We start from the raw sequence: 144,179 nt of genomic DNA on the forward strand, positions 1-144,179 counted from the left end.
CTTAGCCAGCTTGAAAAATTAAAATGCCATTTATCTACCTTCTGTGCTCCTCAAGGATCACAGCACATTAAGGAGGCCTTGCTTTCATTTGTTGACCTGGAGATGTAACCTGATTTTAGGAAGCTTGTCTTAAAGTTGCTTTATAGCAATCTCGACTGAACTATTTCTGATCATTTTTTTTTCTACATCTCAATCCAAATATGATTTATTTCACTGGAAAGAAAGAAGACGTAGATTTTTTTTTTTAAAATAGAGATTTCAGAAACTACTGCTAGCTTTTGATAAAGACTTAAATATAAAGTGTTTTTGGACATTTATTTTTGTTATTTTGTGCATGCGTGTGTGTATGTCGTGTATGTATGTGTTTGTGTGTGAGGGTGCATTCCTTCTGCAGCACCCATGTGGGGCTCAGAGGACAACTGATATCCTACTTCGCAGCAAGTTTGACTCCAAGATGGCTAGCCTGCAACCTTATGTTAGATTCTACTGTCTCTGCCTCCCATCTCATTATCCCATCACAGAAGTGCTGGGGTAACAGACATACATCACTTGTCCAGTTCTTATATGAGCAACTGGGATCCAAATTCAGGTCGTCAAGCCCACAACAAGAGCTTGGCCTGATGAGCTGTCTCTCAGCCCCATGAAATATTCTTTAAACATAGCACTTTTTGTGAAGAGTAGTTATTCATGTCGCTCAAGTCATTAGCGAGCTTGGAAAAGGACAGCTGTGTGGCTGCAGTGTTGTTTCTGCAGTTTCTCTCTCTTCAAGTGCAGCAGTCATGTGGTCACTATTTCATCTTAGCATCTTGAACAGGACTCCTTTTGAGCATCTTCTCCCACTGAGCCGTATTTTCTTTTGTGGCTCCATCTCAGATCTTATAAACCTGGAGCCTGTTCAACATCTCTTTCTTAATGATTATTCGGACGCACTTGGCACTGAAGACACCATTATTTTTATTTCACCAAAAGGGTCTTCTTTGTTTTTATGAGTCAGATTCAGAGTTGGAACATTTTCTAGCTAGCACGTCTATTCTTTGGGAGTTAAAATTGTCAGTGAATTAAGCCAAAAGTCAAGAATTCTTTTAGCCGGATAAAAACTTTAGCAACTGTCTGAATGTTTGAAGTCCTACCATAACCTCTTAGTTTTATCTTATCCCACCAATTTCTGTCCATTGCTTTGTGTGAAACCTTTGCTATGTTCTCAGGTTTCTTTCCTTTTGAACCCCTGCTCTGTGTTGGTATGTAAATCACCTGTAATTGGGACACCATGAACATTTTAATCCATGTCTCAGTTGTTATTTATGTTGAAAAGATTTGGTGCCAAACTCACTCTGTCATGTTGCTTCTACACATAGGCAACTGTCTGCATGAAAATCAGAAAATTTGTTGTACTGTCTGGTTTAATGTCAACTTGGCACAAGCTAGAGTCACCAGAGAGGAGGGAGCCTCAGTTGAAAAAAAATGGCTTCTTAAGGCTGGGCTGTAGGCAAGCCCATAGACACTTTCTTAATTAGTTGTTCATGTGGGAGGGTACACTCTAATGTGGGTGGGGCAACCTCTAGCCTGGTAGTCCTGAGTTCTATAAGAAAGCAGACTGAGCAGGCTGTGATGAGCAAGCCAGTAAGCAGCACTCCTCCATGGTCTCTGCATCAGCTCCTGCCTCCAGGTTCCTGCCCTGATTGATTTCTTGTCCTGTGTTCCTTCAGTGGTAGACTACAATGCAGAAGTATAAGCCAAATAAACTCTCTTTCCTTCCCAACTTGCTTTTGGTCACCCTGATTCATCACAGCAACAGGATCTCATACTAGGACAAACCTACTCAAGCTGCTCTAAACTAAAAGTGTCATTTAGTGAAAAAAAAAAATTCAGAGGAATGTCATAGAACATATACAACCAAGAAGAGTTGCTGGGCTCCATGAGGAACTTAGCTGATGACTGGGTGGGTGGGACTGGTAGCAGGTATTCAATGTGCCCAGGCTTCTTGGGGTATGTCTACACTGTTCCTCAAACTCCAAAGTCCAGCATTTTCTATTTTATAAAAACAAAAACAAAAACCACCACCACCACCACCACCACCACCACCACCAACAACAACAACCACCTTAGCTACACAATACATGACCTTCCTTCCAGACCCAAGGCCTAAGCCCTCAACTTAAGTTAGGGAGCATTACTTTAAATTTACTCCCAGATCTGATCTCTTTAGCCTGGCCTCTGGTTTATTCCCTTTGGTATCACGGCCCGCACTTGGTCCATTCATCTGGGTTAATAGAGGAAAAGCTCACTTGAGAATGACAGACAGTGGACAATAGCTTTTTCAGGAAAGTGTGAGAGCAGAGCTGGGATGGCTTGGGGCCCCATCTTAGAAGTTAACTGTTAACATAACTTTAGACTCTAGTTTCTTTTCTCTGCAGTCATTTCCAAGCTTATGCTTTTCTGTAAGATACACACCCAACTTAGATACAGGTTTTTATTGCAATATATTTTTTGGGGGGTTTTTGTTTTTGTTTTTGTTTTTCAAGTCAGGGTTCTCTGTATAGCTTTGGCTGCCTTGGACTCACGTTGTAGACCAGGCTGGCCTATAGCTTACAGCAATCTACCTGCCTCTGCCTCCTGGAGTTCTGGGATTATTACAATATTTTGTTTAAATTTTATTTTATTTTTTTTACTTTCTTTTTTTAAAAATTATTTTATTAATTTATTCTTGTTACATCTCAATGTTTATCCCATCCCTTGTATCCTCCCATTCTTCCCTCCCTCCAATTTTCCCCTTATTCCCCTCCCCTATGACTGTTCCTGAGGGGGATTACCTCCCCCTGTATATTCTCATAGGGTATCAAGTCTCTTCTTGGCTACCTGCTGTCCTTCCTCTGAGTGCCACCAGGTCTCCCCCTCCAGGGAACATGGTCAAATGTGAGGCACCAGAGTACGTAAGAAAGTCATATCCCACTCTCCATTCATCTGTGGAGAATGTTCTGACCATTGGCTAGATCTGGGTAGGGGTTTAAAGTTTACCGCCTGTATTGTCCTTGGCTGGTGCCTTAGTTTGAGTGGGACCCCTGGGCCCAAATCTGCCTATCATAATGTTCTACTTGTAGGTTTCTAGGATCCTCTGGATCCTTCTACTTTGCTATTCTCCCATGCTTCTCTCATTTAGAGTCCCAATAGGATGTCCTCCCCTCTGTCCCAGTTTCCTGGTAAGTGAAGGCTTTCATGGGACTTGCCCCTTGGGCTAATATGCAGATATAAGTGAGTATATACCATTTGAGTCTTTCTGCTTCTGGGTTAACTCACTCATTATGATCATTTCTAGCTCAATCCATTTATCCACAAATTTCGGGAATTCCTTGTTTTTAATAGCTGAATAGTATTCCATAGTGTATATGTACCACAGTTTCTTTCTTTCTTTCTTTCTTTCTTTCTTTTTTTCTTATTAATTTATTCTTGTTACATCTCAATGGTTATCCCATCCCTTGTATCCTCCCATTCCTCCCCCCCCCATTTTCCCCATTATTCCCCTCCCCTATGACTGTTCCTGAGGGGGATTACCTCCCCCTGTATATTCTCATAGGGTATCAAGTCTCTTCTTGGCAACCTGCTGTCCTTCCTCTGAGTGCCACCAGGTCTCCCCCTCCAGGGGACATGGTCAAATGTGAGGCACCAGAGTACGTGAGAAAGTCATATCACATTCTCCACTCAACTGTGGAGAATATTCTGACCATTGGCTAGATCTGGGAAGGGGTTTAAAGTTTACCTCCTGTATTGTCCTTGGCTGGTGCCTTAGTTTGAGCGGGACCCCTGGGCCCAAATCTGCCTGTCATATTGTTCTACTTGTAGGTTTCTAGGACCCTCTGTATCCTTTTATTTTGCTATTCTCCCATGCGTCTCTCATTTAGAGTCCCAATAGGATGCCCTCCCCTCTGTCCCAGTTTCCTGGTAAGTGAAGGCTTTCGTGGGACTTGCCCCTTGGGCTAGTATGCAGATATAAGTGAGTATATACCATTTGAGTCTTTCTGCTTCTGGGTTAATTCACTCATTATGATCATTTCTAGCTCAATCCATTTATCCACAAATTTCGGGAATTCCTTGTTTTTAATAGCTGAGTAGTATTCCATAGTGTATATGTACCACAGTTTCTTTATCCATTCTTCTACTGAGGGACACTTAGGGTGTTTCCATGTTCTGGCTATTATGAATAAGGCTGCTATGAACATGGTTGAGCAAATTTTCTTGTTGTGTGCTGGAGCATCTTCTGGGTATATTCCAAGGAGTGGAATAGCTGGGTCTTGAGGAAGCCCTATTCCCATTTTTCTGAGATAGCACCAGATAGATTTCCAAAGTGGCTGCACTAGTTTGCATTCCCACCAGCAATGAAGGAGTGTTTCTCTCTCCCCACATCCTTGCCAGCATGTGGTGTCACTTGAATTTTTGATCTTAGCCATTCTGATGGGTGTCAGATGGAATCTCAGAGTTGTTTTGATTTGCATTTCCCTGATGACTAAGGAGGTTGAGCATTTCTTTAAGTGTTTCTCAGCCATTTGATATTCCTCTGTTCAGAATTCTCTGTTTAATTCTAAGCCCCATTTCTCAATTGGGTTATTTGGTTTGGTGGTGTTTAATTTCTTGAGTTCTTTATATATTTTGGATATTAGACCTTTGTCAGATGTAGGTTTGGTGAAGATCTTTTGTTTAAATTTTAAATTAAGTTTTATTTTTATGTGTAGGATGTTTTGACTACATACATGTGTGCCTGGTGTCCTTGGAGGCTGGAAAATGGCATAGATCCTCTAAAACTGGAGCTGCAGACAGTTGTGTGCTGTTATGTGGGAACTGTGAAATGAATCCAGGTCCCTGCAAGAGGAGGGAATGTTACTAATTCCTGGATTATTTTCCTAGTTCCTTATTTTAATTTTTACTTTCTCTCTCTCTCTCTCTCTCCCTCTCCCTCTCCCTCTCTCTCTCTCTCTCTCTCTCTCTCTCTCTCTCTCTCTCTCTCTCTCTCTCCCCATGTGTGTGTGTGTGTGTGTGTGTGTGTGTGTGTGTGTGTGTAGACATTTATTAACTTTTGGGAGCTGGTTCTCTCCTTCCACTGTGGGTTCCAGGAATTGATTTCAGGTTACTAAGTTTACTCTCTAGGTACTTTTATCTTATGAGTCATTGCACGGCCACTCATTCTAATATTTAGGCCATGGTTTCGGACTTAATTTTAATTCATTATTATGTGCGATAGTCTCCCCTTTCTTCCAAAAATAAATTAATGAAAACTTTCTTGGTACTCTGAAGTATTTCAGCCATCTTCTAATAATGTCATTCCTTGAAGCTTCCTCCCATATCTTCTGTAGGATGTGCTTGGGAAAGAGCATGACTTGCTACTTGAGTTCCATTGTGGCTGCCTTTAAACTCCACTACATCAGTTACCAACACAAAGAAACACAGACATGTTTCCTCCTCCCAGTATTGGGACCAATAGGGTTGCTACTTTCTTTCTTTCTTTTCTCTTTAGGGAAGTTAAATATTTCCATCCCTTCATTAGAAGCCATATCATTGGCCCTGAGGGTGGGAGAGTGAGAGAACCTCAGCACTCCATACACAGGAATCTGGACCTTGCCTGGTCAGCACAGTAGAGCTGGCCTTGATAGCATGGGACAGCAGGCTCCAAGACCATGAGAGTGGGAGAGCTGGCCTTGACCCTTGCCTGGGTAAAGCAGGAGAGCTGGCCCTGCCCTTGCTTGGGTAAAGCAGGAGAGCTGGCCTTGCCCCTTGCCTGGGCAAAGCAGGAGAGTTGGCCCTCATGGTCCTGGGTTCAGGGGAGCTGGTGGGCTGACCAGCTCGGCTTCTACTCAGGCTAAGTTGGTTATTCTAACATCTATTCCATCCATGAACTGCTGGAGCTTGTGAAGAGGCCAGTATTGCAGATCCAAAGCTACAGGGTCTCCATGACACAGGGCAACAACAGGATATCAGAGAGGAATCCCAGTGAGGATTCAGTATTGGTGGTGTAGTAGAAACCAGAGACCATGAGCCAGACCAATGACTCATTGCTATGACCATGTGCAAGTAAAGCTCTTTGGGCAAAAGGGCATACTGGTGACATACTGTGACACATGCCAGCTTCCATGGTGAGATGTTTTTGTTGTTAATGTTGTTGTTGTTGCTGCTGCTGTTTTTTTTTTTTTTTTTTTTTTTTTTTTTTTTTTTTTTTTTTTTGTTCTTGGGGGTGGAGGGCAGAAGGTGGATATGAAGGAACAAGGAGATATGTGGGACTGGGGTGAATGATGTGAAATTCACAAAGAATCAATAAAAAAGAAGAAGAAGAGGAGGAGGAGGAGGAGGAGGAGGAGGAGGAGGAGGAGGAAGCCATACCATTCAGGTGTGTATCTGCAGTGGGCTAGCACCTTCCTTTTCTTCTCCTATACTCTTGTTTCTATGCAATCTGCCTTTATTCCATCTTTCTATTTTTATTTATTTGTTTTTGTGAGTATAGGATGTATCGTTTCTAGACTATCTGAGTTATTTATTGGTTGGGAGATGTGTGTACTTGTAGCTTAATAGGATTCCTTAATTTTAGCATTCCTTTTACATCTTGCTCATCCTTCTCTTCGTCAAGTTTTGACCCTGTCCACCTGTGAGTCATCACCTTGGACTTTACAATTTTCCACTAACAATCCCATTCCATGGAGATTATTTATACTTAGATATTTTTTGAGAGTTCAAAACATTGTTTCTCCAGGCCTTTTCATATTCCCAAGTAGGTAGACAGCATCCAAAACACGCGGCTCTTGTACTTGTTTTGACAAGAAAACAAGTAACTTTTTTATGGCTTGTCATTGGGTCCTACAAGTTTTGGATCATATTGAGATGTCAAGATAATTATGACCCTGTACTTATTTACTTCCTTTATTGTTCTCTGGAATCTCAGCAAAGAGCACAGTTTCAGAGGCCAAACAGAGCTCTCTTACCCTAGGCAACTTTCTGAAGTTCTGTGACCTCTATTGACTTGTCAGTAAAATGGGGCTAGTGAAACTTATTGCTGAGAGTTGCTATACAGATTAAATAAGAACTTCAACTCCAGTGGTGCACATCTGTAATCCCAGTACTCAATGAGTCAGAGGCAGGTGTATCTCTGTGAGTTTGAGGCCAGTCGAGGGTACACAGGGAATCAAAACACAAAACAACAACAAGAGGTTAAGTAAGAAATTGGATAGTGAATGTAAATTTCATGCTACGCAGCCAGCAAGTTCTGGATGTAGTTGCTGTGTGGTGACGTTTCCTCAACTAAGCTTTTGAACTTGGCACCCACATCTCACAGTTGAAGTCTTGCAGTTTTGTTATTATCCTTTTGCATAACATGAATTTCATGGTGACAATTCCAGAAAAAGAAACATGGACACCAAGATTATGACACCTGATGTTCACTTCTTTGTTTACATTTCTTTCTTTTCTTTTAAAAAAAGATTTACTTATGTATTTTATGTATATGAGTGCTCTTTCCTTTTTTTTTTTTTTTTTTTTTTTTTGCTCTTTTTAAAAATTTAATTGATTTATTCAGATTACAACTCAATTGTTATCCCACCACTTGCATCCTCCCGTTCCTCCCTCCCTCCCACTTTTACCCTATTCCCCTGTTTACATTTGCTTCTTTGGAGTCATTGGTTTGTACTTACCTTGCTTTCATTCTGTTTATTCACTTAGTTTTTTTCCCATTCGTAAAATCATTATGAAACTTCTTTGTGTCACCTTTTATTATGGGGAGGTCAAATTCAAATTACACCAGTATTTTACATCCTACACTGTATTGCAATGGAAGTGAGTAGAACTCAGGGCATGTGCTGTACAAAGCTCTACTACGAAGCTACATCCCCAGCAGTTTTTGTACCTTGTGTCAGGTAGGTTCTCACTAAGTTGCCCAGAAGAGCCTTGAACTCACTTTATATCCTAAGCCGGCCTTGAACTTATGATCAAGCTTTCTGCCTCAGGCTCCTGAATAGCTGGGATTATAGACTTGGCTTCTTCCACTGTGTCAGTTGTTAGCTATGTGCCAAGCTCTGTACTAAGGGCCTGAACATGGTTAGATATGATCTCTCTGTTACAAATTAAAATTACAAAATGGCACAGAGAATCCAAGTAAGCAGCTCAAGAATGTATTAATAGTAACTAGCACCTGCAAAGGTGCAAGACTATACTATAAACCAGTGGGGGGCCTCAAGAGGACTATGACCATACAGCCAGAGAGTATGAAAGGGGAGAGATGGAGGGAGGGAGGGCATATGGAGGGAGGGAGGAAGAGGGGGGGGGGCTTTTATTTTCTTCAAACAGGACAGTCAGGGAAGCTTTGTGAAAGAGATGAAATTTATTCCACAAGGTAGACTACCAAGGATGACCAAACTGGAAGAGACTATTCCCCCACCCCCACCCCATCATTATTTACATATCATGATTTGGGCTTCTAATTCCATCAGTACAGAGGAGGCAAATTTCTACTGACCTAAATATAAAATGGTAAGTGTGGATTTGATTGGATGCTATGTTGTGGGAGCACAGGCGCCTTTAACATATGGAGAATGGATCAAAGGTGAGGACCCAGGGCCCGTGCTTCCAAGGACAGTGCACATGACCTCCTTGCCCCGTGCTTACACACAGGACTCATACTTGGAAACCAATCTATAAAATGATCGGTAAATGTACCGATTCTTGGTACAGATGAACCCTCCACCTCTGAAGGCTTGGCTTGGGCTCCGGTTTAGGTCTCCAATGCAGACCCAGCGATTTTTGGAGTCCTTTGTGGAAACGCACCATTTGGAATGGTCGTGGGTCGAACTGAAGTAAAAGTGGTGAGGCACATGAATGACCTTGATGTTGTGCACGTGGTAAGGAAGGGAGCAGTTTGAATGAAGTTCTTCATGTGTCGTTCGCTGCCAGGTTTCTGCTAGCAAATGTGTCTTCAACCATGGAGCCATCCAAGCTGTAAAGATATCTAGGGTCAGGAGAAGAGAAATGGTGAATGAGGTCAAACCGATAATCCCCCAAAAGTCCTCAGGAAGTAGAAACTTCCATCTGCCCTTGCTCTATACCCTTGCCAATAGTAACATGGCACTACAACATTATAACACAGTGGATGGGAAACACTTTCTAAATCCTAAAGCAGTGTTAAAGCAGAGGTTATTATTGTCATATTGTAAAGATGTTAGAGTCTGAAAATGTCCTCTCTCCCACACAAAGAAAGCAACAAATGTTTTAGCCAGGAAAAGATTTCTGGAAATATTAAGGCTGGAGAGTTAGAGGCAATTTCAAGGATATTTGTAAACCATACTACTTAACTATGAGTGGATTTTCTTGAAGTCGGTGGGGGGGGGGATTTAAAAAAATGTGAGTTGATAATGAAGGGGAACTAATTTATGGTCATAAATGTCAGTTGAGAGATACTGTCTTGGATGAACACGGAAGGGAGGAGACATCAGATTTCCACAGCAACTGCGATAAAAAACACTGCTGTGCACTATGGTGGCAGTAGAGGGCTGGAGAGGATGCAGTAAAAGCAAAAGCTATTAAGGACCTGAAACTGGATGGGTTTGGTGGTTTGTGGAAGAATAGAAAAGAGGGAATCCGGAGTGTGTTGGAGACCGTGTAGACAAAGGAAAGAGTGGGTATGTGGGTGTGGGATGAGGGTGAGCCCAATCTGACACAGTGCCTTTGTTGTAGCTTTACCATCTCCATGTGGAGACAGCCCATTCACTGTTGAGTACAGCTGTCAGTGTAGAAATCTGGGGTGGAGATCCAGCCTTGGGAATCATCCAAGGGCACACAAAACACGACGTGCTGGAAGGAAGGGTGAAAATCCACATAGCTATGTCCTCTCCTAAGGAGGAAGGCTTGGTACAAGGGACTCCGATCAGAAGGAAAATAAACAGCAAAGGAGAGGGTTTCAGGAAAGGAGGTTTTCACCAGCATTAGGGCGTGCAGTGCCCTTTTTCTGTCCTCTTAGTTTCTGTATCTGTAGTCTCTGACACAGGCTTCAGGTATTTAGTAAATTCTCAGTACTGTATAAAAGGAGGAAGAAAGGAAAAAGCATGGTAGCCCACAAGGTTATATAAGACAAGCACTCTTGGCTGGGAGAGGCTGTTCGCCGACGGAAGCAAGAGTCACAGTGCAGAGGATCGAGCCACTGACAGCTCTGCGATTGTTCCCATAGACATTGGGGTGGGAAAAAAAAAGCCAGAGATGTGGGCAGTTCAGACTCGAGGGACGGTTTTTAAATAAGCGTGTAAGCTACAAGAAAGGAGCCTGTAAGAGTGGGAGGCTGTAAGAGCAGAGCAGATCTAGTAGAAAAAAATATCAAGGTATTTTTGAGTTCAGAATGGGTTACAGAGAGGGTGTATAGTAGTCGTTGGAATGTGTACAAACCCAGGTACAAAAGCATAAAGACAGTTAAGAGTGAGGGGTGTGGTACTGAGGTAATCGCTCCCTTGTGATCTTGTTCTCACGATAAGAGAGAAGTGTTGGCTGAGGGGCTTCAGAACAAGGAAGGCTCAGAGAAACTGTCTAAGCAGCTGTCTGGAATAGCTAGCTGCAGCTCCACGCCCGCAGAATTTGAAGCTGAGTTTCCAGGGGCGTCCAGTTTTATGCGTATGGGATACTTCTGTAGTCCAACCAATCGGCAACTGCGGCCAGTCACACGGACAAGGAAATGCATGAGTTGATGCCTGAAGCCTCTCTTCCGTTTCCTCCCTCTACGCTCCCCTCTTTATCACCTCTCTATTCCAAACACCAGAGTGTTTTCTGTCCGCAATCCATGGTTCCAACCGGCACACTCTTTAGCGATAGCCTTTTTCATACCGTGAGTGTAAGCGTCAGATTTCGCAAAATGGAAGAAGTTTAGTCCCTGCGCTGATTGAAGCGTGGCGAGGCTCCGCCGAGGGATCTTTGTGGAACTGGACTTGGCACACAGCTGGGGCATGTGGATGAGTTCCCAGTGAAAGGTGGTGGGGATGGAGCAGCTGTAGATGTTTGGTTGGGAGACCAAGAGCTGAGAATCTAAATCAAGAGACAAGAAAAATTGAGAACTTAAGCATAAGTGAAAATGCTTGCTTATATTATGGATTTTTGTGTGACTTAAAATACAGAAACAAAAAAGACTCCCAAGTGTGAGCATCACCCCACCCCCCTCCTCAAACTCCCACCACCTTAAGTAATAGTGAGGAAATGCCTGTGCTTAAAATGATCAAAACCTATTGAACATTCCTACTTTCCATATATTCTTATGCTTTTATGTACATATAATGTATATGTTTGTGTGTATGTATGTATATACAATGTGTGTGCATATGTGTGTGACTGTGAGCATGCGCCTGCCACACGTGGAGGAGGGAGGACAACCTCAGGGGTCAGTCCTTGTCTTCTACCCTATTTTGATGGATGGTCTCTGCTGTTCGCCACTGCCCACGAGGCTGGTTGGCCCATGAACTTGTGTCTCCACCTCCCTTCTGACCGTGGGAGTGCTGGGGTTGCTGATGCATTGCTACTGTGTTTGGCTTTATGTGGATTCTGGCCATACCAACTCAGGCCCCGGCAAGAGTTTACCCAGCCCTCTCCCCAGGCTGAAGTTCCTGTTCTTTTGATGCAATCCTCACAATAATATTACTGGGTAAAGGCTGTTGTTTCCAACATCCTCAGTTTTGACATGAATTAGCTGTGACTCCGTGCCACACTACCATGATTATAAAAAGCGTGTGGTTACTGGAGTAAAACTCATTCTTAAATAAACCTGCCTTGGGGGTCTGTGTTCTCTTTCCTAAATGTACATATATAAAAGGAGAGAACTCTTTGTGCAAATCATACCGCTTGGAGAATGATAAACTCATTGCGCACCTCATCTCTATAGTGTTCAGCACTCTAGTTAAATGGGGATGTGATGGCCATTCTTGCCTGGCAACGTGAGTACATCTGGAATGAACTAAAACCCCAGTGGCTGTGCACACCTGCGAGGGATTTTTCTTAAGTCGTTTGAAGTGGGAACACTGGGCCACACCTCCTGGTGGCAGGCTATGTAAAGGACGTGAAAGAAGGAAGTTTTGCTCTTTGCCAGCTTCCCTACTTCAATCTCAATGTCAAGTTCAATCCTTCACTGAAATTAGAGCCAACTTTTTCAGGGTTCAGGCATATATGGAAGGCCAGCCAAGATATCCAGCGCCATAGTCTGAACAACTACTGTGTTTTTAGACTTTCTGCTAGTAGACAGCCATTGTTGGATTAGTTGTAAGCCACTGCACTGTCACTCTAATAAATCTCATGTGTGTGTATGTATATATTGTGTACACACACACACACACACACACACACACACACACACACACACACACACAGAGTTCTGTTCCTCTAGAGAACCCAGACTAATACAAAGGCTTAAGGTGGCAATTAGGTGAGAAACATTTTCTATACCTGGAGGTCAAACACACAATGTCTTCTCTTACTTCTACACCATAGTTTGCCAAATATAAGTATTAGGCTATTTGAGTGTGATATCTTAGAAGAAGTTTACATGGTTCTCAGGTGTGATTGTTGGTGGTATGGAGGCAACATTTGATATAAAGAAATTATTAAACAAACTAACATTGAACTTACAATTAAAAATAATGGTTTGTCTCTTACACACACACACACACACACACGGTTTCTAGTTCCTCATAAAAAGTACAGAGATTTCTAATCAATAGTCTTGTGTTTCTGTACATTGAAGATGGTACTGAGGCCTCTGAAGGCATCCAATGGAAAGTCAACACCCAAGTTTGTCACTGTCCCCAGTACTAAAGCAACATCTATCTGCCTCATCTATTTTTTGTTACTCACCTGGCCTCTGAATTAATTCCTACCTATTACGCCTGGTCAATCTCAGCAATGTCACTTACAGATTGAGAACAGAATAGACAGTCTGAGACTCCAGGCATCAAAGCATCTATGACTAGATTAAAGGGTCGCGTGACGCACTCATTTCTATGACTACTGTTTCCGTCTTCCACACGCTGCCTCTGTGACCTATGCCTGTGTTACCTATTGCTTCGAATTGGCTGTATTTGAAAGTGATGCACATGCCACTTTGTGCATTTCGTCTCCCTGAGGTTGGATAATTGTAGCCATCTTCTGGAATTGGAGGGAACCCAGGAATGGAGTGGATCAGCCAGAACCCCTGGACTCTGTTCCATACCAGTAGACCTACCAAAGAGAGACATTTGAGTTGGACAGTTAGAAAACAGAGCTCCTCTCAAGTACAGCTCAAAGTTGAGATACTGAATCCTACTTGCACTTTAGGCTAATGGCCCCTTAGGCTCTTGGTAACCGTTCTGCTCATTTTTCAAGGGTTTCAATGAACTACTCGGCACACAGCGTGGCAAGCCCTTACCAAAATGGGGAGCCAGAACAGAGACTTTGTGAAGAGGCAAGAGTAAGTCCATGTTAAGACTAGCTTGGCAAATTTGCTAAATTGGAATTTGATCTTGGTGCACATGGTAAGCTTCAGTAAAGCCCGTGCTGCCAAGCAGCCATGACCCTTTCAAAGGGGCTGCTAAAAAACAGTTAAAAGAGACAGCATCAGACAAAGAAGGATGCTGGCAGCACTCTGATTCAAGAGACAGCTGCTCATTTATTCCAGAAGGGTAACCCCATTGCTACAGATTTGATAAAAGAAAAAACAGAAAGAAAAAAAAGAAAAAAAAAAAAAAACAAACAAACAAACAAACAAACCAGGTGGACACTCAAAAGCATCCTTGTTGGGCATGGTTTTTTAAAACCTCTCTGGAGCTACTGAAATGAAAGCCACAAAACCAGAAAGTAGGTTTTCATCAGCTTGTGACATGGTAGAAAGACCTTTGTCCAGTATGTTTTCAGTGTTTATGAATGTATGGTGGGTTAACAAGACTTTCTAATTAGCGTATGAACATGCCAGCAATTCCATCCCAATGCCTGTTGACCACTGCATTGTCAGAGTACACCATGAGAAAGTACACTGTGGTGGAAACTGTTGGAGGTTCTGTTGCCTACCTGGTCTCATGACCTTAGTATCATAGCCTCCTGGGTATTAGGGAACCTGTGGACAAAATGAAGCCCCGACTTTCCTTTTGTTTCCCCAGACCCTTGCTGTAGTTAACAGGTTGGAATGGGAAGGATCAGAGGCCACTTGCAGTTGAGGGTGGAAAATATGGCAAGTTCTAAGTGCCACTGGGTTCCATGCTAGTAAGGCTATCATAAGGGCAGCGATGAGATAAAAAGCTTTCAATGCTCACAATGAGGGCTTTATGAATGGTTTACTGAAGGAGAGATCAGAGTGGTCTTGTGAGAGAACAGGTGATGTTAATCCACTAGAAGACCAACCACCTTGTGAGGGAGCTTGATTGTTGCCAGCTGAAAAGATCTCATGAACAGACTCCGGGAGGAGATTATATAACTGAGCCCAGAACTGGAGACTTGGGATAGTTTTGGTTGTTCATTACTCCACTTCAAGACACTCCTATAGAGAACCGCTCGAGGGAAGGCGTTGGGCCTCTGGGCTCCTGCTGAGGTCCCAGGTTCTGGTTACTCCAGGTTCCAGCAGAAGAAATCCTGCTGATTATGCCAGGAGAATCGTTACTCGGAACTGATATCCTTACGGTTTTGTTATTGTGTTCCTTAATCCTCTTTTCCTATTGTTTTGGTTAGTCGGGTTATAAGTGACATATGCTCAGTTAATAAGTTGTAATAAAATATAGTAGTTAAGAGAAGTGAGCCGGCAGTGCTGGAATTTTTGCCTTGCCTGGATATATATATATTCTTAATATCTTAATTTCAATAAGATATTCTTAATATCTTAATCAGATATTGAAAATTAGCTGCCCTAGGGCCAAATGCACCTGGATACTAATGTTAGGTTTGCTGTGTATTGCTAAATCTGCATTTATTCACTGCTGACCATTACATTTCAAAATATTTTCTAAAATACTAATTGCATCCATACAATTCAGGATAGTGCGTGTCCTTGTTAGATATTGTATATTTTCTCCAGTCACCTGTTTGTTCAGCCTGTGCCACCTGCTGCCCTTGTGTGGCTTCTTTGAAAGCATTTGGGGCTGGAACATTCGAAGAGTACTTGTTTCCATAGAATTATTTGTGATAATTAAGTTGAAAAGTTGGAAAAATAATAATTATAATACATTTATGATCTACTAAGTATCAGGTTTGCTGATTTTCCTGTTTAGCTGCATTTAAAAATTCTCTATAACACATATACTTATATATAGCTATATATAGCTATAACAAAGAATCATGATAAAGAATTACTGTATGAAGTAACAGTATGTAACAAAGTACATATTAAATTACTATAAAGAAAAATTTAAATCTCTTTCTGTGAGTGTGAGTGTGTGTGTGTGTGTGTGTGTGTGTGTGTGTGTGTGTGTGTATGTGTGTGTGTGTGTAGCTTATATTTGAGCAACCAGTATTTAGGTGCTTGCTTTAAAGCACGCTTTTTTTTAACTTTAAGAAATAAATTAGGGTTTCTGAAAAGGATATTGGCATGACAAGTCACATAATTATTTTGTAACATGTTACATAGAAATCATATATCAGTAAGTCAGACTAAGCCATAAAAACCAAAAACTATTTTTTAATGTGGAATATGAGGATATTAAAGAAGAAAGGCTTAAGAAAATGTTGATTCCCAATAGGAAAGTGAAAACATGGGCCATCGACATACCTTTGGTGTGTCCATACTTTCTGCTGTAGTTCATAGACTTAGGGACACCGTCATTGTATATTATGTAGGCTGTGCTGTTGCTCTGCAAGAACACACAAGGGTTATAATGACACAAGTCTTCCATTTTCAATTACTCTCACTATTCAGATCAGCTATCCAGTCTGGAGCACAGAGCTTTCATTAATACACATGAGAAACCACCCACAGGAACATGAACTCTGTGACACGCAAGATGGAAGGGGAGAATTCTGTTCCAACCATGAAGATTTTATGTGTATATGTGTGCATACATATTTGTGTGCATGTCTGTGGTCTGTGTGTGCATACATGCATGTATGCATGCGTGAGTACGTGCGTGTGTGCATGTCTCCTCTCTGTCTGTGTAATCTAAAGAACAACCTTGGCTATTTTTTCCTGGCCTAGAACTAGCCAAATGGACTAGGCTGACTTGCCAGCAAACTTCAGGCACCCACCTCACCCCCTTAGCTCTGTGATTACAGGCATGCGCCACCTCTCCTGCTTCCCCTGCCTGAATAGCAAGTGCTTTCCTGACCAAGCTGCCTCCTCAACTCCTGTGCATAGTTTAGCCACATGTGGCAGGAGAGCCTCGAGTGATCTGTGTGTGAGGATGACACTTCCATTTTTCTTGGTTGTTTTGGAAGCAGGTTTCTGATTAAGCAACCATTGTATGATCAAACAGTGCTCAATTATTTATTCAGGAAGCGAAGTTGGAACAGCCAGCTAACCTGGTTTTTTCCACTGATGTTATAGGCACAGTGCAGCGCTGCTGTCTGGATCTGATTTGCTCTGCCTGTGTTGTGCCTCACTGCCTTCTCATAGCTTTGGATTTAATCAGGAGTCCTTGTCACCTGCTCCCTTCCTCTCTTGTATGAGAGCTGTTTTTCAGTGCCACATCACCTTCCTACACTGATATTTTCCTGCTTAGAAAAAGTGGTGAAACTTAACATGTGATATTGGATTTCTTCTGGTAAGATTCTCCAAACACCTACCTCAATCTGTAAGTCAAAGGAAAGCTATTATTTTGATAGGGTCTCTTTGTCATATTATTGTACTCTTTATATTTGTTCTGGGTGGTTCCATTCCATCTGTGTATTCCATGACTTTTATTGAAACCAATGGTGCTGATACTGAAAAAAAATCTCAGTGACATAATAAAAGCAGTAAGGACAACTCATTTCCTTAAAAAAAAAAAAAAAAAAAAAAATCCCTACTATGCTTTCCTCAGATAGAAAAGCCAGTAATGGACATCTTGAACTAGTTATTTGAGGTAATCTAAAAACACCTAAAAATGTGTAGTTGTGGCTACTCAGTTTTGGTATTCCCAGGAGAATATGCTGTTTTCTTAGCCTCATATTTTGTTTTGTTTTGTTCTTGTTTTTGTTTTTTAATCACCCACAACTACAGAATGGTGATGCATCCTCTTCCTCCTCCTTAGGATTCTGACATTACTCTGAGCGAGCCTGTGGTAACAAAGCCATCTATATGCCTTCTAGGGGCCACGTGGAAGAAAGATCTGGTGAGGAGATTTATTCCTGCAATCGATGATAGTTATCATTACACCGGGAATAGAGCAGACAGCGGTGGCTAAATTGGTTGCAGCCTTGGTGGGAAAAGATGCTACTGATAAACGGGAAATATCACAGAGTAGGCAGGGTGGACCTGGTGCCATATAGCCGCAATTACAGCATTAAGTAGGCTACGGTGGGGGGCTCATGAGTTCAAGACCAGGCTACACGGGGAGGCCTTTTCTCACAGAACATGTGTGTCTCCACGAGTGCATGGGAAGGTCAGAAGGCTCATGGGAAGGTTTTGAGATAGGTTCTGCCACTGAACCCAGAGCTCACTGGTACAGCTAAGCTGGCTGCCCTCAAATCCCAGAGATCTGTTTGCCTCTACCCCACAGTGCTGATGTTGCAGGCACAGCCCCACATTTGGCTTTGGGGACCTCATGTTTGCCCAGCGAGCCATCCCCTGGGACCTGGCCCATATGTCAAGTATTGTCTTGATTATTGGATGTTGGACAAAGGGAATTTTTTTCTGTGACCCTCGTGTAGCAGAAGATACAGCTAGGTGAGCATAAGCCACTGCACTATGGGCTATGCAAGGCCCTTATTTGCAAAGGTAAAAGAATAAAAACAATTCAAGTATAACCAGGCCGCTGGATCAGTCACCTTGACGTTTGTGATGCAAAATTAGCTGGTCTGATATTACATCCCACTATCATTAGAAGATCAATACCAGGTCAAAGGGCAGAGAAGACAGTTCCCCATCACTGAACACGCAGTCACATGTACGTGCCATTTGCTGTGTCCCTTTTCTTCTTCTGAGCCAATCAGGTACGGGAAACAGCCCCTTTCCTGACATTTTCCTTCTTTGGCCAAGTGCGTAAAGCATCATGTGTGCACGGGTGTTACCTAAAGACCCAATGCTTTTACACTGTCTTTATGCTGCACCCCAACCTCCCTCTTATCCCTCACATATTCTTTAATTCCTTGCTTCCTTTAGTTTTAGGGTGAGGGTGGGCAAGATTTGACCTTTAGTTTTAGGGTGAGAGTGGGCAAGATTTGAGTCTATCTAACCAGATGGGCCTGGAAGTCACTTATGTCTCAGACAGGCCCTGAGCATAATTCATGGTGGTCCTCCTGCTCAGCCGTCCTCCTCAGTGTTAGGGCTATAGGTGTGTAGGTGTGGCTCACACTTGACCCTTGCACTTTTTTTTTTTTTTTTTTTTTTGCTGAGCAAGTGTAGTATCTTCTCTTTCCTCTGTCCTGGACTGCTTTTGCCTGCCCCAGGTTGCTGTTGGCATCTGCCACCCTAAGAGTCAAAGGATCATCTACCCCAGCTAAGGTGGTGACCGTGGCTCAACAGTGCTATCTCTTTCTCTTCCCTGCTCTAGGGGTCCCTGCGAAATCGAGGAGAGCAATGCAGGGGTTTATTTTCTCACCAGTGGGTTCTGATCCAGGTTCCCATCAATTACCTTGGAAACAGAAGCCACCAAGTTAGTTTTCATTTTACATAATAGCCCAGTTATTCAAAACAGGCTTGTTGTTGAGATTAAATGACTTTGAAAAAAACACTTAAAACAGGGCATGGCCCATCATGCGTATCCAAACAGCCTACGGAGTCTTTTTTTAACTGTGGGATTTTTGCTTCAAGTTTGCTTTTGATGGCAGGTGGCTAAGATGAACATCAGTGCACACAGTGCCAGCTCCCGAGTGAGTGCCCAGGTTTACTTGATCAGTAGCACTGGAAGCTAAAGCAGGCTTGTGCTGAGAGTTGCAATATTTAACAGGCAAAGAGCCCAGCAATGGAGCTAGTATTGTATAGGAACAGTCATTTTAAACACAGCCACAGGTTACATTAGGAAACGCTTTAGTGGAGTGGAGCTGTGTGTCACTTACTGCTTGGATTTACTTGTCAGCCCTGCTTGGAAAGCAGTCGCTGTAAAACAAGTGGATCCTGCAATGCTGCAGGGCTGGCCACCCTGAGGCAGCAGGCCTATGAACCTATGTCTTCAGTCAGTTCATTACCTAAGACCAGGTAAGCCAGGGCTGGGCCCCTGAAGCTAAAGCCTTAGCTGCCTGCCTACTCTGACGAAAATAATAGAAAGGGAGACCCAGAGGGACTTTTACTTGAATCCCCAGCACTCATCATTCAAACATCTACAAGCACAGCATAATGCTCACAGAGGCCTGTACTGCCTCGTGATGGGAGAGGGCTCCGACCCCACTGCCATTAGATGCACAAGAGGGTATAAGTGGTGAGTGACTTGGCAGAGGTCTGACAGCCCTATGACTTCGCTAACAACCAATTCACATCTTCAACAGTGATGCTGTAGCACTTGGTGCCAAACAGTGAAATATTTTTGTTTTGTTTTGTTTTAAGTAAAGGTGGTTTAGCCCATCAAGGACTTAATGTTTCCCGAACCTTCCTGGTTCCCTTTGCGGTGATTAACTAATTGCATCCAATTGTGAAGTTGAGTCCCCAACCAATGAGATGAGACACAGCCATTGTCTAGTCAGGGATAAAAGATGGAAGCCATCTTGGACAGGTATGTTGGCTAGGCACACCCTTTTTGTAGAAAGAATTGTCTTGCTGGGATGCTTTTGCTTGGTTCATGTGTTCTTTTGCATGCAACAGTGGGGATTATTCTATGTGGTTTTGTTTTGCTTTGTTTTTGTTTTTAGCAAAGTGAATCAACAAGTTGGCATTGGTGTGGATTATGAGGATATATTTCTTAAAGCCTTGGTCAGGTGTTGATTCAGTTGTCCCAGCTTAGTCAGGAACGATCTGGTCTTAAGTTTTGGGAGTTAGGGGTTAGGTAAGTGCGTATGTATATCTATGTGTATGTATATGTATATATATATATATATATATATATATATATATATATATATTCTAAAGATATATATATGTGTGTGTGTGTGTGTGTGTGTGTGTGTGTGAGAGAGAGAGAGAGAGAGAGAGAGAGAGAGAGAGAGAGAGAGAGAGAGAGAGAGAGAGAGAGAGAGAGAGAGAGAGAGAGATCTAGACTCTGTTTACATACTTTCCACGCTGTCATCTGTAACGTACCTTAGAGGTATACGCTTCATACAGCTGCTGTAAGGTCCTTCCCAAAACACTCCTGCTGCTGTTCATCAGGTGTTGGCTCTTCCTCCAGCTTTGCATAGTGGAGTCCAGGTACAGGTAATCCAGCCCAGTCTCTGTATGCTCATTGCTTTGCCTTCCGGGTAACTTATAAAAGGTAAACCTAACACGGCAAATGGTTAGGGATTACTGCCATTTAATTCTCTGATGTCACTGTGTGAAACACCACAGCACACCATTCACAGTGCTTCCTAGGAGGCCTCTAGGGAGAAGGTGTACTCAAGGCTTCTGCCTATTTCTCTATCTCTTCTTTTTGCTTTTCTCCAGGGAAGACAAGCTTGGTATGGGTGCTGTGTTCTATGACATTAGCCTGCCTGGTGACTGGGTCCCTGAAATGAAAGCTCATGTGTACTGAGAGTGATTCTCTCAATTGTCCCCATAGTCTCAGTGGTCACAGGAAAGAGAAGGTCAGTGACTGGGTCTACACTGGAGAAGTCTTGGATTTGCTACCCCCACAGTGCTTAGCGCCTGGTCTCCTTGGGGCTAGTCAATTGGGTGTGGGCTTTGCAGGAGGTGGGGCCTTTCTTGAGGCTTGGTCCTCAGCAATATTCTTCAGCTCAGTTTATCAGAATGCTCTGGATTGAGGGTTTGCTCATTAAGTGTTCCCATCAGGCTGTTTTTTCCTGTATCTGTTGTCTTCTGTTTGCTATCTCCTCTGAACATCTCACAGTGAGGACAAGTGGTTGGGCCTATGTAGATTTCAGCCAGCCTCGAGTCACTCAGCCCAGGCTTTTTCTTTGTGCTCATGTCCCATTGGGATCAAATTAATTTTTACTGATCTGACCTGTCTTGTAGGATATCTGGCCCTCCACTTTTTAGATGCCATAAGTGATCCAAAGTTGTGACAACCAAAACTTTCCCTAGACCTTGTCAAGAGTTTCCCAAGGACAAATTCTCCTTAATTAAAAATCTCCTGGTCTGCCCAAATACATTACAACAGCATGGAGCCCTGTGATTAGTCCCATGAGACTCAGTCAGCCAAACATAGTACAATAAATATGCCATCACAATGCAGCAGTCTGCCTAAGAGTATCACCCTCCATGCTTGGTTCTGTTCTTGTGGCCTGCCTTCTTGCTCACAATGCTAGGCCCTCACACCTGGCTGACTTTGTGACAGCTCAGCAACTTTTCTGCTAAGCAGCTATGCTTTTCTATATTGCCAAATAATATACCCATTCAGTTGTGACAAAAAAAAAAAATCTGTCAATCACAATTTGGCACCCCCTCCCCCCAGCAGAGCACCTGAAGGCTGTTACTGTGCCACCATCAGTAGGTGATAGTGCTACTTGTAGTCATTTTTCCTGGGTGACCACTTCTGTATGCAGTGTCTAGCCTACATCTCTAGGTTGAGTTACATAACTGGACTAAAGGCTGCCCAGAATCTTCCAGCTCCACATTTTTGAAACCATGTTCATAGTATTTTGCACAAAGCCAATCCATCTTATATACTCTCAAAGGTCACCTGCCACAGCTGCCCACTCACCTTCAATCTTTCCCGACTGTTCTTTTCCTGCTGTTTGCACTAACCACCTCTTAACTCAAGTCCACACATTGCTTTGTCTGTGGCACGGTGGAAGCCCTTTCCCTCTGTGGCTCTAGACTGCTTTCCTCTTGTCTCTCGTTTGCACTATTGGCATGCAGATTGGATTGCATCTCAACCTTGTTCCCAGTCCCTTTCAGCATCAGGTTCAAATCCTGCAGCACAGCCCAGGAAGTCCTTCATGACCTGGCCTACACCTCCTACTGTGGTTTTGTTTGCAGACACCTTGGCACATGACACCACTCCAAGTGCCAAACTCTCCATGCTGCCTCTTGACTCTGCACTAATTCTTTGATCCTCTATTTGCCCGAGCTGTCATGGCATGTTTTATCATCATCGTTGTTGTTGTTTGGTGGATTTCTGAGACACAGTTTCTCTGTGTAGCCCTGGCTGTCCTGGAACGTTCTCTGTAGACCAGACTGGCCTCCAACTCAGGGATCTGCCTCCTGAGTGCTGGGACTAAAGGTGTGAACCACTGTGCCCAGCCAGTCTCCCGATTATTTTAAAAACAACTTCATAGTTATTCTTAAAACTTAGCTTAAAGATACCTTTTCAAGGAAGCCTTCTGTGCTGTGTGCTTCCTAATGTCCTACATCCACCCCACAGATCTGAGTGTCTCGAGGGAAGGAACTGTGTTTTGTTTGTATCTCTGTCTTTAAAACTCAGGGCAGGACCTAGTCAGAGCTTCTAAATGCTAAAAGACTGAATTGATTGATGCTCTTTAGCTTGAGATTCACACAATGATGTCAACCTCCAATTCAGACATAAGCACCAGAGTTAAAGAATGGAAAAGTGGCCAAAGCTCCAAGGAGGCTCTCCCCACAGTGACATAGTGAGGTTCATCTCTTTGACATTGTGATGGATACTAATAGCCTTGGAGGCACTCCTGCCTGCTCCCTGGGCTGCCTTGTGAACAGAGGCTAACCAAATAATGCTGGGCTCCGTCAAGGACTTCTTGTCCCCATAAGAAGAAAGTATGCCTCAGTTTAGAAAAAAGCCATATGCTTTCACAGCTTTGTAGCTCAGAAAGGGTACGTGCAAAACGAAAGTAAACTTCCAAGTGACAGTTGTCAGCCCATTCCACTCTGCCTCACGGCCTTGCCCTCCCAAAAGCAATGACACCACAACAGCTCCACAAAGCTGCTTGGTGTTCTTTCCAGGTAACACATACACTCGGTAGGCAGATCTGCCTGGGGATTGAGCCCACTGGCTTTAAGTCCCTTTCCTTTTTACTTAATTAATTTACCTATTGATTTATTTAAGAAAGGCTCTCATATAAGCCAGGTTAGGCTAGAACTCACTTTGCTGCCACAGAAGGCCTTGAACTCCCAGCCCTCCTGCTGAGATTTCACATGTGTGCCATCCTGCCCAGTTCATGTGGTGCTGGGACTGAGCCTAGAACTTCATGCATGTTAGGCAAGCACCCTGCCGACCCACCCAGCCCCCAGGCCCAGTCTCTTTCCTTTTTGAGGGAGGAAGCCCAGTTTTCCTTAGAGTCATCACAGATAATCCTCCTGTTTTCTATTCACACGCCAACCATCCCGGTTCATTTACCTACCAGTCCACAGCTTCACCTTTGTTATTTTTGCATGAGATTGCTGGTGTCGCCAGGGCCCCAGAGAGGGCGAAGAAGAGCAAACAAAGAGCTGTTCTTAGAGCGTTTGCTGCCATTTTCTATCAGTAGCCTTCATTCCACGCCATGCACTGTGGAGTCAGGGTGTCGGGTCTCTCTCGGGCCGAGCTGGCTCAGATGTGGGTTCTATTCACTTTTGCTGTTCACTGTTTGGGCACAAATAGAGGAGGCTGAGTCCTATGTCATCTGACGGTTCTGTCACAACATTCCAGTGTGACTCTGCCTGCCTTTGTGCTCAATGTTGACTAGTTTGCAAAGTCATAGAAAAGTCTGGAGGGAAAAGGGTGTTTATCCAGCTACCTATATAGTTAACTCTTTGGAGCGGAGTAAGCAGTGTGAACTGCGCAGAAACAGGGATTCTTGACAAGTAGATGTTCAGTGAGGTATATTTTGTGTTTCCTTTCTCTTCTGATTGACTATCTGTCAGTGTAAATGCATGTGCTGCATACATTAGATAAAGATGACAAAACTTTATGCCTTATTAATAATTAGGATCAGTCATCTATAATAACCCCTGTCTTTAAAGGAGTAATTTCCAAGTACTACTCTGAAGGATGCCTCAAGCTCAACTCAATTGTGTTCTAGCAAAAATTTTGACGTAAATTTTCCCACCCCCCAGGTTCTGACCAGTCAGCAGGGCTCTTTGCCTCCAAAGGCCTTGGTGCCATCGCACTGTCCTTTACGCAATCAGGTCAATATTGACCACCTGCTCTTCGGAGCTAAATAAAAACATTTACCAACCTCCCTTTATCTCACACCATCCTTTCTCACTCTTGAAACTGAATCCGAAGTTGAGGGCTGAGGGAAAATGGCCCATTACCATGGTGACTACGGAAAGGTGAGCCGCCCTGCTCTTGAGAGGAGGGAAACGGTAGAGAGATACACATGCATCTGCAAAAATTCCTTTACATAGTCTTGAATCCACATTTAGCCACCATGCTGAGCAGCAGTTGACTTGATGCCCTGGGGATTGTGGTGGCTCCGCTCTGTCCTTCTCCTTGATTATGGCTTCAGGTCAGAGTCATCTTGGAGACCCAGACCAAACCAGAGCCTTGAAGCTCAGGTCACTCCTATGGGCTGGCCTAGCTGGTGCTCCCAGGATTCTCAAGTTGGTAGAAGAGATAGGACTTGGGATCTTTTTCTCCTAAGACAGAGGACTGAGGTGCACGACGGACCCACTGACAAAACTCACATTATCTGTGTTACCTGCAAAGGGCAGAATTCCAGGCTTCATCTTAAACCTGAAGAATCTGAGTCCCTCCACGTGGAGTCAGGAGTCCGTGGTGTGTGTGTGTGTGTGTGTGTGTGTGTGTGTGTGTGTGTGTGTGTGTGTGTGCAGTAGTGTGGATATGTATGTGGGAGAGGCCAGAAGCCCATGTTGGTCATTTCCTTTACTCACTCTGTATTAGTTGTTTGAGTTAAGGTTCTCACTGACCTGGTTGGGCTGGCTAGCCAGTAAGCCCTAGGAATCCTCTCCAGTGCTGGGATTGCAGGAGCTCACCACCACACCCAGACTTTTAAATGTGGGCTGTGGGGGATTGAACTCGGATCCTTATTCCTGGGCAGCAAGTGCTTTATGAACTGACACACTTCTCAAGGATCCCAGAACCTGTATCTTAAACAAGCTTATTGGCAGTGCAGGCCCATCCTACACTTTCAGCCTACTGCCTTGAGGCCTGGCTGGTGATGCTAGCTGCCAAGTCAACAGCTTCCGGTGAGAGAGCTGTCGGAACCAACTAAACCAAGAAACGTTTTCCTTTACAGTTATAACTGTGTTCAGAAAAACAACTTCAATAGCACTGAACAATAAAACGTTCAATGGCATGAAGTTCAATTTATTTTAAAATGGAAAAAAAGTATCATTTGCTTCTTCTGTCTTAAGAAGAAACGCACTGAGGAAAAAAAAAAAAAGAAATGCACTGAGTTGAGCACAGCTGAGTATAGGAATCGTTGACTCATTTAGAGAACACAAGCAGCTCATTTTCGTTTGTGTGACCTAAAGGCACACTCCTGCCTTCCCCTCCTTGTCCTACACACAGTGCTATGCTGATGACAGTTTAGTAAACGACCCTTAAGTGTCAGCCGAGCCTATTCTTACCTTCCTGTGAGGGGAGCCGCGGGACATCTGTCTTTGTGTGTCATTTGCTAAATCCAATTTCATTTCAAGGTCTGGAAAGATGCTTTTAATAAGCTTTCTTTTCTGGTGTGGCCGACTATCGGGGCTGCCTGTTATATCGGGGCTGCCTGTTATATCGGGGCTGCCTGTTACATCGGGGCTGCCTGTTATATCGGGGCTGCCTGTTATATCGGGGCTGCCTGTTAACAACCATCCTTAAGCAGCCGCTTTGCCGCCACACCTGTAACTAGCTGTTCAGAGCGTCTGGGGATTCCAGCCACCCCCGGCTCCAAGATTCCAATATGTCTTTTATTGTTTTTGTTTTTGTCTCAACATATCTTTTTCCTAAAACCAATGATGGGATATTATAGAAAGAAACCTGGGAGTTTGGTGGATAGGGAAATGCAAGCAGAACAGAATGCTCCTCATGATGTCTCTTGCTTTTGAAGCTCTATTGTATAATGGCGTGAAAATTCAGTGCTCTTTTACAGGCCAAGGATCTGTAAAAACAGTAGAATTGCTTTCTTTTTTACCTTGACCAAGTAGAGTAAACAGGGAAGAGCTCGTTGCTTGGAAGCAGGCTGACTTTGTGTTTACTCACCCAGAAATTCTAGTAAAGCTTAGTCCTGAGCTTTTGCAGAATGCCTCTTTCTCATCCTGTCTTTCTCACACCCTTTGTATCTTTTGCAGCTTTTATGTATTTCAGCTCCTGTGTGTCTGCATTGTCGGTTGATTCCTCTCAAATATATTGTATTTTTATTTTTAATCGTATGTATTTGTGTGTGCACATGGGTGCGGTGACAGAGCTTTGATCCCCTTGTAGCTGGGGGTGACAGGTGACAACCGGGCATGGGTGCTGGGAAATGAGCTGGGCTCATCTTCAAAGGCCTCAAAAGCTCTTAGCCATGGAGCCACTCTCCAGCCCCAGCACCGGATTCTTTATTTGGCTTTTCCCATTCTTTAGTTCTCTCTAGACAATTAGCCTGTTATGTCTTCTAGCTCTCCAAAATAGCCAGTTCTTTCCGGCGTTGTGTGCAACAGATTCTTATCTGATTATTAATCCATTGCTAGGATATTTCTTTTTTCATATTTCTGTGTGGAGTATGCGTGCATGTGTGCATGTCTGTGTGTGTGTGTGTGTGTGTGTGTGTGTGTGTGTGTGTGTGTGTGTGTGCAAGTGGAGGGGATCTGACTTTAATCATCATGCTTCTTTGTGAAGCACTCCTGAGCCACCTCCTCAGTCCCCTAATTTTATTTCTTCCACATTAATTTTTAATATTTGCTTCTTATTTTCTCCATATTCAATCATCTGTGTCTTTCAACATATTCAGTGTAGTATTTTGCACATTGCATCTGGTTCTACTACATCCTGTATTTACAGATTAGACTTCGATGGTTTCTTTCTGCCTCTCATCATCCATACTTTCCTGTTGATGTGTGCGTCTCGCTTATGGCTGTAGTTTATGTTCCTTGCAAATTTACCTGTGAGAATTTTTTTTAAAGACAGAGATGAAGTTCGAGTCCTCAGATTCTGGACACTGCTGCCTTCATGGCAGTACAGTCATCCTGTGAGTCAAGCTGCTGGCTTTATTTATGGTTTTGAAGTATGATTTACATCCCATAAGATGTACCTATTTAAGCAGAACTTTCTCTCTGAGCAGATTTTACAAGTCTGCTGATAGACGGAGAGGAGTCTAGACCATGACAGCCTGAAAGTAACGTTGGTGTCCCTGTTGCATGAGGAAACTGAGGGCCTCTGAATTGATACAACAGAGGCAGGACAAGCCAATGCAGAGCAGAGACATGCTCTCAAGAGGCGTGGCTAGAGAAAGCATCCTCGGGGCAAGAGGTGGTCACTGGTATCAGGCTGGGCACAATCATCCTCCACGCTATTTTGGAACCCCACTTCCTTCTGGAAACCTTCCTTAATTTTGCTTTGCTGTCCCTACAACATGTTCCCAGAGCTCACTCTATGGTCTCAGTAGAATGATTAATTCAGTAGAGTGATTAATGTTTAGAGTAATTAACACGATGCATGACTACTTATTTCTTTTTATGTGTTGTCTCCTAGAAAGTGGTGAGGAACTTCTGTGGACTAAGTCTGGCCCACTGGCTGTTTTTACAAATAAAGTTTTATTTGCATATAGATGTACCCATTGATGTATGCATTATATTTAGTTTCTCTTATGCAATAATGGCAGAAATGAGTCATTGAAACACAGCCTGAAAAGCCCAGAGTACCGACGACTATTTGAACCTTCACAGGAGAAGAATGTTCTACTATACAAAGCTCTACAAGGGCAGAACACTGTCTGCCTTGTCTACCCTTCCATATCCAAGCATGTCACACTGACTGTCACCTAATGAAGCTAAGTCAGTGTAGCTCTACAAATGTGTGGAGTAGATGAAATGGATTTACCAACTTGCATTTGGAGTTATGAGAAATTTAGAGTGACAGGCCTGGAAAGGTGGCTCAGCGGTTGAGAGCTCTTGTTGCTCTCACGGAGGACCCGGGTTCAGTTCCCAGCACCCATGCAGTAGCTCTGCAGCTCCAGTGGGGGGAGGGTGGTCTGATGCGCACTTCTGACCTCTGTGTCAGGCATGCATGTGATGAACAGAATACACACACAAATAAAACATTCATATGTACACAATAAAAGAAATAAATCTTTAAAAGCACAAGGAGAGAAATCGACAAAAGCGGGTTTATAATAGATGCAGTAGTAGGGAAAGGCCCACAGTAAGGACTTTTACTACCACGTCTCTAAGTCTGGAAGGCAGCTGTAACGAAGAGAGGCAGCAGCCTGCAACCCAATGCTTGGTTCTATGTGATTTTCACCTCAAGGAGAATCTGATTTCTTCCAGAGAGGTGGGACTCATTCCTCCCTTCACAGAGGTCTCTCAGAGACCAGTGTAACTGTGGCAGTGACGGCTGTGCCTTTCCTTTCCATTTCTCCTAGGAGGTGCATGCCCTCCTCTTACACATAGACTAAAGTCAGCCCCTTGTTGAGCGGGTGCTAAATGGCTGTCAGTAAGTTCACACCGCTCCTGATTTCAGTGGTTCTTACTAGGCAGAAGTCATTGTTCACCTCAGATGATGAGGTCAGACCCTCATCTGCTCCAGAGATTGCTGCCTTTCCGTTCTCCTCATGTTGACAATGTAAACACACCCATGTCAACAGAGACCCGTGTGCAGCCAGAATCCCCACTGTAAGGGGGTACTGTGGGAAGAGACATACCTTGAAGTTGTGAGTTTCTGCCTAAGATGGTCCAGTCTCCATCCCCAGTCTGTCCCACGTCTGACTTTGGACAGCTCCTTTCATATCTATGAGCCTATTTATTTTAAGCTACTGATTCTTTTTCTTATTTTGTTTTATTTTTGCCAAGTCACAGAGTTGTTGTGGGAAGTAAGAAAGATGACATCAGTCTCAGTGGGTGGGAAATTAGATGACAGAATGCTATGTAACTGTGAGTGTCTGGTAATGTGGCCAATTCCCTCCCTCTGACAGGGTCAGTGTGTTCTTCCTCTCACTTGTGAGCCTGACTTGAGAGGGAGTTGTCAAGCAGACTGAAGGGACTCTGACAAAGGGTTAAAGAACACTTGGTAGCACATGGCTCTCATTTTGCCTCTGTGTCCTGAGAAGGTTACTTGGCTTGCCCCTGTGTCTTTCTTATTCGATAATGGATTGCAATATGTACTTCCAGCCCATGCCAGATGCCTCTATCAATTCTGTGTTGTGAGGTTTCCCATCCTTATTCTGGAAGTTCCTGGGTACTTTCTTCCCAGTTTATTATCCTGAGGCTTTTGGTGAAGAGGCTGGCAGGGAAGTTGGCATTTCTCTTGGCATTTTTCACGATGAGTAAAAGAATGAAAATAACAGAACACCCGTAGCTGGAGTCTTACTGAGGTTAACAGGTTACCCTGTCTTTTCACCATGAATATACAATGAGATTTTTAGCCTCCTCTTGAAGTATTTGCTTGAACGTCCTTTAGGGGCAACTTTGAGCAGAGCGCACATCTCCTTTATGAGTGTTAAACCACTCTTCAAGATGATGCGACATCAGCATAGTCTTGGGTATTTAGTAGATCTCATGCAACAAGAGAAACAAAAAGCACATCCAGGCACATGCACCATCACCACCACCACCACCATCACCACCATCACCACCACCACCACCACCACCACCATCACCATCACCACCACCACCACCACCACCACCACCACCACCACCATCACCATCACCACCACCATCACCACCATCACCATCACCATCACCATCACCACCATCACCACCACCATCACCACCACCACCACCACCACCATCACCATCACCACCACCATCACCACCATCACCACCACCATCACCACCACCATCACCATCACCACCACCACCACCATCACCATCACCACCATCACCATCACCACACCAATCACCACACCATCACCACCACCACCACCATCACCACCACCATCACCACCACCACCATCACCACCACCACTAGCACCACCACATCACTGTCTGCTTCTAAGATTATCACTGGTTATTATTATTATCGTCAGTACGGATTGAGGCCTATGAAGGTGACACTGACATTGGTCATAGGAATGCTTGTTTTTCTATTCCTTCCCCTCCTTCCCCTCCTTGAAGATTTTATATTCGCAAATGCCCAAGAAAGCATTCAAGGATGGAGAAAACCTGGGTAGAGAATTTGAAGATTCTCTTTGATAGGTCTCAAGGAAAGAAAGAGAAGAAAGGAGGGGAGGGCCAGAGGAGGGAGGGATGGAGGAAGGGGAAGAGAGACAGATAGATAGAGATTGATTTTCTTATCCACAATTCTTACTTGCCACACTATAACTGAATTATGGTATATAGATGCAAAATAGCTAAAAAAATTTTAGTCTCTCTTGTCAAAAGTAGAGATGGCCCTGTTATGAATTTTGCCAGACTATTGTAACTTCAGATATCATCTAATATAAGAGGGCTCATGTTTGGTTCCACAAGGGCCTTTCTTCTTCTTTTGTCTGAAAATGAGTTGAACTCCTAAATTCCATAACTCAATCTCAGTTTTCTCCTGTAAGAATTTGTATGTTTAAAAGCTTTATTTTTCTTTCGTGTATATGAGTGTTTTGTTTGCATGTTTTTTTTTTGTTTGTTTTTTGTTTTGTTTTTTGTTTTGTTTTTTGTGATCCATGTGTGTGCCTGGTACTTCCGGAGGTCAGAAGAGGGTCAGAAGAGAGCCACCATGTGGGTGCTGGAAACTGAACCTGGGTCTTCTGAAAGAGCAGCCAAGTGCTCATAGCTGCTCAATCATGTCTCCTGCCCTGACTAATAGGAAATCACAGACGCATGTGGCGCGCACTTCCTTTGACCTTCCACCTCCTCTTGTAGCTTGAGAGCTTGAGAGCCTGAAGCTGAGTGATGGAGTTTTTCAATTTCCCCTATTGAACTAAAAATGGCCTAAACTTCCTGAAATGGTCTGCAAAATGAGGAATCTTGTGTGTTGGCCAAGCCACCCATGGCAGTGTACGAGCCGGGGCAGAGTGCTGCGCCGGGGGTGGAGATGACCTGCTCTGACTTTCAAGATGCCACACTGGGCAAAACTAGACACGTACAAAGGAGAGGAAGGAAAGGCGAGTATGAGGCCAGTGCTAGTGCTTGTTTACACACTGCTCTGTGAGTTCAAAGAGAAGAGCCATGCTTTAGGGAGAGGACTGGTGTGTACGAAGCAGTGCCTAATGAAGACGGCGTTCCAGGAAGAAGGGATGGATGCTGATTGGCAGCTAAAATCCCAGGAACTTGATGTTAATTCCCAGCTGTGTAGCTGCCTTGTTCCAAGTCTAGAACATAGAAAGGACTCAATGGGTATCTGGTCTATGTCAGTACAATATGTAGATATTAAAACTAAAATAAAGCACAAAGAAATGTGCAGAGAGGAGAGTACGCGGTGCTTGGGTGAAGCACTTCAGTGTATCTATTCAATTAGGATTCACTCAAGATTCAATTTGTGCCAATGAGGATTTGTTTTATCTATAGCTATGAACAGCTCAACCTGCTGTGTGCCTGTGTGACATGATCCTCACCTGTGTCTCTATCACAAAGGAAAACAGGTGTAAAGTAATGAAGTCGATACCAAAACATTGCAGCTTTTCCTTCTGCTCAAACTGCCTGGCAGATAATGGTGCCAGCTGACATCACTGATTACCACATGGCAGCCATAGTTCTGAGCAGTTACTTGCAACCTCACAATTATACATAATAGGTGCTGTCATCATCCCATTTTATAGATGGAAAAGGGAAGGAATGAAGGAAAAACAAAGCAATCACTTGCCTCTCGTACATCTGGTGCCAAAGGCATGTGTTCTTATCTCTATGCTACAGGCTCCCTGCTTCCAGGACGACAAATCATCTCTCATGCTATCTCAGGGCTGGTGATTAGACCCTAGAAAGTCAGACTGAGCAAAGCCATCTTAACTGTTTGGGCCCCTTTATACACAGAAATGGTCCTTAGCCTTTCATGAGTCTTCTACTCTTTGGTAATGGGGTAAAATCCATGTGTGTGCCCTAGAAAAACCCACACCCGCTCTCACAAGTACATAAAGATTTAGTGTCAGCTTCATAAAATACATAGTTCTGCCTAAAGTGCATCTACCAGGGCGTCAGGAGTTCAACAAAGTTGAGGCTAAGAGGTCCTAAAGCCGTTATGACAACCAAGTCTCCTTTAGTGCAGCCAGAAGTGCTAACGTTTACAGACTCATCATAGACGTGGACATTCAGAAGAGCCCTCCAAAGCCTCGGGGGTCTTGCCAACATTATCTATACAGTTCTCAAGTCGGCATCCCCATGCATTTAAGAAAGGAGATTTGCCTTGTGCAGAGCCTGCTCAGGATTTGCTCAGGGTATTACTGCAGGACACAGCCTCCCCATTGGACCACCCAAAGTACAGTTATTAGTGAAGATGAAAATTCAAATCAGGCGTTGTACCCAAGGGGGGACAGTTGGAGGTAGACCCTCTCTAAGCAAATATTCCTTGACTTTATCCACTTGCACTCTGGTTTGGAGTGTACCCTAACTATTTATCGCTGTCCATTCCATAAGGATCCTTTCTTGCAAAATTAGGCAAGTGATTGTTACTTATCATTGATACTTTTTGTTTTGTTTTGTTTTGTTTTCAAGACAAGGTTTCTCTGTGTAGCCCTGACTGTCCTGGACTCACTTTGTAGACCAGGCTGGCCTTGAACTCACAGTGCTCTGCCTGCCTTTGCCTCCCAAGTGCTGGGATTAAAAGCGTGTGCCACCACCTCCCAGGTATTGATACTTATAAGTAACATTTATTGAGCACCTTTGCCAGGCACTTTCCGGGGCACTTTATGCTTTTTCATTTGTACTTCTTGAATTCATTGTAAGAGGGGATATTATTATTGTTCTAGATATATAGATGGATAAATTTACATCCATTTGTGATTAATGGAAGCTGAACAATGACTCCACCAGGGCTGCCTCAATCAAAACCTATCCTCTCCACATGATGCCATTTGTACACAGTAGAGAGTGCCATGGCTGTAGAGATTTACCTGCATTGTACACAGTGGCTTCTGGCACTGGTTTCCTACCCTCTGGCTACAGAACTGGGTAAGGGTGGCCTCAGTTCTTGCCCAGGCTATTATCTACTGACTCACTGGGGTATTCCATGCTGGCCTTGGTGCTTCTGTTTCAGCCTCAAAGGCTGTTGTTGTTTGAATGAGATGTCCCCCAAAATGCCCCATAATGGGTATTTGACTATTTGGTTCCCAGTTGCTGGTGCTGACTGGGGAGTCTATGGGGGTGTGGCCTTGCTGGAGGAAGTATGTCAGCGGAGGCGGGCTTTAGAAGTTTGAAGACTCTTGCCACTTTAAATTCGCTCTCTGTTTTGTGCTTGCTGTTCAATATGTGAGCCCTCAGCCTCCTCCAGCCACCACGCCTTTGCTTGCTATCACAGACTCTAGCCTTTTGGAACATAAATCCAAATAAACTCTTTCTTCTAGAAGTTTTCTTGGTCATAGTGTTTTATCACAGCAATAGGAAAGTATATCCTTTGGAATCTAAGTCACTTCTCAGTAAATTTGCCAACTCAAGCTCGCACAGGTGTCCAGTTGTATGAGAGAGTCTTGCTGTGTAACCCCAGCTGGTCTTGAATTAATGATCATTTCTTTCTTGTGTGCATGCCCTCTGACACTGGCTTAGGATCTTACTAAAAAGCTCTGGCTGCCCCCTCTTTGTCCCCCTCCCATGTGCATTGAGTGACCACTTGCCCAGGGTAGCTATACTCTACTTGGATGCTAACTAATTATTAATGTAAACACTTTGTATCGCAGCCTCTTTCTTTACACTCCATTTTGTCTTTCTGGGTTTCTCTTCTCTCCCTGCCTCCTATCTGTCTGTCTGTCTATCTATCTATCTATCTATCTATCTATCTATCTATCTATCTACCGTGTGTGTGTGTGTGTGTGTGTGTGTGTGTGTGTGTGTGTGTGTATGAGAACATGCTTTTGTGTGTGAACATGCTACTAAGTGTGATAGTCAAAAGACATCTCCTTTCACCGTGTGAGTCCTGGAGGCCACCACAGTTGGTGGTAGGTACCTTTACTTGCTGAGTTGTCTCACCAGCTCTGGGCCTTTCCTCTCTGGCCAATTGTGCCTCTGATCTTAGAACGCCCACCTTCCTGTTTCTGTTTTTGTTTTGCTTTGTTTTTATTTTTTTCAGGAAGGGGGCTTTTTTGATGGCATCAGAACTGAACCCACTCTTCCTGTACTGGAATCTTTCATATGTTTTCATTAACTGTTCTGTGTCACCGGACAAGCAGAGGCGGTGGTTAGTAGCACTATTCGTTCATTCATGACACATTTATCAAGCTCCTATTTAAGATCCAGGCAATGTGCTGAGTGCTGGAGTTGCCATGGTGACCAACATAGAACTTTTCCTGCTTTTATAGTTTATTGCTTCAGAATGAATCACACATGAAGAGACACTTGCAATACAATTTGATAAAGATTCTAAGGCAATATCAAGTGTCTTGAGAATACATCAAAGGAGCCACCTACTCCATGTTTCCAGGGCTAAGACAGACTACCTGGAGAAGAAATAAGGCGGGTGAAGAGGCTGGTAGTCAGGGAGTGAGAAGAAAGGGGAAGTTAGAGAAAGATTTGAGGCCTATGGGAGAAAAAGTGTCTGACCCACATGAGCTCAGAATAGCAGCAGCAGAGTTTAAGTGAGAAAGACATGCGACTTGAGACTGGGTGTGGAGTACAGGCACAGTGTCACGTAATTACTGCATGTCTGCTGGATACCCTGTGTTCTCACAAGCTGAGCTACTATGGCTTGGGTATTTAATACAAGAAGATGGAGCCAAGGAGTACAGTGCTCCCATAAGATAGAGATGATTGATAAGCTCAGAGACTTTTGGTCTTGGACCACCACCATCCATGTTATCACAAGGACTCAAGCATCAAAGTCCCTTCCTCCCTTGGCAGAATTCCTGAGGATTAAGACCCTCTGGTGTTAATAGCATTCTCCTTCCCAAGTCAGTACCCTTAACCAACATCATCTCTGTTGTAGCTACATCCAACTGCTTGACATGGCCACTGTTGACACTAGAAACAAAGCTGAAGCTTCCAGCATCACCAGCCACCCCACAAGGTGCTGGTGGTTATTCCCATCAGTGCAAAGGTCACTTAAGATCACTGAAGTTCAGTGACATTCAACCACTTGTCACAAGCCACCAGGCTATAAGTGGCAAGGTGGAATTGTGGCCTGGACTGATCCCAAAGCTATGGCAACAACACAACATCTTCCTTTCTCTGCCACCATTATAGTCTTGAAGAACCATTAGCTCTGCTTTGTCATGTTTCTTACTGGCATCCTATCCTCTTCTCCACATGAATGTTTCTTTAACAGGGTCTTCTGTATCTCAGGCTGACCTTGGCCTGCCTAAGTACCTTAGAATGACCTTGAACTTCTGACTCCACTGCTTACACTTCCCAAGGGCTATGACTGCAGGATGCACCACCATGCTCAGTCCTGTGATGCTGAGAAAGAAACCTAGGGCAGTCTACCAACTGAGCTCCATTCCCAGGGTCTTGTGGATCTTAGTTTTGAAGATGCTTCCAAAGGTTCGATCAAAGACCGATCAAAGGCAGTTTTCAAGTTGTTTCCATTATCACAGAGAATTTTCTCAGAAATACCACTTCTTAACACACAGGAGAGGGTGAGGGCATGGACTTATTTACAGCTGACACGCTAATGGAATTTTCTAGAAGAAAGCTGGTTTCCATGGTGGCCGTTATATAGTTTGGAGCCAACAGGCCTGAGTATGTAGATAACTCTGCTTGTACTAACCACGTCACTTCATCTTTGTTCACCATTTGTCAGGTTCCCACAGCTGCCACAAGCACAGGTCGCATATTGCAGAGAGGATGTAGCTTTGACCCAGAAAGAAATTAATATCAAGTGGCATTGGGGAGAGGTTCAGTAGTTAAGAGCACATATGTTCTCGCAGAGGACCCGAGTTTCATTCCTCGCTCATAACTGCATGTAATTCCAGCTTCAGGGGATCTAACACCACTGGATTTGTGGGTGCACACAATTAAAACTAAGTAAATATTTAAAACTGACACCAAGAAAACCATCTGCCTGTCTGTCCTGAGAGTAATCTGATATATTTTTTGTTTGGTGGGAACCTCTTTTTTCCTGTGAAAGGTAGTCTTCAAAGGTCGGGCATGATGCTGCCATTGTAAGTGTTCTGGGTCTCCCCTGCCTTGGTTGCCTGATAAAATGGAAAACTAAAAAGTCTGCAGCTGGCATTTTTAACCTGAGTGAGCCATCTCCAATCAGATGCTTATATTCTCATTACAGAACGACGACGTGGAGTTTGTCAGAACTGGCTATGGGAAAGACATGGTCAAAGTTCTCCACATTCAGAGGGATGGGAAATACCACAGCATCAAGGAGGTGGCAACTTCTGTGCAGCTGACTCTGAGATCCAAAAAGGATTACCTACACGGTGATAATTCTGACATCATCCCTACCGACACCATCAAGAACACAGTGCATGTCCTGGCGAAACTCAAAGGGGTATAACCATTCGTAGCTGCTTGCTGCTTCTTGATGCAAATTCAGTGCAAGCTTGCGTGGGGGCGGAACTTGCTTATTTTAAGCTCTCATTTCCTTTTAACCTATTTTTACATATATGCCATTTTTAAATTTTTCCTTTCTACCCTTAAATTCTCAGGCTTACAGGAAAGCTTGCTTCATTTTATTTTATTTTTTGAAATCTATCTCCTAAGTTAGGAAGAGAAGCTCCTGGCAAATTAACTTGTTACCTCACATTGGAACTATGGGCAAGTCAAGGTCACAGGAGAAGTTCAGGCTAAATTTAGCACATTTCTCATTCGATCCCTTAAGTTCTATCACTTTCAGAATGTGCACTTGTAGGTGAAAGTGCCATTGTTGTATGACAGAATATTGATTATAAGTTACTGTACTTATTGGAAAAATCTACTGTCCAAAATTTTGCTCCCCCTGTTTTGGTTTTCTGATTGCTGCAACAAAATACCCCATACTCCAGGGTACATTAGGGCAGGAAGGGTCTATTTTGGTTCATGGTTTAAGGGTACAGCTCAGTAGTTCTCAGCCTTCCTAATGCAGTCCTCATGTTGTTGTGACCCCCAACCATAAAACCGTTTTGTTGTTACTTCATAAGTGTAACTTTGCTACTTTTATGACTCATTATGTAGTTATGTGCTATGCAGCGTATCTGATAAGCTACCCCAAAGGGCTTGAGAGTCACTGGTGTACTCAGTCCCTCATGGTAGGAAAACCTCCACAAGAGGAGTGTGAGGCAGTTAGTCACAGTTGTATCTGTAGTTAGTGTTAGCTCACAAGCCTGCCTCTAGGTTGCCTTAGCAACCTGAGGTCATCACCTGTGGCCACCACGTGTGCCAGGTGTGCTTCAGCTGAGCACCAGGTGTAAAAGGACCAGCCCCCCACCTTGTCTCTCTCTATTGCACTCTCTCTGCCTCGGTTTCTCTCCCCCTCCCTATGTCTGGAGTGTCCTTCCCCCCCCCCCCCGCCCCCCCCCCCCCCCCCCCCCCCCCCCCCCCCCCCCCCCCCGTCTCCCTCTTCCTGTCTTTCTGTCTCTCTCCTCTCTTCTGCCTGTCCCCCTGATTCTGTCTGTGTTCCACCACACTCAGAGCGTGTCTTCTCGCTCTCTCTCCCTTGCCCTTCTCACAGCAATAGACTTCCTTTGTACCACGCATGTCATTCGGCGTATAATTTATATATCATTACAGTTAGGAAGCAGGGGAATGAGCGATGGCGCTCGGCTTGCTTGCACTGTTTTACTCATTCCGGGGTCCCGGGAGATGGGATGAGCACACCCACATTCGGGGTGGGTCTTCCCGCTACAGAACTGCTCAGTCAGACACACCAGAAGATTGACTTTTCTTTGGGAACACTGGAGTCTGTTTGCCAGCCTCTTGAAAAGACACTGCATTACAAGCAAACCGAGAAAAGACTCCGCAATCAGTTACATTTCAATGATCTACTGGTACCCTTTTTTCAGGCAAAGCAGATTTCTTTTACACACAAGGATGGGGCTGGTGAGATGGCTCAGCAGTGGAGAGACTGGCTGCTCTTCCAGAGGTTCCTGTTTCGCTTCTAGCACCCACACAGTGCCTCACAACCACCTGCAACAGCAGCTCCAGGGGATTCAATACCCTCTTCCGAATTGTCATGGCACCAATCATGAACACAGTGCACAGACATGCATGTAGGCAAGACACCCATGCATATAAAACAACAACAACAACAACAACAACAACAAAAATCTTAAAATAAAATTGAAAATAATAACAGAGTCTCCTCCGTGATAGAAATCTAGGAACAGTAGAGAAAAACCAAAATGGGGCTATTGTGTCTCCTATTTATTTTTAATTTAAAAAAAATTCTGAATTCTGTGGTTCTCTCCTTAGAAGAAACAACTGATCAGGAAAGGGCACCCGAGTGTGCTTAGCAGTGGATGGTGTATTCCCAGCCCATGAGGGGGGTGGTGCAGGACTGCCTTGAGCTTGATGCTTGCCTGGACTAAACATCAAGGCTCATCTTACACAAACACAACAAAACAACACACTCTAAGCCAGATACAGAAGTGTATCATCCAAGAATTAGGTGTAGACAGAGGATCATGAGTTCAAGATCAGACTGGGCTGTGTAGTCAGCGAGCCCTACCTCAGAATAAACAAAACACGCGACTCAGCAGAGCCTTGTAACTGAGATGGTTTTGGTCACCAGTATTCCTTTCTTTGCAGATAAAAAGCATAGAGACCTTTGCTATGAACATCTGCGAGCACTTCCTTTCTTCTTTCAACCATGTCACCAGAGCCCACGTCTACGTGGAAGAGGTGCCCTGGAAGCGTTTTGAAAAGGTTTCACCATTTATGCTCCCAGTTTAGTAAAAGTAATTGCTATCTCAGTCTGTGCTGGAATGTGACTGGAAACAACTTTGCCCTCCCTTTCAGAATGGAGTCAAGCACATCCATGCCTTCATCCACACCCCGACGGGCACGCACTTCTGTGAAGTGGAGCAGATGAGGAACGGTAAGAAACCTTGTCCATGCTTTCATCCTGCAGGAGGTGCCAGGTGTCTTCTGTTGATGTCTTGGGTTTTTGTTTTGTGTTTGTGTTTGTGGGGGTTTTTTTCCCCCTAAGCAATTCTTTTTACTAATGTGGAGGAAAAGTAAAGAATTTGTAAGTTTTGTTGCTTTTTTTTTTTTTTAAATCTGAGATGGAACTGCACATTGTGACTTTGGATTTTATAGCACAAGGTTATTTACTTTTGTCTGAAAGACAGCAAATGGGGTGATTCTTTCTATTACAAAATCTGTAGCTTGAGCGGTCGAAATTTTGTATTACCCAGTTTTGAAGCGGAACAAGAAAACAAAAAGTAAATGCTAGAAATGACAAGAATACAAACTTCCAAATCTCCTAACTAATGTTTTTGGTACAGTATCATGAGATAATGACAGTAACCAATATATGAAATTACTAACATTTCCCTGATGTTTTATTTGCATAATATTAATACTATTATACTATTTATAAAACTAATACAATAGTATTATAATCTCTTTAAAGTGAGTCTCATTTTAAAAAGCAATGACTATTACATAATTCTATTGAGCAAGAAATTTAAACTATGAGCCATTATTATAATATACCTTGTTAACATTAATAATTAATCCGAGCAAATAGTGTTCCTCAAGCTCGTGTTCCATTGATTTGTTGAGGTCATGAGAAGTGGAATTAAATAATCCACTCAAATTTGGAGCAAAGAACTTGGAAGCATAGAGGCAAAGATGACAGAAGCACTTCTGTCTCAGCAACAGATGCTTTAGTGGCCATTATAGATTCAGTGTCGACTTCAGACTTTGCCTGTTTCTATTTCCTTCCTTCCTTCCTTCCTTCCTTCCTTCCTTCCTTATCCCTCAATGTTTCTAACTATTTGAATTAAGTCTAGATATAGCTAAGGTTGTTTCAGTGTTTGAAGAACAGCTATAAAATTATTATTATAGAAGAAACTAAAAATTTGTATTAAACTGAAAAGGCAATTTTGATCAGCAAATGCTTAGTCATGTGGCCAAACTCCCTCCCCCAGCCCCTCCCTCGGAAAGCACAGACTTACTCTCCACCTTCCCTTCCCTCCCTGACTTCTTTTTCCTTTCCTCAGTCTGCGCCTCTTTCCTCCTTCCCTTTTCTTTCCTTAGGTGTGATCTTAGAGACAAAAAGGGGAAGCATTTTCTAACTCACAGGCAGCACTTCCTTCCTAAGCTGCGCTGACTATTATCATAAAGTCAGACTGGCTAGGTGAACTCTGCTTACTTTGTATATAATTTTAAAGTATTCTTAATAGTCACTTTAGGAAACCAAAGAGAAATGAGGAAAAATATTTTTTAATAATAGATTTAGCTTAATCCAAAATGTTATAGAATAAATGCTAATTAAATCTTTTTTGTCTTTGAAATATTGTCTCCAAAATAATGCAAATATTCTGTATTTACAGTACAGCTTGAATCACATTAGCTATATTCAAGTGCTGAGTGGCAGCAAGCTGGAGGCCAGTGTATCGGTCAGCAGAGCTCCCCATTGATTTCGTAAACATTTGGGAACTTAGCATATTCTTCATCCCATTTTTTATCTCACTTTCAAAGACCTGAAGTGACCAGAAGTCGACTTGAGGAGAGCTGATTGAAATTAAATCCATTTATGGGAGGTGCTTGTGCTGTTCGTTCATGCGCTATCCACTGAGCAAGTCCACTTTGAAAAGACTCACTACCTGCCCAAAAGGTGGCACATGAGGAGATGCACAGAGCGTCCCTAATCTGAGAGACTCTGTGGTAGATTTCACTAGAGGAGACAGACTTGTAAACAAATGCTTTGTAAATATGAAGGGCTAAAGGCCACAGTTGAGGGATTAAAGGCATCCTGAGGGAACAGGGATGGTCCAAAACTCAGCTTTTCCCAGGGCAGTGTAGAAGGCTCTGGCAGAGAAGAGCTAATGTTCCCACTGACCGTTGTAAAATGGTTTCATTCTTCTGCTCACGAAAGACAAAGCGCCTACACTAGGAGCAGTTGACACGGAGAGGCAGGTTGCAGGAAGGAGAGAGAGGTGTGGGCTGGGGAATTCTGAGTGCCTGCCTCATGCCTCACGTGGAGCCCACATGTATTTAACTGCTGAATGAGCAAAACATTTGTAGATCAGCACTGAGGTCAGTGAGGCTGATTCCTTGAGGTGGGGGTCCATGAAGAGTGCCCCTGTGCTGAACTAACATGCATAGTCTAACCTGAAGGCAGTTTGCATAATGAATCTCTGAACACATAGAGTTCCTATCAAACGAATCTCTAGTCAAGGCCAGAGGCCTTGGCATCAGAATGGCTGTGTGTGCATCTGAGCTTTACTAGTTAAGATCATGAGTGTGAGTAAGGGCGTCCCAGCTCTTCAGTGGGTCTTCAACTGTAGTGTGAGCATTCGGAGGCCTATCTCTACAGTTGTCCGGAGAAATAAAGGTAATAATTGCTGATAGCATAGTGCCTGGCATATAAGATTTTCTTAATAGTAGCCATTTTTATTGTTTAGATTGACAACAGAAAAGCAGAAGTATCTAACTGTCAAGTGAGTGAAGTGTGTGTGTGTCTATGTATCAGTAAGGACTTTACCAGACCCTCATTGTTTGTTTTGTTTTGTTTTTTCAAGACAAGGTTTCTCTGTGTAGCACTGGCTGTCCTGGAACTCACTCAGTAGACCAGGCTGGCCTCGAACTCACAGAGATCCACCACCTGCTTCTGCCTCCTCCCCACTCCCTCGCCCCCGAGTGCCCAGCTCAGACACTCATTTTGAGTGTTTGTTTTCCCAGCTGCTGAGACTATTTTGGGAGCCTCCAGAATATTTATGAGTTGGGACCTCGTTGGCGGAAGGGGTGACTAACTCTTGGTGTTGGCCCTGCTGGCCTGTTTCTATGGACACAGCTTACATCACACATTCTCTCCATCACAGACTCCTCTGCTCTGTCATGCTCTCCCTACCATCATGGGCTGAGACCCTGAGAAACACTGAGGTCAATTAAAACTCCCCCGCCCCACTTAGGTTGTGGATATGCGTTTGTTCAGTAGTTCTAACCAAAGTGCATGCAGGGGAGACAGGCTGGAGAGGTGGAGTGGAGTGAGATGCCTGGGGATTTGTGGCAGAGATGAGCAAGGCAGGAGAGGTGCGGATGCGCAGGCGAGCAGCTGTCGGAGATGGCTTTGTGAGTGTCAGCAGTGCACCAGTGCTTGAGTAGAGTTGGAAGGGCGAAGAGAAAGAGTTACAAGAGTTGGATTCAAAGTGGAAAGACTGGGAACTGGAGAGAATACATACATGAATAAAGTTAGGTGAGTTTTGGAGTGTGGGGTGGAGATAGATCTAGGGACCATCAACAGATGCATGAGAGGTAAATAAAAGCCCATGGAGGGAAATAGCTGCAGAAAACAGAGATAATATATACAGCACACTGTCCAGGTTCTGCAAAGAAACAAAACTGGTAGAGTAAATACGTATAGTTCAAAAGGTAATTTAGTAGATTGGCTTACAGGATATAGTCTGGGTAGTGCAATAATTGCAGCCTCACCCTGGAGAGCTCAAGAATCCTGGAGTTAGTTGTTTAGTCTGTAAGGTTTGACGTCTCAGGGGACCAACCTGGCTCTGAAGGCCGAGAGCGTTCCTGCAGAGATGCTGGTCTTCAGTCTATGTTGGAAGGCCCAAGAACCTGGCTTCAATACCAGTGAAGGAATGCCTCAGTCACAGGACAGATGCACTTGCCAGCAAGAATGAAAGCAAGCAGGCAAAAAGCCACAGCTTCCTTCTTCCATGCCCTTTTATGTGCGCAGCCTCCAGCATTCACTGCTCACATTCAGGGTGAGTCTTTCTGCTTCAGATAATTTCATCAAGGAAGTCCCTCACAGGTGCGCCTGGCGGCTCCTGTCTTAGTTGTTTTCAGATCCAGTCTAGCTGATAACGGAGGCTAGTCATCCTGCAGAGTGAGAGAAAGGGATAAGCGCCCAGGGGGAAGGTCCTTATTTTAAGACTTTGGCACAAGTCTGATCAGAGAGATAAAGGGGTAGGGGTGGGGCAGTCTAGAGAAAGTGGTGTCACAGAAACAGAAGACAAAAATGTTTTTATTAGGGATAGCTAGAGAGGCAATGCAAATCAAAGAGGCCCATATGCAACGGCTCAGCACAGGGACTTCTTCCGGTTTGGGGGGATAGAGGTGGTGCATGCCTAATTCAGAAGTTAGGCAGAATCCTGGGCAACCTTACCTTGTTACTCCTTGAGGGAGAAAAACAGTCAAGACCCCTCAGACAAAAGTATCAGGTCATCAGTGACCCAGAGCACTTCCCCTGGGAAGAGTCACACAGTCGTGCCTGACTGCAGGCAGCCACAATATGCCGTCTCACTGGAAGTCCAAGCAGAAGAGGAAATTGACTTGATATCTGCCCAGAAAGGTTAAGAAATCTAGATCAAAAGATGGCTGAGGAGGAACTCTGGAGCTGGTAAACACCCACAAAGGTATTTTTGGGGGTGGGGTAGGGCGTGGGAGGTGGATGCAGAAGTGAAGGTGGCTACATCCTGGCCACTGATGTTGATCAAAGAGAACAGGTTCCTCTTTTTCCTGCATGCCAGGAGTTCTAAATTCCAAGGCTGGCACTATCGAGTAGAAAGCTCAACCCCAGAATCGGCTCAAGTCTTTCGTCTCTACAGGGCCTACAAAGCTTCTGGGTACAGACAGACCCGGGGCAGTTTGCCCAGAAGCTCCAGGCAACTGCTCTGGAGCTCAGGCCACTCCGATGTTCCACAGGGCTGGCAGGGATGGGGTAAGGGCTTTGGTGTGCAGTAGGTGAATTCAGGTTCCCACGTGCACTGGATGCACATGTGTGCATACACAGCGCTTTGCATGGGAAACGATTCCTCCCCCAGCCCTGCTCCGTGCTCAGACAGTAAGAGCACTGGCTGAGAAGGTGTGAGCACTTGGGTTTGCATCCACAGCACCTGTTGCTGTGTGGAACTTCAGTATTTTGAAGAAAAGATGAGTGTGCTGGCCAGCCAACCTAGGTAAACAGTGAGCTTCCAGAAAGACTCTGTCTCGAGGTAACTAGGAGGAGAATATTAGAAAACACTTGGCATCCTGTTCTGGGCACTGTATGTACGCATAGAGGAGCATGCGTACACACACACATACACACATACACATAGACACACACCACACACACATACACACATACACATAGATACACTCACCATACAGAGAGAGAGAGAGAGAGAGAGAGAGAGAGAGAGAGAGAGAGAGAAGAGCGAGAGAGAGAGAGAGAGAGAGAGAGAGAGAGAGAGAGAGAGAGAGAGAGGAGAGAGAAGAGCAAGAAATGCCCTTGGATAGGTTTAACTGAGGAAACAACCATTAATCCCTACACTCCAGCTTCTGCAGGGCAGGCTGGTGTTACAGTGTTACAAACCCCATGGTGTGTTGGGGGCTGGCTAGAATGGTGAGAATTCTACCCCTGCCCCAGCCCATGGACTCAGTCTTATAGTCATCCATATAAGTCCCCAAAGGGATCCTTCTCAAGAGGATGGGTGAGTCTCACCTGGTGGGCTGATCTGTTTTCCTGAACAACACAGTCTGGAAAACCTGCTGAGGTTTGGCTGCCATAGGTCCAGGTGTTGCTCTAAACCTCATTATATTGCTCCTTCTTCATGGATCCTTTACAGATACCTCATTATGCTGAAAATTCGAGTATTTCAAAGTCTGCTGGTTCCTTGAGAGGATCAGGAGGAGAGATGAAACTCCCAACCCTAGGGTCAAAGGCTGCTCTGGTGCTGGCAGCTTCCCACGCCCTGATCAGAGAGCTAGGCTCTGCGTGCATGATGCCACACAGGCTTCTGACTTAGGGGTCTTGGATCTTCTGAATGAATTCTTTCCTTCCTGGGCCTCTGCTAAACCAGGAGCTTAGCTGAGCTGCGAGACCACCATGGGGGGGAGGGGGAGTGAATCACTAATCGGAACTAAGTTAGTCCCCAAACCTCTGCAGTATTTGAGTTAAAATTCACAACTATTTAAGCATTCAATGGCTCCTAAACTGACTCTAACTAAAAAGCAAAACGACATCAAAAGTACACCAGCTAAAGCATAGCTAAAAAGAGAAATGGGAGATGAAAGAGAGGCAGCAAATAAGAGATACTGCATTTCGATTATGAAAAAAAAAAAAAGAAAAAAAAGAAAGAAAGAAAGAAAAGGAAGCCCTCACATGCTGATATGGAGGATACTGGGAGGCAGAGATAAGCAAAGAAGATGAAATCAAAGCCCATGGGTGGGTCAGGTAGATTTAAGGGGTAACAAGCTAGGCAGAAGGAAGAAGTAAGGGGGGGTCCAGAGAGACCTGAGGGGTGATAACCACTTCCAAGACAGCTGCTTTCGTCCTTTGGCACCAGAGCTGAAGCATTTGGTCTTAAAATCAATCACCTCACTGGACGCCTGGTTGATGTAAAGCCAGACTAGCTCTCTGCCTGGTGACGTCATCTCTTCCGCCTCCAGAAATTATGAATCATAGTGTAAATATCTGTGTTTTCTGATGGTCTTAGGTGACCCCTGTAAAAGATGTGTTCAACCCAGGGGATCGTGCTCCACAGGTTGAGAGCCACTGACTTAGTTGCTCCCTGCTTTTCTCTAGCCCTTTACAAGTTTGCATCTTCATAGTAAATGATTTAATATAGTTTTAAAATATCCTCCTTTTTAGCTATTTTTGTCCACTTTTTGGAGGCGTTAACCGTGGAAGCAATTATCCTCTTCATGACAGGAGGTTTTTTCCCCTCAGCTCAGTAAAGCTTTGTGCATTTTTGACACCTGATGCGTAGGTAAGGAGCTGGGCTTGTTTTCTATAATTCCAAGTGAGAGCTAAAGGGTGGTTGCCTGCTTCTCTGAGACAGTGTATAGGAGGACACTAGAGGCTGAAGAGGTTATGTTCCAGCCATGCAAAAAGTGAGAAATCTTCCTGTTACATTACCCCCACACACACACATGCTCACCATGGGGGGGGGGGTTGGAGGTGCAGGACCACCAGCTGATTAAGTCCTTTCAAGGGATGGTACCCAGAGAAGGATGGTGCTTCTAGTTGAATTACTTCTTGTGGATCTAAACTGGGATCTTTTTAGAGTGTGTATGGCAACATATTTTTAGTTGATGGCCCCATGAATTTGAAAGCCTCAGGTTTTTACCAGTGCTCAGCAGGCTGGGTCACTGCCAATAGAGAAGATAAAATAAGCCATTTGATTTCATCCAGTATGTGTAACGTGCGCCAAGGAGAAAAAATTCAGTGTTCAAAGAGCATAGTTTCTGTTGATTTCTCTCACAGAGGATCGAGGGCCTTGGAGTATGTGGCTTCTGCCCTGACAAAACTGGCTATCATCAGTTGTCCACGGGAACAGAAGTCATTTGTTCTGTGGGAATACGATGCCAAACCACATTTAAAAATGCAAGAGCTTTCTCTGTTTCTAGAGTCTAGTGAGAAAGTAAGTCATTTCAAGGTGGCCAGGCAGGGCTACTACTCCAAAAGCTCAGTATGCATTACTACCTCCAGGGCTGGGGGAACATAGGATGGAAGGTTTGGGTTTGGTTCCAGAGTCCCCTGAACCTGTAGGGCACAGGAGGCCTCGACAGGTGGTTAACATCGGTGTGGAAAAGCCAGGCACAGCAAGATTGCCATGGAGACCTTCACAGTGCATTTTGGACACAGCGGCTGCTCTATGGAATCCTCATGTGCATTGCTTTAGAAACATATCAGCTCCAAACAAACAGGCATAGCTACCATCTTCACTTCAGAGATGAGAAAATCAAGGTAGGAAGAGGTGAAGGATTCCTCCAGGGCCATCATTCCCACGCAGAGGGAGAAGGGTGTGGTAGGAAGGGCACTGGCACTTGAACTTAGGGGATTTTGAATGCCAAAGGTGGGGATTGTAGACAAGCAACGCCACACTGCAGAGTCTCCTATGAGTAAGACCACAGGAGGAGCCAAAGGCCAATGAGCAAAGCAGATGCTGGGGACAGAAGGCAGATGCATTGAAAAAGACAGATTTCCCCTTCACCTTTCCATTTCCCCTCAAGGGACTCTACTATGTGTTTTAGTTCTTGGCTGCTGACTTCTGTTTCGTTTTGGGGATATTTTGTTTTCCTGAAGGAAGTATCGGGGAATGCATTTTAGATTATATTAGTTTGTAATGACTGGAGCTACTTTTCACTGGGAGCTCATAGGAAATTTTTTTTTTCTCTTTTAAAGATTTATTTCTATCCTTTAAAAACTATGTATATTGCATGTGTCTGGGTTGAGGTACCCACAGAGGCCAGAGGCATCAAATCACTCTGGGGCGGAAGTCACAGGGATTCGTGATCCACCCACATGGGCTGCTGGGAATTGAACTTGATCCCTCTGCAAGGACAATAATTGTTCTTAGTTGCTGAGCCATCTCTGTAGTCCCTGTAGGATTTTAGGGAATAAAATACTTTCAGGAGGCACAGGACACTTCACTACTCATCGGGTGATGGAGATGCTTTTCAAAGGCTGATCTCCCATCCCCAGGCTCACCGTGAATGGGAGGTGGGAGCCCTCTGGTCCCCTGGGAAGCCCCTCTGAAGTCCTGACAGGACACAAAGAGAGCTTAAGGACAGAGAAACACTGCACAGATGGAGGATGACCGAAAAGGGGGGCGCAACTGCACAGACTCTCACAGTGCGCTGCTGAATTTAAACCTCACCTCCGCCCATTTCTAGCTGTGTGAGGAGGTGCACAGGAAGAAAAGTCTCCTGCATAAAAGCATTTACTGTGTAAAATAAGAATGTGCCGTGGACTAAGTGAGAAAACGTCAGCCAGAAGCACGCTTACACGCTGGGTGGCTTTAGCCAGAGTTGATGCCCGTTTCCTCTCCTTTGCTACCTGGAGTGTGAGGATGGAGGGCGTGGGGAAGGCAAACTTCAACACGAGAGAGAGTCGACTGTCTAGACGAGAAAAGGCTCCATATGATGTTGTTGCTCCTTGATACAAATCAACCTTGTACTTTGCCCATCAATAAATACCCGCCGTGTGCTCTGTAGGTCTCTTGGATTTGAGACAGACACACAGTTACATACTGACTCTGTGGGGCCAGCGTCTTTGTACGTTTAGAGTCTGGGCTGAGTATGCAGTGTGGTGACAGAGCACCTGCCTAGGGTCTGAAAGATCCCAGGTCATTCTGTCCCTCGAACCAAAGGAGAACGCACAAAAAGTAAAATTAGACAAACCTGGCCAGACAAAGGCACCAAACCAGTGCTGGCAGCTTCCTCTTGGTCTTTCTTCAGTACAACATCCAAAGAGAACTTCTGAAAGTTAAATTTTTCCATCATGCCAGTTTATCTGAGGACATTCTAGACCAAACGCTTTATTTTATCAGAACGTAACCCAGAGAACACAAGATAAGTCGGTGTTGCACTAAGAGAAAGAAAGCAAAGGAATGCTTTTCAGAAATTGTTAACAGAGGTTTAATAGGGAATGAAATGCTACTGGTTCTAGCTGACCCAGATAATAAGCAATGTCATCAAGCAGTGTTAGTATGCTGCCTTTAATGGTTATGGCTGATGGTTATTTCATAAGGATGCTTTTGTCCTGTTTGGTGTTTCTAGCAAGTGCTTGTCATAGCGCGCTCGCGCACGCACACACACACACACACACACACACACACACACACACACACACACACATTGCTCTCTGGGTTAGGCCATGGACCTAGTTTCAGATTTAAGCCATGCATTAGCTTAGGCTGTAAAAGTTGATTACATGGAAATCCAAGGCAGGTAAGACTGATTGTAACACTGTTCTTTTAGAGGCAGGCTAAACACAGCAGGACAGCCCTGGCTGTGAGGTCCAGCAAAAGTTCTAGTTTCTTAAAATGTAAGAGATGTTTTAATAATATGACATTGCCACAGGCCCTGAGCTAGCACGACTTGGGGCACAGGTAAGCAGCACCTTTTAAGTGTGCCCATCACCTTCTACCACCCATTCCTCTATGAGGGGACAGCAAGGAAGAAGGCGACAAACCATCCTATTCACCATTTGTATCACGTCTCCAACCCCTGATCCCCACGAAGCAGCTTCAGCCACAAACCAGAGGTTTCTCTATGGCTATCAGCTATGCAGAGTGATGCCTGTACTGGCAGTCTTGATTCTTGCCCTTTGTTTAGTCTCAGTCAGGTCCACACTACTACTTACTCATGAGGTTGTCTGGTCTTGGCTGAGCCCATATGCACCAGGGTATAGTGGTGGCTGACGTCACCAGCCACTGTAGATCAACCAGAGGATCTATTGTAGGAAAGGGATCCCAGTGGCAGAGAGAAGACACACTCCTGAGGTCCCATCAACTCATGTCACTGCCTGTTGAATAACTTGTCCTTTATGTTATATAAGACGATTTTCCTGAGATGCCCTTGCAGGTACCAGGAGGAAGCGATCTCAGAATAGATGGATTTATCCTTGAGCCTTCTGTTTTATTCAGACAGGAGAGGGCAGAGAGTCTGTCAATCCACAGAGAAGGATAGAAGAAGGTGGAAGCGAAGCGTGTGTGTGCTTCTGTGGCCAGGATCTTCGCTGCTTCTGTAGTGCTCAGTAAAGACACAGGTCTGCTGATACTCACCTTCTCCTGCCCCTCTGTCGGAAACAGGACCTCCAGTCATTCACTCTGGAATCAAAGACCTCAAGGTCTTGAAAACAACCCAGTCTGGATTTGAAGGCTTCATCAAGGATCAGTTTACTACTCTCCCTGAGGTGAAGGACCGCTGCTTTGCCACTCAAGTGTACTGCAAGTGGCGCTACCGGACAAGAGATGTGGACTTTGAGGCTACCTGGTATGGCACGCAAGTAATAGGACCTAGAACTAGGGCAGGTTAATGGAATCTTGGATCAAAGAGGAAACTTGGAGGCCCATCAATTCAATATCCCAGTTCTTCAGGACCATTTCCTCTGTGTGTGTGTGTGTGTGCGCGCGCGCGCGTGCATATCTGTGTGTGTGCACGCATATGTGCGAGCGTGTGTGCATGTGTGTGAACGAATGTATGCATGTGTGTTTCTGTGTTTCTGTGTGTGTGCACGTGCATGCGCATGTGTGCGTGCGTGTGTGCATGTGCGTGTGTGCATGTATGTGTGTGAACAAATGTATGTGTGTGTGTGTTTGTGTGTGTGCATGTATGCATGTGTGTGTTTCTGTGTGTGTGTGTGTGTGTGTGTGTGTGTGTGTGTGTGTGTGTGTGTGTGTGTGTAGGCCAGAGGACAACTCCAGGTGGTGTTTCTCACAAGTTATTCCCCTTGATTTTTGTGACCAGCCTCTTACTGGGACCTGGGACTTGCTTACTCAGCTAGGCTGGCTGGTAGGTCAGGATCTGTCAGAGTTCTCCCCAGTGCAGCAATAATGTGCAGCTTTTTATGTGGACACCGGAGAAGGAATGTAGGTCCCCCACACTCACATGGCAAGCTATCATCCCATCCCCTGTTTTTCAACTTATATCAGTGGCCTTCAGACATTAGTGTACAACAGAATTACTCCAGACATTGTTAAAATTAGAGATCTCTGTGCTCCTTCTGGGCCGCTGAGGGAATTTGTGTCTCTAACAACACCCAAGTGACACTTCTGATGCTAGACTCCATCAAATGAAAATAATACCCAGCCTGCACAGGGGCCTGAACTAAGGATCCCACTCTTCCCAGTTAGTAAGAGGTGCTATTAGTTTCTATACTAAAATTTCCATGTCCTAGGAAACCTCTTGGTTTTAGAAAAAATGGTGGCAATTGGCCACCTACAGGCTAAGCTCCAAGTTCTCTGATATTCATAGAAGTATTTTATAATGGGGCTTAGGAAGGAGCTCATTTAGTAAAGTGCTTATGTTGCGAGCACGAGGAGCTGCATCTGGGCCCCAGAACCCACACATGAAATCCAGGCATGATGGGGTTTATTCATCCAGTCGTGGTGGTGGTGGGGTGGAGCCAGGCAGGTCCCTGCAGCTCACTGGATGGACAGCCGGCCTGAAGCAGTGGCAAAGTCCAGGTAAAAAATATCAAAGAATGGTCTTAAAGAATAAAAAATGGAGAGCAACTGACAAAGGTGCCTGAGGTTGACCTCTGTGCTACACACATACGCACGCGCACACACACACACACACACACACACACACACACACACACACACTGTAAATGAGAAATGCTTAAGCCACGCAAAAGTATGAGCGAGTTTTATCACAACTCTGACAAAGAACGTTTGGCTTTTGAACTCTCATGGCTCACTTACTATTCCTTTGCCAATTGTTAGACACCTTCGCCTTAGCATGAGATGGAATCTTCCTCCCCTACAAAGCATTCTCCCACTGGTAGTTTTTTATCTGTTCTTTTTTATTATGCCAGAGGCTTTTAAGTGTTTGACAAAGAACCTCACCCTAGTCTTCTTTTCCCTCACTTATTTCAAGTGCTCCCCCTGGGTAGCTGGAGCCTGGTGTATTGGTGTTGAGATGTCCAAGCAGAGGAGAGCTCTAGCCTTCCCACTAAAAGCAAAGGACCCATATTTAACTTGTGAGCTCAGAGCCATCATCTCTAAACGGGGCGGGGCCAGGAGGGCTAATCACAGAATTGCTTCAGCTGTATAAAAGGCTGGGGGGCCTTTAATCATATAAGGTGTTTGGATTACAGAATGTCACTAAGCTCTGGAGGAACTACTTCGAGGAAGTAGCCATGAGCAGGGAAGACATTTGTGTTTAGGAGTCAACCTTACAAGTCTGCATTCATGGTAGAAGATTGACGCTGAAATGCTATTTGGCCTTAGTATCACTCTATGAGAACAGGGAGTACGTAGATGCTTAGTGTTTGTTTAACGCGGTGTGTGTGTGTGTGTGTGTGTGTGTGTGTGTGTGTGTGTGTGTGTGTGTGATTGAGAGCCAGAGTGGTATGGAGGGGTATAAAGTGGATTTTTCTTGTTTTCATTTTAGCATTACAGAATAATAATCCTTCCTAAAACCATGCATACAGTGCTTCTTGGGGCGCTCCTACTTCCTACCTTTATAATGTGTTCCTTTGTGTCCTAGGGGCACTGTCCGAGACATTGTCCTGAAGAAATTTGCTGGGCCCTATGACAGAGGCGAATACTCACCTTCTGTGCAGAAGACCCTCTACGACATACAAGTGCTGTCCCTGAACCAGGTTCCTGAGGTATATGCTCTGTCGCTTGCATTCTGAGGACTGAGAGGAACGGTGTCTCCTGTCAGCTCTAAGGCAGCCTTGAGTGTTAAAATAGGAAAGTGGAAGACACATGAGAAGTGACATCTGCTGTTGTTCAAAAGCTTGTTACAGCAAGTGAGAATAGCGCAGAAAATGAGAAAATCTGTTCAATCTAAAACCACAGGCCGCTGAGACAGTGCTTCAGCTCCGTTGAAAATTCCTTGAGTTCCTTCAACCTACCATAGTTTTAAACTTCAAATTCAGGCCACTTCCATCCCTTGACGGAGAGATAGCCAGACAGTGGCTATCTGTTTCGAAGTAGAAATGACAGGTGAAGACAGATTCCATCCTTCCTTGCTTTCATCCATTCACCCACTCATCCATCCATTTATCCATTTGATATTCCTAGATACCATGTCCCTGGCAGGACCCGAGGGATAATAAGATAAGCTAGACATGTCCCTGTCCTCAAATAATTCATCATTAAGTGAACAAAGAAAACAAGTTTAAAAAAAAGATCAACCATAAGTTGTTAAGGAAATATAGGAGCGAGTCTAACTCAGGTATAAGAGGTTAGGACTCGCTAGATCTCTCAGGAGAGGACTCCGCTGAGTTTTCAGAAACAAACAGGGGTCATTGGGCTTGTACCAAAGGGCAGGGGAACAGGATAAATGTAGCAAGAGGCAGTAATGTGACATAGACATTTACTCTTAAGGGCCAAGCATAAGTGACATGCTAGGAAGGAAATATTTTCCTGTGCTCAGGCATAAGGTGACAGCGAGTCAAGCAGGCATGTATAGGCTTATTTATAGTCTGTGCTTTATTCTGAGAACCACTGGGGCACCGAGGGTAGCAGCAAAGTATAACATGGCAGGATTGATTTGCATTCCAGAGTGATCACTGGTAGTAATGTGACAAAAGGCATGAAGGGCCACAGACTAGGAGCCTTGTGGGATGATTTACAGAAGTATGGCCAACAGAGCATGGGCCAAGGCCATGCTGAAGGAAGAGAAGTATCGCCTGGACCAGAGGGGCGTCTCCGCCTTGGCCTAGCACTGCAGCACCCTCCTTTTTGCTTTCCTCTGTCTGTGCCTGCCTCCACTGGGTAGAGTTGGTAAAACAAGGTGACACATTCTTAGGTGCCCACAGCTCCCCCAGAATTTTTCACCCAATAGCCTGGAACCTGGACAAATCTCTCCTAGAGACCTGTCCTGTCAACAAAGGCTGCTGCCACTGGGGGCACATTCTTAGGTGTAGAAGTGGACCAGAAAAGTGGTTATGGCTTGACATACCAGGAGAATATCTGCCTTCATGACCCAAGAAAGAAGATGGGTAGCCCAAGGGATGGGCTGCCATTTCCCATTATGCGATGGTCTGGAACAGTATCACAAAGAGTCAGAATTTTAAATTACAACCTGACTTTATAGTTTTAACAAAAGTATTTTTGTCAATTAGGAAAGTATAGTCCACTAAATCCTTATGTCATGTATGTGGGTTTGCAATTCTACACTTATCCTAGGACCTATGAATGTTGGGGACCATCCTGGGTGGGATGGAGCAGGGAAGACATTAGAATGGTGATTGGCCAGTTTCTGGAGGCCAGTTGGATGTTGAAGGGAATCTCCTAGATTCCCACCTCAAGGAGCCTGAGCTTTTCAGAGCAGGTTTTATACTGAAGGGAGAGGAATCGGCCTGCCATCAATCCTATAGGAAGACTAGTTGGGGCGGGGGGACGGGGCAGTGATCGGCAGCAGAGGAGCATGGGAGAGTGCCTTAGGACACAATCATGGTCTCGGGAAGTGGTCAGGGCGGATGAGGTTGATGGAAGAAGAGAGACTTTCCGGTGCTCAGTGTGCCGCATGCTGTTGTGCATTCCAGATGGAAGACATGGAAATCAGCCTGCCAAACATTCACTACTTTAACATTGACATGACCAAAATGGGCCTGATCAACAAGGAAGAGGTAAGAGAGTTTAAAAGCCTTGAGTGCACATTTCCGTTCCATCTCCTTTCTGTCCCCTTGTCAACATGGGAAGATAGCACTGCCTAAAAGCTGTAACAGCAGCTGATTGTCACTGATTAGAGCCCTCTTGGACTCTGGGTCTTTCTTTTTCTTTTCAATTAAAAAAATTTTTTTGAGACAGGGTTTCTTTCTGTAGCCTTGGCTATCTTGGACTTGCTTTGTAGACCAGGCTGGTCTCAAACTCATAGCTGTCTGCCTCTCTCTGCCTCCCGAGTGCTGGGATTACACACATGTGTCACCGCACCTGGCTGACTCTGGGTCTTCAGTGGCTGAGGCTGAGGACCTTAGAAGTGGATGGGTGGTTATAGAGGAGAGTTGTGAGTGGCAGGGAGGGAACACAAAGAAGGAACAAAGTGTGCCAAGGAGACAGCGATAAGATATCCTTGGGAAAATGTTACTGAAGATCACAGCGGCATCATTCTTCCATCATAAGGCAATGTTACTGAAGATCACAGCGGCATCATTCTTCCATCATAAGGCAACGAGGAGAGGGAAAGGCTGTGTCTTCGTTTTCTTTCATCATGCCCACCTTTTCATTAAATAGTCAATTCAGCAGCACACAATACACTTGGGTGAGATGAAAGTATGTTTGTGCTACAGATGGCAAGAATAAGAAATGCATGTTTTCAAAGAGAACCCTTGTCTCCGAAAAGATACAGCTCTGACTTCCTTTTAGCTGTGACAAATTGTGTGACTAGGCAGCCTGGAGCCCTGATTGACGGCCTCTGGGGTCACTTCCTGGGAGATCGGAACTAACCCTACCCCGTGGACATTTTCAGTGATAGGCCTTTGACCCATCTGCAGCATCATTTTGGGTAACTGCTTTTAGTGTGTTTGAGGGAGAGAGACAGGGATGAGATCATCTGTTGGGATGGTTCTGTGGCTGTGGGTGGAGACCACTCTCTGATGCTGATGCAGAAGGTTACCAGAAAGTCTTAGACGCTTGCACGGCAGGGGTGTGAGGGGGAGGTACGACAGAGGACACCACACTGCTGACCCAGGAGTCTTTCAACCCTTCCTGCCAGGACCTCATTTTTCTCCTGCAAATAGTGCTGGTGGGTTCCACTGGCTCTGCATCATCAGTCACATGTGGATGCCTGCCCTGGTGCTGGAAAAATGAGCATCAGGCTTACATATCTTGTAAGAGATGATGGGGGTTGGGGTGGGGCATGGGGCTGAAGAGATGGCTCAGCAGTTAAGAACAATGCCTGCTCTTCCAGAGGACCCAGGTTCAATTTCCAGCACCCACATGGCAGCTCACAACGGTGTGTAACTCAAGTTCCAGGGGATCTGACACCCTCATACAGACATACATGCAGGCAAAACACCAATGTACATAAGAGAGAGAGAGAGAAAGAAAGGTGACCTAGGGCCCTGGATGCTAGGAAAGTTTGGCCCATGTTCAAGGACAGGCAACACTATTTACCTTAGAAGAAGGAAAAGATAGCAGTGAGCACTTGTGAGTGATGATGGATGGCTTTGAGGGAGGATTAGTTGCTGAAGGGCAGGAGAGAGATCTGGAAACAGTGTTACCTATGTCGGATATATATATACACATACATATACGTGTATATATATGTATATATATATATATATACACACACATACATATACGTGTATATATATGTATATATATGTGTGTGTGCATATATATTAGATATAGTATATATATTTATTTTATACACACACACACACACACACACACACATATACATACTAAGCCTGAGCAAAGCACCCTCACATTGTGGGGGATATCTTCAGCTACACACATTTGGACCCTCACCTATATGTATACCATGTGAAGGCAATCTATGAGAAGCAGGAAGCTGAGGCACAGTGACAGCAGCTGGGGAGTGGCACGTGACAGGGTGGGAAGACAGACCAACTCTGAACCACAGCAGTCTGGAGCCTTCAGCATTGCACTCATAGTCCTGTGGGCCTCAAAGGCGTTTCAGGGCATGGCTGAGCTATAGCTGTGAACAGTGACTGATGTCCAAAATGAGTTATCAGAAAGTCAGACTTACTCACTGAATTTTAAAAAGCGGGATTGTATGATGCTTTTAAAAACATCTGTATCATAATGATTACCAAACAAACACAATGCGTCTTGGTGGCTGATGAAATGGTTTGGTCAGTAAACCACTTTCTGTGCATGCATGAGGACCTGAGTTTGGGTGTCCAGCACCCATGTGAACAGCCAAGCGCTGTAGCACGTGTCAGCTGTAACGTGTGTCAATAGTTACTGCACTGCAGGAGTGGAGACCACAGGACCCTTGGATCTCACGGGTCAGCTAGTCCAGCTGAACACCAAGAGACTCTGTTTCAAAAAAAACTAAGGTGGAGGCTTGGGAGATGGCTTAGGAGGAAAGTCCTGATGACCTGAGCCGGAACCCTAGGGCCCATCTGAAGGGAAAAGAGAGATGCAATTATACAAAATTGTCCTCTGACTCCACACGCAACCACCTTCCCAGTTCCTACACCCTACACACACACACACACACACACACACACACCCCAAATACATGTGCTACACACACACACACACACACACATTCATACCTATATACAATAACCCAAAACCACATAAAAAAAAAAAACTCTCAACATTTCTATACTTTCTGGAAAGTCAACTCTTCACCAAGCATTGTAAGGAAAACCAGGCTCTCCTACACCAGAAGTAATTTTACTGCAAGTTTCCTCCTTGACAACAGTGACATTCGGGCTTTACTATCGGCTTGTCCTCAAATCTCTGAATGTACCCTGTGTTTCCTCTACAGGTTTTGCTGCCTCTTGACAATCCCTATGGTAAAATTACCGGGACAGTCAAGAGGAAGCTGTCTTCGAGGCTGTGACATCATGGCTCTGCTCAATTGTGATGGCGGGGCGTACCGTGTGTTTAGCTGCAAAAATTTCAACACAGGGTATTGATTGCTCTCTTCTGTATGAAACCATTGCTTTCTTTGTTCCTAGTTCAATGGGGCATTTTGTGGATCCCCTTAATAGCAGGCACAACATGCTCCCTGGCTGTGTGCAGTTTCCTTAAACATCACTGGGCAGCGTTAGAAGAGTCACACCAGTATTTTTCTTTGTGCTCTTGTGTTCTCTGCCTTAAACCCAATCTTCTGAATAGATCATTAAGAAAATAATCATGAAGCAGTTGCCGCCACACTGAGCAATCTGAGCACAAGTGTAAGAAGCAAACATTGCTGTCATCCTAGTGATAAGTCTGGGTAGTGCTGAAGATAAAAAAAAAAAAAAAACACCATAGTGACTTCCACTGAGAGAATAAATTGTGGTTTTAAAAACTCTGGCATTCAGACAAAAACTCAGCATGGAGGAGGGCAGGTGGGCATGAAACTTCAACCTTAGCTGACGAGTAATTGGTATTTGACTGCTGTTGAAAGAGGAAAAATCAGTTTTGTCTAAGAGTATGGGACCTAGTGTGTCAATCATATTGTGGGGCAGCAGGTTCCATGGCTAAAAGCAGTCAGAGAAATCCAAACTGACTTCAGTGGGAGAAAGAGAAAGAAGACGAGGTCAGGTGACTGAGCAAGACCTGGGGTAGAAGGTGAATATGATCAAAATATGTTGTATTGAATTATCAAATAATTAATAAAAACATTTTTAAAATTATAAAAAATTGTACTTTTATGTTTTTCTACCAGTTAGCATGACTAAAGACAAGAACATTTTTTACCATCTTCTAAATAAATACCTTTGGCTTATATTACTGATGATTTATTTCTAGCCTAACAATGCTCTTATGACCTTCTGTATTGCTTTTATGACTTTTACAACTCTTGGAGAATACTAGTACATACTGTGATATTAAAATAAGTATATATTGTTTTTCCCTTGAATAATATGTGTCCCTCTGGGGTAAAGAGCCACTTTTTAGTAAGTGTTAACCCGTCAACAGACAAGTGGATGGGTGTGCATGTGAAAAGAAGGCTATGGCACCCCTCTGAAAACACAGGGACAAGATTCATGAATGAGACTTACTTTGCATCATGCACTTTCCTGACTCTTCCAATTATGAGTCTCTATTGCTTTCATGATCAGAGGGATATAAGCATAACTGATGACTTAAAAAGGATGCAGACTTGAGAGGTGATTGGCTTTGTATCACTCTACTGACATTATTCTTTGCATGTATTCCACAAAGTTTGAAAACGACAACTTTAGAAACCCTTAGTTAAGACCTGTATATATGAGCAACTCACTAGCTTGCCAATGCTTTTAAATGCTCCCTTTATTTAAAATATTTGTTTTAAATTTTATTTTATGTGCATGAATGTTTTGCCTGCATGTATGTCTGTGCACTGTGTGTATATTTGGTACCCACAGAGTCCAGGAAAGGGCACTGGATCCCTAGGATTGGCATGATTCATTGCATTGCCATGTAATTGAACTCTGGTCCCCTGGAAGTGCTCTTCGCCACTGAGCTATCTGTCCAGCCCACCCCACCTTTATTTTTTAAACAAGAAAAATCTACAATGTCTTATAAATGTTTATGTATAGCTCTTAGTATTGTTGATAAATTGCTTCATTCACCTTTATCCTACTTCTATCTTTGGTGCTGTTGGCATTAGGTTTCTATCACTATAAAGAACCACCTGAGGCATTCATTTTAAAAGAGAAGAGAAAAGGTTTATTTTGGCTCAAGATTTTAGAGATCTCAGGTGGCCATTTTTCTTAAAACCTCGTGCAAGGGTGGTGCAACTTAATGCCACAGCTCAGAAGCAAAGAGATACAGGAAGAGCCTGAGATCCTACAATCAGTTTGAACAATACACTCTAGTGACCTAAGAATGTGCCACAGGGTGCCAGCTCGCCAAGGCTCCACTGTCCCTCAATGATACCACCTGTGGGCTGAACACCTTTGGAAAGAAACACTCGTCCAAGTCATAGCAAGAGTGTGGTCCCTGGACAGGAGAACGGACTAAAATCCTGGCTTCACCTTGTACTTGAACAGTGGTTCTCAACCTGTGGGTTTCAACCTCTTTGGGGACAATTGAATGACCCTTTCATAGGAGTTGTATATCAGATATCCTGCATATTGGATATCTTTGTTATGATCATAACAGTAGCGTAATTATGAAGTAACAACAGAATAATTTTACGGTAGTAAGTCACCACAGCAAGAGGAACTGTATTAAAGGGTTGCAGCGTTAGGAAGGTTAAAAACCATTGTGACAGTTCTCACCTATGAGACGGGATTGACAACAATGCCTACTTCATAGATTTTTTTTTTGAGGAGTAAATGAATTAATGTTTATAAAGATCACAGTAATATTTGTGTCTGACACATAGAAATTCCAACTCTGTATTTGGTGAATATAATAAATGACCTGCCTTCTTTCCATGGTTGAGACCCAAGCATAAAGTCAGGTTTAGCCTGCGTGGATCAGGTGAGAGGGGAAAGACCTCCAGAATAGTAACTTACAAGATGCTGAAAGCTGGGCACACGCTGCTCTGTGCCCTCTTGGGAAAGGCATGGAAGAAGAAAGATCAAAGGATTGGACAAAGAAAATACCACACTACACTGAACACTCATGTTCCAAAACTCATGAAAGCCACGGGGCCTTCATAACCAAATGAGCAGGGCTCAGAAACAGAAGGCCACGTGGGAGTAAAATGACCCCAAGACAGAAATCATTGCGTGCATCAAACACACATGCATTTCCCTTCCCTTCGATACAACACAGTGACACCAATGCGTTGCAAAGGAGCCTGGGAATTCTACCCCAGACGTGTGACTACAAAGTCTGCAGACAGTCTGAGGAATGTTTTCCTAGATTTAGGAGGTGTATTGAAAACTAGCCTGCAGTTTCATCTACTCCTTTTGGCTGTGACAAAGGAGGCACGCCTGAACTGTAATCATCTGTGAAACCTTTTGTACCACACTGGCGCTCACTTTGCTCTGGGGGCTACAAGGGTATTTCTCTAAGCAAAACTGCTCTCAGGAAAGTCTCCATTCTCTCTCCATATCCTTCACTGACCCTGTCTTGAGGGTTTTCATGCAGGCTTAATGCAGATGATCTCGAGGCCATGGACTGCATAGCCATCTCGGTGTTCAGTGCAGCAGTTCACAGGAAGCTTGGGGCTGCGCCAGTCTGGACTCTCGTCGAGGCTTGTTCTATACCGTCTGAACCTCATCCTGCAGTGAAAGACTTGGCGAAGTACATCCTCTTCCTTTTCTTCTTGGAATAAACCCATCATTCTTCATTTTTTAAATACACTGGATCCCTCCCTTTATTCTTCCCTGTATTAAATGAATTACTTTTTTTTGTTTGTTTGTTTTTGTTTTTGTTTTTCGAGACAGGGATTCTCTGTGTAGCCTTGGCTGTCCTAGACTTGCTTTGTAGACCAGGCTGGCCTTGAACTCACAGTGATCTGCCTGCCTCTGCCTCCCACAGTGCTGGGATTAAAGGCGTGTGCCACCTTTAATGGAGGAGGGCACGGGGATTACCTTTTTGAGGAAGTGTTTTATATACTTGTCATTGAAATAGACTTTAACTTTTGTCAATCACTTGCAAGTTTTAGCTGTAGAAATTTGAAACTTTTAAAAAATTTCCTTAAAAATTATTTTTATTATTAATTTATTCAGATTACATCTTAATTGTTGTCCTCTGACTTGTCTTCTCCTGTTCCTCCCTCTGTCCCTTTTTCACCCTATTCCCCTGCCCTAGGTCTGTGACAGAAACTTTCCTTTTTCAAATCTCTTAATGCTTTTTGTGGCTGTGTGACGTTTGCCCTGATAAGTGGCCTTTGCAAGTCTTTGTAAGCTCTGCCTCCATGCCTGTGCTTGGGAGGAAGCTGAACATGTTCTCAAAGTCATGGATTCTAAGTCTTCCCACCAGACTCAGCCCAGCTTCCGAACTCCACCAGTTTTAAAGCTCTGCCTTTTGTGGTTTTCATGGGCCTTGTTCTGGCCTTTCACGGAGCTTGGTAGCCTTCCCTTCTTCCCTTTGCCTTATTTTCATTTAGGTTTTTTCTACTAGCTATATGAGAGTTTCATATAACACTTTTAAGTATACCTCTGTTGAGAGCCAGGCCAACCTAAGGCTTTCCCTAAGGCCCTGATGTGTGGAACGGGAACACAGTTCCTTTTCTAAAAACAGGAATGTGCTTGACAAGGCCAGCATTAGCCTGGGGCCAGGACCCTGGGAGAGCTGCACTTCAGAACTTGAAAACCTGACTCTTTTTTCCCCCCACCAAGGACTGAGGCTATCAGTCCCAAGGGCACTGTGTGCTCACTCTGTGACACACTTAAGATATCCCGTGTTCCCTTTGTACAATATTGCTTGATTAGCTTCCTTCTGGCTTCATCCCACTTCATTCTTCATCCCATTGCTGACTTTGTCCCATTTTCTCCCAGAAATAGTGTTTAAGGTGCTGAACTTCTTAGTAAGCTTGCTTGGATGAGACATAGCTTGCGCAAGACCTCCTAGTCCCAGCTGTCTGTCTTTTTTATCTCCTCATCCCATTCCTCCCATTAAGACTCTGTCACTGGAGGTGACTGAACCACCCCTCCTCCAACTAATTCCCGATTCATCCCCCTTTTCCTTCCCACTCTGTCTTTTTTTTTTTTTCCCAATCCTTGAGTATGAATTTGTGCCATCCAAATATTCCAGGATGTGTTGTCTTCCCGTGTGGTATGGGTTGACTCATCAGGAGCTACTTTCCCTCCCTCAGCAACTAATAGTTTCCAATAGCTCCATGGATATGGGGTGGAACTGTACACAACTCACCACCTCTCCATTCTGGGAGTTTTGTCTGGCTTAAGCTTGCACAGGTGTTGCGACTACTGTACTCTTTTCAGAAGATGTTCCTTGTAGCTATGTACCATATCAGACTCTTACACTCATTCTGCCCTTTCTTCCATCCCTGAATCTTGGGGAGTGAAGCGAAGTATATAAGTTCCTTTTAGGGCTGAGCACTCTGCAGTCTTATTCTCTACACTGTGGGCCATCATATTATTACCATCTATGAAAACAGAAGCTTCTCAGACAAGGAATGAGAGATTCGTTCATCTATGGGTATACTGATTAGTCATTAGAAGTCAGTTTAATATTCTGTCCATTTGGCAGCCTAAGGCCTATGATCCCTCTAGCTATTAGTTTCTTAGCTGAATTATGGTGCCAGATATGGGTTTCATCCTATAGAGTAGGACTTAAATTCAATCAGAAAGTTGTTGGTTTGTCCTATTATGCTCATGCCACTGTTGTGCTGGTTGGTATGCCTTTCCAGATCTGTCATTATTGTGTCTCACAGGGCTTGTAGCTGGGTATGATAGATGATTACTTTTCTTCTCTAGTAGTTTGCATAGCACCTTCCAGCACCATGGAAGCTAGCCAGTAGGGACGAAGCTTCCAGGTCTGTAATAGCTTGGTTTATGTCTTGTTCTATGGTTCAAACATGTGTTGTCTTCAACAACAGAGTCCTGCTATCAAGTTCTCAAGGGTAATCAAGAGCAACAGAAACAGCCTGCAATGTTTTGAGGTCTATGGTATCTAGGCTGTCGAATTTTGTGTCAACTTGACACAAGGGAAAGTCATTTGAGAGGAGAGGCCCTCAATTAAGAATATGCCTCCATAAAATCTGGCTGCAGGAAAGCCTGTAGGGGCATCTTCTTAATAAGTGATTAATGAAGGAGGGCCTAGACCATTGTGGGTGGTGCCATTCCTGGCTTGATGGTCCAGGGGTCTATAAGAATTCAGGCTGAAAAAAAGAAAATATAGGAATAAATATAATATTAGACATACACACACACAGAAGAAAGAAAAACCAAAAGGGGGGAAAAAGAAAAAGAAAGAAAGAAAGGAAAGGAAAGGAAAACCTGACCCCAAAATGGAATTTTGTTTATAGCGTGCGAGTTAAGTTTTTAATGTTTGTTATGTCTGGTGGCAAAGGACAGGAAAACATAGGAAGAAGGAGAGGGTCTAAGTAGGACGCAAGTGCATCTCAACACATAATAGCCCATAAAAACGCAGAATATAAAATTGAATCATAAAATATTGACTCAGGTATGTAAAAATTGAATATGTATGTAGACAAAGATGAAAGGTAATGTTAACCTGTATAAAATTCATGTTTTTCTTACATGCTAATGTTTTAATGTTACTCTCCTAATAAAAGAAGACGGGAAAAATAAAATGACCAAGATCAGCCTCTTCCTGGATGGGGCTGTCAATGGAAAAAAAAAAAAAAAAAAAAAAAAGAATGAAGGCTGAGCTAGCCAGTAAGCAGCACCCCTCAATGGCCTCTGCATCAGCTCCTGCCTCCAGGTTCCTGTTTTGTTTGAGTTCCTGTCGTGACTTCCTTTGATGATGAGCTGTGATGTGGAAACATAAGCTGAATAAACCCTTTCCTCCCTAAGTTGCTTTTGGTCATGGTGAGTCATCACAGGAACTAAGACAAGGCCTTACTTGTCAACAGCTCCAAAAGAAGAGAGCCATGTCCAAGGCTGAATTTTTATTTATTATCCTCCAGTGTCTACTAAGGGCATTGTGGCCTTGTTATAGCTTAACTGCATAATCATTCTCCATCATTCTCTCTCTCTCTCTCTCTCTCTCTGATGTTTATACCAGTGTGTTCTTTCTTCCGTCTCTTCAGCATCTCTCATCATTTTCCCCCCAGACTGCCTCTCAGGAATGCTTGGGGGTTTTTGAAGCCTACCTGGACTTGAGAATATAGTGGCTTTGGACCCTTTTCCTACAAAGTTATGAGTTCATGTCTCTATAAGTGCACAGACCTCCATTAAGGACCTAATTTCCACTCTATCCTTAAGTCGTAAAGGAATCCAGTGGTGATCTACTGCCTGAGGAACGCAACCAACCAAACCTGGAGGTAAGTACCCTGCATACTTTTCATGAGAAAGAGCAAGTTTATTAAGAACAAAAGAGCAAGGCCCCTGTTGTATTAGCTTCTGTGGGTTGTCATAACAAATCACCATGGACAGACATCTATTTCATCCTAATTAGTTTTGGTGGCCAGCTGTCCAAAGTCAACGTCTTAGTGTGGTTGTGCCCCTGCAAAGGCCCCAGCAAAGAAGATTCTGTTCTTGTCTCCTTCAGAGGTTCTTGGCTCATAGAGGCATCACCTCCTTCTCTGTTTCTTGAGTCATATGCTTCCTTTTCCTCTGTCAGGTCTCCCTTGTATGACTCTTTTAAGGACATTTGTCATTAGATTTGGGGTCCATTCTGACATTCAGTGTGATCTCTCCATCTAATGTTCTTGACATTATAAAATCTATAAAGGCTATTTTTCCCACATAGGCTCCAGCACTTAGGGTGTTAACTTTTGCATTTGGGGACAGCAACCCACTACAATAACTAAGTGAGAGGACAGTGGGCTTCTTGATGGCGGCTCTTCTGGAATATGTAGGTTGTTAGTTACACACATGCTCCAGTTCCCATCAGATCTGGAGAAAAACCACACCTCTTTTCCATTTGATCAGGCATCACATAGATACCTGTACATTCATGAAGAGCTTGGATTTTGGGTCCAGATCGTGCCAGGTTTCAGTATAGGTTCTACCAATACCTAACTGCGTGACCCTAAGCAAGTTATATTCTAAGCTTTGAGGCATTAATTTCTGACATGGGACTGATAACTATACTTATCTCACAGAACCCAGGGTACCAGGGATATCTGTGGCTGTACCTGACTTAGAATGCCTTTGATTCTATGCAGTTGGATATCTGTGAAGGTCTACAGTAGAAAGGACATTTTGTTTGCTTAATAAACACAGATAGGCTGTCCCAGACTGACTGGCGACTCAGGGGTGGTGCCAACGCTGTTCTGCCATCTTCATCCTTAGAGTGTGATAAGGCCTCATGACCTAGAGATGGATAATGAAGAGCCTGCTAAGGATGATGGGAATGTTACCCACCTGAGACCAAAGAACTCATTCCCTCCAGTGATGGAAGTTTCAGTCCTTGGTAACTACTTACCACATCCCTCTGCAGAAGCTGCCCTTGGCAAGAAAGAAGTGGTCTCATCCAAGTCTGTATGCATTTTCTTGGAGCATTTCACAGTCCATATCTAGTCTCACGTGAGTTCAGAGACTGGGGTCTTTGTATTTATAATAACCTCCCCGCAGTAGAGACTAATACCGAATGGGACTTTGATGTGTAGCCAATACTAACTTGGTGGTGAGTCAAATACACTGAACTGGTTTCATTTTAGAAGGGGCAGTGGTTCATCTTGATCAAAATGGATGCTTGACCATTTCCCAGCCACAGGGACTCAGCTGGCACCACCATCCAGGAGATTCCAGACTTAGACCAGGAGGACCCCACTTAGTAAAGGCAGTGTGGCCATCTGGAAGCGGCTTTAGGACCCACCATCTTTGTCATCTATGGAACCACCACAATGCTGCAAGTACAATAGTGCCACTGTGGTGCTCGTCGGGAGATGGTACCCTGTGATGATAGGGCACTGTCCTGAAGACAAGTGTAGCCTCTAAACACTTGACTTATGTATGGTTTTGTTCCAAGTTGGCACAGCACTTAGGTTTGGCTGCCTAAGGTGATACACAGAAGGATCTACTCATTTTCCCTTCTAGTGACTCACTTGGAAAATGATGCTTTCCAGTCTCAACCCTAGATTGAGTGGCATAATAGTTCCCAGGGGAGCACTATTGACCAGAGGACACAACAGGAGTGATTTAGACTTTAAGTTATAGGATCATGCGATCAGCAAACTTGGCACTTTTCAAGACAAGCAGCTGTTCCTAGATACTTCAGAGACAGCTGTAATCAAACTAACTTCTCAGAACTTTTACTAGGGTGGGGAGGAGACTCTGTATCACATGATGTTCCAGTGAGTGGCAACTGCATGACAAAGAGCAGAGTGCACAGGGATGCACTCTGAGAACACAGTACAATTTCAGGGTGGAAACAAGTACACAGGGGGAACACTCCAAGATTTGTACAAAGTAGACTTGTAGACAAGACAGAAGTGGGCCTGAGAACAGCAGTCAGGTCCGTTTTTAATTCAATATTCCCCTTCCATTGGGGTTTGTAGCTCTGAAAGCTTGCCTTTTTAGCTGTGGGTGGATTAAGGCTGCACTCATCAGCTCCTCATTCTGCATCTACACCACAGAAGTACGTGGACGTTTGGTGACTGGGAGAGGCCACCTCGGCATTGACAATGCATTATTGAACTTTGCCTAAACAGACAAGCAGACCACTGTCAACCAAATTGGCTCACATTAATGAGTGCATTTTATTAATATTTTTAATTAAAATGGGTTTTTTTTTTGGCTGTTTGATCTTGATCCATACCCTCCTTCATTACAATCAGAGAGCACCACACAGTCTCTCCAACATTAATTTCACAAATGCATTTGTGAAAATGCTCACTTCACATTGGAGATGAGATGCTGTTAAATTCACCAGGGCCTCAGATTAATTCCTCTAGATTTTGGGGTCCAGAACAAATTATTGTGCAGTTTTCTTCTCAATGTTTCCTTTAACTGATTGCAACCCTTCTAAATGGAACTTAAGCAATGCGTTTTTAGCTTGATTTTATTTGTTCTGGCTTACATGCCTTTATGAGGATAAAACATTTAACACTATACAATAGCCTAAAGGAAGTAAAACTATTTTCATTCTTAGCAATACCACTGTGTCTCAAGGAACTGCATTTGGACAAAGCCATTGTTAGGTCTATGATGATACCAGACTTGAAGTGAGGGAGGTCTTAGAAACAAAACCGTATTTTGAGTGCAATTTTGGGTGTGAGTCCAGTGACTGCTTAGGGTATTCTCATTTAGTTGTCCCCCCCCGCCGTTGCCACCCCGACCCCCACTCACCTCATGGGCCTGGTGTTAGATTTGCTGTTTTCTCTAGTATCTGTCCTGGTGTTCCTGATTAGTTGAGCCCATCGCTGCCTGCAGTAGTCTGTGGTCCCCCTTCCCTTTGCTGATGGGATTGCCCCATGCCTCAGCGCCCATTAAAGAACTGCCTGAGGACTGCCAGTGGAAATGCAGGCCTTCTGGGTACAATCTCTGCACAACCCCCACGGATACAGGGTATCTTACCTGCAGGCATTGAGTGCAGCCATGGTTGAAAGAATGCCACCCCAAACGCCACTTCTTCAAGACAGGAGCTGCAGGCTGAGCTTTGCTGGCTGTTTCTCATGTTTGTTATGATCCCATGTAGTATTATTTTCAAGTCAGGTGGTTTTGGGTATGTAGAAGCTGACTGAAATCCATCGAGAAAAGTATATGAGACACATTTTACTGAATGCCTCTGTTGCCTTTGCCTTACAAAGATGATGTTTGACGGGGTCACCTTGCCAGAGCTGGAGGTCCCTGTGGAAAGCTTGGCTCGTTGCTTAATCTTACTTTTCTGGAAGCTTAGAGTCTGGAACCCAAGGTGCCTCATTGGGTGGTGCCTGAGAGACAGCATAACCCATCTCCCTTAGCTGTTGCTGCAAGGATCTGGCTTCCCAAACAATGTGGTACCTGCAAGTGACAGGTGCAGCTAGCATTACTCACCACTTACGCAGGACCCGGTTTCCGTGAGTGGTAGGGCTAGATTCCAGCTCATACCTGTCTAACACAATCCAGGCTTCTTACTGCAGCATCCTTACTAACCTTGTCTGTCTGCTGTTGCTGAGGAGAGAGGCTAGCCTATGATCCTATCCGCAGAAGAAGACCACACTTTCCAACTGGAGACTTCGGATCGCAAGCTTTTCCCAATTGCCCCTTAAAGAAAACTATAAAAGAAGACCCTCCCCAAATAGATACAGAATTTAGCTACCTGCTTATGGAGAACCAAAGACTTTTGTGTTCTCACTTGCTGGATGTTTCAGCACTGGACATCTCTGCCAGTCTACACAACTCTCCCCTAGGATTCACTGCCCCCATGTGATTCTAGGAGGCAGACTGTCACAATTACCAAACGGACTTGGATTTCATTATCTTTTGATATCACGCTGCCGCAAATGGCCAGAAGTGGTACCCAGGTTATTCTCTTGCCCATGGGCAGAAGTGGTACCCAGGTTATTCACTTGCCCATGGAGCTCCTGCATGGGACTAACAGGCTGCTCATGAGTGTGCACAATGTGCATCCTCGTCTTCCTGGGGTTTCTCTTCCTGGTTTAAAAGCAGAATGAACAAGTTTTTCCTAAGACGCATTTCTGTCCTGAAGCAGTCAGCTCTTTGAATATTTAACATCATTACAGAAAAGCATGTCATAGCTCTGGGCCCAGTCCTGACCCCTGCAGATCCCATTTGCAAGGACTGTCGAAGGCAGATAAGTCACTACCAGTAAGCACTTTTCCCCCTTTGTCTTCCAAATCTAGAAGTGGTTGGGCAACAGTGGGTCATTAGACTTTTGAAAATTAAATTCCCTCCAAGATAAATTGCACTAATGCAGTCAAAAGATGATTTGTGTTCCTGACAACATTTTCTAAACTCCAAGGACAGAAAAAACATCTATATTCATGTACGGCATTTGTTAAAAACAAAATGAAGAATGTGCCAGAAATTGACCTCTTTTTCTCCACATTCATGTCCATTAACTATCCATTACCAAAATGATTCTCATGAGGGGTTGGAGAAGGAGAGGGAAAGGGGAAATTATATAATTGTATTTTAATTAAAATTTCTTTTAAAATAATGCACATGCCTGCTGCATGCTTGGGTGCAATATGCCAGCTTGTTTATTTCCAATTACATGGGCTTGTAATCTGTAGTTCCTGAATTAACTTATTCTAAACAGGTTCAGTGTGTGTGTGTGTGTGTGTGTGTGTGTGTGTGTGTGTGTGTGTGTGTGTGTTAAAATAATGTGGGGCAGAACTAGTATCTAAAACTCAAATGGCTTGGGATCCAGACAAGTACTGTAAAAGTATAAAGCAAGAATGGAAGGCAAACTGTAGCCAGATTGGAAGTGTCCAAATATAATTTACACACACACACACACACACACACACACACACACAGAGAGAGAGAGAGAGAGAGAGAGAGAGAGAGAGAGAGAGAGAGAGAGAGAGAGAGAGAGAGAGAGAGAGACTGGCCAAAGGAAAGCATGATTCAGTTTGATTCCACTGAACAGTGGCCAACTTGTAGCTTGTGACCTAGACTTCCGATCACTCTACTGCATCTCACTTGTAGAACCTGAATTCAACGTTCAAATGCTGAGCTGGGTGGTGGTGGCACACGCCTTTAATCCCTGCAGAGGCAAGTGGATCGCTGTGAGTTTGATGCCAGCCTGATCTACAAAGTGAGTCCAGGACAGCCAAGGCTAAGCAGAGAAACCTTGTCTTGGGAAAACAAAAAAACAAACACAAAACAACAACAAAAACAACAACAACAAAAACGGGGATTTCTGGGGAAGCAGAATGGCAGGGACTTCCTCAAATCCTTCTGATTCTGATATCCTGTCTGCCGCTCCGCAAGACCAGCTCCAGGGATGGGGAAGAGGAGAGAAGAGAGGAGGATCCTCGGTAGGGGGGAATTGAACAGGTGGTGAACGGCTGGTTAAGGGAAACCAACCAATGGTTGAACAAGTAACTAGAGGATCTAGTTGTTGAGGAGAGGTTGAGGAATGGAGGAAAGAGAAACACTTGGAGACTAAGGCATATGCGGTACAAGTTGAAGGTCTTAAAGCCCAGGAGAACTTCATTTTCTGTCTCTTTGTCTCTGTCTCGTTGTCTGACTCCTTGCTCCATCACTCACTTACTTGCTGTCTGTCTGTCTGTCTGTCTGTCTTGCTTGCTTTCTTGTTGTTCCCCATCTGCCTGTCTCTCTTGCCATCCTCCTTCTATCCGTCTCTTTTGTGGTTCCCCATCTCGCTCTAGCTTACTCTCTCATGTCTGTTACTTCCTTGCCCGCTCCTTGGCCAACCCAATATTTTACTGAAATGAAGTTCAATTTTTTTCGTTGCAGATTACATCATGATTTTTTTTACATCTTTACAATCACTAGGGCAATCAAAATTCAACAAAGTAACAAAGGAATACAAAAAGTTCTGTAACCTACAATAAAACGTACAACAAAAATCAAAGTACTCAGCATAACCTGCTCGTTATCTTTTAAACAATATACAGGAAAGTTTAATCATAAATTTCCCTGCGATAAAGCCAATGTGTTTACAAGATGTTCATAGCAACATAGCTTGAGCTAAATGTTCTCTAAAGAAAAAACTTGACCTACTTCCAGTACCAGACCAACAGGTGTGCTATCCAAGCCCAGACTAACTGCCAAGAAGTCCTCCATTGTAAAATATCTATAAAGCATGACATTCCAAGCCCACCTTCTGTTGCTTTCAATGCAGATGTAGAAATGTTTCTACAGGTAAGTGTCTGGCCAGGTACTGCTAAGTCCAGGTCCTAACTTTCCTACATGCAGTTTCTGCTTGGGTGCTCACAGTCAGAGCAAAAACTCTCTCATTGTCTCAAGCCTTTGGCCAGATGCCCTCTTTCAACATTCTCTGTGGGAAAAAGTTTTCCCTGTATGATTTTCCTTGGGGCTGAGAAATAAAGAGGAAAAACAGTTTTAGGAGAAATAACAGATTTCTAAACAACCCTATATCTGGACCGTGCAAAGTATTTGGGGGCAGTGGTGATGAGCCGGAGATCTTTGTAACTTTGTCAAGCAAAGCCTCAACAGCTGCTCTGGATGTCTAGAGATCATGCTGGGCAGAGGTCAAGCAAAGGCTCTACAACTTATCCTCATGCCTGCGACACCTGTCCTCGTATGTGGCTAAAATTAATACCCACCAGTTTTCCCCATACATTTGTTGGGGGATGGTCTAATGTATTTTGATGCTAATTATTGCATGCTGTCTCTGTGAACCACCTTTTGCTTAATAAAAAGCCATCCCACCTGGGCAGGGCAAAGGAGATAGGTGGGGCTTAGAGAGAGGAATCCTAGGAGAAGAAGAGGGACCACCATGAGGAGGAGGAGGCCGCCATGGGTCAGATAGAGAAGAAGCACATGGCTGGCGTGGATGGAGAATTCAGCCCAAATGAAGAACGTTTGCAAGTATTTGGGATTATGGATGGGAGGTAGCTTGATACTACTGATCATACTGGTAATACTGATAATTTAAAAGACAATATATATTTTTACCATAAAGTATACTGGCATCCAGGCAGGCTCTTTCCCTGGTATGTGTTCGCATATGGCTAATGCATTTGTGACCAGTTGTAGACCAGGGCTGCACTCATTAAATCTAGCATGAGAAATAAAAGCTCCTGCCTACAGAATGGTGGCCTGTTTCATGCTAGTGATTGTCCCTGGATGGGGAGGGACAGAGTGCCTTCTGTAACTGCTAAGGTGCCTATTCACTCTGCTTGACCGGGGCCCTTCATTCAGTGTATGAGAACAGTATGTAAGCTTTAACACTGATTTTTGCATGAAAGCTGTCATCAGAAGCCAAGAGATGCTTTTATATTTTTCCATTTGCTTTTCAACAATTACCCTGTCCTCCATACACACAGAGAAATCCTACCAGAGGCTGACTTAGGATATTCGAAGATCCACCTGGAGAAAAATAGTTAAAAACCCGTAGGTGGCATCATTTGCTGTTCATGTTTAGTGACTGCTCATGGTAGTAACTACAAATCACTCTTCCCAAGTAGCCTTTATTCCTCTTTTTTTAATTAAAAAATTTTTATTAATTCATTCATATTACATTTCAATTGTTATCCCATCCCTTCTATCCTCCCATTCCTCCCTCCCTCCCTCCCACTTTCTCCCCACTTTCCTCCCCTATGACTGTGACTAAGGGGGACCTCCTCCTCCTGTATATGCTCATAGGGTATCAAGTCTCTTCTTGGTAGCCTGCTATCCTTCCTCTGAGTGCCACCAGGCCTCCCCATCCAGGGGATGTGGTCAAATTTGGGGCACCAGAGTATGTGTGAAAGTCAGACCCCACTTTCCACTCAACTGTGGAGAATGTCCTGTCCATTGGCTAGATCTGGGTCAGGGTTCAATGTTTACTGCACGTATTGTCCTTGGTTGGTGCCATAGTTTGAGTAGGACCCCTGGGCCCAGATCTGCTCATCATAATGTTCTTCTTGTATGTTTCTAGGACCCTCTAGATCCTTCTATTTCCCTATTCTCCTAAGTGTCCCTCAGTAGAAGATTGGATAAAGAAACTGGTATATTTACACTATGGAATACTACTCAGCTATTAAAAACAAGGAGTTTCTGAAATTTGTGGACTAATGGATTGAGCCTTTATTCCTCTTATGCACTGAATGAAAAAAAAAAAAAAACCTGAAACTTAAGCTTGAACATGATACAGGGTCTTGAAATGGGCATTGACACAGTCCAAGGATGCTGTGGGATGTCTTCTTACCATGAGGAGCTGCTTTCACAACCAGAAGGGAAGTCACAGAGAGGGAGAGATTACCCAGTTACTCCAGCTTGGTCTTCGGCTTAGTTAGGGCTTTGAAACCTTCAGCATGGGACTGGCAGAGGCTCATCTGCTCAGTGAATGGGGTTTTCTTTGGTTTAGATTACAATTTGCCCATAAATAGAATTAGGGTGTAGTTCACTATTGAAAGAGACCATCTGGCGTCAGATTTCACTGCTCATATAAGTTGGGTTAGGGCAAATGTATTTCCATTTTGTAACAGAATAATCAGGGCCCTTAACTAGGTTCCCAGTAAAAGGATATTTCTAGTGTCCTTCGCAGCTTGTGAACAGCAGTGAGACTGGATCTGGTCAGGAGATGGAAGATGAGTCGTCAGCATGTCCTCAGGGAGGAAGCTCTCCTCCATCTCTTCTTGTTTCTCTCTGCCGGTTGGAATTCATGTGGTGGTGGCAATGCCTCAGACAGCAATGTCATGCTGTACAATGATGGAGCAAAAAGATAGGAGGAGCTATGTGCCCAACATCACCAAGGGCACAACACCACCTGTTCCCCTTCTCTGGACATTTACATAGGAACAAAGTAGACTTTGACCTCATTACACTACCTAGTGGTGTGGGCAGCTTGTGTCACTCATAGGGCCCTGTTGGCAATCATCATAGAGGAGTTAAAATAGATGAGGTCTAGGGCATTCCTTGAGCTATGTAAGGTCAGATACCACCAGGATGTCCCCATGCAAATTCCTTTGTGTGTATTTTAACCAAGTTCTTCCTCCCATTCTCTTCTTCTGCCTCTCAACTAGGTCTCCACTGGCTACTGTTAGTTGCCCCTGTCACTTCTTGGTGCTTATGTGGTCGGCCTATTGTCCTTGTACCCTGGGTGGGGTAGAAAATGTCCCTTTTGTAGTCATTTTTCCCACTTATAGTGCAAAGCAAAACATTAGAGTCCTAGATACCCCATAGCTGTGTAGATACCCCATACTCCTTAACTGAGGTAATCTGAAATGTAATTTTTATTTGAGATAGGATACCCTGCAACCCAGGCTATCCTCAAATTCACTCTACCAGCCTTGAACTCCTGATGCACCCGCCTTTACTTTCCAAGTGCTAGGATTACAGATATGCACCACCATGCCTAGATTATGTGGTTCTGGGAATCAAATTCAGGGACCAGTGTGTACCAGTCAGGCACTCTACCAACTGAACTACATGGCCAGCCTGGAATACATTTGAACTATCCCATTTCCTAGGTCTTTTCACTCTTGGATTTAGATTTTATGTTCTTGGGGCTGAGAGCTGGCTCAGCAGTTAAGAGCACAGGCTGCTCTTGCAGAGGACTGGGCTTTGGTTTCCAGCACCCACATGCTGGCTCGCAATAAACTTCAGTTCCAGGAAGTCTGATGGCCTCTTTTGGCTTCTGTGGGAACCATGGATACACATGATACCCAGACATACATGTAGACAAAACACCCACACATATAAAATACAATAATGAAAAGTGAGTAGAACTAGATGTTATGTTCTTCACAAAAATGACCACAACAGAGCAATAGGGCACTACAGTAGGGAGGAGCAAACTCAGAGGCCTATGCCCGCCCTGCTAAGCTTTAGTCAAAAAGTCAGGACAGTGACAGGCAAGGAAAACAAATCCCTGATTAAAATACCACCGAAGAGTGATTGCTGGGTAGACTATAAGGAGGACTAAGATTTGCTGGGGTGATTTAATTTATATGAGGCTCAATTTATATATAGGTTGACATAGTTTATGTTGCTTTATTATTATTTTTATTATTATTATTATTATTATTATTATTATTATTATCATCATCATCATCATCATCATCATCATCATCATCAGTGTGTGTGTGTGTGTGTGTGTGTGTGTGTGTGTACAGCTAGGGCTTAAACTCAAGTTCTTAAGTTTGGTGGCAATCACCTTTACCCACTGAGCTATCTCATTCACTTTAAACTTTCCTTTCTAAGGCTTAACTTTCTCCCTGTGTTTTGAAGGAGGTATTAATATTTACTCCTCGAAGAAGGGAACCAAATGAGAAGAAATCAAAGACACACTTGGTGAAATGAAGTGGTGTTTTATTGCAGTTACAAAGCACCAACCCAATGAGTCACAGACACACATTGTTAATAAGTGTCTCTTTAAACAGAGATGTAGCAAGCCCACCTTTTCAAGTTCTGAAAGACAAGTACTCAAACCAGGGACCAAACACAGAATAGGACACCTAAAAAAATATTACAGCATCACGGAGGACTATATATATAGAAAAATATTCCGTGCTATTAACAAAGCTTTGGGACCTATTAACTCTTGGCAGATCTCTTCAGAAAGAAATTATTATAAATACAAATCATGAAGTATATCATCATCATCATCAACAACAACAACAAAAACAAAATGCTTTCTTCAGCAACAAGGAACATGTAAGCAGTAAATATTCTTACCCTCGCCGACAGTGAGTTGATTACAACGGATATCTCCAGTGCAAACAAGTCTCTCTCAGAGAGAGTTCCGCTCCTCGGAGGGGCTGGCACATGTTCAATTCAAACACAGCACAGCACAGCCCTGTGAAACCCTAAACAGGTCATGTGGAGGACTCTCTATGGAACAAGGGAGTCAGCAATCCCATCCAAGGAACACACACCTAGGGGCAGAGGGACTCAGGAGGGACAGCATCCTTCTCTTCACCCTCCCCACAGGGTTTTGTTTGTGCTCATTTCTGATTCTATAACCCAAGGGTACTCACTCATGCCACTCCCATCTCCTTTTGTTTAAAGGAATTAATGGAAAACTATCTATGATGGAACAAAGAAAGTTCTGGTAATTTAAAAGCCCCTGAGGGGAGGGGTACTTAACAGGCAATGATGACTTGGGCTAAGGACAACCATCTTACATCCATGCTGTTTTGCTCCTCCAGGATGAGTCAGGCCAGTCAATGGACTGCCTAGTCTATCCCATAGGATAACATGTTGTTGGATCGAAATTTTTTACATATGCACATGTATGTATTCGGTTTGCGAAGTTTCACAACATGAAACTAAATTACATCATTGTGGGTTTTTTTGTTTTTTCTTTTTTTGTTTTTGTCCTGAGAACTGAGACTTCAACTTGATTTTACTATGAAGAGCTGCTCTTTAGATGTTTGGTCTGAAGCGGTTTTACATGATACTCATAGATTTTCAGAGCAGGCCCCAATTTTAACTGAAGTCCTGTCAACACGTCATTTCTTGTCATCAAGAGCAGGGATTTTCCATCAATTTCCTAGAATGGAAACAGGAGAAAGCCAGTGTGTGAGTAAGCCCAGGCGCTCTTGGGGAAATATAACAAAGGGAAGGCTGAAGGCAGAAGTCACACCACGTGTCCCCCAGCTAGTAACTACTGTCGCGTCAAAATGGAACCTTCTTCTGTATCTTCCATCTTCTATATCTGTTTTGAGATTAAACACAATCTGTACCTGGTGGCGTTTTCATGATCCTATTACAAATCTTAAGAAACTCAGAGACAAGTTCAAAACAGTGTTACCCACCCCAGGGAGCAGAAGGTACACCAGAAAGGGTTACAGACAAGCTCTTTCTATGTATACATTACCATTTGGTAGAATTCCCTAATACTTAAGTCCCAAAACCACTCTGTAAATTACAACAGGCAGAGATTAGTATCCTTAATTTACAGGCAAAACAAGGACCAAGAAAGAAATGTATTGGCCTGAGACAAAAGGAATTAGGAAAGAGGGACTTGAACTTGTGTCTGCCTACAGCCTTTGTTTACTTTCCTGCTGTCTCCCTCTCCCTCCTCCTCTTCTCTCTCTCTAGTGCTGGGGAAGGAAACCAGGACTTTAAGGCCATGCTAGGCCAGCACTCTACCTCAAAACTAGTCCCAGGCCTTCTACTTACTGCTCACGATTACAGCTTGTTACCTAGATGGCCTGAGTCTAGACATGAGGGTTTCTGGAATCTTAATTGCAATATTAGGCTCACTCTCTGGGACAGTCTCTCTTGTGGTCCTACCTCAGCCTGAAAACCGCTCTCTTCACTCTGAGGCTCCTCCCTGAACAAATCAAGGTTGTGAGGGCTAGGGCCTAGCCAGCTGCCAAGCCCTCTCCGCTGGTCCTTCCGGTATTGTGGAGACTACAAAGGATGAGATTAAAACGGGCTTCTTATAAAAGAGATGAAAATGGTGTCAATGGAGGGGGTGCTTTGATTTGCGGAAAGGAATCTCCTAGAACGCTGGCTGTGGCCCTGCTTTAGTTATTCTTTACTGAAGAAACTTTAGGTCCCTCCCTATGAGACATCGGTCAGCTATGATTACTAGTTTTGTTTAGAATCTTGCCTGGAAACTCTGGGACTGGCCTGGGCTGATGGGACAAAGAGTGTCTAAAGCGGCTCGGCTACGTACAACTGGGACTCTGGTTTACTCCATCCCCCAGGGAGGCCATGGCTCCCAACTCTCACGGACCTTGCCAGGCTGCAGAGAAAATGTGCTGAACTCTAAGTGTGGAGAAATAGCACCGGTCAAAAGGGCTGGGGAATTTCCCACCCTGCAGGCCTCTCTTTGTCTCCTCCTGGGAGATGTGGGAACATGGGGTTTCCAGTAGTTTCCTCGTAGGACGCTGTGAGGCCTGGAGTTCATGAGCTTCTGGCGCTAAGCTTGTTGGTCTCCTTCTGTTGCTCCCCACACCTTCGTTTTACTTGCCAGTCACCTATCATCAAACAGTGGAACAAGGAACTGCTTCCAGCTGCCCTACAGTGTTTTTCCTTTGGGGAAACATTTATTTTTCAGCTATTGAAATGTTTCCTGCTGACTTCTGGGAGACAGCCACCACACACGGGGAAGCGGCTGCTTCGGGGCACAGTTGAGAATTATTTACCAACACAGGAACTGACTCTAACTGCAAATCTCACACCTCACACTGCAACTGGTGGTCAAGATGGCCATCAATGGGAGTTGCAAGTTGCCTGTTAGCTGCTTTGAGGTGAACCTACTTGAGAGGAGCTGTCCCCATGGAGCCCCAGGAGCAGAACGCAAGGCACTATGTAACCACAGCATTCTAAGGTTTGGCAGCCTCCGAGCTCAGCCTCCGCATAAGGTGCGGAATGCCCGTGGAGCTGAGCCTTGTCTGCGCCATCTTCCCTTTGCCTGTCAGGACACCATCCCTCTATGTTCCAAACAGGTACCCCTGCTTTCGGACCCTGTTTCATTTTTACACAAACAAACTTTCTTTACTAACAGAAAGTAAACTGCGGAGAGAAGAAACCAGTGCTGGCCACACTGTCAAGTGTGTGCGTGAAAATGCTGAGATCTGGATTTTACTTGAGGCAAAACGGAAAACCGTGTTTTAGGTTTCACCCCTCTGTCCCACAGGCACACTGCTGCTCACATGGGAGCAGGACGCAGAAGGGTCCACCTGGAGACGCTCACTGTGTTAGTGTTGGACTGTGTGTTGTTATCTATGTACAGAACCTTCCCCTTTCACCCCGACTCTAGCAGCTCAGCCACGGGAGGGCGGGATGGAGCACTGGGCGGCTGTGAGCTTTTGGCCAGGTAGGCAGCAATCTGAATCCTATTACCACAACCTAGGGGCAGGCAAACACGCGGGATAGTTGAGCAACTGGGGAGTTGATTCGGTTTGAACTATGTCCACGGCCCCCTTCTAGTATGTTGGGCAGCTCGATCTTTATCTGTGGGTACTAAGTATGTGCACTCTTTGCTGTTCAATGCACCCAGCAACAGTTAGCCACCTCGGACCCCCAGCTGCACTGAGCTACATACACACCCCACTCCAAAGCATGGAATGTTTCTCCTCCCCTTAGCAAATGACAACACTGAGAGAAACCAGTGCGTTCCAAGTCCAAATCCACGTGTTGCTTCCTTTCTGCATCTTCTCCAAAGGGATGCAAGTGCAGCCCCACTCTGGGTGAGAAACTTCGCCAAGATGAAGATTTTCAAGAACTGCATAAAACATGCACCTCATCAAAATTGCATCCATGGGAAAGTCCCTTGATGAAAAGAGCTAATAATTTGTTATTTAACTTCCATAATAGATTATAATTGCAAATGAAGCCCCAATTTCTGCACTGACTGTACTGTAGACTTCATTAGTAGCTTTCTTGAGAAGGAAGTCCCCCGGATCCCAGGAGTTTATTAATACAGAATGGGGAGGTGAGGTGCGACCAACAGACCCTAGCTCAGAACAAACAAACAACCCAAGACTGTGTAAATACATCACAAGTAAAGCCAGAACAAAGAGGGAATTCACAGCCTGGGATTCCTCTGTTAATGACAAGCCTGTGCCAGCTTCACTGTTACAGTGTTCCTATCTTCTGTACAAGCAAACACCAAATTCCTGTTGAGCCAGAGAGTTAAAATGCTTGTCTACTTAGAAAGTTCCAGTAAGTATTGATGCATCGAAGCAAGGTGCAGAGATGACAGGGCTGAATTCCCAAAGGAGATGAGATGGTTCCAGCTTTACAAACCAAAGAGACAGAGTAGCCACTATGTCACTGTGTATTAGGTGGGGCCTAGGGCACGACATTATATCTCTTTAAGGCTCATTTTCTTATCTGTAAGATGGGGGAAAGCACTTACAAAACTGGAAGGATTCGGGGATAACCTATGTGAAATCGAGTTCCACACATCTGCCGAGCAGCAGCACAGGACAAAGAAAACCTTAACCCTCTTACCGTTCGCTCACTCTCTGTCAGCGTTAATCTACATGGAGGGAAGTCCTGGAATTGGACGAGATCGTGATAGGAACCATGGGAAACTCATGAGAAGAAAGGTTGGGCGGGAAGAAAAGACGCAAAGAGAAAGGGGCTAGGGAAAGAAAACGAAGAGTCATCAAGGAGGCCACTGCATGGTACACAGCAGGGGACAGTGGGGCAGCAGTGGAGACCACTGAACTGAGCCTTTCACGGCAGTGTGGTGTCTGTTCCCATGCCCTGACTGGGGAAAGACAGGCTGGAAGGTCAGCTCTGCTCCTCACACGTTTCCTGTGCTAATATCTGGCCCATGACTCCCCTCCACAGTGAAGAGTGTCTGAGGCCAAGGCAACCTGTCTATGCCATTCAACCCTCGGATTCCAACTGCCTTTGACATACAAATCTCATTTGCAACTTCTGGTGGAGAATACAATGACGGTTCCTTACCAACCACGTGAAGGATTCTGACGAAACAGTCGTTCATTTTCTACTTCCTTCGGTGCTTTCATGTTCTCTACAACTTTCTTTGTGACAACTCTCTTACCATTCACCATCTGGCTACAAGTGGTGACCAGCTTGAATTTTTTCATTCCTTGGCTGACATATGGTACACATGTCTCAGAGCCAGCAGGTGTAAATCCGGATCCCAGGGGCATGAATGTAGAAAATCCTGTGTCCGTGATGGGAGTGACGCTAAAGAAGGGGGAGGAGGTTCTTTTGGACCGAGCCGTGGGGCCAGTGAACAAAGAGTCTCCTGAAAAGAGGTCTTCCTCTTCGATGACCTTCTTCTGGAAGGTGCGGCGTGGCCTCCGAAAGCACGTTTCTTCCTCTAAGTTGGTTCTGTCTCTGCCATCACGTCTGATAACTTCCTCTTTGGTATGGCCAGCACCTCTGATGATTTCGCCTTTGGCATGGCTGTCACCTCTGATCTCCCCTCCGGTATGGCTGTCACCTCTGATTTCTCCTTTGGTGCGGCTCTCTCTGGACCTGTCATAGTCCTTCCGCTTCTTGGCATCAGATAAGACGTGATAGGCTTTCGCTACTTGCTTGAACTTCTCCTCAGCTGCTTCCTTGTCTTGTGGGTTCTTGTCTGGGTGCACTTGCAGAGCCAGCTGATGGAACGCCCTCTTGATATCAGAGGGGGATGCATTCTGAGACACCCCTAGCACTTTGTAATAATTCACCATGTCTCTTCAGACAGCGCTGCCCCACCTTGATGCAGGGTTGAGATGTAGAAAAATCTTCCATATAACTTGAGAAAGGATGGTGGTCAATTATTCAAGTTTACAGCTTTGAATTTCCTCACATGGTTCTTGGGGTGAAGCCTCTTCTGGTGGAGAAATTCCTCTTCAGTGGGTGAGTGGGCTCTTCACATGGTCCCACGCCCCTGCCCCGCCTTTGCTGCTCATTGTGGGGGAGTGACTATGAGGTCATCACTCCAAGCCAGCAACCCTCAGACTCTCAGCTGCCTTGTTTTCCCAGGGGGCGGGGCGGAGTCTGAGGTGGATACTACAGAAACTGGAGAGACCTTATCGGATTCAAAGATAAATGCATGCACAATGAAGAAGCGCAACCACCCCTGTCTTGTTAACTGAGAGCAATCATTTGTGTAGCTTAACAACTATTTGCCTTGTTTGTAGCAGGCACAAGCAACAGACCCAGGATCCACTTTGGGTCACTGTGTGTGTGTGTGTGTGTGGGGGGGGGGAACAAATGATTTTAGTGCCCTTTTTGGTGTCACTGTGACCTGTCCTGTGGCATTTAAAATTATGTCATTTTACTACTTTATGTGTATGGGTGTTCTGCTTATGTGTATGTCTGTGTACCACTTGTGTGCAGTTCTATGCGCCACTTGAATACAGTGTCTGCAGAGGCCAGAAGAGGGTGTTAGACCCTCTGGAACTGGAGTACACACAGTTGTGAGCTGCCAAGTAGGTGCTGAGACTTGAACATGGGTCCTCCAGAAGAGCAGCCAGTGCTCTTACTGTTGAGCCAGCTCTTCAGGCCCTGCCCTTTGTTATCTGATTTTCCCAGTGGCATGATGGGTGATGGGTTGGGGGGGTTGTCATAATTTTTAAAAAATCATATATACATTTCTGATGAAAGAACAGATAAAATTCATTTTTCAAGCAAGGAAGCCAGGTGAGAGGCAAATCTCCGGGAAGGTTTTCAATGGACACATCAAGGGACAGATCAGAGGTTGGCGCCTCATTCAGGATGTACTCCAGCTGATGCCTTAATGCGAACCTTTTCCAACTTTTATCTCTGCATGTGAAAAGTAAACCAAGTAGCAATATCAAAATCACAGATACTGTTTAAAAGGAAATGGCACTGGGGCACCATTGGGAGCTCACTACCTGCCTTGATTTCTTTTTGTTGCTGTAGCAAATTGCCCTCATAAAAGTGACTTAGTGGGGATAGGGTTTATTTTGGCTGACTGTCTGTCATGGTGGGTGAGTCAAGCCGGCCGGACTTGACGCAGATGATCACATGGTATCTATGGTTGGGAAAACAACATCAGTGACTATCTGATTCTGCTCAGTCCCCTCTTGCCATGGACAAACATAACAGCCCCACCTTCAGTGGGAGGCTCTTCTCATCTCAGTTAAGCAAACAGGATAACCCCCCCACAGGCACACCTGGAAGCTAACTCTAGGTGATCCTAGATGCTGTCAAGTTGACAATGAACACTGAGCATCCCACAGTCCGAGTCACAGGACACTCAACTTCACATTTCCCAGGCTTCTTTGTAAGTTGATATGGCCTTCGACAGACTTGTGGCCACAGAGATGTGAAGGACAGAGGTGTCCCTCTTTTGGGTAGACTATGACGCTACCAGCTTGGGGCCTTCCTTGTTCTTCCTCCTTCCACTGACTGGTGTCAGTGACCAGAGGATCTTGAAAACTGGCACCATGTTCACCTACTTTCGACAGTAGCCTACGTACATTTAGAAGCTGTTCCTGAAATGCCATCAGCTAGACCAGCCCGACCCCTGCAGCACTGAAAAGCAGCTAGCCTCTCTGTCCTCTCTCCCTCTGCACTCTTACAGATCAGCTCTTCACTTCAGCTCCAGTTCTGCAGTTGCAGTGTTCCCCGACCCTTTCACATCCTTCTGCGTGAAGCCCGTGATTGACAGGGGGAGCCATTCTTTCACCAGTCTTGTAATGGAGCCTTCTGAGGCTAATAGTCTTCCTGTATACAAGCCTTGAGCACCCAAGCCAGGAGGAGCCAGTGATTCTCTTTAACTCCTAGACCCCATGCTGTCGACAGCAATAAAACCCTGAAGATGAGGCACATCCTACGTCCTTAGCTGAGTTGGTACAATATTGAGACAGAATTTATTTTCGATCATATCCCTTTCCATTCTTCTTGGTGGTCATTTTAATTTGTTACTATTGCTCTCTGGTTTCTAATTAAACCTCTACCCCTCCCCCTTCACTCTATAAGTGGAACTCACTTCCTGTTTAGTTAAACAAAATAAACAGAAAAGAGAAACTGGCAGGAATTCCCTAAATGTCTCTCAAAAGCAGAGTGCACTGGGCCCTCCAAGGAAATGAACCAAAAGTTGGTTGACTAGTTAGGATTAACTAAACTGTAGTGTAGGACTCCGGGAAAACCTGTGCTGTTGATTCAAAAGTCTGCAGACTTGAATATGCTGAGGTGGAGGGTGGCTGGTGATGGGTTAGCCCTGGTGAGCACCCAGAGCCCAAATTTGTTCTTCCTCCGTGTTCTAGTTTCCTTTCTGTTGCTGTGATACAATGTTCCAACCAAAAGCAACTTAGGGCAGGAAAGGACTTATGTGGCTTACACTTCTGGGTGAAGGTCTATCACCAGGGAAGTCAAGGCTAGAACCCAAGTAGCATACCTTGAAGCAGGAAGTGTGGAGGAAGGCTGTTTGGTGACTTGCTTACAGGCTCAGCTCAGCTACTTTCCTTGGGCATTCCAGGGCTACCATTGCAGAGAATGACACTGCACGTGGGCGGGGCCCTCCTAAAACAGTTAGTGATCAAGACAGCCGCTCCCAGACATGCCCATAGACCCACTGATAAGGACAACTACTGAGTCAGCATCACTTTTCCAGCTGGCTGCAGGCTATGTGCAGTTGACAGTTACCTGTGCTCTGCTAGAGTCATTCCTGGCTTGGATGATGTGCACCCACCCTGGTGAGGTTATATTTCCTTAGTGTGCTGATTCCAATGTTAATCTCCTCCTTGAACACCCTTGAAGATGCACCTAGACCATAATGCTGTACTAGCTAGCTGGGCATCCCTTAGCTTGGTCAAGTTAACACATAAGCTTGGTCGTCATCACCTCTATCTCCTGTCTACTTTAAAACAGCCTTGTCTTGATCATGCCTTCATATTTTTAAAATAAGATATTTGAGAATTTTATTAACCAGCTGAGCTATCATATATTGTGGTTAAGATTACAGTGGAAATGTTTATTGTAATAATATTTGTATCATAGGCTGGTGAGATGGCTCATAGATAAAGGCACTTGCCCCCAAAACTCAGTGATTATCCTTAGATGGGTGGAAAGAACTAACTACCTAGTGACATCATTTGGCCACCACATATATGCTCTGGCCTGTGTGTTTCACTGTACCATACACATATCTACCCACTAACTATTAATTCCTAAACATTGTAAATGTTTAATCTTTAAATTAAATTTTATATCATAAAATCTGCGATGTTAACCATCTCCAAGAATATAGCAGCATAATTATTCTCATCGCGTTGCTCAGTAGTCACTACTACCTAGTTTTAATTTTCTTCTGTCATTCCAACGAGCTTGATATTCATTAGAGGCTATCAGCTCCTGGGGGCACTAATCTGCTTGTGCATCTGTGAATATCTACTTCAGATATTATATGACAATTACTTAGCGCCTTCTCCAAGTTCATCCCTGCTGTGTCGATCTTAAGCCCTTTTTACAGATGAATAATAGTGCACTTTACACACTTAGCACATCTTGTTTATCTCTTTACTTGCTCAGGGCATCTGGGTTGTGTCTGCCTGGTCATTGTGAGTGATGCTCCCATGGTCCTTATACTGCTGAGTCATGGTAATGCTATGCCCAACTTTCTGAAGAGCCACCAACCGGTTTTCCAGAGTGGCTGTACCATTTTATACTGCTAAGCTCCAGTTTCCTGAAATTCTGGCTCTCCACCCTTCCCATAGCCTGGGGGAGCTCCGCTTCATTGAATTGGTCTCCATCTCCTGCCACTTTAAGCCATCTAATTCTCTTGGCCACCTCCTATATGTAAATAAGTCTAGGCTTCCTGTCTGAGAAGAAAGCCTACGTCCTATGCGGCCTTCTTCTGCAGTCTGCCTCTCCCCGTACTTCTCTGCATCCCACTCACTCCTCAGTTGGAAGGAAGGGCTCTCCACCCTTCTTCCTCCCTGCATGCACCACTGAGATTCCACTGGCCAACTTCCCAGACCCCACTGGACACAACCTTTTTGAGGAATTTTGAACTTGTTGATTAGTTGAATCTTCATAAAACTACCCCCTTCGAAGATTTCTAGAAAACTGCTCATCTGTAGGGCGCCCCCCCCATTTCTAATGGTGTCTTTTTTCTGTTGCTTTCCAAAGGTTCCACAACTTCCCAAACAGTGCCACCAGCTTAGGACCAAGTGTTCAAACGTAAGGGAGGGAGGGGACGACGATGATGATGACGGCTCAGTCTCAGCCATCACACTCACTGGTCCCTCATGTTGGATTGACATCCCTCAGCTGATCCCCAGGGCCTCTCTTCTGCTGGCTGAGCCAAACTTTGCTCCATTTCCTGTTTGCTTTTCAGCCCCATTGCTCATCAATCTGCTTGCTCCCCACTACACGTTTCTTGGAATTGCCAAGACAGAGGGTGCTGTTTCACGACCCACGCTTCTGTGCTTGGTCTCTCCACTGCACGGAATATTCTGGGCTTTCCTTAGGAGGTTCTCCTAGCTGTGATGGTTTTAGGATTTACTATAGCAATGTTTGTTACTATTACTTTAATAGTTTTCTCCTTATTTTAGTGGGTGCTGTCACAACTATGGAAATCACTAAGCAAGTAGGTAAACATCCCACTTGTGGCTCTCTGTTTTACAGCTGTTGTCGTCTCATACAGCTAATTTGGGTGTTTTACCTTATTCTATACAAATGAAATTTATTCTATATAAATAAAAATATTTTAAGTATTTTTCATTGCCAGTTTTGCCTTCAATTAATTCCTTTTGGCTCCTTTTCTGTTAGTGTTACTTACCTGCTTGCATTTTAACTTGTTTCTTAATCTTTATGAACTGAAAGGAGTTGCCACAGGCCCTGTATATTCATTATATTACAGAATATTTTAAGCACTTCAGTGTTTTCCCAACTGTTAAGAATAGCACCATCAGAATACCTTGGATATTTTCAGTGCTGGTATTATAAAATGCTTACAAGGTAAACAAAGTTTTTATTTTCCCCCCCTTAGCTGTGAGGTTTTAATTGGCCTGATTCAGAGCTGAACTTGTCATGAAGCTGGAGAGACTCGTGTTTTGCTTGCACAATTTTGTAGTCATAATGTTGTGACATATTTCAAAGCGGGGGCTCCAGCGTTGCAGACACCTGACGCGGCACCTAAGCTGGGCATGTCTAATGGGAATCATGAGCCTGGAGCCACTGCAGCTGCCTGACACGAGCCACGGAGCTCACTGCTGTTCTGACAGGCTTCCTACCTGGCTTCGTCCTTTGAGGTAAGTAGTGTATCTGGCAACATGCAGCAATACAAAGTTCTGTTTGTTTTTATTAGGATGGCGCCCTTAGAATTTGTTCAATGTTAGTAGCAATGAGCCAGCTGAGAGCCAAGTCCAGTCTACAGGTTTCACGTTCTGATTTAGCCAGATGGGTATTTCAGATAAGAGACTGTTCTTGTGGTTAAGGGACTAGAGTAACATTAATATGCCTATTTGTAAAGATATTCTTGGGGGGGGGGTGATCTCACAGATACACAGTGTTCCAGAAATAAAATTACCGATGTCACTTGCTCGCTCACTTGCTCACTCATTCACTCACTTGCTCACTCACTCACTTGCTCACTCACAAGAACGGGACACTGAATGGTCTGAACCACATGACAGTGACCGCATGTCAACTCTCTGCCTGTGTCTACTCCTACTGTGCTGTGAGGGCATGTGAGTCAGAAAGATGGGGCCAGAGAGGTGAAGTGATGGCACTACACTTGGAAGGGTGACCTGTGTGACCTGGGGTCTGATCCAGTTTGAGAGGTGAAGTGCTACAGAGAATGCCACTGTCAAGAGATGACACTGCTTAAAACAGTATGTGTTGCTTATTTAGCCTTCAGCACCTAGCAACGCGAAGCCCATCAGAATGCTCTGGGGTGTCTTTGCTGAGATTACACAAAACGGTCTCTCAAAAGCTCTTAGGGAAGTAAAATTTCTGAATACTTTGATCTTAAAACTCAGGCAACCATACCCATGGGTTGGCATTGGTTATTTTTAGACCACCCACTTAAATACATCACTAAGCCTCAAGTCATCTTCGTGCCTTGCTCTATGCCATAGAAGCTGGCTGGCTTCAGGGGACCCATCTCAAGATGGCACCTTGGACTGGAAGCAGGCGCTTAGGCAATGCTCCACACTGAACTCAATATTAGCTGTAGAAATCCAAGTCCTATCAAAGCAAATGTCCCAGGATCACTGGGTGACCATGACACACTTAGGAGAAAATAAGCAAAGGAGCATGACTCCACTGGTGCCTGTTACTAAGACACCTGGGAAATAGTCACTTTATCGTGGAGTTCATGGGAGAAATGGTGCTGGCACATGGTCTTCCCTGCCTCTCACGTTCACTAACCAATAGGTCCTCTGTGGAAGTGTGTTAATGAGTCCAGTTGTATAAAGTCCCCAGAGGATAAAGGATGTCAGTGTAATGACATAAGCCATGTGCTGACCCCAGGGAAAACAACATTTTTAATCATGAAAAAGACTGGTCAGAACAGCAACGCAGCCTGAACCCATACCTGGTCATGACAGTAGGGTGGGCAGTGGCTAAAATTCCTTCTTGGTAGTGCTTATGAAGTGCTTGTCAGAGAGGCTGATGGGAATGCCTGAACAACAGGGAAAGTGAAAGTGGGGTACATACAATGAGAAAAGGTTAGTCAACTTTAGGTGACCTTGTGCTAAAGCCTTCTGTGGGGGCCAAGTAGCACAGTACAGTGCACTACTTCAATTCTTCTAGAAGAATAGTGTTAGGGTTTTTATTGTAGGTTTTATGGGGAATTCAAACACCTAGGCTGTAGGAATCAGCCCTGAAACAGCGGGCTCCCCAAATCACAGGTAACTGTGCTGCCCACCGGGGCCCTGTTCTTTCCAAGGGTGCTTTAGTAGTTGGTCTCTGTCTCTACACTGCCAAATGACAAGGCAGATCTTGCACTGTTTTATTTGGTTTTTTTGGTTGCTGTGACCTAACAATGCACCTGAAAGGGACATAGCTTTGGGGCTGGAGATGACCTTCAGTGTTCATATCAGCATATGACTAGTGAGCGTTGACTTGCGGGTAATTGCCTAGGCTATGACGCAGGTGACAGGTGGGTGGAAGAGCCAGGTAAACGTGTGAGAGAACAGGCCTCAGTCCCCATGAACCACAGCATGACACGGCATCCCATACTGCCCTAGCCAGTGACACCCTTCCCCGCTCTGTAACTCCGTCAATGGGAATGGAAATGTCAGGACAGCAGGCAGAACGGAACTGCCGTCAGAGACGAAGCCAAGGGCCGCTCCCTGCCCACCTAGTGACCCTCCTAGAATGAAGGAGCTTGGGTGTCAGGACTTGCTCCATCTTCTGGGAATTCATTTATCAAGCTCCAGAGTTGGCTGACTAGATGCAGTGATATGAGGGATTTCTCAGTGAAATGTTCCGATTTACACCTCAGTCTCTCCAGTGCCAGCATGAGGTCATCCCTGGGAGAAAATGCCACTGCCAGGCCAAGCTCTGTGCCGGCTAATCTCATTAGCAGGGCTATGTACAGAATCTTAAGGCCCAGAGAGCATGCTGCCCCCTCACCTGGGATGTCCTAGCAAAAATGCAACCTGGGAAGGCTTCTGGGCTTCTGGGAACCTGGCCAGGAGACCTTTTTATCTGATTCCACCCTCTACCTTTGAAAGCCTTTTACTATATTTAAATTTAATTTTTGAAGACAGTTACTCAATTTCAATGACCCAAATAGACATTATACCGTTAAAAACAAAATAAAATATGTTCTGGATGAATGGCTTCTACTTTCCAACCTGGGTTGTTATTTTCCACTAGAATTTTATTACAAAACTTTGCAGACATGAAGAAAACAACTTTTTGTGAATACCTACAACCTACATCTTAAATTCTACAATGAAAAATTTCTAAACTTGCCAGGCACGGTGGCTCATGCCTACAATCCCAGCACTCAGGGGAGGCAGGGTAGGAGGCAGAGTCAGGTGGATCTCTGGGAGTTCAAGGCTAGCCTGGTCTACAAATCGAGCTGAGGACAGCCAAGGCTATACAGAGAAAGCATGTCTCAAAAAATTATTTTTTCTAAATTGACTTTATTACATAGATTCCTCCAATACTTCAGTTTTTATGGCACTGTTGAATATTCTTGTAGTTCTTTTTCTTTTGATATAAAATTTATAGGTCATGTAACATAAAAATATGAATAATTTGCACAAGCCAGAGTACATGCTGTAACTAATATAGATGCCTCTGGTCTACACCTGTGCAGGACACGTGCTGTGGTTCTTCTCACCCTGGCTGCACTGGTTTGAATGCGAATGTCTCCCATAGGCTCAGATAGTAAACACTTGATCCCTGTTCTGTGGTGTTGTTTGGGAGAGTTTGGAAGTATGGCCTTGTTGGAGAAAGTGTTGCACCATGGGCAGGTTTTGTAAGCTTACAGTCCCTTCCTATTTCCTGCTTGCTCTCTCTGCTCTGTGTGTGTGTGTGTGTGTGTGTGTGTGTGTGTGTGTAGTTCAAGATGTGAGCTCTCAGCTTCCTGCCCCTGCCACCATGCCTGCCACATGCTGCCGTGCTTACTCACCATGGTGGACTCTTATCCTTTGGATCCATAAGCCCAAGTTAATTCTTTCTTTCTTCTATAAGTTATCCTAACCATTGTATTTTACCACAACAGAAAAGTAACTAGTATACTAGCCCTTATTAAGACACACATGCACATACACATATATACAAACACACACACACACACACACACACACACACACACACACACACACGTGCACACGGTCTGTAATTCCAGCCTTTATCAACGTACAGAATGTTGGCATCACCAGAAAGTTCCCTCTGCCTATTCACACACAAGCACTGGCTTTTTTTTGGGGGGGGGGCGGTGTCTATTGATCTATTTCACCAGTCTGAAAATCTAACTTGGACTCATTTGGCATGAGCTCTGTTGCACAATGCTTATCTCATCTAGTATGTTATTGAGACTCATCTGAACTGCTGCATATATCAGGAATTGGTTTCACTACAGGGTGGTATTCCATTACATATGCATCCCAGTTTGTACCTTCATTTTGACTACAATTGTATTCCCAGGATTCAATTTGCCCACTATGGAATAATAAAAATTTTACAGATATATATATATATATATATATATATATATATATATATGTGTGTGTGTGTGTGTGTGTGTGTGTGTGTGTGTGTGTGTGTGTGTGTATAGATAGATAGATAGATAGATAGATAGATAGATAGATAGATTGGTTTTCTCTGTTAAACCTTGGCTGTCCTGGACTCACAGTGTAGAACAGGCTGGCCTCGAGCTCACAGCAATCCTCCTGCCTCTGCCTCCCTACAGATATATTCTTACAGGAGTGAAGCTGCTGGATCTTGGCAGGTGTGAGTGTTTCTTTTACACTCTCCCCAGCAACGTAGGAGCACCCTGTTTTGCTACACATGCACATCTGTCACCAACTCTCTTTCTAACTTTAATTCTTCTAGTGGGTGTAAAGTCATCTATGCTTCTATTTTGGCAAATTTTCTAAACTAGCAAAAAGCTACATATGTATAAGGATCAAGTTGGAAGGAAATATTGCCTGAGGAGACTGGCGCATGTAGCATTTAAAAGGTTATTTTATCTGAATTTTGCCGTGCTAATAAGCTCTGGCGAAGGAATGCTTCTAATTCTCTCAACTAGATTATGAGACAGTGAAGTTAATGCCCAGATAACTACAGCCTCTGTTGAAAGAGGGGTAGGAGCATCATGCTCTGAAGCGTGGCCCACAAGTTCTTCCCCCACCTGCCTCTGGGAGGACCACGCCCATAGGGCTGGCTTGGCATGTTCACTGGAGTCACAGATCACCCAGAGAACAGATGCCTGCTCTTCCCTGTCTCTAATGTCAATCCCTGGGACCCCAAGAAAGAAATGAACTTTTGTGAGCATCTACATTGTGTCAAGAGCTTTGGGGAAAATATGTATATTTTCCCTTTAAATTGTCAGAACAGCAGCCCTGTCAATCAGGAATGGACAGCCTCATGTTAAAGATATGAAACAAAGACTTAGAACTTTAGGAACTTGAACCCAGACAGATAGACAGACAGACACACACACAGACACAGAGTCAGAAACACACACATAAACAGACAGATGCACATGCGCAGGAACCTGAACTTGTCCCTGCACCCTGGGCTCTACCTTGATGAGCACCTGTAAAGCAAATCACTGAGGCTAGACAGTCCCCTGGGACCTAGAGGCAGCCACAGTAGAAAATGCTGTGTGTGCCCCCGGGAGTCTGTCTCCTCTCTTTCCTGCTGCCCGTTTCCTCCTTTGTAGAGAAGACAGGCCTGATTCTCTCCACTCGTGAGCAAGGCCAGTCCTTCAGAGGGCTCCAGTGGAAACAAGCCTCACCTGCCTCTCTGCAGCTGCAGCCTCTGACTTCCCTCTTGCAGGGAGGAACCTCAGCTCCGACGCCCCTGATGTTGCTGCTCGCCATCTCGGTGCCTCTGTACCCCACCTCTGCTCTATGGTTTCCCTCTTGATTCCCTTCCCAGTTGTAGGAGGGAGGGAACTGTGTTTCTCCAGTCTGCGTTACCTGTTCCTGAAAAGCATTGGCTTGCTCCTCAAATCCTGCTGTTCGGAAATAATTGACAACGTCCATCACAGCCCAGTCTGCAGGATCGGGAGGCCTCCCATTTTCCATGGAACTGCAAGACACAAACCCAAGCTGTGAGAGCCGGCATGGATGCAGGTGTGTGCACAGGCTCACTGTCCTGCCTCCCAGGGCCGGTCTGAGCCTGGTGCTCACTTCCCTCAGGACCTATGCCAGCCTACCCAAGAAGGACTCATGCTGCGTCTAATAAGTCCTGGGTTCTTGTGATCATTACTCATATGGGATTGGTGAATGCTGTCTTAGCCAAGTATCTGACCTTTAATAAAAATGATTCCCACCAATACTTTGTTTTAAGCCAGAGACATTTAGAGTGGTCTGCTCTTTTTGGTGGGCCATACTTAATATGTTTACTGTAATTTCTGTATGACTATGTACTGTGCAGTGCAACTCAAAACACCATTCCTTGCTAGACCATGCTTCTCTGTTACATTCTGTCTCAGCCTCTTATAAAACTTTACCATTCCTACCAGGTCAAGGGTCACCCTCTGCTCTAAGGTCCTTCCTGGCACCACTAGGGAAGCACTTAACTATAATCTGCTCTGAGACCCAGTACTCCATTCTAATTACCATGTAGCACCTTCCACGGTGGGTTAAAGACTGTTTTTTGGACTCAAGTGAGAGATGTGGACCAAAGATACACACGTGAACCTGGGCAGCATTATTCCGAGTGTCAAGCGTGTGCTTAAGGAAAGCCAGTCCACACTGTCCAAAGGGAATCACAGTGGTTAAGTAGATGTCATCCAGGCATCTGCTTGCGAGGCCCAGGGAACCCTTCTCTCTGGGTTTAGAAAGGAAGGATAAAAGCACAGTGGGGAAAGAGAAGGAGTGCTCAGCAGTGCCTGGGACTCTGCCTCTTCTCAGACTCATTTCAGAGTATCTGTCTATGCCTCATGCAAGGCATGAGTCCACTCATGCAAGTCCACTGAGCACATTGGTTCTCTGATTAAATCCTTCAGAGGCTTCCTGTTTCTGTGGTAAATTCCCATGAGCTTAACGGAAGTCCTTCAGGCCAAAGCCCTCCACCTCTCCTACCAGGGATACATTTGGGAACAAAAGACACTATGTGCCTCCCAGCATTCTGCAGATGTACAGCTAGGAGTGACACGAACACTGTGCTGTGACAGGACAGACCTAGGATGTTTCATCTGAAGCAAGGTCCAAACGGCCATCAGAAATTAACTGCATAAAGAACCCAGGTGAAGATTACTCTAAACTCTGCGGCAGGGATGAAGTCAGCCAAGGAGCCATGACAGTCCAGACTTTTGCTAAGAGAAGCAGGAAGTTGGTGAATGGCCTTATGGGAAGGAAGTGACACAGTTAGAGCCACATTCAGAAGAGCATTGGAGAGGAGTGAGAAGGAGAGGCAGGGTGTGAATGAGAAACGTCCTGCAGTCATCTCTGAGCTCAGGCTCTCAGACCAGAGTAGTGGCTATACGAAAGGGAGCTGCATGGATTAAGTAGTACTCAATGGGAAAATTAGCCTGGCTCAGTGCTGGACTACACACAGAGAAGGAAGGGAAGGGACAAGGCAGGAAACTGAACGGGTGGATGTGGTGTCTTCACTGGGGCAGCACCCCTGGGCTTTTGTCACTTGATGGCTTAATGAATCTGAAGCTCAGAGCAGAGATGGGAGCTGGAGGACATGTGGGGTCAGTGATGATAACCAAAACCTCCATCGTAGTGGGAAGACTGAGGTTCTGGAATTAGGCTGTTCAACATTCAGTGCAAGCTGAAAAGGTCTTTGCTGTTGCTAGGACAAAATGCCTGGGCTTTGAGGGACCCCAATAAGTCTTCACACATCTAAATGACCAGAGGCTAGACCTAGTGTTTCACTCACAGCAAGAACCTAGACACCCAACTACAAACAAACAATGACCACCACAACAAAACACCAACCAACCAAATACACAAGCCAACCAAATTCCGTTCTTAAAGAAAGTGGAGCAGGTGGCTGACCAATGGACAGATGTGTGACTGCTCATCTCTCAGTGGTACTTAATTTGAAAATACTTAAGAGCCAATGCCCGCTGGCTGAAAGAGTTTCCTTTCTGAATTTAGCCTGAACAGGTAAGCAGTGTGTGCCTGTGTCTTAGAGTTTCTATTCGTGTGAAGAAATGCCATGATCAAAAGCACCACGGGGAGGAAACGGTTCATTTAGCCAACACTTGTACATCATGGCGAAGTCAGGGCAGGACCCAAAGCTGAGCCACAGAGGAGTGATGAATCCAGCTTGCTCCTCCGTGGCTTACTGAGGTTTGTTTTGGTTTGTTTTAGGCCCTGGGACCACCTGCTAGGGGTAGTGCCACTTGTAATGCCCTTTCCATCTCCACTGTAAATCAAGAAATGACCATGGACTTGCCTACAGGCTAATCTCAATTGTTGTTTCCTCTTCTCAGATAACTGCAGCTGGTACCAAACTGACAAAAACAAACCAACCCAACAACAAACCAACCATAACAGCCTTGTATTTTTCACACACAACTTCCTGCCACTTAACAAGTGATGTGCACTGAGGGGAGGCACTCATTTTCACCCTAAGATTGTCAGGCACTAATTATACGTTTTTATACCAGTGTGACCAGGGGTGTGGGGTGATCCATGTGTTGAGCTTTGCCATCATCCTAGTAAAATAAATGTGATCTGACATAGGAATCTTTCCAAGATTCCACTTTCCTTCCCTCAGTTGATCGTGATAGGTAGGAGCTTGCCATTCTAACAAATCTGTTAGGTTTTCTAATCACCTCACCTCTAGCAACAAGCAGAGTCCCGCTGAGCAGACTTTTAAGTACCCAGGAAATACCTGAGTCCACACTTCCTGTGGTTGACTTCAATTAGCCACTTGCCTTCATAAAGAATGGCCATGTGATCGTGATAACTGTGCGCTACAGTATGCTTTTAGGATGGGAGGCTCTCTGGATTCCCAGCCGGTTGCTGTGACAGCATCACTCCCACAATTCTGAGATGCCTTTGACCATTTGAACTGCTTATAGAAAAAAAGGCCGGCAAAATTGCTGGTGGTGTGCTACAAGTTTCCCGCAATGTGGAACTTTCTCACAGGCAGGCTGAGGCAATTTAGACAAAAATAACAGTACAGGACCACTCATGTCCTAAGAAGAAAGACATGTTCAGCTCCATTACCGGCATCTCTCACATGCTGTGTGGGAGGACGCACAAAGACTTGTCATTTGGATTCACTACAGGATATGATACCCTTGTCATGGGCCACAAAAGGTCAGTCTTCCACCCCCATCTGAACTGGAAACGTAAACCCACTCAGAACGGGGAAGGAGCTCACCCCACATAGTGCTGTGTGACAGAGCAAGCCCCGGATTAGACTCAGACATTTTCTACTGCAAACTGAAGCTCTTCCCACTGGACTTAGCACTCATCCAACTATTGATTGCCTGCTATGGTCTTCTCACTATTGCACCAAATGCAAGGATGAAGGACAGAGAGTGCACAGTTGTCCCTGGAGAAGTGCTGATCTTGTGAGGGAAAACAGAGTTAGAGACAGCCAAGTAATGCTAGAACTGAGGGATAAGCATAGTGCTAATTAGGATATGCGCAGCAGAGACCGGTTAGCTGCCCGGCCTGAACACTTGATTGCCGAGCTAGGCCTCCAGAGAAGGAAGGGTTTGCTGGGCCCCCAGTGACTTCAGCAACAGGTCCAAGGACATCACTGCCTGGCTCAAGGCAGCATTAAGGGATGTGGAGAAGCAGGACTCTAGACACTGGGTAAATTTAGAGTGTGGATCTACATGACTCTCTGCTTGCTGGAAGTTACTATGTCTGCTTCAATGATGTTTTGGTGCCAATCTGATATAAACTTTATTCCATTATAAATGGTCTATTCTCATTCTCCACAGCTGAGTGGAGAGTGGGATATGACTTTCACTCAAACTCTGGTGCCTCATATTTGACCATGTCCCCTAGAGGGGGAGACCTGGTGGCACTCAGAGGAAGGATAGCAGGTTACCAAGAAGAGACTTGATACCCTATGAGCATATACAGGGGGAGGAAATCCCCCTCAGGAACAGTCTTAGGGGAGGGGAATAAGGGGAAAATTGGAGGGAGGGAAGAATGGGAGGATACAAGGGATGGGATAACCATTGAGATGTAACAAGAATAAATTAATGAAAAAATTTTAAAATATGGCCTATTCTCTTCACGTGTCAAAAGTACACACCAGATGCCAGCAGGAATTTAAATGGCACTGTTCAACATACTTCTGAGATGGTGGATCCACTGTGACCCTAGGTCTGCATTGATAAAATGAGAAGGCAGGGTGCCATGGTCTCTTTGATAATTAATATTTACTATCACAGTGGAGCCGTTCTTTGAAAATGCATATGAACTTGGTAAATTTATGAATACTTTATAGGCACAATGTCTTTGAAAATGTGTATGAATCTTATGCTTCATATAAAATATTATAAAGAAAATAAGTAGCAAAATGTAGCTTTAATTTTCTTACTTTCTCAAGTTTCCATTCACCCTTTTAGTCCATGAGCATATGGCTAGAAACGCCATGTACCAGTGTAAATTATACCATGAGTGAATAATACACAATAGAAAATATTCTCCCTTAGTGAAATAATTCACTTTTAAGAAGAGGTAAAGACACAATAATCATGTTAGACACTCAATAAATGGAAAACTGGCATATATGTAAATTCACTTAGCTGTTATTAAGAACTTTTTCATATTCACATAATCCTAATTTTGTGAGGCTGCTGTGCTGCCAACTGCACTGAGTGGACAATACATTATAATTTTAGTGCTGGCAGAAAGAGTCTCCACTTGCCTTTCTACAGAGGCCGGCAAAAACAGCAGAAACGCTCTCAGAATCTAGCTCACGTGTGTTTCATGGTGTTTATGATTTATAAACACCTTCCTGGCCAGAGCGGGAAGGAAGGTTGTGATGGTTGCTGATCTTCACTGTCAATCTGCACACTTCTGGGAATGTTGGTGAGGGTGTTCACTCACAAACTCGTACACACACACACACACACTCACAAACGCGCGTGCGCGCAGCATGGGGGGAGGGAGAGTGGGGGGTGAGCGCTCCTCTAGTGAATTCTAACTAATACAATAACGATTATTTTGATATTCCCTTAAGTGTGTTGCAAATCCACCCTGAAACAATTCGGTAGGGTGATGAACAACGGAAATAGGATGTTCTCATGTCTGGTAATTTGATAAAGAAAACTGGTGCCAGGAAATGGAGTTGTCACGACACGTTTACGTGAGCATTTGAATTAGAACACTGGGATTGGTTTCTGGGAAGAACTTGAAACCATGTGGAGGGAGAGGATGGAGGGGTGCTAGGGAGCCCCAAGAAGAGGTTGATGGAGAATCAGAAAGCCGAGAGCTGAGAAAGCTCAACTAGTAAATGTCTGACCATAAGGTTGCAGGAATGAGAACTTTAATGAATTGGTTAGTGGCCTTCAGGTTATACTCTGGCAAGGCATTTGTCCATATCTTGTCTGTGCCTTGAGACTCTACGGGAGGCTGAGCTGAAAGGAGGGCATTGTCTAGCTACTTAGCATCAACGCCAGTGTAGGTTCTGACTTACAAGTAAGAGCCACAGTGAAGACTGGAAGCAAAGGCAGAGCAGGCCAATTTTGAAAGACTTGTACTTTGTGCAGAAAAGGTGTGTGTTCAATGTTGGGACCAAAGAAATTATAGTTGTTAGGGACCTGTCACTAAAACGAAGCCAGGTACTTTGCCCTGACAATAAGGAAGAAGCCTTGAGGACACTAAATGAAAACAAGACTCCTACCCAGTATGTATGGCCACTGGCACAAAATGTACATTCACCTAACAGACTTTCCTTTGCCAAGAGAGTAACTCTAGGGCATCCCATTTGCACCAGGGTATGTAGTGAACAGTTTCCCTGAGATTTGGCCATGCAAAAGCCACAGCAGTTGCAGCCTGAGAGACCTGGCTGCTTCTTGAGCTGGAGGCCAACTCTGATGTCACCGTTGCCTTACTGGTTTGGTAGGCATGTAGAATATAATACATTTTTAGACTCACGGAACCTTCTGGAGAGCAGGAAGTGGGCAGCAGCATTAGATTCCCCCTGGGCAACTGCAGAGAGGAACTACAGGAAACCATGAGAGTATATCTGAAGATGCAAGGGAGGCCCTAAGAAGTTGATGAGTGTCTCCAGTAAACATGAATGTCTGCCAAGAAGAGCTGCAGTCCACCAGGGGTACAAACTCAAGGGGCGGGCCATATAGCCTTTACTGGCAAGACCACAGGGCATGGCTGCATGAGCTCCTTGCACCGTACATCCTTCTATCCTGAACAAGCTACAGACTTGATGTTGCCTGCTGGGCTTTGGTCTTACTTTGGTTTCCAAAAATCTCCAAGTATCTCATTGTTTAACTAGGAATGTTTCCTAGGCAACTGTATATTATAAGAATACAAATTTTAGGTTGGGTTTCCAGGAGCGAGTCTCAGAGGAGACTTTGGGCTTAACCTTTTGAACAGTGTTGGAACTGTTAAGACGAAGGATCTTCCTGGCCTTTGATTAGGTGCATCTTGGATCATGAGAAGACTGGGAGCCTCTGGGAACAAGAGTGGTGAGGTTTGGTGTGACGCACACTTGTCCCCAGGGGCTCATGTAACAGTGACTGGCTCATTAGAGTCCACTGATGGACCCATAGTGTGATGGCACTATTGGCAGATGATTGTGCTAAAGGTGGGACCTAGTCATAGGAAATACGTCATGGGGGTTGGGGGTGGGGGTGTCATGGAAAGTTAAGTCTTGCCCTACATCCTTTCTATTCCTGCTTAGCCACCATTGGGCACGTTCTCACCACCATGATGCTATGTCACACCTCACGAAGAAGCTGACTCTGGCTAAAACCTCTGAGATACATGAGCACAAATAAACTCCGCCTCTTTTTAAGTTTGCATCTACACTGTGGGTAAATATAATGTATGTAAATTTCACATCTCTCTCTCTCTTTTTAAAACGATTACATCTCTCCTTTAATTTAGGAGATGAAAGGCACTTTAGATCCTGGCTAATGGCTAGGATGATATATCTGTCACACTGCTCTTTTCATAAAACTATTTCTAAACATCATTTATTTTTACACTCAGAAATGTACTCTAATTTTGTACTGCCTTTATTTTTATGAGTTATTTTTAAATCAAATTACTCCTTGCCCATGTTTTAAAATAGCCGTTGGCTAAAATTAATTTAACTCTAATTCTAATATATTAATATTGATTTCTTTGCTTACGAAAAACCTAAGAACTAAGCAACAACAAGATTTAGCACTGTCTCTATCCCCCACTCCCATCATATCAACATACAGAGATCTGGCTAAAGGCTGAGCCAGGAAAAGGCAACAACTGCTCAAAGGTTCTAGACGGGATATTCTTTCATTTAAAAATTATTAAGATAAATAAAGGTTCAGTGCATTTAGTTGCAGCACACCCAAGTAATGAGAGCTCTGGGAAGCAAATAACTCGGCAAACTTTCTGTCTATTCCGAGTTGTCTTCATGGAGTAGTTAAGATTTGATTCAAACATAGCCTTGACTTGAACTGAAATTAAATAGACAACAGCCTCGCCTTCCCTGTGCCCGTCGCTTCACTTCTGTCACTCGAATCGCCCTATCTGTTTTATTTCTGGTCACTGAGGGCTCTGCTCACATGTTTAAAGTAGCAGCTAAATGCCCTCTTCTGAATAGCTCCAGTCAAAGTCTAATTCCAATTAGTGCTTAATAAACTTTAACTAGTCCATGACAAGACAGACACTTGATGAACATTGGAAACCCACAGCCTAGTAGAAAGGACAATAGCAAATCAGTATCTTTGGAGCTGGCTATGTACGTGATTACACCTTTTCCAACAGTAAATTATATGAAATCCAAATGCAGATATAACAAGAAAAATTTGTGTTCCACTTGAGATACATAAAAAGGAAAACTACACAATGGGTATAAAAATCATGGCATAAAATGTAGAATATCCTAATAATGTTACGTTGATAACATGTTAAAGTAACATTTTTGATAGTTACATAAGATGCATTACTGAAATTTGTTTCATCTGATTCACAAATGAACTCTAGAAAATTTTAAATTAAATAGGTGGCTCAAAATTTATATTTATGGCAGATATCACATATATATGTACGTATATATATGATATATACAGTATTGGCAAGAAAATAATAATAAACTGTTTTCCAAAGGCATCTACATTCTGAAGTATTATCTTAGAAATCCACACCCTTTATAATGACTGGTATTTTCATCTCTTTTTTTGAACTAATATAGTATTTATTATATTTTTAACACATATTTACTACATTTTTACCATATATAATATATATTCTAAGGTAAGTATTTTACCTTTACTTCTAAATACATCTTTGGTTATTATCAAGATTAATTTAAGTATTTTTAAATTTTAATTTTTACATAATTCCCAAATTATAGCTTTTTTGACATATTTATATTATTATACATACATTTTAAAAAACCACACCCAGCAAGAGGAATCATGAAACAATCAGGAATTATATAAATGTTACATTCATGTGTTTTGGCTAATTGTATTTGGCAGCCTTGCAGAAAACATCTTTGCTATCTTGGTGAGTCTAAAATTCTGAATGAAAATCAATATCTATCATATCTCATGTCTATCAACTTAAGACATCTATCTAGACAAAAAAACATCTTAACTCCTAAACAACTAAGCTTAATTCTAAGACTAAGCTATTTTCATCTTTTTAAACATTTGCTAAGTGAATGAATGAGTTTGTGACTGTGAGTTGATTTGCATTTTCTTTGTCACTCCTGGAACTGAGTGCCTCTTCACATGCTAACTGGCCAAGTAAATCCCATCTCCTCTGTGGGATGTGTGTGTGCCCCTGTCTGGGCTATTTTTCCCTTATGGTATGGATGCGTGGTGGGATGTGTCTTCCTGCCCGGGGTGTTTTTCTGTTATGGTATGGATGTTGTGTGGTGGGATGTGTGCTCCTGTCTGCGGTATTTTTCTGTTATCGTATGGATATGCTTTTACTGTTGAAGGGCAGAAACACCAGACCCACTTCCTCTTGGCCCTCAGAGAGCACAAGTGGAATCGGAGCTGTGGCTGTCGTCTTGCTGGCATCTTATTGATGCAGACGCAAGATAACAAATATCTACACAGGGACCACATTAGGAATCCAAGAGCTCTGTGGCTCAGTCTGGGGGGTCTCAGCATGACTGAATCAGGAAAGAGAACTCTGCGGTGTGTCCAGGACTGTCGAGGTATCATATGAGAACGTCCTCACGAATATGCATGATGACAATGTCTTAGGAATATCAAGTATGTGTCTTAGCATGTATCGTTGCTCTTTTAGGTCAATAAGTCTGAAAAGGCAAGGGCCTGAAATTGGAGTTTCAATCTTCCATGTATTCTCTTGTAGCCACGACAAAGAATCCAGTTCACCTTTGAGACAAGTCTGCTCCAAAGCGCCTACACCCAGACTCACTCCGGCTACGGGACTGGATAAAAGGCTGCTGTAACTCAGAACCTGTCTCGGATGAAAATGAGCTGTCTTGGATTCCAAACAGCTGGGTTCAGATCTCAGACTTGCCATTCCCCACTGTGATTTTTGAAATAAAAATCTATTTCACATAGCAACTTTTCTGACCTCTGGCTAGTCATTTTAAATGCTGTACTATATTTAAATATCAAAGACTGCATTAATTAGATGAAATAATATTTATGAAGCCAGCGCAAGGCATGCTCACAGTAGGTAGGCATGCTCACAGTAGGTAGGCATGCTCACAGTAGGTACTGTGTATTGTGATGCTTTCCGACTCGGAGCATAATAACTGTCACTGCAGATCACTGCATATGTAATTCATTACACACATATTTTCTTTTGATCCTGGCAACTCTCAATCTCTTCTTTATTGCCAAGAGAATCAAAGGAGGGATCAATTAAGTTTGTGTGATCTTCTGATAGCTAAGAAGCAAAATCAAGGAGAACTCCAAGTGCTCTGAACATAGGACTCGATATAAAGTCTCAAGTGCAACCTTCGATGTCAGGCATGCTGGCCTCTGGTTTCCTAATCTGAGTTGAGAGTGTTCCATTTTTCCTTAAGGAAGACATATCTTTTCTTCTGAGTTTTTTCATTGGCACAAAGTGTTTTTTTTTTTTTTTTTAATAATTTCAGACTTAGAGAAAACTAAAGAACAGTGCAAACATCACATATATCTGTTACCCAGATTCCCCGTTTGTTAATATTCTATGGTATTTACTTTCTTATTCCTCTTCCTTCCCTCTTTCTTCTATAATATATAAAGCAAGAAGCAAAAAAGGAATGCAAAAGAATTCTCTGGATTGAAATATTTTTTAAAATGTATGGTCCTTTTACAGTGTTAAGCAGAAGAGACCAGCACAAGGGATGTAAATGAGTCACGGTGCCTAGAAGTGACATCTCACATGTCCTTGTGCACAGGTTAGCTTAGAATGGCTGCCGGATCCCAGTGAGGGATGGGCAGCATCCAGAGGCATGCTTGCTTGCCACGATGGAGATGAGGTCGGATGGAGACTCAGAAGCAGGGGCTGCAGAGGCTGCCAAGCACGTAGCCACATCTTTAAAACTTTATGTTTTGTGCCTTCTGAGAGTCTACACTACAACCCAACTCTCCCCATCTCCAGGGTTACAGAGCCATCTGTGGCCGCGTGGATCAGGCGGGATGCCTACTTCCAGTCAGGGTGGAGGCCATGCTTACTCTTCTACTCTTATAAAAGAACTAAATAAACAGGCAAAAGATATAAAGAAAGTAACAAGCCGCTCAAAACACTAGTCATAGTCACTAAAAGATCATTACCCTGGGCTGGAGAGATGGCTCAGAGCTTAAGGGCACTGACTGGTCCTCCAGAGGTCCTGAGTTCAGTTCCCAGCAACCATATGGTGGCTCACAACCATCTATAATGAGATTTGGTGCCCTCTTCTGGCCTGCATGTGTACATGCAGGCAGAGCACTATATACATAACAATAAATAAATCTTTAAAAAAAAAAAAAAAAAAAGATCATGACCCTGAAAAAAGAGAAAGACTCAGGTCCTGGAGAAGGTTTTCAACGTGCACTCTTAACAGTTAGGAGAAGAGAAAGATATGTAGAGACTAACTCAAAAGACCTGCACAGGGTTTCCCTGAAGTGCTCAGCAGATTTCTTAACAACATCTCTGTAGAACTTATCTGAGGCTAGGAAAAAAAAAAAAAAAAAAATTCACCCAGAAGTACTTAGAGGGGAAAAAAAAATTGGAGATCATGCATGGACAAAAATAGTGCCTTTTTCCACCCGACAGAGAGGAAAATCTCGTAACTCAGGACCACCGGGAGAGTACAAAGGAGGGTCTTGCCTCAGCAAAAGGCCAGGAAATAACCTTGGACCAAATGCAGCTCTGGGCTGGGCATGATGGCATACACCTTTAATCCCAGCACTTAGGAGGCAGAGGCAGACAGATTACTGTGAGATCCAGGTCAGCCTGGTCTACAAAGCAAGCCTAGGATAGCCAAAGCTACACAGAGAAACTCTATCTCAAAAACCAAACCAAACCAAACCAAACCAAACAAACAAACAAAAAACAAAACAAACAAACAAAAACAACAACAAAAATGCAGCTTTGGTACTGGAATAATAAAACTTTGAAGAGAAACTTTAAACAGTTTTCAAGAGAACAGTACCCTGGAACCTACATCAAGCAATTATGGAACTTTAAGAAAATCCAGCACCCAACGTAATAAAGTTCAATCTGCCTACTATACAATCAAAAATCACCACATACTGTGTCAGTTCTTCCCAAACCAATTTACGCAAATACTAATTAAAATGTCAGTAGGTTTTGTCAATGTAAATGCCACCAGATTTCTTTTTTTTGGGGGGGGGGGGTGGAAATAGCTGACTCTAAAACCATAATGAAATATAAAGAACCAAAACTACCATGGCAATTAAGAACAAAGTTAGTTAACACTGCCTGATTTGAGATCACAGTTAGCAAATCCATGGTTACACTGGTACACATATGTGCAAACAATCAACGGAACAAAATAGTCTAGTAATAGGCCCACACAGAACTGTTGGACAATGGTCTAGTGCTTTGTATTTGTCAATTGCTTGCCCGCCCCCCAAGATTCTTACTGCAGACTGTCATGTACCCCAAGTATTGCCATTTTACCTTACCTCATTGCTGGACTAATAAAGTAAGCTGTTACCTGGGCAGGGCCTGAGGAAGGTAGGCGTGGTGAAAGTTCATAGGCTTTCTGGACAGAGTGGTTTTTAGGAAAGGAAGCAGACAGGAAGAGGATCTTGGGAGGGAGTGAGAGAGAAGAGAAGGAAGGAGGCCGCCACCATGGGTGAGGTGTAAGAAGCACATGGCCGGTGTGGATGGAGGACTTGGCCCAGATGAAGAACATTAGCAAATATTTGGGATTATGGATGGGAGACAGCTGAATAGACATTATTAGAAGCAGATGCCATGGGATTGGGGCAGGGAGATTTGGGAGGTAGTTTAGGGGATTCATATCTGCCCAGGCCCAGGCGAAGCAAGGCTATTTTAGAATGTAACAGATGTCTTTGTTTTATTGATTAATAGCGGGTTAAAAATACTGTCATAGTAATTATAGCATAATAATAAACATTTATTAGGCCATACCTTTACATTAACAGCAACATAGAATCAATTTTGCACTGTTTTTGTTTGTTTGTTTGTTTTTGTTTTTGTTTTTGTTTGGTTTTTCAAGACAGGATTTCTCTGTGTAGCCTTGGCTGTCCTAGACCCACTTTGTAGATCAGGCTGGCTTCAAACTCATAGTGATCTGCCTGCCTCTGCCCAGCCTCCCCAGTGTTGGGATTAAAGGAGTGCACTACCACGCCCGGCTGCCTTTTGCACTTCCAAAGACTTTAAAGATAGCACAATAAAACAAGTCATGAACTGTAAGAAAATTTCAAGTCAGGATAAAGAATTTGTGTTCATAATATATAGAAGTTCTATGGCATAAGTGTGAAAAAAAAAACTAGCCCAATAAAATAGTCAACAAATATGAATAAAAGCCAATAAAATTTAGGTGAAAGATTTGAATAACTGTGCATGCAAGAAGAGAAATGGGTGCCAAATTAGCATCAGAGAAGACAGTTAATGTCAAAGGCTTTGGGGAAGTGAAAAATTAAACCCTAGCCAACTATCTCTAATAGGAAAAGAATTTCATGAGGAAATAGAACAGCTGAAATAAGCATCATTGATAGTAACGTCATTGGGGAAAATTTGTTTAAAAGCTTAACATATACCTATGACATAGCTAAGTACTTTTAATTCCTTCCTAAGTACATTCACAAATGAAATAAAGCACACATTTACATAAAGACCTGAACCTGAACAATCAAAGCAACTTTATTTGGATAATACCTACAAAATGGAAACAACTCCACTCTCTGTCACCATGTAGCTGGATAAATACTTGTATGCCCATATAATAAAATATTACTCTGTATTGGGGAGGCAGAGGTGGACAAATCTCTGTCGGCTTGAAACCAGCCTGGTCTATAGAACAAGTTCCAGGCAATCAATGGCTACTACATAGTGAAACCTTGACTCAAACAAGAAAACAAAACAAAACAAAGCAAAACAAAAAGTAAGGAACCAGTAATACCATAATATACATAAACTACAGACCATGCTGAGATGCCAGCACATAAGTGTGTTTTATATGCAATTATATGTATATATTATATATTCACTTCTGCAAAACTCTAGAAAAGACAAGCTAGTTTATAGTGACAGATATCAATGGTTTCCTGGGGATATGGACTCAAAAAAAAGATAGGAAGGAAAGAGTACTAAGGGAGATGAGGAAAGTGGCACATGCCTCCCTGTTCACCTGTCATGGCGTCTATGGACAAGATGCTAAACAAAAGGGAAGAGCATCCTCCTGGAAGTCCCTTCCTCCTTGCAACCAAGATGGTTGCAGTTTCAATATAGCTCCTCAGTGGGCAAGACAGACTCACAGGTATCTAGCAACTTAGTATTTTCCTATAGTGTACTATGTATAGGAAAATATGCAATCCCCTCATGTTATCCTATTGAGAAGAATCCAGCATGTGCCTCTTAGCAAACATAACTGGGAGCGCCCCATGTGAAAGGAGGTATTCACAGAGACCCCTCCATATGCACTGAAACATGTTACCATCAAGGAAAAATTCAAAACTTGAGCGGAGAAGTTGGTAATCTTAGCATCTAACCAGCGCGAACTTCTCTTCTCCCCCACGATGACTCTCAGTTTTGGAGTTAGAGGTGATGTTATTATTAAAACAAACACGGAAACTCAATCTCGCTCTCTTCTCCGGCCCTAGCAGCCTATGGACGTGGGTGTGGGTGTGGGCCTGCTTCTATTTTTGTCTCATCTGAGGATGTAGGGCCTCTGTGATCCACAGCCTGAAACCCTCAGCTTCTACACACACACCAGCCTTGATGCCCAAGGTCACCATTTGTCATAGAACTGGCCTACACAAAAGGCAACTAGAATTAAGGGGGGGAGGGGACAGGTGGCTGTTGACCAGTGTGGATGAAGAGACCCCCAAACTCTGCTCTACAGCGGCTAAGGAGAATAAAAACACACAGGTCCCTGGGTTCTTGGCAGAAGCACAACTCCGCAGTCGGCCTCACTTACTTTTTGACACCAACACAGGCATTTCCCTTGTTGTCCATGTCAACAGAGATCATGGGGAGGGCTTGCAGGGCTCTTTCCTCCAGCAGCTAAGCAAGGGAGAGCAGCTTGGCTTTAATCCTTAGAAAGGGAGAGAGTACATATTCTCAATGGGAAACACACCGGTCCCTTCACAGCTTCCCACTACTTCGCCCATGCTTGTGGAAATCTCCAGCGTGCTCCGATTAGACAGATAGGATCAAATCTGCAAGAGTGGATGTCTGGTTGGGGACGCTCCCTGCCTGGACAGTAAGACCATGCAAACCAAACTGAAGCCCCCTTCCCATCACAGAGTGAAGACCTGCAGGGCTGCCTCTGGCCTCACACTCAAAAGGAGAGAAAAACAAGTCTCCCCTTGGGGCCCCTCCCAATATGGGCTGTGATTTCCCCCCTTTTTCTTTTATCCTCTTTTTCCCTGGCCCACTCCCCTTGCTTTCTAGCTTTCAGTGAAGTGCAGAAGGGACTTAATTAAAGCCTTTGTCAGAAAGTGTTCCCCCCACCTTACGTGGGCTCAGCAAAGCTCCATCTGGGAGATGGCCATGCTGAGGTAAAGTGGAAAGCTCAAAAACCAAAACAACACAACCCAGATAGCTTATCACAGAAAGAGTGCTGATGATGGTGGTGAGATGTGTGTGGGGGTGGGGGTAAGCAGCTCATCAAATTTATGTAAAATCATTAAAAACATTTGAGATACAGTAACATCACTGTCTTTTTGCTTATCAGATGAGGAACATATATATATATATATATATATATATATATTTTTTTTTTTTTTTTTTTTTTTTTTTTTTTTTAAAGTCTCCACAACTAGTATACAATTAGCAAATGGGGAAGGGGGAGGGACCTGCTTTAAAGAAACTCAAAACAAAAAGCCTGCCCTGGAGATACATTGCCTCATATGCAGCTGAAGTCATAATTTAAATGCATTTCCCCCTCAAATCACTTTAGAACTCCACACTCCTTCTCCAGGCACTGCTGTGACATGGCGAGTGCATCGTTCAGTTAGTTCCCAGATGCTATCACTCTGCCAGAAGTGGATGACTAGCAAACAACATTGCGAGTGTGGGATCATCATCTCCATTCCCGACACACACACACACACACACACACACACACACACACACACACACCACCCCTTCCAGTTGCGAAGAGTCTTAAGATCGCTGCTAAAGAAACGCAGCATTTAATATAAGATGGGTATTAGCACCCATCCATCCATCCCAGAGTAGACAGGGACAGAGTGCTGCCGCTCCAGCCACAACAAGAATGGCACTCTAGCTGGAAACTATGGCACATTCACCGTCTTCTAAGCATCTTAGAAACAAAACAGAACAACTCACAGTGGCACTCTGCAACAGCATGCTAACACTGTCTTATGACCACCACTATTACTTTCTTTTTCTTTCTTGAAAGAGTAAAAACGAAAACCTACCTAGAAGCAACTAAAACACATCATTTTTGTTATAGGCTTATCAAAAACAGCCAAAGAAACCCCAATGTTTTCTTTCACAAAGCAGTCTGGCAAAGGAATTCAATAAGGAGGTACAATTTGACACAGTGAAATAAAACCAGGCTGGCTCGCAGCCAACATGACGTTAGGAATCACACACAAGCCGCAACTGCCTTCTGCTTCATGGCTGACTTTTTAAAGCTACAGCCCGTTCACTTTGACTAACCACCTCCCGCACTTCCAAACAGGCAGAATGCTCCTTGCACAAGTCTGGCAGGAAGACTAAGCTGTCTCTGTAGCCTCTTACTTCTCCCTCCCCTTCCCTGTTGCTACATAGGTTTTACTGCTGTGCCGCACGTAGCCATGCCATGTTTCAAACTATTTCATTTTCTCCCCGTGGGAAAAAGAAGAAAAACCCCAGGGTTTCTGGGCTGTGCAGCGAACACTCTGGAAGCTGCAGCCCCGCATTACTCTTTTTTCCTAACAGAGGTGTGGACAAAGTTCCCAGAGCTGCTTTTAAGTAATCTCTTTGTGACTAGAAGGAAAGCTCTGACCAGCTAGCATATCCCTTCCGTCCCTGAGGTAGAAAGCAGCATCTTTCAGAGAGAATGTAAAACAGCAGACCAGGGCTCCTGAAAACATTCACTTTCCATCCAAGGAAGCCAACCAAACCAAACAGGAACAAACAATTCCTTATTCTACACAAGAAAAACACTTCAAGTTTCATGGTTTATCTCAATTGCATAAAAGGTGACCACCACCACCACCACCCCAGAAAAATTCAGCCAGCGCTTGTAACCCATGAGCATTTGGTACTGCCCAAGTTGCATACAATTAAGGCGTGCCAACCTACCACCATCTTAAGTTCCAATTCAGGAAACTGAGAGTAGAGCAAAGAGACTTGGAATGTGTTTTCCATTGTTACCTGGTCAATCTTACAGTTAGTTCCTGGATTGGCTGGGACTGCAGGGGTGTGTGTGTGTGTGTGTGTGTGTGTGTGTGTGTGTGTGTGTGTGTGTGTGTGTGTGTGTGTGTGTGTGTGTGTGTGTGTATGTGTGCACGTGCTCGTGAAGAAGGGGGGCTATTCCTGCCCCATAAACCTCATAAGTGGAAAATATATATCAATCAACATTTTGAGACTTTAAATTCAAGATGTCTACCAGCCCCCAACACTTGCCACCAACAAAAACACAAACCAAAAAACAATGACAAGACAAATTAAATCCCCTCAAAATATGTCAAAGTCAAGCTCCTTAGAAGAAGCTCAAGAATCCCCCGTCCCCAGCAAGTGTGATGTGTGATTTTAGGCAAAACTGAGGTGAAAGTGCCTTTCCTTTTCTTTACTAATCCTTAAGGATACTCAGAGATCAAAGGCCAACAGTATGTTCTAAATTTGGATCCTGAATTCCTAAATCACCCCCACACCCACACACACCTGATTTCAGGAATGGCATTAGAAACTTTCAGCTTCCCTAAAGACCACAGCTGAGAAAGATTTAGCAACTGTAACGTTTTAGGGGTTAGGGGTAAATTGTAAATGCTCAATATTTCTGAGTCCTGTGTTGAGCACATGGGTGCATTATCATAAATGATCATAACGAGGGACGTGGAGCGCTAACTCATCAACAGATCCATACTGTGGTACTTGGTGCGAAACTCACCAATTTCCCAACTGAAGCCCTTGGGGGAAGGGCTTAGATTGTAAGTCCGCTGGGCAGGGGAGCCAGGGGAGAGTGCCCTGACAACCCAGCTCAGAACAAACAGTTCTCAAAGCACCTCCGATCACATTCTCCAAGGGAAAGGGTCAAAGAAATGTAGGCACCTGAGTCTTCCTTAGACACACTAACCAGAGGAAGGGCTCTGTGAAGTTTCTCCAAGTGCCTTCCCCTTCACATAAAAAAGGCCAGCCTCTCCCTTCCTGCCTGCTGTGATCAAAAAACTTTGCCTGTTAAATAAATGTGTTTCTGGAAGTGTGATAGGAAACGGGTCCGATTTCTCCAAGAGTGAGCCATAGAGGTGTCCTTACCAGTTAGTTTCTATCTTTGGAATGAACTGACTTGTGTGAATGTGTGTGAGTGTGTGTGTGTGTGTGTGTGTGTGTGTGTGTGTGTGTGTGTGTGTGTGTGTTTGGAATGAACTGACTTGTGTGAATGTGTGTGAGTGTGTGTGTGTGTGTGTGTGTGTGTGTGTGTAGGGGGGCGCCCAAACAAGTCGTTCCAAGGCAGTACGTCTGTACTAAGGTCACTTTGGATACCCTGGCCTCACCATTTGGAACAGAGAACTTTTGGGACCACTTGAAAGCGCCCTCGGGTGGGGGAGGGGAGGCCAGGCAAGAAGGGCGGGAGACTAGGTACTTGGAGAGAGTGGTTTCTATATTGACTCGCACCCACCTCCAGGAAGCACCGACGGTCCCGGAAAGCCAGGCTGTTCTGTAGGAACCTTCCACCTGGTCCCGTGCTGGACCGAAGTCCCCGAAGGCAGGGCTGTACGCGTCCCGAAGGGCGTCTCCAGGGCAAAGGGCGGGCGCGGTCCCCGGCCAGCGGTCGGCTAAGCAACTCGCGGTGGCGCAGGGGACAGAGAGGAAAGTTTCTGCTGAGATTCTGAGGGAGAACAGAGCGCCCTGCCTTGGGTGGGAGCTGCTAGGGGTGTGGCGCCGAGCCTAGCACCTCGTCCTGTCCCGTCCGGTCCCGCTAACTCTGCCCCGCTCCACTCCAGGTGACAAAGTGCACGCCAGCGGGGCGCCAAACACACGGGGACCGCGGGTAGAGCGTTTGGGGGTAATTTGTTTTGTTTTGTTTTGTTTTTGCTTTTGTCGGTATCTGGTGTTCACTGGTTACTTTCATCCTGGAGAGGAGGGAGGGCGGGCGTGTTCCCGGGACGGCCTGTGAGCCCATCACTTACCTCCCTCCCAGCCGCTCGGTGGCCGCCACGCGCGGAGCCCAGAGCAGCCCCGGGCGCGCGGCACGCCGGGAGTTGTAGTCCATGGTGGCGCCGGGGGTCTCGGGAGACCGGGGGTGGGGGGGGGGGGCGGAGGGTTCGTGGAGAGGCAGAGACTCTTAAGAGGGAAAGGACCGAATCCGCTGGGATTCCGAAGAGGACATTTGCCAAGGGCTCCAAACTTCCAGGGAACAGAAGGGAGGGGCTCCTCCCGGGAAAATTACGGAGATTTTCGAGTTAACACCCTTTTCTGTGCATAACCCCGCTGAAATTGTAAGCCTGACTTTAGCAACAACGACTAAAAGAAATTTCCCAGGCCAAGTTCCTATTTTGTAGGGCTCCTCTTCCTCTTCACTGTGAACATGTGTGTGGCATACTTTGCTTAGGAAGTCCTGTTTTCTTGCTGGAGAGATAGCATAGCTCCATGGAAGGGTAATTGGACTCTCCATTTACAGACCGCTCTGTAGCACTCTTCACAAAGCGCTGCTTACTTGTTTGCTTCATTCTGTCAGATCCGTAAAGCAACCCCGGGGTTTAAGCAAAGAAAAGCTAAAGATGCAGCTTTATGTGTCTGCACCTGAGGAGGTTGGAGTCACCTGTACTTAGTCACTTCCTCCTCCCACCTCTCTCTTAGCTGTTAGGAGGAGAGAGTGGGAGGACGCCTGGGAACAGCGGTTGTACATAGAACTAAAAACTAGGAACTTTAGTGGGGCATTTTCTTGAAATAGCGCGTGAGATCTGGGGAGCTAGTTCTGGCAGGAACATGCTTGCCCGTTAAGTGTAAAAAAGTCTCAGGAAATGCTGTAGAAAGTAGGCCCGTTCTATCAAAAAATGAGCCAGAAGGATGACAACAGATTTCACTTACCAGCAGCTAAAAACAAAAACAAAAACAAAAACGCCAGGCATAATGGCACCAGTTTCAACCCTAGCTCTGAGAAGATCCCAAAGGCTTGCTGGCCAGCCAGCTTGGGATCCTTGGCTAGTTCCAGACCAAAGAGACACTCTGTTACAGACAGACAAACAAACAAATGGGTACTGCACCTTTAGACCAACACTTGAGTTTGCCTCTGGCCTCTACACACACACACACACACACTCAAGGACACTTACACAAAGGAGCACACTGACCACTCACAGCTCTCCCATCAGAAATAGTTGGTAAATAAATTAGTAAGTGGATATTTCAGGTCTAAGTCAGATGGGGTGCCAGTGGGCACAGCCCCCTTCCCAACTCAGAAACTATCTTGAATTGATAACAGCCTGCAAAGGGTATCCAAGCCCTACTTAAGGACAGGCCCATGTCTAGCAGTAGATTGTCAACACAAAATGAACTCAATGGTAGTTTTGGAGGTTTGGGTTTCATAATGCTGTGTGTGTGTGCACACGCACACGCGTTATAAAATCGCCTTGTATACATAACACACATGTACACACACACTCCTGCATACACACACACACACACTCCTTACAGGTCTTTTGCTAATAATATATTGTGGTTTCCAGTCTTGTGTTCTCATGGGATTTCTGTGTGTGTGAATCTGTATGTCTCTGTATCTATGTGTATTTCTTGTGTTTTCTTTGGCTCTTTTTTGTTGTTAGCTTGTTTGCCTTTTTTTTTTTTTTTTTTTTTTTCTTATTCTGGTTTGGTTTTTGTTGTAGTTGTTTTTATTTTATTAAATTTTATTTTACCTTTTCTTAGATGCCCACTTGTTTTCTAATGATTGGGGGAAAAAAAGGAAGGGTGTGGATTTGGGTGTGTGAGGAGGTGGGTAGAATCTGGAAGGAGTTGGGGAAAGGGAACCAAAAGATATTTTGAGAAAAAAAATATATTTTCAATAAAAGGAAATTAAACAGACAGGTAAGTGATGAATACACAGGTAGTCACATGAAACATTGGAAAAAGCAAAGTGGGAAGGAACAGGCAGTGGGAAAGAAGCTCAGCAGAAGACTGTAAGACTCAGTATGATAGAGGAGAGGTCCAAAGGAGGGAAGTGAAAGGCATGACCTCGGCAGCCACAGAGCCCTGGAATCCCAGTGTTGTCACTCCTGAGTTAGGTCTACGAACAGAAAAGTTATTTGGCCCCTCCAAATCTCTTTGACCTCAGCATTAAAATGTAAGAAATGTGAGTGTTGCGTAACAATGGCTGTGAGTGGCAGCTCAGATTAAAATAGGCAGGAGACGCTTAGAATAGTGCGTGGCCTATTATAAGCGTGGAGCGAATGTTAGCTACTATTATTATCAACAGAAATTCCTTTTGTGGAAGTATCAAGAAGTGACTTGGAGTGGGAGCTGCGTTGGGAGGCGGTGACCATGTTCTAACTAAACTACAGCAATAGACAGGAAATGGCTCCAAGAGTCTTCTGAGCGAACAGGCATGTGGGGGAGGAAGAGGAGGGAATCCAAGGCAGTCCTCATTTTCTGGATTAGGGATATGGTTGACGTTGCCATTTCAGACACCGTATATAACCATTGTAACACAAAGTTTTTGGGAGAAATGGCCAGTGTGGTTTGGAACCCAACACTATGCTTTTCTGGGTGTGAATGACCACATTAACAATTAGAAATGCTACTTTGAGTATTATGTGGTGATACAGAACTTTAAGAGCCATTCGTGGAGGTGTGCAAAGACAAAAGGAAGGACAGCAGGTGTGGGCAGGAGGAGGTGAGGTGTCCTGTGATGGTGGCAGGCAGGAATTGGTTCAGCGGTAGGCAAGGGCTGCAGAGGTAAAGTCCAGCAGAACCAAAGAGGGAGGGACATGCCAGTGGGACAGTCACGCAAAGAGACCACTGGCCAGTGACACAGAAGAGATCACCGGATGTACAACTGGTCCAGGGGTTGTTTTGGAAATGTATGAGGGTAACTTTGCTCTTCCTAGCTAGCTAGAGTTGCTAGAGCTAAAAATACTGGGCATCTTCCATAGTCTGTGACGACTGAATTCTTACATCCTGTGTATCTCCACTGTCCCATGCAGGTGAAAACCTTTGTTCAATTATCTCAGCTTACCCTGTTTTGCACTTAAAGTGGTTTTTCATATGGTTTTAAGATATGTTGGCTTTTTCCTGGAGTGTAGCAACTTGAATGATGACATCATTCATGGAATTTGGGCCTCTGGTACAGTTCACCTTATGGCTGCCTTTTTACACCTGGTGATTTTAGCCTGTGGACGCAAAGATCTGCTCCACCGGCATTCATTTCCCCTACCTGCTGGTAACTTACCAGCTGGGATGGTTAAATCTGATTGCCAGCTGGATTAGATCCGGGGCTGGCTAAGGCATGCATCTGTGCAGGTCTGTGAGAGAATGTCGAAGACCAGTTAGCTGAGGCAAGAAGACCCTCCCCAGCGAACAGCACCATCTAACAGGTGGCCTAGATAGAAGTTTAAGGAGAACACAGCACGGCTTGCCTGCCCTGGCTTCTCACTGCTGTGGAGGAGTCGGTCCCTGGTGTCCCCTTCTGTCACTGACATCAGCTTCTTGAGTTCCGATGTGGCCTGAAGATCAACAGCTCACTAAGAATCTGGACGCACAGCCTCGCAGACTGAGTATCTGCTCAGTGCTACGCCCGTCCAGCATGCATACAGCCATTGCTGGAGTACCCTGTCACAGAAGCTGGTCCAGAGCCTCTTCTTCATAAGCACATCCGTCCCAGCAGTCCCGCCCCCTGGAGAACCCTGATTAGTGCAGCACCCACTGAGCAGCCTTTCCCCCTCCTCCCTGCAGCTTACCCTCCACCGCATCTGCTGAGCCATGCTCTGTGGATTTCTGAAGGAAGAAATAGCAAGGATGCCAGTGTGGCTGGAATAGGAGGAAGGCTGGGGATGACCTTGGAGGCGGGGACAGATGCTGTGGGGTCAGTAGACACCACAAGGACTTTGCCGAGCTTTGAGCAGATGAGCAATATGGCCGAGCATATTTTTTAAAGGAAGATTTCGGCTGCTCTATCAAGGATACATCATAGGGAACAAAGCTGGAGACAGACTAATCAAATCATTGCAGTAATTCAGGCAAGGTGCAGTAGTCTTGAGCCAGAACGGTAGCAATGGAAATGAGTGGTCACTGTCAGGATTGTGCACATCTCCAGCACAGGCTCTGACTTTGGTCCCTGACACCCATATCAGACAGCTTGCAGCCCATTGAAACTCATCTCCAGGGACTCCAGTGTCTCTTTCCTCCAAAGACATCCCCTGACACATGACACATATACATCATTTTAAAAATAAACATTGATGCTGGAGAGATATCTTATCTGTTAGGAACACGTGCTGTTCTTCCAGAGGTTTGCTTCCCAGCATGTGTATGATGGCTCACAAACATCTGCAACTCTAGCTCCTGGGGATCTAATGCCTTCTTCCGGCCTCCTAGGTTACCACACATACAGGCAAAACACCTACACACACAAAATAAACCATAAAGACAAATGATAGATTAATGTGAGAGAGAAATACCAAAAAAATTCTGAGCACATGGAAAATTCAGGATGGAAGAAAAAATGTAGACAAAGAATGTGAAGACTTTGGGGAAAGAGCCCAAAACGGACTTCTTGTGAAGATTGCTAAATGGTGATGATGAAGCAAATTCCAGAGAAATCAAGTCAGTGGTTTTGAGTTTGTGGATATGTGGGGGTAAGGGTGTATGTTTGGGCTCTGCCACTCTCTACATAGATAAAAAGAAGAGTCAACACTAAGAATAAAGCAATTCTTGGTCCATATGAGAATGTTGAGTTCCTAGCGTAGGAATCTTCTAGAACATTATTTACTCATGACCTCTTCCAGGAGTGAGGCCAACTCAATCAGATTGCATCCTGTCCACTCACTGTGCCATACATAATCACCAACACTGAGATTAATTCCTCCTAGGGGTACAGAGAGAGATGGGGCTCCTGGTCTTTTTGATGGGCTTTCAGTGGAACGGTTCTCAGGTCCTGGAGAACAGCACCGCTGAGATGTAGGGGATACAGGTATATCTGGGGAAACTGAGGGAAGACTCAAAATTGAAAACTCTTTAGTTAAAGGGTGGTTGCAGATCTGTCATCTGGTTGTTAACACACAGAAAATTGATTTGTCAACCTTTCTGCATTTTGGTGCAGACATTTTAAAGGTGACTATGGACAAACTAGGAATGTGGCCTTGAGTTGTTTGAAACTTTGCATTTGTTGATGTTTTATGACTCAAGTCTGAAACCTTGCAGAGGAAGGGGCAAAGGTGAGTTTGGTAAAGGAGAAAATTGTCATTACTTAGCTATGGCTATGTAACAGACCACCTCTAAATGGAGTGGCTTCAGATAACATTGTCTCCTACTCCATGTGAGTCAGAACTTCTGTGTTGCTTTAGGGTCCCTCACAGGATTGGTGAACTCCAGTCTAAGCAGAAGGCTCAACTTTGGGAGAATCTTCTCTTGCTCTGGTTGGTGGTGGGTTTACATTCTCTGTTGCCATCAGTTTCTTGGGCCATAAAGAAGTAGCTAGCAACATGGCAACTGGATTATCAGAGCAAGCACCCACGAAGAGTTGGAGTAAAACAAGAAAGGAATTATAATCTTCCTAAAAGCAAATTCCAGAAGGGAACATCACAGTCTTTTGGTTGGAGAAAAGACTGTATGGTGTAACCTAGAGAGAACGTATGGATACCATGAGCCAGAGGCTGTAGGGAGCCTTTTGAGAAGGCTTTTTAATCACACTGACAGTTTTGTGGCCATCAAAGTGTCATGTCTGATCTAAATAATATCCTTACATTAGTGAAGAGATGGTATGAGATGATTCTGCCTCAGTCCATCCATAAAGTAAATGGCAGTCTTCCTCTAGTCCCTTAGCATCAAAATATTTGTCTTCATATTATGCAAGTTTTCTTTTCAGTGTTACAAATCACACTGAATGTTATGAATTCGATACCAGCTATTTAATTGTGGTTTTATGTATTAAACAGACTCAATGTTGTTCACAGCCCAACCTTTTGTTCTTCATGACTTTTTGCTTCCCTGACTTTGTCATGGTCGTTACTCACCTGCTCATCATCTTGACTTATCCTGATAGATCCCTCAGAAGTTGTTGAGGTCTTCCTTATGTGAGCATCACTCCATGGCTACTACGTAGGAGAGATGGCTAGATTAGGCATGGGGTGGTTTCTCCTGTCAATATTCATTTACCATGGCTCTGTTCCCTTCTAGCACCTAATATTGCTTAAAATGGGTCTCACTTCTTTGTTTATGAACAATTTTCATCCCCTCGTCAGACAACCATAGAAACATAAGAAAATCTTACATTCTTAGGGTTTCCATTAGACTTTCCTGGAATACCATCACAGCTCTTTTCAAAATGAAAATCGAGGACCACCTTAATTTCATAAAGCTCCCTTGTTACATTCCCCCCCATTTTCCATTTGTTCATCTGCATCTTTTAGGATAGCCAGCATTGCCAGGCTGCTTCTCAATGTGTGGGACACAAGCTGTTCATCTTCTTTCTGGTCATTTTCATCCCATGTCATTTTTCCCCATTAGCGTTGCAGGGGAGTTCATTTTTTCCCCTTACACTTAGAGAGGGGGAGGGGAACGGAGACAGAGGAGAGGATGTTAGTGAGATCATGCACACAGAGGCCGTGGGACAGTCCCCTCCTCCCATGAAGCAGCTTGGGACTCAGGTCACCAGGCTTTCCAGAAAAACGCCTATGCACTGAGGCACATCATCAGGCCCTCTTCGGTTTGTTTTTAATAGCTTGTTTCTATTCAGCTTTCTGCACTTTTCACTCCTATTCCTTGGTGCTTTCAATACACTTTTCAGTGACCCTCATTTATTTTCTATGCTTTTCCAGGTGTCTTTTATGTTCACTGTAATTTAGATTCTGTGTTATTTTTCTCATCATCCCCCCATCACTCCTTGATTTTCTCAAGAATAAAGTGTATGAACCCTATTACCCTCTGCATTGCTGGGTCCCCCACATCTGACTACAATGCTGATGCCTCATAATCTTTGGTTTGTCCTGATTGGCAGAAGTGCTGGGACAACAAAGCATTGGTTGTGGTTGAGGGAGAATCAGAACGTCGTTCTCCTGTTTAGTGCCACAGTTAGGAGCGACTTGTAATAAGAACCAATTTTAAAAGCTGTTCAACACCAGAATGAAAATAAAACATTGACACTGGAAGATAAGTAAAAATACACACATATGTGGTTATGGCATCATGCAAAGTTATTAAAATTAACGAGTCACTAAATTCTTACGCTTCCTGACAAAAATAAGAAACATGTAATTAGACATATGATTTTTTCATCGACTCTAAAATAAAACCTACAAGTTATTCAGAGAAAAGTTTTTACAACACTTGGTTCTAGGAAAAATAACCAAATGGAGTGAACTTTTTAATCACAGGATTAGTATATGGAACAGTGACATCCGTTAAGCTTCTATTTATAGTGATGCTTAATAAAGCTGAAAACAGGACAGCAAAACATGGTCCATAGAGAGTAAATTCCTGCTACTGAGAGGGTGCGATTCAAACCTATTTGGAACATTAAAATCCCCCCTACTGAGACAGAATATGACCTCCTTTGGAAATTGTCACTGGAGGTGTAAATAGTTAAGAGAAAAATCACTGGTGATTGAGCTTATCCACTAGTTCTGGTTTCCTTGTAAAAAGCAGAAAGAAAGAGAGAGGAAGGCGAGACTATATGAAGGCAAAGAGATGCACAAGCAGGTTGGTGTTAAGCTGCCACAAGCCAAAGCATGCCAGCAACAAGAACCAAGTTCAGCTGGTGCCTGAGTCTGGCACAGAAGGCAAGATGCGCAGCTCGAGGAACAGAGCTCAGGGACCTTCTGTGACTGTCAGGCTTGGATGTTCTGGACGTCTGATCTCTCTCTCTCTCTCTCTCTCTCTCTCTCTCTCTCTCTCTCTCTCTCTCTCTCCCTCCTCTCTCTCCTCTCCTCTCCCTCTCTCTCCTCTCTCTCTCCTTCTCCCTTCCTCCCTCCCTCTCTCTCTCTCTCTCTCTGTCTCTCTCTCTCACACACACACACACACACACACACTTTTGCAGTTTCAGAGGTATCTACTATTCCAAATTTTTAGAAATAAATTATAATAAAAGGCTAGATGTGATCAGAATGTGACTTTGTTTTTATGGTGCTTAAGGTAATTAACTAAGCCCTACAAGGCATTACAATCAATCAGTGCTAATTCTCAAGCACTAAGAATGAATTTTTGCATCATCGTGGGAACAGAGTTCCCATAAGCCCATGTGGCTTACCTGATTTTGGATTCCTGATCAATGAAGTGAAAGCCAAGGGCACAGTAAAGATGTTCACCTGGAGCATGTCGGGGGACAAACAGCTCTTCTTGTTCCCATCCCACTGCCCCACACTGGTCAGTAGTAGTGAGCAATTGCTATGCCAGACGAGGTTGTCAGTATATACCCTCACAGACACACATGGAAACACACCCTCCCCAGGAGCACACAGCCAGAGTAGCATGGCTTTTATTCACACAGACAATCTGGGCCCTGAGCTCACGTTCTTACCCATCACCTTATACCACATTTCAGTTGCTCAACTGTTGACTCTGTTTCTTATCAATTAAACTTTATTATGCAACCCAACTAGCTTATAAAAGAAGGAAAAAGGTTAAAGGGACGAAAGAGTGAACCTTCCGGTAGCCGTTCCACGGGACGGATCCTTAGGTGTCTCTCTGGCCGGCGTGCTGATCCAGCTTGTCCGCTGCTCCTGCACCCTCTCCCTGCAGCCGACTTTGTTTTTCTCTCTTCCCCAACTCCCTCAGTCACGTGGGGAGGACCGGCTCCTTCTCCCGGTGAGGGTCCATTAGAAAGACAATAGACCAGGTGGGGTTCCCAGGTCTGCTTCCAGAATTCCAAACCCAGGATGGCTCCACTCAGTCTGTCACAAGCTATTCATGGGGTGCCCAAGGGTAAAGCCCACCAAAACTGCTCCCACTTGTGACAAAGCTTACTCCTTCCCACACATCCCCCTTCTCTTTAAAAAAAAATCAAGAACTATAAACACACATATATATATATACATAATCATCAGGTATCAAGTACATAACCAAGTCCTTTTATACTAGTTAACCTGAGAAAAAATATTCCACTATTTTACCAAAGAGAGTCCCTTTTTTTTTTTTTTTTTTTTCATGAGAAATTTTAATTATCTATCTATAAAGGTGTTTTTAATTCTTAAACTAAAGCTTTTAGTAACACTGTGGCTATCTAGTCTTCAATCCCATCAGAGATCCAAGAAGGAAAATCTATCTAATAAAGGATGTGCTGGCAGGCAACTTTTAAGTTGCATAGGACAGAGAGAGCAGACTGCCTGGATATTCACCGAAGTCTCTCCTTCGGCCCAAAACATCTAACAAACTGCTTTTTGAAGCAGGAAATCCGACGGTCCGGTCCATCTAGTCTCTTCAAAGCTGGATAGTCAACTTTCCAGCATCACTGTTGATCATTGCAGCCAGTCAGCCTGTCATCAGCAGTAGAGATAAGAGCATTTTCTCTGTCCAGTGACCATTCTGTCACCTGCGTCTCTTGAAGCCCCCATCTTCAGTGATGTAAATGGAGAAGCGGCCAGGAGTAGATGTCTCTCTCTGTCAGGAAAGCCCTCATCTTTAAATGCCATATTCTGTGGATCTCTGAAGAGTTTGAAAACCAACTCTATCTATTCCTACAGTTAGCTACTATTCCTTTGGAGACATCTACAAGAAATTAAACAAACCTGTTCTATGACAAAGTAAGTTAGTATTTAGTAGGATTTTTTCATAACTAAATATCAACTTTTATCCCCAATCTTCCTGAACAGTTTTTCCTAAGACATTAGTGGTACATGAATAATACATTAAATAAACATTGAATAAAATGAACTTAAGTTTCTAACATACAATATATAATATTTTGTCAACATATAACATACAATACATAAGACAAAAATGAAAGACAATATACAATTTAAATTTTTAAGTCTTAAATTTCCATCAATCAAAAGTCTTAAATTTTCTTCAATCTACAATACCAATGTAAGATTTTTGAAGTTAGTAGATTCAATAATCTACTTTTAGTCTACAAACATGTGTCCTCCCTTCCTTCTCTTCTTTTTCTTAATATTAAAAGGGATAGAAAGTAAGAGAGAAAGAAAGATAGAAGAAAGAAACCCCCAAATGAACGTTTATTAATTGTAACTAACCCCGTTAGGCAAAGATGAGCATTGGTAACCCACCAAAAACACCCACTCTACCTACTGGGAATGGGGGCGTCGTGTTTTCAAAATTACTTTATGCTGTTTTGGAGAAAAATCTTTTTTGGGTACCCTAGAAAAATAATATATTGGCCAAGTGTTGGAAAAGCTAGCTGTTTTTGTCCAGTCCTTTTGGGATCGATCCTTTTGGCTAGCCGATTTATTGTTAATATGCATGTAAATTCGGGAAGAAGCAGTAGTGCCAGTGGCAGAAGTTCGATCTTCATAATTGTCTTGTTTTTTGCTCTGAAAGTAAACAGACTTTTGAAATCATTAATATGGATGTTAGTACATGTATAATTTTTCAAGGAAACATTAGTTGAGGCACCTTGCTCAAGATGCCAGAGGCATGCTGTTGAGGTTAAATCACCCATGTTGCCTGCTTTGTCTACAGCCTTGTCCTGCTTTTTGCAAATACAGTGCTCTACCTGCATATACACCAACAGGACAGAAGAGGGCATTAGTTCTCCAAGCTGTAAGAAACAATGTCAAGTTGTTAAGGACCAGTTAGTTCTTAAGACTCACTTGTTATATGGTCAGATCTAATCTTTATAAGTTTAGTTGGTAGCCATATTTTTTCATTTTCTGTGGAAACATATGCATATCCATGACCTCATCTCAAAACTACCGCAGGTTTCCATTTCATACTTGACAAGTCCTTGTAGAATATTGGTTGACCCAATTCCTCAGTTCTTTTTATCACCCAATGTCTTTCTGCAGCTGACGTCTCTTTATCATTTACATTAAGAAAATTTAGAGTCAACAAAGCATTATTTAATCGGTCCCGGGGTGTCTTTACCCTTCCCTTTTGTTTAATAAGCATTTTTTTTAAGGTACGATTAGCTCTTTCCACAACTGCTTGTCTTGTGGGGTTGTGAGGTATACCAGTAACATGTTTTATATTATAATACATAAAGAAGTTTTTCATCTTAAGGGACACATATGCAGGAGCATTGTCAGTCTTAATTTGTGCAGGTATTCCCATAAATGCCATTATTTCCAGCAAATGAGTAATCACACAGTCAGCCCTTTTAGAACTTAAGGCAGTTGTCCACTGAAAACCTGAATATGTATCAATGGTATGATGCACATACCTCATTTTTCTAAATTCTGTAAAATGAAACACATCTATCTGCCAAATTTCGTTCCTTTTGTTACCTCTAGGGTTAATTCTCACAGGTAATGGTAGTTGACTATATAAGGAACATGAAGGACACTTATTAATTATTTCTCTGGCTTGTTGTCAAGTGATAGAGAATCTTTTTTTCAACCCCTTATCATTGACATGATGTTTTTTATGAAATTTTGAGGCTTCGAATACATTACCTATTAATAATTTGTCGATCTCTTCATTTTTCTTGTGCCAATGGCCTGGTAAAACCTGTAGTGGATCGAATATGAGTAATATACAAGGGATAATTTCTGCTTCTGATGACCTGTTGGCAGTTCTATAAATAAGGTAGTCAATTTTGTGTTATCAGGGTAAATTCAGGCAGTTTCTATATAGCAAAACCAAACTCTTTCAGCATATTGAGAGTCAGTAATTATATTAAGAGATTCAGAAATCTAACAATACCATAAGGATTGCATATATTTCTGATTTTTGAACTGAGGTAAATGGGCTTTTAATCACCTTGGTCATTTTTTAGACTTAAACCAACCATACCTGATTTATTGTGCGTCAGTGAAAAAGGTGGGTTCCCCTGACATTGTTGACATCTTTATAATACTTGGAGGGATCCAATTAGTTTTTTTTTATAAACTGTATACGTTTGCTTTTTGGGTATCTATTGTTAATGTCTCCCAAATAGTTACTACAAGCTTTTTGTCAATCTTCATTAATTACCCATAAAGACATAATCTCAGAATCAGTAAGAGCACTACAATTTCCGTCGGGTCCATCCCTGACAGTTGGCGCAATCTTATTTTTCCCTTTGTAATCAATTTAGAAATTTTCTCTATGTATGTTTTCAATTTTTTGCTCTGTTTATTTGTCAGAAATATCCATTTTATGATCCTGTCTTCCCTTTGCATAAGAAGCCCAGTTGGAGAATGTTTTGAAGGCAAAATAACCAGAATGTAACCAAGTTTAGGATCGATTTTATCCACATATGCCTTTTGAAGTTTTTGCTCTACCAGAATTAACTCCTTTTCTGCCTCAGCGGTCAGACATCTAGGACTGTTTAAATCTGAATCCCCTTGTAAAGTTTGGAACAAGTTACTTAGCTCATAGGTAGCTAAACCAATTGTAGGCCTTAACCAGTTAATATCTCCCAATAATCTTTGAAAGTCATTAAGAGTTTGCAATTGATCTCTACGGATCTGTACCTTTTGTGGTCGAATTTTTTGTTCACTTATTTTATAGCCTAATAGGTAATTGAATCTCCTCTTTGTATTTTTTTCCACAGCAATCTGTAATCCCCAGCATGGTAGAATTCTTTGTGCTTCCTGAAACATTTTTCTACAACACTAGGATCAGAATCAGCTAGCAGAATATCATCCATGTAATGGTATATGATAGATTGAGGAAATTGCTTACGAATTATTTCTAAAGGTTGCTGCACAAAATACTGGCATAAAGTTGGGCTATTCAACATTCCCTGTGGAAGTACCTTTTAATGATATTTTTTTATTGGAGAATTACTGTTTAGAGTAGGTACTGAGAAAGCAAACCTTTTTCTGTCTTTTTCATGTAAAGGTATGGTGAAAAAACAATCTTTTAAATCAATTGTAATTATATGCCAAGACCTAGTAGCAAGGAAGGCAAAGGAATTCCAGGTTGAAGTGAGCCCATGGGTTGAATCACCTTGTTTATGGCCCTCAAATCTGTTATCATTCTCCATCCACCTGATTTCTTTCTTACCAACAAACACAGGGGAATTCTAGGGACTGGATGATTCTTCGATGTGTTGAGCCTCCAGCCTGCTCTTTTCAACTAAACCGTGAAGCGCCTGTAACTTTTCTTTTGTTAAGGGCCCACTGCTCTTGCATACAGGTTCTGTTTGAAAATCCATTTTAGGGGGCAAGGCGGTTGGTATCTCAGCAGTGGCCCCCTCTTAAAAATTTTGACACTCTAAACCTGAAGAGTTTTGAGGTTGGACAATGGGCATAGCTTGTAGTCGCCCCTGATCACTTACATGAATTCTCTTCCCCAGAAGCGTGGTGCCAGTTTCACCCATATTTCAACCTTGTTTATCACGGTATTTGCAGAATAGTAATCTGAGTACCCCATTGTTTGTAAGAGGTCTCTTCCCCATAGATTTATGGGAATGTCAGCCACATAGGGTTTCAGCCTCCCTATCTGCCCATCTGGTCCCACACACTCAAGCCACTGTACACTTTGTTTTATTTGAGATAGCTTACCAATTTCTACAATTTCTGTACAAACCTTCTTAAGTGGCCAATTTTGGTTCCAAGACTTTTGGCAAATGATGGAGACATCGGCTCCGCTGTCCACCAAGCCTTTTATTTTAACACCATTCAATTGTACAATTAACTTAGGTCTCTGATCATTAATTATTGTTTGCCAGAACACCCGGGTCCCTGTGCTTCCGAATGCACCAGTCTTTTCCACTGGAGCGGCTTTGCCCTTAATGTAAGGAAACAGTAGGAGTTGAGCAATTCTATCCCCGGCATTGATTTTTATCTCCTTTTTCACACATGCCATGATTTTTATTTCTTCTTTAGAATCTCCGTCTATAATACCGGGATGCACAATAAAACCATGAGAAGTCAGCCCACTTCTTCCCAGAACCATTCCTACTGTGCCTGAAGGCAAAGGTCTGAAAACACCAGTATTTAATTTGTAACATTCAACCTGGGGAGATAGGGTAAGAGACATATTTGAAGCCAGATCCAAGGCTGCACTGCCTTCAGTAGCATGCATTAGATCACTAACACTCAGTTCCCGTTTTTCTGTGGGTTTGTCACTTTCTGACTGGCCAAAGGAATTCGGCTGGCATTGTTTATGGGGGCCCGAGCCGATGGCCCCCTCCTGCCGTTTCCCGTCGGCAAGATATTGCCTTGCACATCTCTCTTAGACTGACAATCCCGAGACCAATGTTTCCCTTTCCCACAGCGACTACAGTACCCTGGGAATCTTGGCACCTCATTACCATCATAACCAGAACCTCCTTGTTTTCTCCTACGAGTTACGTTTTCTCCTGGGTTATTGCGCCTTCTATCTCTACAGTTTCTTTGCACATGACCAATTTTACCACAATTGAAGCACCGAGTATTAGGATATCTGGGCTCTCTGGCTAAAGCTTGTCCCACAATATTATTTTGATACTCCTGAGAGTTGATATTAACTGTCTCCTTTACCCAGTCATCTAGTGGAGCGCCTCTTTCCTTTAATGGTCTAAGCACCCTTTTACAGTCAGCATTTGCATTCTCATAAGCCATGATAAGTTTCAATGTCTGTTTGTTGTCAGAATCTGGCATCACCTTATCCATTGCAGATCTTAACCTCTGCAAGAATTCTGTAAAGGGCTCCAAGGGTCCTTGGAACACTTTAGTAAAGGGAATAGTGGTTTTCCCAGGTTCCTCTACCAGCTCCCAAGCTCTCAAGGCTGCCTTACGACATTGTTTAATCACCCTATCTTCAGCTTGAATTTGTTCTCTAATATTAGTATATTGTCCTTCACCAAGCAATTGATCTCTATTAATATTTATTCCCTGTGTCGTATTTTCCTGTTCTATTTTTATAGCCTCTGTTCGCCACCATGATAACCACTGTAACTGTTGTGCTGCTTTCAATACCGCTGAAACTAAATTTTTCCAATCTTGGGGAACAAGTCTATTTTGTGTGGCCCAGCTATTTAACATTTGTTTAACAAATGTAGAGTGCATACCATATTTGACGACGGATTCCTTAAAATGTTTTAAATCCATCATGTCTACAGGACGCCAGGCCATTTCATAACCCTTAGCACCATTTTGCTCAGGTACATGTCTTACAGTGACTGGAAAAGCTGAAGGTGTCTGGGCGACTGTGGAGGTATCTTCCACTGGGACATTTACTTCCAAAGACCTTTTGGTCGGTCTAGCTTCCTTTGCCTCTGGTTTCTGACCTTCTCCATCCTTTTTAACCACAGGTGCCTTCTGCTTTTCTAACCCTTCCAGTTTTTTCTGCATTTTGCCCATTTGTTCAGTCAAGTCAGTAATTCTTTCCAAAAGGATAGAGCTTATTGACTCTTCTGGTTTTTTTTGGCTTTCCGGTCTCTCTATTTCTTGTCCTTCATCACTACCAATTACCAAAAATTCTTTCTGCTTTCCCATCTCTTCATTTTCTTTCCTCAGCCTTTCCATCTGTCCAGTCAAATCTGCAATCTTTTCCAAAAGGATAGAACTTACTGCCCCTTCTGGCTTTTCTATGTCATTAGCCTTTCTTTTAATCCTTCTAAACATGAAATATTGTAATAAAAGGACAATGAAAAAACAGAGAATTCCCTCTAAGTATAATGCAGGAAAAAGTTTTGCAACAGCAGTTGCAACTTTGCTGATACCCTGAAACAGCATTTCTATACCTTCGAATACTGACTCTTCCTCCGTACCCTTAGGGACTGTGGAACCCATCGGGCCCCACGTTGGGCGCCAGATGTTGACTCTGTTTCTTATCAATTAAACTTTATTATGCAACCCAACTAGCTTATAAAAGAAGGAAAAAGGTTAAAGGGACGAAAGAGTGAACCTTCCGGTAGCCGTTCCACGGGACGGATCCTTAGGTGTCTCTCTGGCCGGCGTGCTGATCCAGCTTGTCCGCTGCTCCTGCACCCTCTCCCTGCAGCCGACTTTGTTTTTCTCTCTTCCCCAACTCCCTCAGTCACGTGGGGAGGACCGGCTCCTTCTCCCGGTGAGGGTCCATTAGAAAGACAATAGACCAGGTGGGGTTCCCAGGTCTGCTTCCAGAATTCCAAACCCAGGATGGCTCCACTCAGTCTGTCACAAGCTATTCATGGGGTGCCCAAGGGTAAAGCCCACCAAAACTGCTCCCACTTGTGACAAAGCTTACTCCTTCCCACACTCAACTGTACTGTAAGTGAGATTTATACTGATTTAAAACGTAGCACATTCTGACACGATGGAGTGGCTTAAAAGTTGGTTTTATTTTACCGTGTGTGTGTGTGTGTGTGTGTGTGTGTGTGTGTGTAAATTTCATACATCCTGCCTCTTCTCCTGCCACACTCCTTCTGATACATCTCCTATAACACATTAAGTCCAACTAGTGCTGCCTATACATACGTGTGTGGTTGTCCATTGGGGTTCACACAGCCTAACAATGATCACTGGCCAATCCCTGAATACAATCACATCATTTTCCCCTTCCCTTTTCCCCCTTCAAGTTTTTGATATAGATATCCTTGCTTTCTTTTAAATCTAGGGCGTAGTTTTTCATTAATTGTTGTTACTACAGTGTGTGTGTATGTGTGTGTGTGTGTGTGTGTGTGTGTGTGTGTGTGTGCGCGCGTGCGCGCGCGCGTCTCCCTAAATTCATAAGTGCAATCTACTTGCTCAGTCCATCTAATGGTAGTTGCATGTTTATGTTTTCAGGGCTGGCCATTTGGTATTAGATAACCAATTGGTGTGCTTTTTCCCTGGCTAACACTATTTTTCTCACCCTCAGCGTTCTATTCCTTACTTGCCTGCAGGTATTTTAACTCTCCTGATCTCGTAAGGGTAACCATGCCATGAATTCACATGTGTAACAGCAATTCTATGTCCAAAGGCCAAACTTTCACTGCTCTGCTCCTCCATCTTCCTGTCCTTATATCTCTTTGTCTCCTCTTCATCTGTGTTCACTGAGCCTTGGGGGAGGGGGGATTACAAAATACCATGAACATGGTTTGTTCTGAACCAAGGCTGCAGTGAAGCCATGTGGTGTGACATGGGCAAGCGCTACCAGTGTCACCTCCAATTCATTCGAAATTTGATTTTGAAGTAAATTTTGATCATTATGCACTCAGAAACTTTTTGTTGTCGCCAGTTGTTTATTCGTTTGTTTGGTTGGTTTTGTGTGACCCTCACACATCTGTTGTTGGGACCCATCGTTTAAGCCTTTTCATTGATGTAATGTATCCACCCTTCAAAACTCAGGAACTTCATGTTATCCCATCTTCAACATTAACCAGGAAGAGCCCCCTCCTTCTGTAATCCCTGTGCTTTCTTACATCATCACATTAGCTGCAGAGTGCTGTACCCTTCAGTGTTATTAAGTGTGTTTCCCTCTAGCAGTCATTAATTAAAGCAATACGTGTTATTTGTTGAGCAATTCTAGGCAATTACACACATTACGTCTAATTCCCAGTACAGCTTTAAGGTGAGGCTCGGAGGGCTAGATCATACATGTGGATCTGTGATGGCTTCTCTGACTCAGTTTGCACAAACTGTGCCTGTCAGTCACCTGGCTAAAATGATAACCTGGGTTAAAGGAAACTTTAGTGTAAGTGGAAAACAAAAAGCCAGAGTTTTGAAGTCAGATTATATATTTGTGCGGGACTCTTGCTCTAATTAGCTGCTAAAACAGGAGAGTTTCTAGGAAAAAAAGTGTGTCCAGAGTGAATAGTATGGCAAGGGGACGTCAAGAGTGGGCAGATGTCAGCAATGTAGGCTGCAGATTAACCGATGGTGTGGAAATACCCTTAACACAGGGGCAGTGTGCCTGTCAGCATAAGCTTGCTTTGCTCTGTGAAAGGGCTCTGCTGTCATGCAGTATGCATCTCAGTTCCTCAGATGGATGATGGAGGTTTGCTACCTCTGTGAGCGGCCGTGACCAGAGTGACTGATGTGGCCTTGGTCTCAGAGCAGATGTCTGCACACTGCTCGCCTTTCGGTTTGTGTTGGAGGCTGCTGGTTTCTGAAAATAGAACCTCATCCTGCCTCTGACCTGCTCTAATTTCATCTCACATTCTCTTTGGCCCATCAGTGCTAAAGACTCAGTTTGTCTCTGACTACTGGCTACACGATACACACACACGCACACACGCGCACACTCGCGCACGCGTAAAAATGTGCAATTTGCACATTTTTCTAAAACATTCTCTTACCAACTACAGAAGGTTGTATGTGAACACATATTTTTATGTTACTTCTCTGATCTAGAAAGTTATGAGGCCTCTTTTATTCAGAGTTCTATAACGTCAGTTAACTAAATCTACCTCCTTACAGTCTATTCTACCTCAGAGGGGAATGAGGTGCTATTTGCGAGCTAACCTTTGACCTGCCATGGTTTGTAGTCACCCTCTATTTTTTTTCCTGGGAACTCTTCTTTTTTACTTCTTTATTTTAATTAAATTAAGCTTTCTTATGTTAATTAAATTTTGTTTTCATAAAATATATTTTAATAATATTTTCCCCAACTCCTCCCAGGCCCTCCCCACCTCTGTACCTAGCAAACTTCATGTATTCTCTCTTTCTCTCACACACAAAAAAGTCAAAACAAATTAAAGGGGAAGGAAGGAAGGAAGGAAAGAAGGAAGGAAGGAAGGAAGAAAGAAAGGCCAAAACAAAACAAAAAGTGCACAAGAACACCGTCGCTTTTGTGTTGGTCATGGTGCCTTCCCTGGACTGTGGTGGCTAAGCCCAGTGAAACTCCATTGGAGAAAACTTTTCCCTTGCCAGCAAGGATCACTGCAAATAGCTTCTTACTTAGGGGTGGTGCTTTGTGTCCATTTCCTTTTTTCAGAGCTGGGAGACTGCCCTGTTGAACCCATGCAAGCCATGTATATGCTGCCATAGTCTCTGTAAGCTCACTGTTGTGTCAGCGTCCTCACAAATCCCTAAGCCCTGAAGGAAGGGGTGTGTAATGATCCCACTTAGGACGGAGTGCGCTCTCTGCACATTGTGGGTCTCTGTCAATTCCCACCCACTGCAAGAGGAAAGTTCTCTAATGAGGGCTAAGCCATGCTCTGATCTGAGTCCAAGCCCAAGAAAGGCTTCTTTTTATGTGACTTTTTAATGGAGCATCTCTGTAGCCTGAATGACCAGAAATCATAGTGCATGAAGCTTTGCATGCCTGTCAGGCCTGTCTCTGCACTCTGGGTAGCCGGTTCCACTCAGTCTCTCAGGGCTTCTGCAGAGAGACCTGATAGAATTCTCAGCCAGCCATTCCCACACGAGGGTGCTTAGACTCTAATGTTTGCTCTGGGGCGTTTTTCATTGACTGGTTAAATTCTTGGTGTATCTGTCACTGTTTGGGTGTGGATGTGGTGGTGCCATTTTGGCAGATGCTGGGAACTTTCCGAAGTGTGCTCTGGGTGGAGAAAGCAAACCACAGCTCATAGGTAGTTGGATAGCTCCGCCCACTCCTCTATGTCCGGCTCTCTGCTTTCCCCACCTTTTGACGTTCTGCCTCAAGACAGGTCAGGGGAAACACCACCAGAGCTATAAATGCTTCTTCCCTCAAGTTATGTCAGCTAAATTATTAAGACAACAAAAGTCTTGCCGATACAATTCACCTTGACGTGAAGTCTCTTCAGTTGTGTGTAAGTCTCTTTCTTACTGTCTAGGGACAGAACAGCGTTGGTTGGCTCAACAGTGGAAACTTCTGTTTCATGCCTCCCTCTTTAGACTCTGACAAGAAAGTCAGGAAGAAGGCACACAAAGGCAAGCACATCCAGGGAATTAACATTCATTCCAGCATCAGTCCACTGCTGGATCCAACTAGCAGGATGGTAAATATTCTTGCAGCTGGATTCCAGATAGTGACTAACAGTAAAAAGAAAAGAAATGAAACCAGATAAAGTTAAAAAAGAAATCACAGACCACATGTTATAAACACAAACAGTAAGCTACCCAAGTACTATAATAAAGCTGAGCTTTTTCTATCACTTAGTCATTGTGATCATTTTCTATGTCAAGTATTTACTAGCGAGCCAGTCACTCTTCTTTATACTTATGGGCTGTTTTTGCTCGTTAGAAAATTCTGGCTACAAGTTACAACAATCCCTATCATATATCTTCAAGCAAAAAATGGAATTTACCAGTTCATAAGCGTGATGTTGGGAAAGAGTGGCCCATGGACGCAATGGTGTCCCTCTTCCTTCCTTTCTGGGCACTGTTGATACACTTGGCCATCTCCTTACCTACCAAGTGGGGCCATAAGGAGTCAATGCTGCAGGTACCTTCTCTTTAACCCTCAACTAGTTATCAGGTTTGGTGGCTCACTGTCCTCACTGTGTGCCTGTGGCAGAGAGAGGATCGTTCCAGAAGGCAGGAATCCAAATTACTCAACTCTAGTGCATGTCTCTGTAGGTTCAAACCGCAGGTGTTCTGTAGAGTGACAGGCTCAGTCCCACCCTGAAGTCTGCTTGACTGCAGCATCTAGGAATGCATCTCCTCTTGCCTATAACTGGCCTTGGGGACCTCAGAGGATCAAAGATATAAATGCAAAAACAAAACAAATAACAATAAGACCCACCCACCAACCAGCCTAACGTACGAAAGCAGGCACGCACAACCTCAAAGAAAAACTACTGTGCGTAGACACCCAACTTGATGTCCGAAGCTGGAGGAAAATACCAGGAAGGAGGCCAAAGGAATATGTTTATCTATGTGGATGCTTAGGTGAGCCTGATATTAATCTTCTTTATAGAAATGTTAAAATCAAGAGGTCAGAATAGTGAAATACTTGAAAGCTTATAGGAAAAAATTCAACTGCAAATCTGTATTACATCACATAATTCTTCAAATCTGAAGATGAAACAAAGCTTTCTTAATCCAAAAATTGAGGAAAATTATTGTCACTATGAATGGCTTGCAAAAAAATTTTTTAAGTTCTTTGGCAAAAAGAAAAATAGCATAAATTGGAAATTCAGATATATATATTTCTTTATAAAATAGAGAAAAATCATATAAAGAATATATGAAAGTCAAATATAGCATACTCTTTGTATTTTAATTGGACTAATAGACTGCAGGTTGTTGAGAATATTTTCAACAATAATTATGAATTTAAGGATATTAACAATTATTTAGAATATCAATGATTGAGATGTGCTGTTAAGGGACAGATATTAACAGGATTGGTCAAAGCAAGGCATAAGTATATTATCTACAAGGAGCCTCCTAAATATAAAGACATATAGATTCTACAAGTAGAGATAAAACAAGTAAATAGAGATATGCTGTGTTAATAGTAATCCATATGCAGTAGAATTAGCTGTATTAATTTTAAATGGATCAGACTTTATGGCAAGGGGAAATATAAGATTTAAGAATCATTACATAATGAAGATGAAGTAGCCCTTAATTACAGTATTGGAGGCAAAACCTGGTTGAAATTTTGACCTTTTGTGATAAAGGCACAGAATCAGCAGGCAGAAAGTCAGTAACTATGGACTTGAAATCAGTGCCACCACCACTAAAATGTACTGACTATTTCATCCAACAAATACCCGATATGTGTCCATCTCAAGCTCACTGACACATTCACCAAGATTGACCCCCCCTCCTGGGCCACCCAACACATTATCAATGGAAGTAATTTAAAGTTAACTATTGTAATTATATTAAAATTTGGAGCTCAGTTATAGAAAGGCATCTAGAGAGAAGTGTATGAGTGGCATGCCAGGCAGAAATGTAGTCAAGAGGAGGTTAAACTATCTCTGAAACTGAATGAGAGTGAAAGTACAACATAACATTTTTAAAGTGCAATTGAAATAGGAATTAGGGGAACTCTATAACATGTTTATTATGTATGTATATTACAAAGACATAGATATACAGCCAATCACCTAAGTGTAAGTAGCCATACTTCTGGCTACTTTATCTGGGTTCCTATACCTACCACCCTTCTCCACCCCAGTTCCTTCCAAGCCCGCAACACTAGGTAGGTGAGAAAGAAGGAGAGAGGGGAAAGGATGCGCAGATCTCTTTAGACTACGTCCTGCTGATTAGGGGTGTTGATTTCCTTGGGGCCAAATCAATCCTTTGAAAGCTACAATCTGGTTAAGAAGTCTAGTGCATCACTAATAACTACCAAAGCAGAAAGCACCAGTATGGTGACACGTATGGGAGAAATTATACAATTACCTATACATTAGTTTTAGAAAACAGAAACAGGGACTACCTTCTAACTCATTCCATGATGCCACCATTGTATATAACCAAAGCCAGACAAAGGAATCGCAGAGTCAAAAGCTAGCTCTTGTAAGTATACAAACATATCCCACAAAGTATTAGTGAAATAAGTTCAAAAGTGTATAAAAGGAACTAGGCACCAAATGATATTCATTTCAGGTATGTAAGGCTAATAAAATTGATCATGATCTGCAGTTGTAGGTCAGTTTATAAAATACTTACCTAGCATGCATAAAACCCTAGGTTCAGTCCCTAGTACCTAGTACCTAGTACCAAAAACATAACCTGCATGTGGCAGCCCACGTCTGCTATCCCAGCAGATAGAAAAAAGGCACCGGGTGTGTGTGTTGGGGGGGGGGGAGGGATAGGGGGTGGGGCAGTAGTGCATCCCTAGCTACATGAGGAGGTGGAGACCAGCTGGAGCTCCAGGAGACCATGTCTCAAACAACAAACTAATAGAAACCATCACATTGGCAAGATAATAAAGAGAAATTATGCTTACCATCGATGAATGCAGAAAAAAGCACTTAAAAATTCAATGACCACTTATGGATACAAAAAAAAAAATAAGTTAGAGATATGAGGGGGGGGGACTTCCTCAACAACATAGAAGATGCACCTAAGAACTTAGAGATAACAGCATAGTCAATGATGAGAAACCTGAAAAGTTTAGGAGCCAGGCAAGATTTTTCCATTTGCCATACATTGCTTTGCAACAGTAAAATGAGAGTTCAAGGAAATGTAATGACACAAAGAGGAAGTATTGAGAAGGAAATAATAAAACTGCACTTGTTTGCCCATGACATGAAGGGTTTGCATTGGTTGGATTCCTGAAGAATCTGCCCCAAAAGTATCCCCTGGTAACTAGTCAACAATGATGGTCAAATACTAGAATTCAAGTGCAGTATGCTAAAGCCACCTGGCTTCCCGTTTGCCACTGACAGACAAGTAGAATTTGAAATGAAAGCACAGTTCCTTTGTGTTAGCACTGAAGAGTGAACTAGGCATACACTTAGCAATATTTGAGCAAGAGCTACATACAGGAAGCTCTAACACCTGCGTTAACTAAAGAGGAGATAAATAAATGAGAGGAGAGCTGGAGGGCATGAAGTCCTCGTGCTCACAGGCCAGCACTAGAGAATCCAGCAATGTTATACGCACGTGTTTTTCTCTTCAAAGGCAAGGGTGAATATCTGTTTTTCACCCAAAAAGCTGGGGGTGGATGTAGTTAATAACTTGGCGGCCTTTGTTATCTATCGTTAGGGCCAGCTCCCGCTCCATCCTCCAGAATGTTTATCCCAGATCTTTTCCCCTTTTATCTTTAGCTTTGTTTCACAGTCAATAGAACCCATCCTTAGGGGAGCTGTCACAACAACAACAACAACAACAAAACAAAAAATCCTGCACTTTGGGAGACAATTAAGTAAATGCCTATTCTAAGAGGCTGCCATCACTCTTCCTTGTTGTTTACTCAAAGAAATTGGAAACATGTCCAGAAAAAAGTATAGATGTGGCTGTTTTTAGCAGTTTTATTTTAAAAAATTGCTCTGCCTTGGAAAGGACTAAGGTGTCCCCCAGTAAATGAGTGAGTGAGCTGAGGTGCATCCAGACAGCAGAGCACCCAGGACTCTGCCCCAAAGACAATGAATGTTCAACCCCCTGGTGGGGGAAAATTGCACACTGCATATTGCTAAGTGGAAGAAGGTGCTCTAAATCTTAACACACTGACAGATTTCAGCTGTGTCGAAGCCACTACTCTGTAAAAGGCAAAACTAAAGAAATAGGTGAGAGTTAACAGGGACGAAGAGGAAGAAAAGACAAATGGCATACAGAAGATTTTTTTAAGGTGGTGAAACTTTTATGTAATGTTGTAATGATGTCTCCTTGTCATCATGAAATTGTCCAAACCCACGGAGTGTATGGCAGGCACCATAAACAAACCCTCATGTCAATGGACTTTGGGTGATGATGAAGTGTCAGTGTTGATTTATCAGTTGTAATTACCACTGTGGTGGGGGGCTTTGAAAGCATAGGGGTACACGCTTAAGGCCAGGAATTTATAGGAAACCAGCATCTTCTGCTCTGTTTTACTGTAACCCAAAAACTGGATGGAAGAAGAAGGTCTTATTTAAAAAGAAGGCAACACACCCGGTTTTATGATCAGTCCATTTGGGAAGGGCAAACTTATAAACCTAGTAAACTCCTTCACCATTCTGAAGGGCAGTGGCTGTGTGGGTGTGTGTTGCTTTTCCTGTCCTGTTGAGACTGGCCCTAGTCAGATGGCTTGCAGGTGGGAGTGTCCCAGCTGCTCCCACGTTTTTACATGGCTATTTTTATTTCTATGATAGATCTAGGGTGGACTGTTCCTCTTATGTACAGGGACTTCCGGGTTTTACTGTTATTGATGATTTTACTATGATGGGAATTTCCTCAAGGTAGAGGAACTCAAAAACAAGCTCAGAGGCCCATAAACAGGCACCTTCCTGCCCGACCTTCGTGCCCCTGTCCCGAACACCAGAGCAAATCAGAAGGCTGCAACCCAACAGGTCCTCACTTTTATGAGACAAACTGAGTTTGTAAACCAAAAAAAAAATACCACACAGGAGAAAGTCCTCCTGGCTAAGAGCCACACCGACTCTCAGGTGTCCTGCACTGTGCCCTGCACTGTGAGAACCGTCTATACTTTGAGGCGGCTTTTAGTAGCCCAGACCTTGTCCCTGGCAACCATCAAAACATCAGCGAGCGCTCACCACTGCCTTCCTTTTCTGATTAAGAGGGTTTGTGGTCAGAGTTCTTTTCTTCTGTCTGTGATATGTGCATGGGTCTCCTACAACTCAGGGGTGTTTTGCCTCCTCTCTCCCTCTTCCTCACTCTTCTGCATGCTCTTGCATTAGTGTCCTAAGTGGAGAACTTTGGTCTCCCAGGCTGCTGACTGACGCTAGTGAACACCACTGGCTTAGACACGTTTATATTGACCAACACTGTAACTCACTACCCTGATGTCACTGAGTCCCCCACACCCACTCTGACTCTGTCATCTCTTTTCAACAGCCATCTGCAGAGGTCAGCCCTTTCTCCTACATTCAGTAGTTACTGAGTAACATGTTGTTGGTATTTTAACTCGTGCCTGGATTTCTATATCTTCTGTGTGACCTAGAAGAGTGTGAAGTGTAAAACTTTTTAAAGTATTTATTTTTCTTTAAAATTTTCTCTCTCCCCCTCTCTCTTCTCTCTTTCTCCCCCCCCCCGCCCCCGTCTCTCGTGTGTGTGTGTGTGTGTGTGTGTGTGTGTGTGTGTGTGTGTGTGTGTGTCTGTGTGTCTGTGTGTCTCTGTCTGCGTCTGTGTGTCTGTGTGTCTATGTGTCTGTGTGTAACTGTGTACACATATAACTATGGGCAGAAGCTGGGGGAGGCCATCAGATCTCCTGGAGTTGCAGGTGGTTGCATTTGTGAGCTTCTGATGCTGGTACTGGGACCCAGAACTTGAATCCCATGCTTCTAACCACTGAGCCATGTCTTTAGCACTGTTAATCAAAGGAAGTATGTGTTTCTCAATTTCTATCAGGCAGAACTGGCCAAAAGCTTCTGATCTTGCCTTCTCCTCACTCTTGTTCTTGCTCTCTTCATCTTAGTGATGTTGGCCCTTGGCTATTCCTCAAGGGTATATGCCCACCAAGTGTGCTTTTGACTCAGGACATTTGCAACTGCTATTTCTGCTCATGGAACCCTCTTTTTTCTTTCTTTCTTTTTTTTTTTTTCTTGTCCAATGATCTGGATGTCTCTTTACCTTCCCTGGACTCCATTCCAACTTCACCCCTTCATGGATGACTTCCTGGGCATCTTATTGAAAATTACATTCCTTATCTGCCTCCACTTATACATTCATGGGCCACCTTGTACTGGGCTGTGTGTTTGCTGTGCACGTGCATGCAGTGCACTCATGTGAATGTGTGGCTGCACATGCCCATGTGTGAGTGCCCATGTAGAGACCAGAGCAGGATGCCAGGTGTCTTCCTGTAGGATCCACCAATTACTTCCTCCCAATGCTGGCTTATGCACACACAGTTCTGCTAAGCTTTTTAGGTGGCTGCTAGGGATTTGAACTCAGGTCCTCATGCCTACAGAACAAATGCTTTTACCCACTGAGCCAGCTTCTCAATCCTCAGCTTCGTGGTTTTACTTTTTTTTCCCCCATAGCATTCACCATGTTTGTGGTATACTTTGTAGCTCATTTGTTTGTTTTCTAGGTTTCCACTCTATAATTGTGCTCTGTTCATAATCTCAACACCTACATCATTATCTGTAATGTGCCAGGTGCACAGTAAATACTTGTTGACTATAATTCTGAGCAACGCCCAATCAAATACTTGTTTGAACAGAGAATGATGCTCAGGAGCTCAGACTATGTGGATTTTCCAAGGTCTCACAATGAGCTGGGGATAGAGTGGTGATGTCCCCAGTAAGACCAGATGCCAGTGACCACAAATTCAGGGGCCACCACTTGGATCCTTGCACTTCACTTGTATTTCTTCACCAGGCTATGGCCTCGTTTGAGCACCTATTTCTAATCTTTGCCCTCAAGGGCAGAAAGGTCTTTGGAGACATCCACCCAGTCACACTGAGGACAATCGCAAACATTCTTTCTTGTTTCAAAAGGTGAACTTTGAGATTTTTCACTCTTGTTCAGGAATTCTGGATCTTTATGGATCCAAGAAAAACGAGTGACATTTCACCAGGGGACAAAATGTCCTTAAGGAAGCAATTACATTCAATTATAAAGTGAAATAGAGTTTTGCACAACTGAAGATGTTTCTGTAAGTGATGGAACACGATGGCAGTCCCCTGAGTCAATTACCTCATGAAATGAACATTTACGACTGGCTGGTTCCCACTGTCAGGAACCTGCACAATGAAGTCACCTCCCAGCACATCAAAACATTCTGTCATCCTGGGAGTGTGACAAGCTTTAAGGCATAGTTTTGATTATTTAAACTGTTTAACTTATCCAACCGATCATTTTTTCCTGAGTATCGACATGTGCCAAATATTGATTTTCAAGGGCATGGTGTGGAGGAGCTAATAGTGGTATCTGTGGGTTTTGTTGGGGGGGGGGGAACAAATGAAAAGAGGGTGTTTGGGTTTTCATTCTTAGTTGTTCTTAGTATTACAAATTATCACTGATTTCATGGCTTATAAAAACATCTATGTGGTCTTTTACAATTTCAGAAAACAGAACTCCAAAATGGGTCTTACCTGACTAAATCTAGGTATGAGGAAGCTACATTCCCTCTGCTGGATCTACAGGACCATCTAAATTCTTGTTTTAATTTTGATGGCCTCCCACATTCCTGGTTTATAGATCCTCCCTCCACCTCAGCACTCCGCTTCTCCAGCCTTCTGTTCCTCTGCCTCTTTCTGAGGATCTTTGTGAAGACATTGACATCATCCATCCAGAGCATCCAAAGTAATCTCTTCATCTCCAGATCCTTAACCTAACCATACCACAGACTCTCTGTTGCCATATAAAGCACTGTTCATGGACATGGGATAAAGGTGCTTCTGAGTTATAGGACCTTTATGTAGCCTGCCACACAGGGCGATGGGACAGTGATCTGTCAGAGGAGATGTGGAAGAGATTTACAGCATGGGTGCCAGTAGCTGGTCGGGATGTGTTGGCGGCAGATGTGGTAGGAAAAGGAGATGAAGATGAAGATGACATTTGCTTTAGTTACATATCATGGTGTTGTTTAAATTACTTTCTGATTGAACTGTTCTAATAATGTGTGTTGGAGATCTCACAGTGTCCGTGAGTCACAGATCCATGATAGCCTTAACAAGATGACTACACGGTATGGGCTTTGTGAAGTTTCAGTCAAGATCCAAGTGGGGCCTCTGTTTACTTACACCGCTGTGAGCTGAGTCACCTATCTCATGTTACATGGACTTCATCATAGATTATTCACATAGCATGGTGCCCACCTGAATTCCCTGAGTGAGGACAGAGGCAGGAAGAAAGGCAGGAGGGAGAAACAGAGACAGAGAGAAAGAGAGAGATCCCTTCAAAGAAACAAGTTGTTTATAACCTAAGCTCAGAAATGGTGTGCTCTCATTTCTGTCATTGTATTGGAAACAAAAACAAATCTGTATGGAGGGAGCAAGCAAAGGGGTGAGCAGTAGTGGTCACTGGTGACATCGTATAAGCAGGTACTTACTGCTGTCATGTAGGGCTAGCATTAGGGACAGTCATGGATAAAGCTAGTTTGAGACAGGAGGGCTAGAGCTACTGACAGCTGTACATTTGTCCAAGGAATCTAGGCATAATCTCTTTATAGACAGGGAGGTGTTGCTGGGGCTTACTCATGGGAAAGGGTGACTAGGGACATTGGAGTGATGCAGTGGATAGGAAATAGGTCTCCGTTCAAGTCAATAGTGTCAGGACAAATTCAGTGACTGGATGGTTGGAGTGCTGGTTTGAGAAGGACAGAAAGCACTAAATAAACCCAGAAGGAAGCACAGAGTTAGCACGTGGGTGAACAAGAGTATGCAGTATTCCTCAAACTTTCAGGTACAAATTACTGATGAAGGGACTTTAGGCAAGTTTAGGAAGGACACCGAGGTGTCAGTCCAAAGGCTCTGTGTACTCTCACAGAGAACGTTTCATAATTGGTGGTGGTTTTATGTTCTAGCCTATGCTGAGTGTTATTTTCTAAATAGCTTCTGGGTTTTCATTTGTTGGTGTTGCTACTATCCCTGTAAGTACTGTTGACTATGGACCTCTTGCCGACCGCACTTGCTTATACTATGAGCCAAAACCCCAGAGGAGATCATGCAAATGAATATGAAGATCATGAAAAAGTTTAGAAAAATTGAAAGGCTTGAGAACATGTAATAATAAGAAATTAGTTGAAAAGAAACATACGATGACCAAGAAATGTTCCTGGCAGTGTGCACATGTGTTACACATGTGTAGCTTCACTACAGCCTTGGTACCGGCACACATATGTACCTTTAGCACCATATATGTCAGGCCATGCAACACTGGCGAGTAACAGTGCCTAGAGCGTCCCAGCTCACACGGGAGACTGTTGTGTGCTGTGAGCTGCAGCGTTCTTACTGTACATGCCAAGGTCTCTGATCTTATGAAAACAATGACTTAATTCTGGAGAATGACAACTTTTAATATTTCTTTAGGGTGTGTCAAATTGATCTGCCTTTGGGTTGTATTGAGTTAGCACGATTTCTAAAACTGTTGTTTGAGCTGCTCAGTTGAGTTGCATAAATAACTGCAATGGGTTTTGGCTTTGGAGTAATACAGGATTTCCAAGAATGTCTGAAATGGCCCCAAACATATGTTTGTCATCTTGTACTATCTATTTATGTGAATCAGCAGGAGTCCTCAGCATCGACAATTATGAAATCAAAATATCAATTAATGCAGAACAATTCCAAAGACACTTCCTGTCTTGCAGACTCAACTATTCAATCATTGCGTAAAATAAAAAAGTCTTGGCATGAAAATAAACAGGCAGATCTGTCTCTTCATTAGAATGTAAATTTGGTTTTGGCCTAATAAGTGGCAAAAAACTGTATGTCTACCAGAGAACTGTTTTTAAATACATGTTTTTAAATTTATTATCAGTAAATGTTTGATTTGTATACCTGTTTTAAATGATGATGTTTACATGACTATATCTCTGGGGTGACACACAAAGGAGTCATGGTGGGCAATGTTAGAGAAGCCCTCTCGTTGTTCTTATATAGACAAAGCAATGGGAAAAGCCAGGTGTTTCCCATTTTACAGATGTGTAAACAGATGCAGAGTGTGAAGAGCATTTACCCTCAGTTGCCCAGTGAGTAAATGATGGCCACATTTCTCAGTTCCGTGTCCCTACTGGGCAGCCGCCTGTGGCTTACAGCAATGGACCCGCTGCTTCCTTGGTGGACCTGTGGTTTACAAGTTGATACGTGTGTGAGCGAGGGAGAGCAAATACGTGAAACAGGAGCCCATTCAGGAATCCCTACCTGCAGCGCTGAGAGGTCAAAGGCCTCTTCCCACGACATAAATACAGGCATCTACATATTGGCAATGCTTAAATATGCCCCCACCCTAAAGAATTCTCCTCTCGTTTCTTCCTGTTTCCGGAAAAAAAAAATGTGAGGAACTGTTTTTATTTTCTTAAAGACTATCAAATTGTTCATTTTCCTGTCAAAGGAGAGCATTCTGCAGCAGCCAGACGGCTTCTTGCAAAGTGAGTTTTCCCACAGTGGCTTTTTTCCTAAGCAGGAGAAAAAGGAGTAGGTGGATGAAAGCTGTCAGAGACTGGCGTGCCTTTTCCGCAGGGTAGGTTCTCACAATGGCAATACATTAGCTGGGAAAACTAGTTGTTTACGTGAAACTCAAACTGGGAAGGTTCTTCCATCTGAGGGTATACAGTGGAATAGAAGAGACCAATGGAGCGGCAGATATGACCAGAGTCATCTGTGGTTCCCAGGCTGGTCACTGTCCCAAAGAACCAGAGCCCCCCCCCCCCCCCCAATGAGCAGCTTCTAATAGGTCAGAGCGTGGGAGCAAAGAGTCCAGCAGAAGCAGGAGGAACTTCACAGCCTCTCAGAGGTTGTCTGAAAATTTTCAGAGAAAGCAAAAAGAGGTGGATAAATATAGATTTTCACCTTGAATGCCATAAAGGCAACACGAGCAGAGCACCGTAGGCTAGGATGGGCGGTTTGCAGTGCTTCTCCTTTGCACTTTATTCAAGTTTCCAAGCAACAGAGCTGCTCAAGGAAGGATGTGAGTGACAGGCGGGGCAGAGTCAGCTGCTGGGTGTACTCACTCCCAAGTGCAGTGCTGAACCCAGCAAGAGGCTTGCCCTATGCACGGCTGTTCACAGCCAACTTCCATTCTCACTCCTTATGGTTTTGCCAGCTAACCACCCTTTTCACCTCCTCCTCAACTGTCCTCGGGACCTTGTGACATCTCCATAAATCTTACTTGTCCAAGCAATGCTCATTTCTTCATCTTCCATGATGCAGGAACATGCATAACGCCTGTCTTAGTCTGTTTTTTATTTTGTTGTTAATATAATTGAATACTACAAGCTGGGTGACTTGCAAACAAACAAACAAACAAAAAAAAAAAAAAAAAAAAAGTTTACTCATATTCTAGAGTCTGGAAGGCCTACAGTTAAAAGGCCTTGATGTGGAACATCTTTTTTTAGGTAGTAATTTCTTTACTTCACAATTCTGTGCACTGGGAGTTTTGGTGCCCCACTGCAGTGAGCCAACACCAGGAGATTATGAGGGACTTACATATCTGTCCACTTATGTGTTAGTCGGAGATGCTTTTTAATTTATTTTTGAGATTATAATTACAATATTTCTCTCTTCTCCTTCTTCCCTCCAAACCCTCACACACACCCTTCCTGCTCCCTTTCAATGTATGGCCTTTTTTTTTTTCATTAGTTGTTACTGCACGCGTTCATATATTTGGACATACCCATATATTACTAAATATAACATGTCTAGTTCATATAATATTACTTGTCTGTACGTTTCCAGAGCTAATCACCTGGTGAACTCTTCCCTGGGTGGGACGGCTTCTCCCAGGCCCAGCTTTACTCCATGGCCTGCAGTCCTCTGTGTGGGGTTGAAGCCTTGTGGGCTTTTCTTTGTCCAGTTTGGTATGGTCATTGGTGTCCTCTTTGTTCGGCTCACATTTTGGTGGTCTTGTTGGTAAGACTATGAGTGTAGCTTCTGATGCTCCTAGGACACAGTCTCCCAGCAAACTCCTCGATCCTCTGGTTCTTACAGTCTTTCAGGCCCCTGTTCCTCCATGTTCCCTTAACCTTAGGTGTGGGAGTGCTTTATAGATGTATCCGCTAGGACTGGGTTCTGCTGTGGAATTTCTTGTTGGCGAGGACTCTGCAAAGCCCTCAGCTGGTGCATATGGCTAAGAAAACTCAATATCTTTTGTTTTTTATTTTGGAGAATTTCATTATGTATGCAATATATTTTGATCATACAAGCCTCTATGCCTCTCCGTCAACTCTTCCTTGTCATCTCTCTCTCTCTCCCCCCCCTCCCCCGTGTGTATGTTGTGTGTGTGTGTGTGTGTGTGTGTGTGTGTGTTCCATTTAGGGTTGAGCACTCCAATAGTCACTTATTCTCTGAACATTGACCATTTGTGAATCTCTGGATTAACCATCATCCACTGCAAAAAAGAAGCTTCTCCAATGAGGGCTGAGAGCTGTACTAATCCATGAGAGTAAAAGTAGGCATCTAGAAGGAAGCCTGACACTGTGTCATTTATAAAAATACTAGTGACAGGTTCTCTCCTAGGACCTATGACATTCCCAGCAACTGGTTCTTAGCTGCGGTTTATAGTACCAGTCATGTAGGCCAGGTGTGGTGGCGCATGCCTTTAATCCCAGCACTCAGGAGGCAAACACAGGTGGATCTCTGTGAGTTGGAGGCCAGCCTGATCTACAAAGTGAGTCTAGGGCAGCCAAGGCTACACAGAGAAACCCTGTCTCGAAAAACAAAAACAAAAACACAACAAAAGAATTATATCTTGTTAGAACACATCTTAAATCCAGTGAGAACGTAGTTGGTTATTCCCACATTATTCACGCCACAATTGCATCAGTGGGTGTGTCTTGCCAGGCCGGTCATTATTGTAGCTTGCTTGGTTCACAGCTAGGTAAGACTATTGAAGACTTTTCTCCCAGTACCGTGCAGGGAACCTTCTGACTCTGTGGAACCCAGACAGTGGCGCAGAAGCTTCCATCTTAGTGCCAGCTTGATTTTTTTCTGTGTCCTGCGACAAAAGTACACATTGCCATCATGTTCTGGTGGGCATCCAAGAGCAACGGCTAATTTCTGTATTCTTTTGAAGACTTGGGGGTCCCCCTGACCAACAATTCAGATGGAGATATCTCACATCTGGTGCTGGAATTCTGTTTGGTGATCTATGGCTTTCAGGAGAAACACAATCCTAATCCTCCTCAAATGTAAATCCTCTTCCACTCGAAC

At 43.8% G+C, this 144,179-nt stretch overlaps 4 protein-coding genes across 7 annotated transcripts; 1 reads left to right on the forward strand and 3 right to left on the reverse strand.

Moving 5' to 3' along the window:
- Nucleotides 1-8,405: 8,405 nt before the first annotated feature.
- Nucleotides 8,406-67,699, reverse strand: Dnase2b (deoxyribonuclease 2 beta). Of its 2 annotated transcripts, XM_051165398.1 has the most exons (9): nt 48,563-48,955; nt 43,560-43,733; nt 42,940-43,273; nt 23,485-23,705; nt 20,312-20,489; nt 15,719-15,800; nt 13,045-13,206; nt 10,834-11,031; nt 8,406-8,974 (listed from the first exon to the last, which is right to left on the reverse strand). In XM_051165398.1, the coding sequence occupies exons 4-9, from the start codon at nt 23,595-23,597 to the stop codon at nt 8,631-8,633; spliced, it is 1,077 nt and encodes a 358-aa protein (XP_051021355.1). In that variant the 5' UTR covers nt 23,598-23,705; nt 42,940-43,273; nt 43,560-43,733; nt 48,563-48,955; the 3' UTR covers nt 8,406-8,630. The 2 variants fall into 2 exon arrangements, 1 of the variants encoding a protein (XP_051021355.1); XR_007832782.1 differs by lacking the exons at nt 8,406-8,974; nt 10,834-11,031; nt 13,045-13,206; nt 48,563-48,955 and adding an exon at nt 67,584-67,699 and having other exon boundaries at nt 15,709-15,800.
- On the forward strand, nt 24,250-57,646 carry LOC127206102 (uricase). The gene is made up of 8 exons (XM_051165397.1): nt 24,250-24,397; nt 36,567-36,785; nt 39,020-39,136; nt 39,230-39,308; nt 49,975-50,158; nt 52,379-52,502; nt 54,390-54,473; nt 57,311-57,646. Exons 1-8 carry the CDS (start codon nt 24,368-24,370, stop codon nt 57,383-57,385), a joined length of 912 nt encoding a protein of 303 aa, XP_051021354.1. The 5' UTR covers nt 24,250-24,367; the 3' UTR covers nt 57,386-57,646.
- An 8,048-nt stretch (nt 67,700-75,747) lies between the features above and the next one.
- Nucleotides 75,748-110,909, reverse strand: Samd13 (sterile alpha motif domain containing 13). Of its 3 annotated transcripts, none has more exons than XM_051165400.1 (3): nt 110,815-110,909; nt 91,658-91,769; nt 75,748-76,143 (listed from the first exon to the last, which is right to left on the reverse strand). In XM_051165400.1, the coding sequence occupies exons 1-3, from the start codon at nt 110,895-110,897 to the stop codon at nt 76,000-76,002; spliced, it is 339 nt and encodes a 112-aa protein (XP_051021357.1). In that variant the 5' UTR covers nt 110,898-110,909; the 3' UTR covers nt 75,748-75,999. The 3 variants fall into 3 exon arrangements, with proteins under 3 accessions (XP_051021357.1, XP_051021359.1, XP_051021358.1); XM_051165402.1 differs by lacking the exon at nt 110,815-110,909 and adding an exon at nt 110,304-110,803; XM_051165401.1 differs by lacking the exon at nt 110,815-110,909 and adding an exon at nt 106,428-106,528.
- LOC127206105 (dnaJ homolog subfamily B member 6-like) lies at nt 79,939-81,257 on the reverse strand. Its single transcript, XM_051165399.1, has one exon. It carries the CDS (start codon nt 80,765-80,767, stop codon nt 80,024-80,026), a length of 744 nt encoding a protein of 247 aa, XP_051021356.1. The 5' UTR covers nt 80,768-81,257; the 3' UTR covers nt 79,939-80,023.
- Nucleotides 110,910-144,179: the final 33,270 nt, after the last annotated feature.

The sequence above is a fragment of the Acomys russatus genome, chromosome 23, assembly GCF_903995435.1.
Source record: "Acomys russatus chromosome 23, mAcoRus1.1, whole genome shotgun sequence".
Taxonomy (NCBI): Eukaryota; Metazoa; Chordata; class Mammalia; order Rodentia; family Muridae; genus Acomys; species Acomys russatus.

What these genes read in the sequence shown, in the direction of transcription:
- LOC127206102 (XM_051165397.1), top strand. Translation starts at nt 24,368, where the DNA reads ATGGCCCATTACCATGGTGACTACGGAAAG. An exon ending in GTGGACTTTGAGGCTACCTG is followed by an intron (nt 50,159 to 52,378) that starts GTATGGCACGCA and finishes TTTGTGTCCTAG; the next exon opens with GGGCACTGTCCGAGACATTG. An exon ending in CCCTGAACCAGGTTCCTGAG is followed by an intron (nt 52,503 to 54,389) that starts GTATATGCTCTG and finishes TGTGCATTCCAG; the next exon opens with ATGGAAGACATGGAAATCAG.
- LOC127206105 (XM_051165399.1), bottom strand. Translation starts at nt 80,767, where the DNA reads ATGGTGAATTATTACAAAGTGCTAGGGGTGTCTCAGAATGCATCCCCC.
- Dnase2b (XM_051165398.1), bottom strand. Translation starts at nt 23,597, where the DNA reads ATGGCAGCAAACGCTCTAAGAACAGCTCTTTGTTTGCTCTTCTTCGCC. An exon ending in AAAGGTGAAGCTGTGGACTG is followed by an intron (nt 20,490 to 23,484) that starts GTAGGTAAATGA and finishes TTGCCGTGTTAG; the next exon opens with GTTTACCTTTTATAAGTTAC. An exon ending in ATGAAGCGTATACCTCTAAG is followed by an intron (nt 15,801 to 20,311) that starts GTACGTTACAGA and finishes GTGTTCTTGCAG; the next exon opens with AGCAACAGCACAGCCTACAT.
- Samd13 (XM_051165400.1), bottom strand. Translation starts at nt 110,897, where the DNA reads ATGGACTACAACTCCCGGCGTGCCGCGCGCCCGGGGCTGCTCTGGGCT. An exon ending in ACCGAGCGGCTGGGAGGGAG is followed by an intron (nt 91,770 to 110,814) that starts GTAAGTGATGGG and finishes TGTGTCTTGCAG; the next exon opens with TTCCATGGAAAATGGGAGGC. An exon ending in CCAATGCTTTTCAGGAACAG is followed by an intron (nt 76,144 to 91,657) that starts GTAACGCAGACT and finishes TTTCCATTCTAG; the next exon opens with GAAATTGATGGAAAATCCCT.